We start from the raw sequence: 102,795 nt of genomic DNA on the forward strand, positions 1-102,795 counted from the left end.
GCCTGGTGATGGATGCTGCATCTGCCTGTGATGACCAGAGCTACCATTTGCTGACTCTGAAGAACAACAGGGGTCTTGTGGTCCCATCTGAAGGTACTGAGGGTCATCAGAGCAGCAGAGTGTGCAATTCGCCGGGCATCAGTGGGCAGACGATCACAGCCCATCAAACCACTGGAGGTCATCTACATTGTGCGCAAGAGGATCGGGTCAGAGGATGTCTTTTTGCTTGGGGAGGACATCAGTGAGACACAGTACGGAATGGAGTCTCACTCCCATACACTGTTGACATCTATTGTCTCCCTGCTCTTTAAGCTGAGGATGCACCACATTGCAAGATTAGCAACTCTTAGCTTTCAGTGTGACAGCGACAGAAGCTCACAAACGCTGTCCTTTTCAAAGGTCACTAGGAAATCACAATTTGCTTTAGCATCTGTTTGTAGATCTGTTATTTTTATAATCAAAACCATGTATAATCTGTAACAAACAAGTTTTTCATAACTGTCAGTCTGTCATTCATTTACTCTTTTAATTTTTGAAGTGTTTATTTAGCCCTTTATTTTAACTCACAATAATCCCAGTTTTCTCTTCTCAAACTTTCATTTCAAATGGGTTGCAGGCTGAAAGTGGAAATAAATATTAATTATTATAATAACTTGCCAAAGCAAGTATATATTAGGTTCGTATTACTTGCAAATATTAAAGTCAAAGTAAATAAAACATATTCTGTATATCTTCAATTGTCTTTTCTTAAAATATTTTCTCAGTCATTGAGGTTCGAGAGTTGTTTTGCTTTTTTGTTTTTTGGACTGGGTGTTTTAACTTTAAATTTTGCTTGCTGCGTCTGTGTATTTATTCTTTTTAGTTTTACGAGTTTCTGTAAATTAAATCAGGTATTTGAGTTTTTATTTATAAGTAGATATACGCATAGTGAGGGTCTGCTGGGAACGCCTGGCAGAAGAACCTGTTAAGACGGTCTTCAACTCCCACCTCCGGCAGAGCTTTGACCGCGTCCCGAGAGCAGTGGGGGACATTGACTCCGAGTGGACCTTGTTCCACTCTGCGGTTGTTGAGGCGGCTGCTGCTAGCTGTGGTCGCAAGGTGGCCGGTGCCAGTTGTGGTGGCAACCCCCGTACCCGCTGGTGGACACCAGAGGTTCGGGGAGCCGTCAGGCTGAAGAAGGAGGCCTACAGGGCGTGGCTGGTCTGTGGGTTTCCGGAGGCAGCAGACAGGTACCGGATAGCCAAGCGGGGTGCAGGGGGCAGTTGCCGTGGCAAAATCTCGGGCGTGGGAGGAGTTTGGTGAGGCCATGGAGAAAGACTATCGATTGGCTTCAAAGAGGTTCTGGCAAACTGTCCGGCGCCTCAGGAGAGGAAGGCAGCAACTCGCTCACACTGTTTACAGTGGGGATGGGGAGCTGCTGATGTCCACTGGGGCTATAGTCGGACGGTGGAAGGAATACTTTGAGTAGCTCCTCAATCCCACCTATGCGCATTCCGAGGAGGAGCCAGAGCCGGGAGACCTGGGGATGGACTGTCCAATCTCGGGGGCAGAAGTTGCTGAGGTAGTCAAACAACTACACAGCGGCGGAGCCCCGGGGGTGGATGAGGTTCGTCTTGGGTATCTCAAGGTTATGGATGTTGTAGGGCTGTCATGGTTGACATGTCTCTGCGACATTGCGTGGTCATCGGGGGCAGTTCCTAGGGAGTGGCAGACCGGGGTGGTGGTCCCCATCTTTAAGAAGGGTGACCTGAGGGTGTGTTCCAACTATAGGGGGATCACACTCCTCAGCCTCCCTGGAAAGGTCTACTCCAAGGTACTGGAGAGGAGGGTCCGATCGATAGTTGAATCTCAGATTGAGGAGGATCAATGTGGTTTTCATCCTGGCCGTGGAACTGTGGACCAGCTCTATACCCTTGCAAGGGTGATGGAGGGGGCATGGGAGTTTGCCCAACCAATCCACATGTGTTTTGTGGATTTGGAGAAGGCTTATGACCGTGTCCCCAGGGGCACCCTGTGGGGGACGCTCCAGGAGTATGGGGTGGGTGGCCTTTTGTTAAGGGCCATTCAGTCCCTTCACCAGAGGAGCGTGAGTTTGGCCCGCATAGCCGGTAGTAAGTCGGACCTGTTCCCGGTGAGGGTTGGACTCCGCCAGGGCTGCCCTTTGTCACCGGTTATGTTCATCACTTTTATGGACAGAATTTCTAGGCGCAGCCGTGGTGTGGAGTGTGTCGAGTTTGGTGGCAGGAGAATCTCGTCTCTGCTTTTTGCAGATGATGTGGTCCTCCTAGCTTCATCCAGCTCTGACCTTCAGCTCTTGCTGGGTAGGTTCGCGGCCGAGTGTGAAGCGGCTGGGATGAGGATCAGCACCTCTAAATCTGAGACCATGGTTCTCGACCGGGAAAGGGTGGCTTGCCAACTCCGGGTCGGGAGAGAGGTCCTACCTCAAGTGGAGGAGTTTAAGTATCTCGGGGTCTTGTTCACGAGTGAGGGTAGGAGGGATCGGGAGATCGACAGGTGGATTGGTTCAGCATCTGCAGTGATGTGGACGCTGAGCCGATCTGTCATGGTGAAGAGGGAGCTGAGCCAGAAAGCCAGGCTCTCGATTTACCGGTCGATCTTCATCCCAATCCTCACCTATGGTCATGAGCTTTGGGTAATGACCGAAAGAACGAGATCGTGAATACAAGCGGCCGAAATGAGTTTCCTCCGTAGGGTGGCCGGGCTCAGCCTTGGAGATAGGGTGAGGAGCTCGGACATTCGGGAGGGACTCGGAGTAGAACCGCTGCTCCTCAGGGTCGAAAGGAGCCAGTTGAAGTGGTTTGGGCATCTGGCCAGGATGCCTCCTGGACGCCTTTCCGGGGAGGTGTTTCAGGCATGTCCTGCCGGCAGGAGGCCCTCGGGTCGACCCAGGACACGTTGGAGAGGTTACATCTCCAATCTGGTCCGGGAACACCTTGGGGTCCTGCCGGAGGAGCTGGTGGAGAAGGCCGGGGAGAGGACGGTCTGGAGCTCCCTAGTTGGGATGCTGCCCCCGCGACCCGCACCTGGATAAGCGGAGGAAGACGACAACGAGTTGATATGGTAAATAATAAGGTATCTTAAAACTTATATTTACAGTATAAGCTGACCTCAGTTTATAAACTACAGAGTTCATGAGACGGAGATCTTGTTGACATTAAAACGGTAAGTCTAAGGGAAATTGACAGGATAGGGGAAAACGTCTGGAAAGTGGAGTGAAATGAGGGGAGTTTCCTGCCAACACTATATATTTCATAGCCACGTCTCTAATGTTTCTAAAAAATCAAACCGTATGAAAATCGGTTGAAAATTGAGAAAGTTAGAGTTGTTTAAATAGTGCATGCACCACTAAACCAGTGTTAGAGGGGGCAGCTGTCCGAAGTAAGATGGCTGCCGTGTACGGACGTCAGGGTCCATAGACGAACAGCGCGGGTGAAACAAACAACACAAAAATAAACAATCAATGATGAACAAGAGTCTGCTTCTAGACCTGCAGAAAAGGGACACACAACAATACAACAAGAGCAAGCTATCACTGTGTCAACATGATGAGGAAACATAAAATCAACATTAACTGAACAATCACGATAATAAATCACAGTGTATTTAGTGGCAACCACAGCCTTAAGACGTGTGTTGAACGTGCCCAAGTCCATACTTATGAGAGCACCATGTGAGCACCTGTGTGTGTACACACACTTGTATATGTAAAGTTTCTCTATGGGAGCGTCCAATAGAGAGTGTGAGGGGCCACAGATCTGCCCCCCAAAGATTTATAGGAGATGGAGGGAGCTCCAGGAGCCGCCCCAGAGCACAGGGACCCCTAGGAGACTGCACCAGAAAAGCCCCTTAAAACATACCACTTAAATTTATTATCTATTCATCCATTTTCAGCCGCTTATCCGGGGTCGGGTCACAGGGGCAGTAGCCCAAGCAGGGAGGCCCAGACTTCCCTCTCCCCAGCCACTTGGACCAGCTCCTCAGGGGGAATCTTAAGGCATTCCCTGACCAGCTGTGAGACAGTCTCTCCAGCACGTCCTGTGCTTTCCTTTAGGCCATCTCCCATCCTGGAGGCATCCTAATCAGATGCCCAAGCCACCTCAACTGGATCCTCTTGATGTGGAGGAGCAGAGGGTCTACTCCGAGCCCCTCTGATGACTGAGCTTCTCACCCTATGGGAGAGCCCAGCTACCCTGCTGAGAAAACTCATTTTGGGCTCTTGTACCAACGATCTCATTCTTTTAGTCACTACCTAAAGCTCGTGACCATAGGTGAGGGTAGGAATGTAGATCGACCGGTAAATCGAGACCTTTGCCTTCTGGCTCAGCTCTCTCTTCACCACGACAGATCGGTACAGCACCCGCATCACTGCAGATGCAGCACCAATCCGCCTGTTGATCTCATGCTCCATTTTCGCCTCACCCGTGAACAAAACCCCGAGATACTTAAAATTCTCCACTTGGGGATCTCGTCCCTGACCCGGAGAAGGCATTCTACCCTTTTCCAACTCAAGATCATGGTCTCGGATTTAGAGGAGCTGATTCTCATCCCAGCTGCTTCACACTCGGCTGCAAACCGCTCCAAAGAGAGCCGGAGATCATGTTCTGATGAAGCCAACAGAACCATATCATCTACAAAAAGCAGAGACTCAATCCTTAGGCCACCAAAACAGATCACCTCAACAAGCTCGAGCAGGAGCTATTAGTGGTTAGCTACAGTGCTACAAACATATCATATGGGGTGACGGTGGCACAGGATTTAAGTGCTTGCCCGGTAATCGAAAGGTTGCAGGTTTGAGCCCCGCTAAGTTTGTCACTGTCATTGTGTCCTTGGGCAAGACATTTAACCCACGTTGCCTGCTGGTGGTGGTCAGAGGAACCGGTAGTGCCTGTGCTCGGCAGCCTCGCCTCTGTCAATGCGCCCCAGTGCTTCTGTGGCTACATCGTAGCTCACCTCCACCAGGATGTGAATGACTGATAGTGTTGTAAAGCGCCTTGGGGGGTTCCTGGACTCTAGAAGGCGCTATATCAAATACAGGCCATTTACAATATAATATGCCCTCTGGCAGCTACAGGGAGAAACTAAATTGTAGACTTTGAGGGATTTTACTTTTAATAAATTAAATTATTAACAACAGATTTAATAAATGATAATTGGGGATGTTGTAAAATGTCATCTCCTGTCCACATCCAGACAGAATTAGAGTCTCATGATTATCAGCGGAGGGATGATAATGCCCCCCCCCCCCCAACATTACAGTCCTCTTGTTTTGAACTTCCGTAAGTTTTGGTTTGGATGCCATCTATCCACCTCCATGAATTCACCTGCATGTCGGGGCATTTGACCACTGGTCGTTTAGTTTATGCTGCATGCTGTCAAGCATTGCAGGAACTAGCAAGGCATCTCCTTTTTTCCTTCTTGTTTACTAGGCTGATGGTGTTGGACACACAGCATACCTGTAAAGTGCTTACAAATGGTTAGCATTTGTTGTACTCAACCATGTGTTGTAAAACAGTTTCTTAATAATAAATCATATTGTTAGAAAGCTTGATTATTAATTTACTTTCAGATTAATTACTTTGTGTAGGCTGTGAAGAGATTAGAACGTTTTATAATGGTTGCAATATCGCATTTAAACCACTGGGGGGCAGTAGAGTTAATAGGTAGTAGATGAGTGGCTCCAGTGACTTGGGTGGATCTGGGTCTGCAGCCACATAGGCGTTGAACACTGAAAGCCCCTTTTTAATGCTTATTTCTGATAATAATCTGTCACTCTGAGTTTTTCATGAAGGCTAGATATGAAAATACTCTCCTACACCTTTAGCTTCTGATAAAAAAATAGACACTGAAAATCTAGGTTTTAAAACTCTTGACGGATCTACATCTCACTGTCACTTAACATTCATGGACTGACCCATCTTGACTCGTAACAAGGAAGACTGTTGTTGATTTAGCATCCAGGAAACAGCAATAATGTCTTGACTAGCAGAAGCTACTAGCATTAGCTACTTCACCACATGACAGAAGCTCCTCCAGGCTTAGAATATAATAGACTTTATTCATCCCACAGGGGAATTCCCTCGTTAAGGCAGCACATATACTCAAGGAATAGGGAAATGTATACAATTATATACATGAGGGCATTGGGCTATTAACGTATCCTTCAGCAATAAAAAAAATAGAAAACAGGGAATTGAGTTTTCAACGAGAAACAGCATAAAAGACAAACAAATGTGCATCCATGTATTGCACATACACACTCAATACAGCAGAGGTTACCATGTAACAGGATAATGCCAGTAGCCGTTAAGCTGTGGAGTTATACACTCTTACTGCAGTGGGAAGTGCCGTGTTCAGCTCTCCTCTGATGTAGCATTCTGCTTGTTTCTGAAAAAGGTGCATTTGAGCTTTTCCCCGCAGAGTAGGACTTGCAAGGCATTCATTCCTACTAGAGACTACTGCAAATGTTTCACACCTTGAAATGTCACCTTTGTGCAATAAGGGCACCTCCCAGCCGACAGGGGGCGCTGCGCTGCTGGCCGGCTTCAGAAGCGCAGTGTGGGGGTTTTTGTTCCCAGAGCTCCTCGGTGAGCTGTCCACTTCAGCACCACAAGCCGAGCGGAGGCAGCGAGACGCGGCTCTCCATCAGCACCACCGCTGACCCCAACTTCCCTGAAAAATACGTCTCAATATTCCGCAGAAAACCAATAACAGCGCGGCAGAAACCACACGGAAGGTAAGCGTTTTGCTTAGAGGCGTAAAAAACGGGCGACCCTGAGGAAAAACACACTCCCCTTCCCTTCCTGGTTCATAAATAGTGGATTATCGATATTAAGGCGGTGTTTACGTGTTTGTTGTGCTCTATTTATTCACCATACGGTTAGTTTGACAGACAGAGGCGCTCTGAGGTTGTTCGGAGATCGTGTTGGAGCCTCTGCGGCTTTCAGACCGATGCTTTCTGCCTTTTTATCTCCTCTGACTTGGCTGCGGCACATTTAACGTAAGCACCGCTGTTTTTGTCTAATCTCGTTGTTTTCAACCGCCCAACTTTACTATACACATCTCAGCGTTGGCTTAAATAAGATACCTAAATATGTGGATTATATTTTCTGTTTTTTGATCCTTGTTTTACCGTTTGGGCTCTAATATTCAACGAAAGTCAGCTCCTCTGTACTGTTGTGAATGAAGCGAAAATGTTGTTTACATTGTTCTGACCTAATAATGACTTAAATTCATTATTAGGACGAAATAGATGCAGAATTTGTAAGTGATTTAGCTGCATGTTTTCATTTTTGCATTTTTACACCTTAACCTAGTCTGCAAATGCCATAAAATGCAGCACAAATTTGATCAGTTAAAACTACAAATTGAATAAACACTGAAAATAAACTTACTGTAATTGTATTTGCATGCACCTTAATGCTGGTGCAGTCTGAATTGGAAGCAGAAAATGCCATTTGTAAAATAAATAAATAAATACATAAATAAATAATAAAGTACACTTTTCACATACACACTCACTCACACAACCAGAAACCAACACTACAGACTCAGACCAATAATTGCATGTTATTGCACATATATTAGACAGCTATTGCACATGCTGTTTTTGTTTTTGGGAGCCGAGTTCAGTTTATTCTGGAGTCCAAATTGTTCACTAGCATTGTGGTGTGTGCTTTGAAAGCTCTTTAACATTACGCAATATGTGGAGGGGAACTGAAATAGTTTTTCTTTTTTTTATTCAAACAGCAAAATTTGAGGTTTTCTTCTAAGGCAGTCAGGGGTATTTTGGTTTGTCAGCAGCTGAGCTGTTCCCAAGCTACACAAGGATGTTGTATGTCTAAACTAAAGTAGTAGGAAATAAACATAGGCCTGTCTTCATCTTGTTTTTAGTTATTAATTTAGGAGCAGTTTGTTTTCATTAGACCACTCCTCTTTTCAAACGTCCTTATTGATCACTGTCAGCACTGTTGTGTCATCTGCAAATGTAAAGATGACATTATTGTTGAGGGAAAGTGTGCTGATGTAAGTGCACAAATAATAAAGCATGGGGCTAAGAACACAGCCCTGTGGGACACCTGTGATAAGTGAGAGTGGAGGGGAATGGTGGGCACCAACCCAGGACAATGTGTAGGTCAAAAATTTTAATGTCCACTGGCAGATTATGTTGATACAGGCCGGGTTAATCCTCCTTAAAACTGCTTAAAAATATTACCACATTTCTATTATTAACAAATTTATTTGAGTGCTACTGGGGGAAATCAGTAATCATTTCTGTTTTACCTGAATCTTTATAAACAAACATAAACTTCATGCTGCTACAGATTACTTTAAAGGGACTGTAAGGAAGTTTGAAGTTTTTATGCTCGCGATTGCCACTCAGGCCTAATGCATAACTGCAGCTTCAAAAGTAAGCTCGTGCATAAGGTGTGCATGCTGTACGTGCACACTCCTTAACGAAAATAACAGCGGAGATGGTCCTTGTGTGTGTGTGTGTGTGTGTGTGTTCCGGAGGACAGAAGAACACAGCAAATTAATAAAAATAATGTGCCTCTGTCTCTGCAGCTGCACTTTCTCGTCGGCCGGCCGAACGTGCAGTGTGTGTGTGTGTGTGTGTGTGTGTGTGTGTGGCCCGGAGGACAGAGGACAGGAGAACACGCAGCTAATTAATTAAACAATTTGTTCTGTACCTTTCTCTTAGCCGACAAAGGTTTATGATGGGTCAGTCCTCCTGCATGCTCAGATCATTCCCTTCCCTTGCTTGAAAAATTGTTCCAGAATGAAAGTTGAGCCCACATCTTTTTTATCTGTGAATTCAATGTCGTTCGGCGAGTCTCAAATACAAATTTGGGCATCTTACTGTAAAAAAATATATCATTAATGTAAAAAAGAAACTCCATGTAACAAATTATGTTCTCAACTGGAGTTGAACCCAGGTCTTCTGCATGAGAGTCAGAGGTCTTACAAGGTGAGCTAAAGCACCGGTGATGTTCCATCTATCTATAACGTTTATATCCTTGATGACAGCTGAAACAACGTCAATCCAAAGAACGGTTCGGAGCGAAAATGGCTACTTTGTTGCTAATTTGCAGGAAATGTTTATGTTTATTCGTTTAGGAGACATTTTTATCCAAAGCGACTTACAATTTATAACCTATAGGGCATGTTGTGATCTGTGGGGGAAACCGTAGTACCCGGAGGAGACCCACGCATGCATGGGGAGAACATGCAACTCCACGCAGAAAGGCCACAGCCGAGTTACGAACCTGCGACCTTCGTGCTGCGAGGCAACAATGCTAAGCAATGCGCCACCATGCAGCCCAATATCTAGAAGAAAGTTCTACAGAAAGTAGCTAACGGTCCTCAGAAATGTAGCTAGGTTCGTCACTACGCGTTAGGAACAGCAATGAAGTCGCTGAGTTGGCACTACCTCACTCTCTGCTGCTAAAGCTACTGATAGCAAATGCTACGGGCTATGCCTGAGCGTGAATGCGCATGAAGCAGCCTGCTCGACCCGAGCAGTTCTCTTTTTCTGTGATTTTACAGAAAAACAGGCAGTCACAGTAAAAATGCCAGGGCTCATTCTACAGAACCAGGGCATTGCAGGAGAATGTATGAAGAAGACATTTATTATTTCTATACGTGTTTTGGCTGTCAGACTTCCTTATAGTCCCTTTAAGACATTGGCACTCACACTCTAACCCTAACCAGCACACCTAATTCAGTGGTTGAATCACTTGTGCAGCAGCTCATCAAGTTCTTCAGAATCACCTGCTGATTGAAATCAGGTGTGCTGAAGCAGAGTTAAAACTAAAACATGCTGGATACCGGCTTTCCAGGACCAGGAGTAAGTACCAGTGCTTTAAGGTATACAACTACATGGCTAGCAGTCACACATCCTTCTTTAGTTTATGTCAACATACTAAATCTTTGGCCGTTCCTTAAATCTGTAAGCAGCGTTGAGTTCACTGCTCAGCAGAAAAGGGAAAGTCAGCGGGAGATGTGTGAGGGCGGGACAGTGACAGGGCTGAACCCATTCTCAGCTGCATGGGACTTCAGCATCAGGCCAAAAGCTAAAGGATGGAGTGCATCTTTAAATTCAGTCTTCCATTTTGTCACAGTGCTGCCGTTGGCAAGATAGGCCCAGGTGGGTTGAGAGGCTGATAGAGGGATTAGCTTGCATTAGGATGTAGCTGCTCGTGGTGGTGTGAGAGAAACGTCAGTCAGTCGCTCTTTATCTACCGCTGCCGTCTGCCTCTCTCAGCCGCTCCTTGTCCTGAAAGCATCTGCCTCCTGCCTGCTCTTTGGTCACATTGTTCTTAGACGAGCAGTGATAACACACCCCTCTCAAACACACACGCACACACACAGAGCCACCACACAGCTTCCCAGCACTCTGCAGCATCTTGTGTTTAATATCTCCTCACCACATCCAGACACACCTCTCCACTTTCCTCCTATCCCTCTGCTCCTCCTGCTGTCCTAATTCATCCTACTTCATCTCTGCTAAAGGGCGATGCCCCGAGGGTGAGTGGAGGCACAGAGGGGGGCTCCACAGCTGAACTAGAGAGAGAGAGAGAGGGGGGGGGGGGGGGGGTATTAAGGTAGCTGCTGCACACACACACACACACACACACACACACACACACACACACACACACACACACACACACACACACACACACACACACACACACACACACACACGCACAAGCCTACATGCATTATCTCACAGTGTGAACAAATAATTGTGTTTTTTTTATGAAAAATGCTGCAGTATTAGGGCTCAGTAGGCTTGTCTCTGCTGTCTGAGTTGGATGCAAATGCAGCAGACAAAACAACTCAAATAATTATTTTTCTGGTTTTTTAGTGAAACAGTAAACCAGCAGTTTGGTCTAATCTGGTCTTTTTGTGCTCCAGGCTTCAAACCAGATGTTTGTGCTGTTTGGATCCAGATTATGCAAAATTAATTACTGATATGTGCCTTTTAAACAGATTTTTCATCAGTTGAACTTGCATCAGTACTACTAGGTTAATGATTTAGTCACTCTCTTAGTGGAAGGATGTCATGTTAATAATAAGCAAATTATCTTAAATTGATAATTAAGCTGAAGGAATAAAAAACAAGGTTGTTTCGTAAAGGGACCCCTTTAACAACTTCAATTCAAAACCACATTTACCTTATTGTAGAGTATAAGTTTAGACAAAACAAGTTCAATTAGCATATCTCAGCCCACTTGAACGTTGGCAGTATATAAAAGTTGGCCGTGGTAGTGCTAACTGTAGAACAACGCTAGCCCGGGCTACAGCTTACGACCTTGTTGGTTGAGTGGAAAACAAAGATGCCAGGTGACTCCACAGCTTTCCTATTGACTTGTGTCAATGTTTGTACTTGGTCATTCATCAGGGCTTCTGGGCCATTTTTAGCCTCAACAAAGTTTCATATTCTTTACAGAGATTCAAATAACATAATCCAGTTGCATAAAAAGTAGTTCTAGGACCCCTTTAATACATTCTGGCTACGTTTGCTCTTTAGTTGTGATTGCAAACATTCACTAAAACACCACAAAAATGCAAATAAAGAAAAATCTTACAATTTAAATTTCTTAACAGATTTCTGATTGCTCTTGTTTTGTTTTCACATTGTTGTCTTTCCTATAAGGGAGAAAAAATCCTCAACCCACATTGCTGTTGAGGGAAATGTTCCAGTTCTGGTTCCAGCAACAGTGATGTTCTTATAGACACATTATTACAGTTTAAAGATCTGAATCTGACCTCTTTCAGAGCAATAAAACAGATGACAGCCCTGAAACCATCACCGTGTTTGTAGTTTGATAGGAACTCTTGCTCTGCATGGGTTTAAGAGCGTGTGGACGATGTTGCAGCACTCAAGCAGAAACAATAACCTCCCCCCGTTCCCATGATAAATCTGATCCATTTTTCTCCCGCGCCTACGTGTGCACATGAATATACAATGATGCACAATCTCCTCCTTCCCGCCTGATCCTTTGAGGAGTTTGTGTTTGATACTTTCATCCTGTTTCTCACAGCGTTGCTCATGGATCATCACGTGTACTCTGTTTTCTTTTGTACATTTCAAATACAGCTCTCTGTGGGAGATTGTGGTATTTTTGTTCTGTTCTGCTTCGCTGTGAGGTAGCTGGCTCTGAATTCACAACAAGTGTTGGAGCAAGCTTGTGTAACTCCAGAGCATGACTCATTCTGGTTTCAGTTTGGGACGGGTGAGTCTCCTGGATGGTGCTGGAGATGCCAAGGTTTTAGGGATGGGTACCGAATTCGGTACTTTTTAAGGTACCGACCGAATTCCATAGTACCGACCGAGCACCGATTCACGTCATTTCAAACGGTGCCTCGTTTCGGTACCCGTCCATCATAACGAGAACTTGCCTAGACAGCTGCGCATGCGCAAGAGCGTTATGCCGTCGCTCGCTGCGAGCCAGTTGTAAACAGAGCAGCATGGTAGAAAGAACGCACGCTAAAGCTTGGGTCCACTTCACTAAATGTGATGGGTAACTGGGTGATGATGAAACCAGCGACAACTATCTAAGTGAGACATCCTCATCTTAATCTGCTCCGGTAGGTAAATAAAATGTTTAAGATAACGTTAGCTTGATATGTTAGCTTCCGTTTCGCTAATGGTGCTTTCTACTCAGAACTCCGAATTCCCGACTAGAAGTACATGAACGCGCTCTAAAGTTTGGCTTCACTTTACTAAATGTGACGGGTGAAGATGAAACCAGTGACAACGATCTAAGTGTGAGGCATCATCGTTTTAATCTGCTCCAGCAGCTAAATAAACTGTTTAAGATAACGTTAGCTTGATATGTTAGCTTCCATTGCTACCATTGTTATCATCTAATGGTGCGTTCGCTTTCTCCTCGGAAATTCTAACTTCTTAGTAGGAAAAATCAAATGAAGAAAAAGATGGCCAAAGGAATGAAGATACACAGTAAATTTAGTTCACAGTAAAGATGTTTGCTTCAGTTTCATTATCAGCTTGTAAAACTACAAGGACGATGTTAAAATACAAACAGTTGAATGTTATTTATCGTGATATTTATCAAATATGGTTATATATTGAGAAAAATATATATTTAATTATAAAAGAGAATTAAAATAATAAACACCCAAAAGTATCGAAAATTGGTACCGTCAAGTACCGGTATCGATTCCTAGGTACCGGGAATTAGTACCGAATCGATTCAAATGTCAAAGGTACCCATCCCTAACAACAGTACAGCTGTTTAGAGCTCTTCTTCCTGTCAGAGGAACTCGGGTCACACACACACACACCTGACCTGTAAGGGGAGCGAATCCTCCCCACCTTTTCCGGAGAATTAAAAAAATTATAAGTTAATCAACCATCGCTACTTCTCCCCCACTCCGGCTGTCTTATATAGTCTGCTGGTTTATTAAAGCACTTGGTAGTTAGGTAATACAGATTATCATTTGTGTGTGTGTGTGTTTGACAAACAGAGGAGTAGAGAGCAAACAGCACCACACTGTTTCTGTAAGATATTTTTAGCCAAGGTTACTCTTTAAATGTTAAAGTTTACAGCCTGACAGTGACCTTGTAAAAATATGTAAAATATGTATCAAGTCTGCAAAAAATAACAGAGAAGAATAAATCTTTTCTATTTAGGAGAAGGAAGAAGCCGATGCGTATTAAATCCTACCACACGTGTTTCAACCAAAACACACACGTAAATATTTCTATAACTAAATTGCTCTCCATGTCCAAAAAACTGTTGCTCCTTCTTTTGCAACTCTTGAAATCAATCAAGATGGGCACGACACTGTTTTTGTTTACATCAACCAGCCAATAGACGGCACCAGTGTGGGTTGCCAAACAGTCCGCTCGGCAAAGCGAGGCTGGCACTGTGGAGAATGGCGGACTCGGTAAGTCAAGCAGCTGCTTCTGAGCCCAGAGGATTTTGTTCTCTTTCTCAGGAGGGGAGCGAATATAAAAGATCTAAAACCAGAGTGAGTTTAGGTGAAGCCTACAACAGATGGACCCAAATAAAACATTTCACGTATCCCTGGTATCCCGACGGCTGGAAACCTTGTTCTATTATCACAACCTTCTCTGAGCATGACCTCAGGAATGATGTGGTGACCAACGCCATGGTGCTCGAGTTCCATATTCCACCTTTAAGTGGAAGTTTTCCTGTCACATAATGGCTAAAGCACAATACACATTTAACAGCCGCTTTTTATGCCTTCCTGATCCAGAACGTGTCAATCTCAGCAGTTTAGATCAAACCAGACTGGAAATCAAATGGGAAGCAGTAAAAAACATCCAGCAAATTTTAAAATAATAAAAAAAATACATCTTTATCCATGACACCTCCATGTCCTAGGTGAAGGGGGGGGGGGGGGGGGATACCTATGCACAATTTCTTGAACATAAAAGTTGCCCAGATCACAACTGAGCTTCAGACTTTCAGGATTTGGAGTCTTATTTCCTGATATTTGGACATCTTGCCCCCGATTGGATAACAGCAACTCAAATCTGGACGTTTTATCTCCACAAACAACACATCCTTTCTTCTTTTTGAGATCACACTCAACATAAAGTATTTTACTGTTTCTTTAGGTACTTCAGATTAAAGATCTGTGCTATAGTTTTTGATTTCAGATCGGTGAAACATTTTAAAGACTTGAAGATCAAGAGAACGTCGGCTTTATTTTTTTATCAAAGCTAATTTGAATAATTTAACCTTTTTTAAAGATGAGGGAGATGTCTTTCTGATTAACTTTGTACTTCATATGTTATAAAATTTCATAAAAATCATGAATCATTTGATGTTTCATTACATAACCTAATATTAGTGTTGCTATCTGTTAAATCATTGCATTCCTCTGCACAAGGCTGACAGTCCTGTTAGATGTAGTGTGTGAGTGTGTGTGCATTGTTGAAGTCAATACAGTCAAGGAAAAAAGCTGCACTCATTTCAAATCGAGGCCCTTTGAAGCCTTCACACAGTTACTGCTCAAAGGGCACGGTTTGACTGCTTGTTAGCAATCTCTGTGCGCTGAGTATGTGTACTCTGCGCATGTGTGTGTGCATGCGTGCGTGCGCTTGTTTGTAAAACACACCCCCAGGGATGCCCTTCCTCTATCCAACTGACTGCAGAGCTGCTTTGAAGTTTCTTTTGGAGGAGAGGTGAAGACTGGGGGTGGGGTGGGATGAAGATGGTTTGATAAAAGAAAGAGCATGGAAATGCTTAGATTTTTATTTTGAGGTCATCATTCTGCCCCTCTTTGTGTTGGTTAGTCTGAAAATCTCCTGAAAGCTGACCAGCATGGAGCCGTGGTAGGAATGTACAGCCTGTTAGGGCTGGCCGTTGTGGCTGCTGATGATTAATGAATGGGATCGGTGTCCAGTTCTCTAGCTGTGTGCTTTTCAGGAGGTGTGTGTGTGTGTGTGTGTGTGTGTGTGTGTGTGTGTGTGTGTGTGTGTGTGGAAGCGTGTGTCAGAGAGAAAAGAATGGAGTGAGGTGCATTGACAGCTGCTGCTGCAGCCAGCACAACCTCAGTGAAAGGAAAAACAACAGCCCATCTGCCATCCTGGCTTTGAAGAACTTGAGCACGCGCGCGCACACACACACACACACACACACACACACACAAACACACACACACACACACACACACACACACACACACACACACACACACACACACACACACACACACACACACACACACACCCTGTTCAATTGTTTTCTAGGTAAACACACCCAAACAAGAATAATTTCTTTCTGTCAGTTCATTCATTCACTCATTAATTTATTTGTTCTTAGATTTTATTTTAGGGGTTTGTTATTATACAAAGTTTCTTTGTGTACGTTTTCCACATTAGCCTCTGAACTCACAAACTCTGCTTGTATGAAAGTGACAATGTGTAGTTTTTACCGTTAATCTCTGGAAATATCCACCAAAATGTTGTTGAAAATGAATTAAATGATGCCCAGTTGTTGAAAAATACTGGCGGCTTTGTAACATAAAACCATTAAATTGGGTCTTACTGTAAATACACGGGAGCAAGTCAAAGTCTCTGGGCGACGCCATATTAGATGCCATGTTTTCTTCTACGGGAGCCCGTAAGCACAAAATGCATTTGCTGATTTGTAAAAAATGGTTCAAAATTTTCACCATTCGTAAACGTTGTTTTACACAGTTATCTCTTTGCTCATTGCCAGTTATGAAAGGGAGTCTGATGTGTTTGTCATCTAGCTGGAGGTTGCACTACCAGTGACATTTGACCCTAATGGCCATTTGTTGGTAAGTTCTTTTTCCAACACAGAAATACCGCTTGCTTGCATTAATTTAGCTATGTACTGCCCCCTATCGCCAGGGAAAATACATATTGTTACTTTAAAGTCTTATAGTCATCATCTCACACTGATGAAGTTCATCTCTGCATTTGAATAATTTCCGTAAGGAGCAGTGGGCTGCAGCTGCGGCTGCGCTCGGGAATTATTTGGTGGTTTAACACCCCAGTCCAACCCCTTAAAGCTGAGCGTCAAGCAGGGTGTTATTGGGTCCCATTTTCGACCGTGGAGTTGAACCCCAATATCCCAGTCCCACGGCGGACACTCATATCACTAGGCCACTGAGAATGTAAAAAAAAAAGCTGTGCCTAAATGATAAACAGCAAGTCAAAAATACATTTAGTCAGCATGTGTGAGCATATATGTAATTATAATCATTAATCAGTTTTAAAGTGAATATATAACACAAAACTAACATTTTGCATACTTTTGTGCAGCCATGTGGGTCTCTACCGCCCCTATAAACACTGCAAACGTGAAAAAACCCACATCCATCTGTTTTCTGTCAGTGTTTGGTTTTAGGAATTCTGTGTCTAAAACAAGCCGTTACAAACAGCCCTCGTTTGTTACAGCACAAATGGGGAAATTAGCGTAGAACCACCTCTCACCTCTCCAGATTGGAGGAGCAGCGGCTCTTCTCCGAGCCCCTCCTGGTCATCTGAACTTCTCAGCCAATAGCAGCCTGAGCCGCGGATGGGTGGGCGTGGACAGCAACAGCTTGTTTAAAAGTGACATAGTCCTGAAAAGACTCATTCTGGAAAGTACTGAAAATATAGAGAACAAAATTGCTGATATTGTTTTATGTGAGAAGAATTGAACAAAAAGAACTCCATGAACAAGTTTGTATTGACGATAGAACTATTATAACTTTAAAAAAAGTCATAATATGTCTCTGTTAACCTTCTTTTTATTGCTCATTCTTACAGGCGTTCAAGCTTTTAGCTAAAGACTTACCTGGTTCATATGAATCAATCTTGTTATAGTGATTTGATTGATTGATTTTTGAAGATTTTCAAGTTACTGTTTTAATGAGAAAGAACCTCAAAAGAGAAATGAACTAATTAAAACACATTTTAATTAGCTGGCTGCCTAGGAAACAAACCTGCAACAACTAGATGAACACGCATAGAAAATTAACTCAACTGATTTTATTTAAACCCTTTTCGGTAACACCATGTTGTGTTTTGTTAAAGGCTGATTTTAATATTCGCTGAATTGTTAAAGACAAAGAAAAATGAGCTAATTAACCTCCAGTGAGGAGATCGTAGAAACTAATGACTGAATAATGCTTCTGTTAGACAATTTGGATTATCTAAAAACTAAAAAAGACAAACTACTTACACACAGACACACGCACACTGTCACTAACAACGATGCTTGGCTGCACACAGCCACGCGGTAACGGCTGCTGGTTGTTTTTGTTTCCCTCAGAGGGCTCGCTAAAGCCGACTGACAGTGTTAAAACAAAAGAGTGAGCGGGAGAAATGATCCTCTCAGCCGCCCTTCCTCTGCTGTCATAATCCTGAGTGGGTGATGCGGTGAATAGGAGCGGGCGGAGATGAGATGATGACTCAGGGAGCAGCCATCACTCGAGGAAACGAGACAAAGCCTCCACAACGGTCTGTTTGGAGAACACTAACCTCTCCTGTTCCCCCTTTAAGACACTGTTTACAACAGTAGACAACATAATCCCACACGAGCTTCGGTATGCATCCCGAATAACGTTGCATCTCTGCAGCTTCTACTTGGATTGCATGCAGAAACAGTGCTGCTGCAGGAGACTAAATGTCATCAGCTCTTTTGGCACACTGCATGACAGAATTCACTTTATTTACCCCAAAGAGATGTGAAAAAGGCCAAGGACACAGAGGAAGAAAAGCATGGAAAGGTGATGCTGCCAACAGAAACTCTGCTGAAAAGATGAATGCAGGCTGTGACCTTTTCCATATTTTTCTTTTCAGAGCACGCCGGGAATTTCTATCAGCTTGAGCCGATGCAGTCATAATGCAGCTTTCTGCTATTTAGAGCACTCTGGATCAGAATTAACAGCTTGTTCTCTTTGTCCTCGGCTCGGGTCCGGTGCAGGCTCTCATCTAAAAGTGTGGTGTTGCGTTTTTTTTAGTTGCACTGCTTTTTGTGGTCAGAGTTGTGTGCGTTTAGAGCAGCATATCGACTTTCTACGCTCTGTCAAACAGCTGTCATGAAGAGTGGAGGTTGCAGCGGTTATTTCCTCTCTCTGGTTATGTAAAGCTGCATGCTGCTCTGCTTTTGGCTCATTTATGGAGTCAGACCCGTGCACGCGGATTGGGTCCACATCGCGCGTGTGAACGGGACTCGCGAGTGAAAATATACATGGCGAGAGGTCATTTGTGCACTGAGAGGGAGCAAACTGTGTCTGTGAGCGCACAAGGATGTGCACAAGTGACAAACCTGCGTGCGCGCGTTGCCAACGAGCACACGGCAGAGGAAAACGTGCACGCGCGGCAGCCTCTCTGCGCGCTCGGCAGCCTATCTGCACGCTCGGTTTCTGACTCCGCTCGCTCGGCTGTGAAGGGGTTTTGGCACTCTGGAGGCGAGGCCTGTGGCAGATCTTCTCTGTCCTCTGATTGGTTAGTTTACCCCGCACTTTACCCTCTACCTCACTGGCCCATTGGCTTCCTGTCGGACCAAAATGATGGGAGCTATATCTATATAAAAAAATCTGAAATCCAGTAGTTGTTGTCATAGCTCAGCTGGTAGAGCGGGTGACTCTCCTTCCGGAGGATCCAGGTTTGAGTCCAGGCAAGGAAATTAGAGTAGATGTCATGTTATTTTTTCCTAATTCCTGTGATATTATTTTACAGTTGTGACCGTTCAACTGTCATTAAACGTCCGAATGTTTGCTGGGCAGTGTTTTAAAAAGTGCACATGAGCTAGATGGTTTTAACCATATAAAATTACATTTTTTGTGATACTGGAAAAATACATACTGAAATAAAACTACTGATTGAAAACTTTATGACTGGTTGTACAATATATGACTCACTAATACACTGCAAACTCCCTTAGAGTGGGGCTTCGAGAGAGAGAGAGAGAGAGAGAGAGAGAGAGAGAGAGAGAGAGAGAGAGAGAGAGAGAGAGAGAGAGAGAGAGAGAGAGAGAGAGAGAGAGAGAGAGAGAGAGAGAGAGAGAGAGAGAGAGAGAGAGAGAGAGAGAGAGAGAGAGAGAGAGAGAGAGAGAGAGAGAGAGAGAGAGAGAGAGAGAGAGAGAGAGAGAGAGAGAGAGAGAGAGAGAGAGAGAGAGAGAGAGAGAGAGAGAGAGAGAGAGAGAGAGAGAGAGAGAGAATTTGTATTCTGTCAAAGTTGTAATATTACTTCAGCCACTCTTGAGAGGAGACTCCAGGTAAAAATAGACTTGTGGGTGTAGGTATGTTCAAGTTTAAAAATTTCTTGCCTCATTAATGTATTGTTTATTTTTTCAGCATTTAATTGACAAATTATCCTTTCAAATAATTAATTGATGAGTTACATAATTGTCCATTTAGAATTGTTGAATGGACTGAGTCAAGTTTGGTGCACTTTATATATTTCAAAACATGTTTTTTTTATTTTAATGATGCATATAAATAATTTAAATGTTAATTTAATGAAATATTTCTATTTTTTCATTACCTCACCCTTGTTTTGACAAAAACGGGACCTTGCTGGATAATATCATGGAGAAACTATTTGTTCACACTACTTGGCTCAGTGAGGATCTGTGTACCAAAGGAGGAGATACTCAAAAATCTGTCTGCAGATTGTTACAACCCAGACTGGAAGTGGTGGGCTGTAATAAGAAAGGAGACCAAACAGAGGAGTGGGGGTTCAACAACTGATTTACGTCGAAAAGGTTAAAGAAGTCTGAGCGGGCCAGCGAACGATTACTTTGGTCATCTAAAATGGCATACGCTTTAGCTGCTCTTTCGTGCTGTCCATGGTAATATACTCGAACCAGACAGCGCATGATCTTCCTGTTCGTCCTGTGCCGCACACTTGGGTGCATTGTGAGTTAACTGCTGTAATGCTGCCAGCACTTTCTTGCTCCCCGCCGTCACTTGTTGGGGGTGAGGCCCTTGTAGGTACTTGAGGTGTTGGGTCTGAATGCATAGCGGTGTCGTGGCGATTGCTGTCACTGCGCACCTCACCAGAGCTTTGCAATCCTTTGCTAAGTGGCTAGTTGAGTTGCAGCACTTGAAACAGATTCCGCTCTGTTTGAGTATAGCTTTCCTTTCCTCTATATTTTTTGCTTTAAATGCTCTGCATTTATTTACTGGAAGTGGTTTGTTGTGAATAGGGCAGTTCTTCTCTAGTCCATCCGCTTTCTGTGCAGGTGGGTTCAATGGTAATCCTCTCTTTGTAGAGATGTTGGTTTTGTGAACAGATATTTTACTGCCATAATTCTTTGGGGGAGCCTGATTTGGCCGTTCGACTGTGTTTGGCAGATGAAAACTTGGATCATTTCTCCTACGGGCTTCTTGACAGATGAAGCTTGAGAAATGTTCAAATGGCGGAAATAGTCCATTGTTTTCTTCTTTGAACTTTGAGCCGACTGTTGTCCATTTATCTTGTATTCCATAAGGAAGCTTTCCCACTATAGGTCCTATGCCTCTGGCAGTGTCCAGGCATGTTAGTCCTGTCAGGTAGCCTTCTTCCTTAGCTCCTTGTATTTCCATGAGAATATCGCCCAAGTCTCTTAGTTTTCCATAATCTGATAGATATCTTAGGGAACTCATCAAGTCTTTTAAATAGTGACTTCTCCGTCACTTCTGGTGCAGCGTAGCATTCCTGGAGACGTGTCCAGGCCTTCTGAAGAGCTGTGTCTGGGTTTTCAACGTATACAGAGCGAATTCTTTTGACACGTTTGCCAGACTCCGGCCCAAGCCACCTAACCAGTAAATCTAACGTTTCATTTGCTGTGTGTCCTATATCTGAAGTCGCACTGTAAAATGAAGACTGCCATGCGCGATAACTTTCAGGTTTGTCATCAAACTGGTAGAGGCTGGTACTCACTAAGTCACGACGAGCCAAGTGTCGAGCCAAGTGCTCTGTTTCTGGTGTTACACTGGTGGGAGTTACCAATGCTTGTGGGGTGAATGTTTTTGTTGTTTGGTTTGGTGAGGGAATGTGGTAGTATTGAGTTGGCTTTACCTTTGGTTGGAGTCTGTTTTGTCCATAGTAAATGGTTGTTTGAGGGTTGTTTACGTATTCGACTTGAATGTCTACTAATGTTTTGCTTTGCAGTTCGTCATGCTTGTTACTGTCTTCATCATGTACCTTTAAGTTATTTTGTGATGGAACATCCCACGTGACAAGGCTCTCCTCTGGTAATTCTGTACCAGGTGTTGGAGGATGTGCGGCAGCCTGACCTTGCTGTGATTTGAGCTCTGCTTGTTCTTGGACGTATTCCTGAGTCCGTGTAACAACGTCCCTTTGTAAGGTTTCACGTGCATGCGAATCTGACTTTACTGACTCCAATTCTTTAGCCGCCTCCAACGCTTCCGCTTGTGCAACGGCTGCAGCTGCTTCTCTCTGATACTCCAATATCCCAAGTTGTGCATCCAGCCTTTATTTCTCCAATTGTAGCTCTGCTTCTCTTGTAGCCTTTTCGATTTTTAGCTTTGCTTCCTTTTCTGCGAATGCAGCCCTCGCCTTTGCCGCCTCTGCGTTGGCTTGCGCTTGTACTGTGGTGGTGGACGAAGAGGAGAGAGAGAGCGTTTCGTGATCTTTGAACGTACTGATGCTTGTTCCATCATTTCTCCCTTGTGCTTGGCACCTTTGGTGTTGAACTCTAGGTTACTCAGCACCTTTTTACTGTACTGTCCTCGTTGGGACGTAGTGGTAGTTTCAATAGACAGTGAGCTAAACTCTGACTCAATGACGAAAGATGTGTTCTTGTAGTCTCCAAATTTATTACACATACTTGCTGTCGCTTAGAATACAGAGTAAAACTGAAAAAGAAAAGAAAAACAATGGAGTCATCTCTCTCTCTCTTCATTGATATCTAATTCACAGTAAATATAAATTAGAATTCAAAGCCTATTACTGCAAAATAAAATCACCTGTGAATGAAACAGATTGCCCACAAATGGAGATGGCATATTTTAACAGGTAACAACAACTAAATGAATTATTATTAGCTTAATACACAGTGCAACAACGCCAACTGCTGATAGAAAGAAGTAGCCAGAAATGTCCACTTGTTTAGCTAGCTCCACAAACTTGTCTTTAGCACAAATGTATCAATAAAACTGTGTAAAACAAATACGAATACATACAGGCGTTGCTTCTTCAAGAGTTAAGCAAAGGTTTGCCGGTTTTCTGATTTTTTAGAACGTCTTTCCCTCTGTTAACCGATCTCTCTGCATCAGCGTGCGTTGCTAGTAACAGTCACTCACGTACACAGCACTTCCTGTTCTACGGGTGTTTTCCATGTCAAAATAAAAGCACGTACATAAAACTTTTACACAATGAACTAAAATGCCTGGAAGCAGAACAATTTTAAACTACATCAGCCAACAATGCTGACCAACAATCAGAAAAATCTGTTTGCTTCTGACAGAATGAAAAAATAAATAATTCACTTACAACAGCTGGAACTACATTAATTTTCAGATGGACAAAAGAAAAAAACAGTGGCCAAAATTGCAGTCTAAATGCACCAGAATGCAGAGTTTAACACTTATTTTTCTAATATTTCTAAGGAAGCGTGTACAGAATGTAATTTATTCTTAAACCGTACTGCCCAGCCCTACTTGTAATGGGATTACATATATTTAACTGTGTTCACTTATTATTACATTCAAATCTTCCTCTCATCAGCAACCTAAAACCATCTCATTCTTCACTGTAGCACCTACCTGCACCTCAGCAGGTCTGGTGCTCCCTGTCTCACCTTCAACTGGTTCCTGCTGAACTTCATCTGATCTCTAATATAAAAACAGTGGACAGGAATAAGGAGTAAAAATACTGTTGGACGACTAGTGCAACATTAAAATCATGGTTTTTGTAGTATTATTTAATCGTGTTCACTTGTTATCATGCTCGAATCTTCCTCTCATCATCAACCATCTAAAATCTCACTCCACTGTAGCACCTACCTGCACCTCAGCAGGTCTGGCGCTGCCTGTCTCACCTTCTTCATCATTTTCCTGCTGCACTTCCTCTGGTCTCTTATATGAAAAAAGTGACATGAATAAGGTTTAAAAATGAAATGTTTTGAGAATGTAACAAACAAGCAACAATCACACTTACAAACTCCATTTTTATGTGGAGATTCTACTTTTTTATTTATTTCGTGTCAAATGGTTTTTGTCTGTTACTGTAAAATTTGCCATTTTTTGTTGACTAGTAGTGTTGTTTAATGTTTAATGCTGACTGGCAAGATGTTTACGTTAGTCAGCCATTTTAGCGTTTAACCAGAAAACAATTATACTCTTGGACTAAATTATTACCAACTCACAATTCCTTTCTTTCCTTTTTTGCCCATGAGAAGAACTCGCTGAGCTGCTGCCGTCTGTCTCTGACACCTTTGTCTGCCAGCCTGTTTAACTCCCTGAGGGGAGGGGCTGTGTCGGAGAGAAGTCCGCGGTGTCTTTCAAAATAAAAGCTCACGAGTCAAATATTTCCAAATCAATCTTTTTCTTTTCCATGTTATTGGGAGGGACAAATGCGCGTTTGTCCAATATTGGAGGGGACACGTCCCCCCCCCCGGTTCCTACGCCCTTGCCTTGGACAGATTGGCTGCATGCTCAGATTACAGTTGGCAAATAGTTGAACTCTGAGAAAAAGAACAGACACACACTCCTTTTACTGTTTGTCTGTAAAAGCAGGCAGTAAAAACACAGCAGCTTTGTATCTTCTGACAGACAGTTTACGGGTAACGACTACGGATAGTGAATTATTTAGGAGCCCCAGACTGTTGAATTCAACACTGTTAATGGACTGATATGTGAAATGTGTGTGTGTGTGTGTGTGTGTGTGTGTGTGTATGTGTGTGTGTGTGTGTGTGTGTGTGTGTGTGTGTGTGTGTGTGTGTGTGTGTGTGTGTGTTAAGCTACCAACATGTGTGAATTTAGCATATGTACACTGTAGCCATTTTTGTTTGCTAATGTTGACGAACATGTTGAACTGTGCTGACTTGTACTAGCCTAGTGAACTAGACCAAATTCTTGCTTTGCAAAGTTTGGTTAAATAATACATTTATTTAGTCTGGCTTGCCATGCTGGACTTGTACATGATGATTCTATGAGTTTGGATAAGATCCAACAAGTGCTTCATGAGACGTTTTGCTCAGAAGAACATGGAGGCAAAATTATTAAAGGTGTGATTCACTGGTTTAATCAACACATTTGCAGTGGTCTCTAGGAATAAATGCCTTGTTAGTTGTTCTCTGGGTGCAAAAAGCCCAGATTTGCCTGTTTCAGGATCTAGAAGATTTTGCCAGATCAGAGGAGAGCTACAGACGACAGGATTTGGAGTCTATTTTTCCTGATATTTGGACATCTCGCCTTTGATTGGCTAACAGCAACACAACTCTACCACTGACTCTGTTACCTTTGCAACGTTGATGTTTTATCTCCACAAATAACACAAACCTGGAGGAGTTCTGCCATGTGGTGGTGTTGCTAATGCTAACAGTTAGCTTCTACGAGGCCAAGACATTCTCTGATGCTTCCTGGAAACCAGCAAGTGTGACATAGATCTGTCAGGATTTTCAAATCCTATTTCCCTAATGTAGGAGATAGATGTAGGAGACTATTTTTGTGTTCAGCCTGCATGAAAACCTTAGAGTGACTATTCATAATCAGAAATAATAAATAAAAATGGTTTGTCAGTGAATACACCTTGAATACCCATACTTTCAAATTCAGTTAAATTCAAAAATACTTTATTAATCCCAGAGGGAAATTTATTGCTGTAGTAGCTCAGAATAATAATAGTAATCAAGTCATCAAAGAGTTATTGTATATTACAATGGCTGTTGGCAGGAAGGATCTCCAGTAGCGGTCAGTGTTGCAGCGAAACTGAAGAAGCCTCTGACTGAAGACACTCTTCCGTTGTCGGACAGTCTTGTGAAGAGAATGCTCAGGATTGTCCATCATTTTCTTGATTCTCTGGAGAATCCTTCTTTGCATTATCTCCTCCAGTGGTTCCACAGTCGTCCCCAGAACAGAACCAGGCTTTTTTATTAGGCTGTTGAGCCTTTTCAGGTCCCTGCTTCTGATGCTACTACCCCAACAGACAATGGCTGAAGAGATTACACCCTCCACGACAGACTTGTAAAAGATGTGCAGCATCTTGCTACAGACATTGAAGGACCTAAGCATCCTCAAGAAGTGCGGTCTGCTCTGTCCCTTCTTGTAAACGGCTTCGCTGTTCTTTCTCCAGTCCAGTCTGTTGTCCAGGTGAACTCCGAGGTATTTGTTTTCCTCAACCACCTCCACTTCTTCTCCCATGATGGAAACAGTGTTTGACTCCACCCTGTTTCTTCTGAAGTCTACAATCATCTCCTTTGTTTTGTTCACATTCAAGGTCAGATGATTGTTTCCACACTAGGGCTGCACGATATTAGGAAAACCTGCGATATTCGATAACAGTGCTTAATATTGCGATATCGATATTACTCACGATAAATGAACAAATACTAAAGTATGCAGTGTTGATGTTGTCTGGCGTGTGACGTCTGCTCTGGGTTCAAAGCAAACAAAAACTAATGCATGAATTCCATTACAACATAACATTTTTATTGCAAAAATATGCAGCTGCACCTGCTACTGTATTAGCAGCAAAACAACAAACTGCATGCATGCAGTTTCTCAGTGACTTTAAAACATCACCTCCACCATAAAACTTTTTCTGATGCTCCAAATACAGAAAAACATCCCTTACCAGGGTTTTTAGAATAAATTAAAAAAGTCAGAAAATAAGTTTAAATGTTAAATAATAGTTAACATCACTTAAATGCAACAGCAAATTCTCTCATTGCTACTGAGCATTTTCTCCACTTATGTGGTTATGATATAAGGCCTGCTTGCTGTCCATTGTTCTAGGTGTCGTACTCGCGGGGACCGGGCTTTCTCAGTCCTAGCACCGTCACTCTGGAACCAATTGCCACCCTCAGTTAGACTGTCCCCATCTCTGCCAGTCTTTAAGAGTCACCTAAAAACACACCTCCTCCGCTTGGCGTTTCCAGAACATGTTTGATTTTGGCCCTCTTTTATGTTGAATTTATTTCACAGTTTTGATTGGTTCACTCTATCCATTGTTTTACACATTTGTCCTGTACCAGAATGTTGCGCCTATTTTGTAATTTGTATTTTGTAATTTGAATTGCTTTTATTTTTGATTTATTCAATATATTTACCTTCAACTGAACCATGTTCAGCGCTTTGGACTTCCTGACAGGGTTGCGGAAGGCGCTTTATAAATAAAGCTTTGATTGATTGATTGATTGATTGATTGATTGATAAGGCTGTTGCTGTAATTGGGAAGTGATCTGTGCTGGGCCAAACTAGGAGAATGTTAAGATTTTCTGATGGAAAAACAATTGTCTACCTTTCAGAAGAGGAACTAGCAAAAAAACTACATGGAAAATATGTGAAAACGTTTGTTTTTAACCCCAAATTGAACAAGTTCACCTAGATCTTAAAAAGCAGCTCAGATGATGAAACTGCAACTATGATTCTGATAACAAGCTAACTAATTGAACTAGCTCCTCTTAAGATAACCGGCTAGCAGAGCTTCTGACTGACAGTTTATGTGCAGCAGCAAATCAACTATCCTGATTAACAAGGTTATAAAAGCTCATAAATGAAAAATCACTTTGATATGTGGGGGAACTTTTCCAGGCCCTCTTTAGCAGGGTGGGACTGGGAAAGAGTGCTGTAGCCTTTTCGCTGGAAGCTAACCGGAGCCTGGGGCTAACGTCACCACCCGGTGGAACACTAGCGACATGGAGGTAGGTGGGTTGGTTCACCGGCACGTGTCGGAGTCAGCCCGGTTATAATCAGCTGCTTAATGACACCGAGCTGACTCACGTTCACGTTTGAAAGCAGCGCTGATTCCAGAAACCTCAGCACAAAGTGCGTTCGTTAATCTGAGCCAGCATGACGAACAAGGGAAGCGAGCAGCAGCGGAAAGCGGGGGCGAAGCGGAGATAGTGGAATTTTGGGGTAAGGGTCTACGTAGGGGGCGGGCGTATTACGTGAAAGGACCCATCTAATTGGCCGCATATCAGAGGGGCTACGTGTATTTGATTGGTCAAATAATACTTCCACGTAAAAAAACAGAGCTGGTTTACAAAGAGTTGATGTATGACACAGATGGAAATGTTTGAACCAAACATTTATCGCCGTTTTTGACGTGCTTTGCGATGGGCCTATCGCACGTCCTGTTATCACAATGACAATAATTTTTCGATATATTGTGCAGCCCTATTCCACACCATGCCACAAAGCGTTCCACCAGCTCTCTGTACTCAGCTTCCTGTCCATCTCTGATACACCCGACAACTGCAGAGTCATCTGAGTATTTCTGTAGATGACAGGTCTCTGATTTGTACTGGAAGTCTGAGGTGTACAGGGTGAAAAGGAATGGTGAGAGTACAGTCCCCTGTGGTGCTCCAATGTTACTGATTGCCTGGTTTGATGTGCAGTTCTTCAGCCTCACAAACTGTGGTCTGTTTGTCAGGTAGTCTTTAATCCAGGCGATAGTTGAGGCCCCCACCTTTGTCTTCTGGAGTTTCTGGCAAAGTATATCAGGCTGGACTGTGTTAAATGCACTGTAGAAATCAAAGAACATGACCCTCACAGTGCTGCCTGCTTTGTCCAGATGACAGTGGATTGGTTGAAGCAACTTGATGATGGCATCTTCAACTCCAACTCCATGGCGATAAGCAAACTGCAGCGGGTCCTGACATGTTCTAGTTTGCTTATTCAGGTGAACCAACAGGAGCCTCTCCAGGACCTTCATGATGTGGGATGTCAGGGCAACTGGTCTGTAGTTGTCATTGACTGATGGGCAAGTTTTCTTTGGAACTGGAACAAGGCAGGATGTCTTCCACAGGACTGTAACCTTCTCCTGGGCCAGGCTGAGGTTGGAGGTGCTGCAGAGTCCCACAGAGCTGCTCTACACAGGCCTTCAGTACTCTGGGGCTGACACCATCTGGACCTGCAGCCTTGTTCCTGTTCAGTCTCTCCAGCTGCCTCTTCACCTGACATTTGAGCCCTTTTCAGATTGACATTTTGTAATGTGTGGACAATTCAGTCTGGTTTTTAACCAGAACTATGTTTTAAGACACACCACTTTTGTACCTAAACTTGTCCTTTCGGCTGCCTTCACACAGCAGGCGGGCGTACATGCGTCTTTTACCCAAACAAGCCATTCAGTCAAACATGGCAGACAAAGAGATAGAATTCCTCTCCCTGATCGGACTTATGTTAGGCATAATTCTGCGCACACGAAGACGCATAAGAGACCTGGATGATGAAGCGCAATGGTTAAAAGGAATCACGGAAGCGGTGTGAAGCGCTCCGTCGCGCGTCTAGGAGATGATACCGTAGGAGGCGAGCTACCATGGTTCGCCGCATGCTACAGGAGCGAGCTATCTAGGTGCGCACAGCGTCCCCCGGCCCCCTCCTCCTCCCCTTCCTCCCTGTCCGGAACTCGACCTCACCAGTCTGAAGCAGCCACCCTGTCCGTGACAAGTCCAGACCTGTTACTAGGGGCGTCGTCCGGTTTAATTACGGAAAAGGTTATCCGGATGTTTGTATTCAGAAACAAAGGTCTTACGGACAGAGTCCTGAACATTTCCGTTTTTCATGGCCTGTCTGAAGGGGGCTCTAGAGACAGATATGTGGGAGGGGGAGGTAAATGGGGCAGCAGCATCTCCTGACTTGGTTGAAGACAGATTTATAGAACCAGAAGAGCAGATTCTTCAGTTCACTGGTGATCCAGGGTTTGTTATTAGTGAAGCATCTCACTGTTCTGGTTGGTGTGATATTGTCCACACAGAAGTTTGTATAGTCAGTCACACATCCAGTCATGGCATTGATGTCCTCTTCATATCCTTGACAGAGAGTCATCCAATCTGTGGTCTCAAAATAACCCTGCAGGGCTTCTTCAGCGTCCTGTGACCATTTTCTCACAGTTCTTCTTGTCACAGGTTGCCTCTGAACAAGTGGTTTGTATTCTGAGCAGAAAAAAAAAGATTGTGATCAGATTGTCCTAGAGGAGGTCTTGTTTTGGACATGTATGCATTCTTTACATTTGCATAACGCAAATCCAATGTCTTGTTTTCTCTGGTGGAGCAGCTGACAAACTGTTGAAATGTTGGAAGTGTAGCAGAGAGCGAGGCATGATTAAAATCACCAGATATCGCCACAAATACATTGGGGTGCTGGGTTTGTAGCTTAGCGACAATGGAACTGATGGCATCACATGCATTTTCAGCAATGGCTGAAGGTGGAATATAAACGGTTGCCAAGACAACACTGGTGAACTCTCTTGGCAAACAATATGGGCAGCAAGTTACTGCCAAGAGTTCAACTTCTGGGCTGCAGAGACGACATTTCACTGAAACATGACCCGGATGGCACCATCTGTTGTTGACAAGCACTGCCACTCCACCTTTTGGGGGTATAGTAGCTATTATTTGAAAACCCACTTGCATATTCTTTTACAACACATTGATATTCATTTATTCTTAAATAATTGGAAAGAAAACAGATTTTTTTTTCAAAGCCCCCAAAGGTAAAAGATCCAAAGCACGCCCCTGCTGTGAAATAAAACATTAGTGTTGACAAGAGAGAACATCCTCTTAACATCTCATTCTGTCACCTCTGCCATGTCTTAAACCTTTGTGACCACTTTGACGGAGCAACCATAATAAATTACTCTGAGTAATTATATTTAATCCACCGTATGAAGGCTGTGGCAGTGTCCATCTGCAGGACTCTGCTTTCTTTACCTCATTCCAAACATTAGTATCCTTTTGTTAAGTTAATTTTCCCTCAGCTGCATTTGACTGAAAAGTGTGATCAGTTTCGTCTTCATAAATGGGTTTTCATCATTTAAAATACAACCAATGGCAGCACATTCATCCCAAATAATTTAGTTTTTCACAATAAAAGCATTGAAGTAAGTTTGCTCATAAAGCTTCAGTTTGACAACAAGAATACAACAAGCTTTTACTGTGTTACAGCAAAATCTAGTTTTGCTGTTATTTATCAGATTTGTTTTGCAGAGGTTGTGTGACGGTGTAGAATAATGTGAAGTCCGAGCCGATTGCTTGTTATCCTGTTCTTGTGTTGGTTTAGGAGAATTTTAGCAACTTCAGAATTCATGAAATATTCAAAGAAAAACCACACATTTGACTCAGATTTGGAAATGGAGTAGAATCCGTTCTTGAGCCGTGCTGCAATCATAAAATCAGCTTTTACCCTTTTCAGTAATTCATCGTGCTTTCCCTCCATCGGGCTTTTTCCATTCCTTGTCAACAATCTACATTTATATAAGCAGAAGTTTATGTTAAGGTAAAATATTGCATTCCATGTTTCTAATGAGTCTAATTAAACATTTTCAGCAGGAACTCATTATGTGAGATCAAACCAGAGCTCTGAATAATGCGTACATCAGGCTCCAGAGAGTACAAGGGAAAAGAAAAGATGTGCTCTAATGAGCTGGCCGAGTGGAGACAATAACACAAAGATGCTGCAGTTCAACTAACAAGCAGAGAAACACAAACTGGGAGCTCGGCGAGGCCGAACACCAGCACCAGACTGCAGAAAGCTAGGATATTTGTGGTTCCTGACAGGTTATTTTTATTTATTTTTTTAATCTGGTGAATATTTTGCTTCACGTCTCCCTGTGGACCTTAGAAAAGGGTTTATTTGATGCAGGCCAACGCAGAGATGTGAGGCCAGAGGATGTAGGGTCTCCGCTGAGGCTGCTGGATTGTTCCTGTCAGGAAACTGTGATAGGAGCTAGAAGATGTAGATAAAGGGGGACTTCTTCTATTGAAGCTGCTTCTTACCACAAGAGACCCACTTATATGAACCGATCTGATAGAATAGATACAAGGACCACTCTTTTGTCTGAGGCCTCCCAATAGCTGGAGAAAGATTTCTGTATTAATGTGTGGATTGACGTTCTCGGAAGCAGGAAGTTACAAGTTTTATAACCGTCTTACATCAGCAGGTTAGACCTCTTAGTTATTTGGTTCAGTGCAACACCATTATGAGTTTATTTTTGTTCTGAAGCAGGGAAAACTTGAGGCTCATTACTGAACACTCTAGTTCAATGAGTCAAAAAAGATGGATTACAGAGCCGATCCTTACTTTTCTAAGTTTCAAATGACAAGTTCCGTCAAAAATAAGATATTTATTTTAAAGATTTTTAGCTGAAAATGTGTTTCTTACAAAGACAACACTTGTGTAGATTATATCTTTCCTCATTTTCACGTTTGAGTATTTGATTAGATCACGCTTTAGAGCACAGGAAGCATCCGAGGTCATCAAAAAGAAGTATTTAGCAGAACATGGTCTGAAATATACGGAATTCTTTGATTGTCAAATTAAAATGTTTTTATTTTTCTAACCATAAAAATATGCGTCCGAACTGCTCTCCGTGCATATTAGTAATCTCGAAAAGGCGAGGTAGAGACGGTTCATTCTGAGAAAAGCTGGTTTAACGCATAATAAGCAAGGCACACCTCCTTACTGCTGCATGTTCCAACCCCACCAATATTAAAAAAAACTTGGTTTCCATTACGCTAACTACAGAACAATGCTAGGTTGAACAGTAGCTAATGCCAGGCTGAGCTAATGGTAATGCTAGCCTGAGCTGTAAATGCTCTTGCTGGAAAACAACAAAGAAGAATGCTGGAGCACCACTCACCTTCCAGGAAGTACTGGGAATATCAGACGATGACTAAATGCAAGATAGATCCATAGCTAGCGGTCCTCGTCACATCATCTCTCACTTATCCACACTCCCGCTTGGGTCCAGTTTGTCCATCTAACCCCTCTTACTTTGCTTTGGGGACACATTTCTTTTCTCATTCCATCAATTTCCCACTAATGACAGCTTGAAGTCTCACACCCACCAAAACCACAGACAGGTTGAAACCCGTATGGGCAAAAAATTATTACAAAGCATTAAATTTGGGAACAGATGTTAATATCTCTCTATGGAATGAGCTGTAGTAACATAAAATATGTAAAAGGATGTTTAGGACTGAAGGTGACCCTGCCCTCTTCCGGAGCTTCTGGAAATGTGTCTAGCAAACCCACTAATGAGACCGTTTTTATACATAAGAAATGCCATTCAGAAGTTCAATTAGCTGAGAAAACATCATGTTTGGGTTTTTCATTTCAGGAAGACTCCTTCCTCTTCTTCACTTCTGACTCTCATCTGTATTCGGCCCTTTGTCCTCCAGTCCCATTGGCTAGAGCAGATCTTTTTGCCAAGTTTAAAGGAGTCAGCTGTCGGGGGAAATTTCATGCCCAGTGCCCTTTCCACTCCTCCTTGAACTGTCACCTTATCGTGGTGGAGGAGTTTGAGTGCCCTAATAATCCTAGGAGCTATGTTGTCTGGGGCACTTTGTGCTCCTGGTAGGGTCTCCCATGACATATTGGTCTTAGGTGAAGGGTGAGACAAAGTACGGTTCAGAGGATCTTTCATGGATGTACAATCAAAGAGTCGGAGTACCCAGCCCGGAGGGTTACCGGGGTCCCACCCTGGAGCCAGACCTGGGGTTGGGGCCCGTGAGCGAGCGCCTGGTGGCCGGGATTTCGCCCATGGGGCCCAGCCGGGCCCAGCCCGAACCGGATACATGGGCTCATCCAACCCGCAGGTGGAACATGAAGAGTCCGGTGCAGTGTGGATCGGGTGGCAGACCGAGGCGGGAGCCTTGGCGGTCCGATCCCCGGACAAGGAAACTGTTTTTTGGGAAATGGAACGTCACCTCGCTGGTGGGAAAGGAGCAGGAGCTTGTGGCAGAGGTTGAGCGGTACTGGCTAGATATAGTCGGACTCACCTCGACACATAGCATTGGCTCTGGAACCCAAGTCCTTGAGAGGGGTTGGACACTCTCCTTTGCTGGAGTTGCTCCGGGTGAGAGGCGGAGGGCTGGGGTTGGCTTTTTGTTAGCCCCTAGACTCTCTGCCTGTGTGTTGGGGTTTACCCCGAGGGACGAGAGAGTAGCTTCCCTGCGCCTTCGGGTCGGGGAACAGGTCCTGACTGTCGTTTGTGCTTATGGGCCAAATATCAGTTCAGAGTACCCACCATTTCTGGAGTCCCTGGGACCGGTGCTAGATAGTGCTCCATCAGGGGACTCCATTGTCCTGCTGGGGGACTTCAATGCTCACGTGGGCAATGACAGCATGACCTGGAGGGGTGTGACTGGGAGGAACGGCCCGCCTGATCTGAACTCGAGTGGTGTTCTGTTATTGGACTTCTGTGCAAGCCACAATTTGGCCATAACGAACACCATGTTCGAACATAAGGATGCCCTTCGGTACACTTGTTACCAGGGCAGCCTAGGTCACAGGTCGATGATAGACTTTGTAGTCGTATCATCTGACCTGCGGCTGTATGTTTTGGACACTCGAGTGAAGAGAGCGGAGCTGTCAACTGATCACCACCTGGTGGTGAGTTGGATCAGATGGCAAGGGAAGATGCCGCATAGACCTGGCAGACCCAAACGCATAGTGAGGGTCTGCTGGGAACGCCTGGCAGAAGAACCTGTCAAGATGGTCTTCAACTCCCACCTCCGGCAGAGCTTTGACCACGTCCCGAGAGCAGTGGGGGACATTGACTCTGAGTGGGCCTCGTCTGCGATTGTTGAGGTGGCTGTTGCTAGCTGTGGTCGCAAGGTGGCCGGTGCCAGTCGTGGTGGCAACCCTCGTACCCGCTGGTGGACACCAGAGGTTCGGGGAGCGTCAGGCTGAAGATGGAGGCCTACAGGGCGTGGTTGGTCTGTGGGTCTCCAGAGGCAGCAGACAGGTACAAGATAGCCAAGTTGGGTGCAGCAGTGGCAGTTGCCGAGTCAAAATCTTGGGTGTGGGATGAGTTTGGTGAGGCCATGGAGAAAGACTATCGATCGGCTCCAAAGAGGTTCTGGCAAACTGTCCGGCACCTCAGGAGAGGAAGGCAGCAACTCGCTCACACTGTTTACAGTGGGGATGGGGAGATGCTGACGTCAACTAGGGCTTATTCGGATGGTGGAAGGAATACTTTGAGGAGCTCCTCAATCCCAACTACGCACATTCTGAGGAGGAACCAGAGCCGGGAGACCTGGGGATGGACTGTCCAATCTCTGGGGCAGAAGTTGCTGAGGTAGTCAAACAACTACACAGCGGCGGAGCCCCGGGGGCGGATGGAATTCATCCTGGATATCTCAAGGCTATGGATGTTGTAGGGCTGTCGTGGTTGACACATCTCTGCAACATTGCGTGGTCATCGGGGGCAGTTCCTATGGAGTGGCAGACCGGGGTGGTGGTCCCCATCTTTAAGAAGGGTGACCTGAGGGTGTGTTCCAACTATAGGGGGATCACACTCCTCAGCCTCCCTGGAAAGGTCTGCTCCAAGGTACTGGAGAGGAGGGTCTGATCAATAGTTGAATCTCAGATTGAGGAGGGGAAATGTGGTTTTCGTCCTGGCCGTGGAACTGTGGACCAGCTCTATACCCTTGCAAGGGTGATGGAGAGGGCATGGGAGTTTGCCCAACCAATCCACATGTGTTTTGCAGATTTGGAGAAGGCTAATGACCGTGTCCCCAGGGGTGCCCTGTGGGGGATGCTCCAGGAATATAGGGTGGGTGGCTTTCTGTTAAGGGCCATTCAGTCCCTTCACCAGAGGAACGTGAGTTTGGTCCGCATAGCCGGTAGTAAGTCGGACCTGTTCCCGGTGAGGGTTGGACTCCGTCAGGGCTGCCCTTTGTCACCGGTTCTGTTCATTACCTTTACAGACAGAATTTCTAGGCGCAGCCGTGGTGTGGAGTGTGTCGAGTTTGATGGCAGGATAATCTCGTCTCTGCTTTTTGCGGATGATGTGGTCCTCCTAGCTTCATCCAGCTCTGACCTTCAACTCTTGCTGGGTAGGTTCGCGGCCGAGTGTGAAGCGGCTGGGATGAGGATCAGCACCTCCAAATCTGAGACCATGGTTCTCGACCGGAAAAGGGTGGCCTCCCAACTCCGGGTCGGGAGAGAGGTCCTACCTCAAGTGGAGGAGTTTAAGTATCTCGGGGTCTTGTTCACGAGTGAGGGTAGGAGGGATCGGGAGATCAACAGGCGGATTGGTTCGGCGTCTGCAGTGATGCGGACGCTGAGCCGATCTGTTGTGGTGAAGAGGGAGCTGAGCCAGAAAGCCAGGCTCTCGATTTACCGGTCGATCTACGTCCCAATCCTCACCTATGGTCATGAGCTTTGGGTAATGACCGAAAGAACGAGATTGCGAATACAAGCGGCCGAAATGAGTTTCCTCCGTACGGTGGCTGGGCTCAGCCTTAGAGATAGGGTGAGGAGCTCGGACATTCAGGAGGGACTCGGGGTAGAACCACTGCTCCTTCGGATCGAAAGGAGTCAGTTGAGGTGGTTTGGGCATCTGGTCAGGATCCTCCTGGACGCCACCCTGGGGAGGTGTTTCGGGCATGTTCTGTCGGCAGGAGGCCCCCGGGTTGACCCAGGACACTTTGGAGAGGTTACATCTCCAATCTGGTCTGGGAACGCCTTGGGGTCCTGCTGGAGGAGCTGGTGGAGGTGGCCAGGGAGAGGACGGTCTTGAGCTCCCTAGTTGGAATGCTGCTCCCGCGACCCGGACCCGGATAAGCAGAGGAAGACGACGATGACGTGCCCTTTCCATTTGGAAGAAGCGCGAGAATCTGCCTCAATTGGAGCACTCTTCTAAAAGCTGTGAACAATGAAGGCTATAGGTTCCTTTTGAAGCTCACATTTTGACTGAGTGAGTACAAGATCTCGAGAGAGACGGATGGAAAACAACATGATGCTTTTATTCATTTATCTACTTGTGTGGTGAATCCGCAGCACTGTGCTTGTGCTGCGAAGCACCGTAGGTGTTGAGGATTTTTCGTCTTTTAAGGGGCAGGGCTTGTGGTGATGTAATGTGAGACGAGTCGGTGAGAAAGTCTCCCAAATGTAGATGCAATTAATCAGGAATGCAAACTAAGCCACCAGGAGATATTTTTTGTATTTTTTTTTCAATTAAAATATGTGCAATTTCTGCAAAAACAGATGCTATAAAGCTAAAATATCCCTCCAAATTATGTGTAACCGATAGAGCAAAAAGTCTGCAGAGTCTTGGTCGAGCTTGATGTAATTTGATTGTCAAGAATGTCCAGTCTGAATGCCAAACTAACTGGAGAGATCCAGGCTCAGCATGGACTTAATCCAGAGTGCTGAGCAGGAAACAGATGGCAGTGGTGGATGCAGATGGAGGGGGTGGGGGTGTGTAGCTAGACGCAGCCTGACCAAGGGATATCACACAAAGCAAGGACTCACTCATCCTCTGTCCTCTGCCTCCCTGGGGATTAATAAACCCATCATGGCCGCTGCCCATATGAGGAATAACAGAAGGTAAGTGACAATGAGGGGATGATTCTGAGTCTAGTTAGCCATTTTGTCTGCTAATGCTCTGGGACTTTGTTTCTGCTGCAAATGTTACATTTTAGTGGCTCTGCTGGTGACTGAGGCTGGAGGAAAAGAGTCAGACAGAGAGGAGGTGTATTTTGGCCTTCTGAGAACACTTGGAGCTCCACATTGTCCATCATGGAGGTTATTTTTACTGCAGCAAAGCTAAACAGAGCTGTCAGAAAAACAACAAGGACCTTTCCCTCACTCTTCTAACCATTCTTCCACGTTTTACACTCCAAGACTCTGGAAGTGTGTGGAGCAGCTTCTGTGTCAGTATCGACTTTGTCTGCAGCTCTGCTGGTGTGGTTGACATTTCCTGCTCTCTCGTGTCACCTGTGGTGCAGCCAAGGGCTCTGTCCAACCTTTGTGGCGCCCGCTGCAGAAGAAGCCAGCTCACCTGACCTTTATGAGTGCTTTCATGGAGACTTCATCTCCCCCTACACACATTTGCACCTTTATTCCCTGTCTGTATTCTGGCTCCACCACATCCCCGGTGTCTAGTGCTGACAAGCTGGCTCTGCTGCTGTCCCTTCCACAGGGAGTGTAAACATGCCTCACATGTTATTCTCCCAGCACTGCTTTGCCTCTCTTAATGCGGAGATGTCTGCGGCTTTGAGCTCCCTCACATGTTGTTCTCTCTGACAGGCCTGAGGAGATGTGAAATCAGAGCTGGCTGAGAGATGCCATGTCCATCATGTCATCGCGGTTGGTAGGGTGTTATCTCGTTTTCACCATGACCCCGGTTTTTCACGCATTGCTGCCGATCCAGGAGCTCTGCAAATTGAGATGTAAAAGTACAGCTGGATGTGCCGGAGAAAGGAGACTGGGCTAACCTTGTCAGTCCGAGGAAATTAGACAAAGTAATTTTTAAGGGGTGTAAAAATGTTGAAGTAGCCTTCTCACTGTTTACCTTTCAGAGAAATCACAACAACAACTAACTATTCCACATGTTGGTGTCTTACAACATCATTCCAAAGTGGATTAAAGTAATTTCCCTCTTCAAAATTCTACGTTTTATATGGTCAACATTCAATTAAAGGTCTAAATCTAAAGAAATTCAAGCAAAGAAGATATAAATAAGCATAACACTAGTTACCATGAAGGTTACCCCCTCCACCTCTTCCTCATCTTATTGGAATTTTACATTATAACAAAAGTCCTAACTTGCTGTTGGGATTTATAGAAATAAGTTGATGCTTTTTTTCACTTTTCAACATTTATTTTAATTTTTATCTGATCTTCCTCCAGATTCAGGAGATGAACACCCATTCATGAGCCTCTGTTCATGGCGATGAAGGACGTAAAAAGCTGGTGGTCATCCTATTGTACTTTTGGGTCCTCTGATTTAGACGTCATCTCCTCTGTAATCATTTTTCTTTTCCTTACCAAAAAAAGACCAAAATAAGGTCACAATGCAGAAATGCTGACAGTGACCCATTTTTTGTCCTCCATCATGTTTCGGGCCGTCTCTCCCCATCGCTCTAGCTCCATCCTCCATAGTCTCTGCTTTCAGTCAATATCAACGTCGGATGAGTTTCGTCCTCGTCTGTTCCTGCCTTCCGTTGCTCTTGCTGTGTAGTTGCTCACAGCATGTCTGGATGAGCAAATCCATTACTTATAAATCCTGTCAGGACAGGGCTTTTTGTAGCTTGACCTTGATTTAGTGGAAGCAATCTGTCCTTCAGTGTTAGTTATTCACCGTGTGTCCCCTCGCGATGAAGAGGTCTCTTCCTTATCGTGACAGGCAGCGGGCCTGTCATTGATTGTGCAGGAGGGAGAAAAAAATACAAATTTGGGCGAGATGGCGCAGTGCAGAGTCCAGCTCAGACTGTCTTTTATTCTTTTAGAGTTTGTGGGTCCTATCTGTGAGGAGAAGGGCAGTGCACGACAGCTGACAGTGAAACGCCTCCCACAGTGACTTGTTCTCTCTCTCGTATCTCCACTCCTCCATTGTTGTCATGGAAGCTGACTTGAATCTAGATGTCGGCAGCAACCATCTCTAATTGATGCTCACATGCTAATTACACCCCTGTTTATGTTTTACAGATGATTATGTTCACGAGCAGTCAGCCGCGAAATAAAAACCTCCACGCCAAAACAAGTTGTCTCTGGAGGATTCCAGTGAGCGGGTCTATCCCATGCTCGGTGCGTGAGAATGACCCAAATGACTCAGGGCTTTTTAAAAGAACTGCAGGTATAACGCAAATATGATCAAACGACCAGAATCAAAGGAGTAACTGCAACTTTGTTCAAAACGAGGCGAACGGAGCAGAACGGACCTTAACCGGACGATATGTTGCCTCTACTTCAAAGTGGAGTGAAGGCTTCTCCGTGTTCTCAATTTATTGAAGTGCTACTGTCCAAGTTTCTTTGAGATGGAATGTTGCAGTTGCCTTGGAGACATGCTGAGGAGGAAGCGTGAGGATGTGACTCACCCAGGCTGCCAGGAAAAGGCTGCCTCTGCATTTAAAGGGACAGGGTTGTCGGGCCATTTGAGTTTACCGTGAGGAGGGTGAAACATAATAATGGATAAGAGTTAGGATTCTGAATTACCACTGATTTTTCAGAGCCCGCTGGAGGAAATGGTTACGCGTGGAGATGGAGTAAACCTCACAGGGAGCATGCTGCCGTGTTCCCAACAAGTGCAGATTGTTTATAATCGCTTGGACTCATCTTCATATTATCAATTTCCTTCTTATTTTCAAGATAATTGAGAGTTCTGATGCATCCGTCACAATGTGCCGGTCAGTGAGACGGAGGTGAGGATCCAAGTGCAGGGGAACAAACAGGCAGGGAGGCAGACAGGAACATTTAAAACACTGATTTAATGGAGGACACACAGGACAATGAAAAAATGAACCAACCAGACAAAATGGACCAACAGGGTTTAAATACAGGAGGAGCTGGGACCTTGGGTGATTGGGAGACGAGAGGCAGGTGGGAGCAATTAACATGGACACAGGACTGAACAAAATGGGGAGACAGGACAGGGTGTGACAGCATCATGTTTCTCTTCAGGTATTGATTTACTGTAATTAGTTATTGAACTGAACTGCAGACAGAAGTCAAATGATGCTGATAATAAAGTACGGTAAAAAAAAATCACAAAATGCACTCATTCTTATCTGAGGTTGCTGAGTGAAATCAGTGCAATATCCAATCAGAAATAGCTGAAAAGTGCAAATTAATAAGAAATGAAAGGAACCTGGTCATCATTGCAATAATTACCTATATTTCATTAAATTATTTTTGAATGAATTTTGTTTTTACTCTCAGCAGATCTGAACAATTAGAGGTGATCAGGTGGTGTCCCTCTATCCAGAATTTTTGTTTTGCTTTAAATGTTTTTGCAATAAAATTTACTATTAATATGTTATTACTGTTAAAAGGGGCCATATAATAGAAAATCCACTTTTTTGAGCATTTTACCATGTGGTATTATTATTTCCTTAAGAAAAAAAATCCCAAAGCCATTTTTGGCTGCATTCCTGCATTTTTCTTTCTCAGCAATACATTTAGAGTTTTACTTTGAAAATCCCTTAAAATCTCAACCCCTCTTCCAGAATAGTCTCTGGTCTGAAACCTGTCTCCCCTGCCCAGCACAGGATATGTTTCTTAGGAGACTGGTGTCATGAAACAGACTTGGTAGTCCAGTGGTTAGAAGCTTTAACCACTGGACTACCAAGACCAATACAACGGCAGACTGGCCTAAGACGCTGATGCTTTTTGTCAGAACATGGGCGGAGCCTCGAGGAAACTAACTGTTTCATTTCTGGGTATAAATTCAGGCTGATGAAAATAACTTTTAAGGTAAATGACATCTCAATAGTGCCATTGGTAATAGTTTATCATAAACTGTGCCTACCTTTGCTCTCAAAGTTTTAAAATAGCATGATATGGAACCTTTCTGCTGCCGTGAAAAGCTTTGTTCTCGCCTACAACGTTTTATGTATATTTTCTTCTTGAATCCAAACGTCTGTTTAATGTACTCACATAAAAGTTTAACAGACGGAATTTTTTATTACTCCAACCCACCATGCACACATGCACATGCACATAAAGCTGCAAACAGCCCCTGAACACAGCTATAAATAAAGAATGGTAGCTAGATATTCTCCAAGAGCATCTTCTCCTAAATATCTTTTTATAAACCAAAAGCTATCGCTAAGCATGCACTCTAAGAAATAAAATGTTAAATGAACTTAACCAAGTTAACTGGTTCCACTAAACCATAGTTGCTTAAATGTAAAGAGTACTACATAATGTTCTTATATTAAAAGTAAATATTCTACTTTACTTCAGTATTTAATTCCATAGAGTGCATGTACTCATGCAGTTTCAGCAAATGTGTCTATAAAATAAACAGAGTGTGCACACAGGACAGCTTTTTAGGCAAAAAAGACAAGTTGTAAAAGGAAAATTGGATCTTTCATAGACTTTTAATTAGGGTACAACCCTTCTGCTGCCATTCCTGCTGTTTAGCTTATTGTTTTCTGATTAGCGACACCCACTATTCAAAGGGAGATTTCTAGAAATAAAAACCATCGACTATTAATTCATTATTTATTGTATGAAGATTTGATTTTTTTTACTCCTGAGTTACTGAAAGGCTGTTTAAAGCATCATTTGTTTTACTGTTTACTAATTATGAGTAAGGTTTTATGAAAGTATATCAGATTATTTTTAATTAGGTTGTGAAAAAAGGTACTCTCATCATTCTTTTGTTTTGTCCCATTGTGTTGTTGCATGTATGGGCAATGGCACCCCCAGTGGCCACCCCTAGAAAATTGCTGACCCACCAGGAAAAGGCAGCGTTAATAAATCATGTTAATCTTCACTCAAGCCATAATTTGATCTTATTTATTCAAGACATAATTGTAAAACAAACACAAAAAAACTCAATTAATAAGTAAAGAAATAATCAGAATTTTAAATAATACATATTTTTCTGCTGCTTACCAAAAAAGTTTTTATCTCCATAATTTTTTGTGAACACAGCAATAAGTGAATTAAACTAAAAAAAGAAATTTTAAAATAAAGTTTTCAATAACTATTTAAATAACTTAAATGTATTTTTCTGAAATGTTTGTGTTTGTAAAATTTAAGTGAAATTTTTTTGGACACCTACTGTTTTTTTTTGTTTGTTTGTTTGTTTGTTTGTTTTTTTGACCAATTTGGTGTGCCACCCCAAGAATGTCTTTTGCCCCGTCTGGCCACCCCATTAAATTTTCTGGAGGCACCCCTGCGTGTGGGACCTCCCATTCCAATTAGCTTTTTTGCAGTCTTTTTCCTTGTTGTGCCTCAGCTCACTGATCTCTCAAGCTTTCCTGCTGAACACGTAACTTTCCTCTAATTATGAGGAAATGCCACCTCAGCTTTTTAGGTACAAGTGTTCGTCTCCACCTACTCCTCCTGTAGCCGGTTGGTGCTCTACACAGTTGTTTCAGCCTTAACTTGACACACAGGGACTCATAGCTGCAGCTTGTCTCTCTGCTATCCAATTAGCCAGTCATACATGTGCTACGAGTCTTAGCTTTAGCTCTGGCAGCTGCTAGCTAAATTTAAGAGTCAGTGTGTGAACATTCCAATGCAACAGAGTGTATGGATCTAGTTTTTGAAGGATTTTTACTTTGCTTAAAATAATCTGTCTTTTCCCTTCATTTTTACCATTTATTTCTCCTCTCCCCAATCTGTTGTTCAACACTGTTGCAGTCTTTAATCTGTTATCTTCAGTTCTTTGTGTTGCTCATCACACACCCATGATTCCTATGATCCTTGGCTTCAAAGGCAAAGTGCTTAGTCAGTTTTATATCTCAGGCAGTAATGACTCCGTGCCCGCATGACCCAACGTTTCTTAAGGCTCGCTTTTATCGTCTGTATTAGCATTCACACTCGCGATTCCTGAGTCCTTCTGACCGCTGGATGCTGTGACTCAGAGGTTGGAGATAAGCCGGCAGCTAATTCCCTTTGTCTGGATTTGCCGACTGAGCAGGACAACTGTTGCCATCGGGCAGAACTGTGTTCCTGTAATAAAATCAAATTGCATTTCAGTAATACCCAGACAGCAGGATTGAATCTGTCTGTATGGAAACGGATGTAAGGGATGATTTATCCTTCATGGATCCATTATTCTGATTACGTAGAGAGAAAATCATTATCATGTATCAGGCTGAGTGATTCAAATCATCAAATCAAAATTTAACTTGAGCAGAGGAGATGGAGTTTCGGGTAATTCTCTCATCCTGTCCTATAATAAAACAACATGTAACAGAAGTGTACAATGTAGTTTTTTTCCATAGAACTGATATTCTGAAAATGGTTCAGCTTTTAGGGAGCAAGAAGATTAGGAACAATTTGGTATTTGTTAAAGTTCCTACTAAAAGAGTCGGTTTCCATACAAACCTAATTGTATGGTGACCCAAAAATGGTCTTGCATGTTGTCTTTCCCAGTAAATCTGTGATTTATTGCTAAAGTCTGAGATTTCTGACTCGAACACCACTTTCATTTTGCTATCTGACATTTTCATCTCATAATATCAGCACATGTCCCAATTTTCTTTCAGTTCTCCAAAGATCATTTAAAAACGGCCCTGACACACAACACTGTGCCTATAAATAAGAAGGTTTCAGTCAACAAGTGGGATTTAATAAGGACTGAAATTCATCGTTGGCTGTGCTCCATGTAGAGTCATGTGGTTTGCTGATGCAGCAGATTTACTTACACTATGGACGGAGTACCGCTGTAGTATTTGCTAGTTTTTCTTTTCTTTGCAGACATTTCAAGGCTATACTCTCATGTGCCACAGCTGATCAGCCACTGAATGAAAAAAATTCAGTCAGTTTGTCAGATATTGAGCTTAAACTCGGTGTCCTTGTAGCCCAGATCCATCCCAATCACAATCTCTAAACACAATACATATGATTATTTTGGCATAGACTATTAGAGACAATTTTTATTTGTTAGCAATATATGTCTTATGATGCTAACATAATGATTATTAGAAGCTCAAAGTGTAACCAGTGGCGGCTCCAGAAGATTTTTTCTGCAGGTGCTATGAAGCTGCTAGTCTTTTTATTGAGGGTGCTATGAAGGAAGTGGTCATGCGCATCTATTGTTCTCTAAAACACCTTCAACACTAGCAGATACACGTGTGTGCACAACACCTCAACAACACCTGAAACAATCATTAATATACATCATAAACACATGAACAATCGCTGACTTTTCCATGAAATCATAAACACATACAGCCACACAGAAAACCATCTATAGTGTTGCAAGGTTAGCTAACGTTAGCGTTAGCATTTCCAGCGGCAAAACCCTCGACTGCTGCGGCGGTTGAGGGTGGACTCTCTTCTTCCAGATCCATAGGGTTTTTGTGGGTCTGAGATCACTTCCAAAGATTCATTCGTTTCTGACTGAACCCGTGGAAATTTGGGCAACAAAAACCGATCCATTTTACCACTAGCTCTACCTTTCACTCGTTCGCAGGTGGAAAATGAGGTCATAGGTTAACATCAATTTCCTGTTTGGGTTTAAGTTTTTACTATCTATATGATAATTTACTGGTGATTTTTGTTTTGTATATTAAATATTATCACATCCACACGTTAAATTAAAATTAAAAATAAAAAAAAATTCGAATATTTACTTGGGGTTGCTATGGGGGTGCAATGACTAACCCCCAAATTCCACTACCTCCGCTCCGCTCAGGTCCGCCCCCGCCTTCCGCAGCCGCTCGCTTCCGAACTCAATTTTTCTTGGTACCCGCTCTACAACGGCTCCGCTCCGGTGCGGAGACCTGAGGAGCGTAAACAAGCATGCGCGGGATTTTCGAGATCTTGCGATACAGTCCGAGCAATAAACGCGGAAGTTAGATCCAAACACCCGTTGTGTAGGAGAAGCATTGAAACAAACTGTTTAATCTGCCCATTATTTGTGTTGAGAGATCAGCAGTGTTTGGATCAACAAAGTGTGACTACTTTGATAGTAGAAACTGTATTTATGGCTTACTTTTGTGCATTTAAACTTCAGCCACCATTGATAGTTGTTAAAAGTTGTTAAACCTGTGCATATGAAACAAAAAACGCCTTTTGTTTATCGATTTATTGTGAAAAACGGAAGTTGTGCTTGCTCCTTTTCCTGTTGGGCGGTTGTGATTTCTGTCCATTTACTGCGGAGGTGCTCCGGCGTCCGGCAAAAATAGAATCAATCCTATTTTTGCCGGATGCCGGAACAGAGGGCGGCGCACTGCGCCGCACTGCCGGAGCACGGCCGCAGTAGTGGAATTGCTCTGATTGACTACAACGGGACCGATTTTGCTCCGGCGTTCGTGTCGGAGCGGATCGGAGGTAGTGGAATTTGGGGGTTATCCAGGGGTAGCTATAGTGCCCCCTAGTGCTCCCTGGTGCCGCCACTGCATGTAACAGTTTATTTTAGTTTTTCATTATATAACAGTAATAAAGAAATAAAATTGGCACTTCCCACCTGAAAGGCTTCCACTGGAGGGCAGTAAACATGTATATTGGTGGATATGGCAGGTTTTGGATGAATGTACTTTTGCTAAACCGCAATTTACACTGGAGCGGTGTACTACAGCAGTGTTGTGGCCTTCACAGCTTATAGAAGCTGGTATAGTCTGTGGTTTGGTTTAAACCAGATGCGATGCGTTTCAGACGGGTCTCAGAAGTGCATTGATGCGTCAGACCACTAAAGGTATACTTGGGTTATATTTTCCATGGAGTAAACAGGAAATCACACATGGTAAAAGTGTGAAGTGTCTGGTAAATTTCAAAATAAAAGACTAATGCAGAGTTGTGATTGCTTCACCACATATTGTTTTTACAATGCAAATATAAAAAAGGAGAATGCATGGAATGAAATATCAACCATTATAGGAGTGGACAGTGAGTTAAAAAAACATATGTAAAAAAAGTTATTTTAAAGCATACAGCATAAATTCTCCTTGATTTTGTGATCTCTCGAGTCCAGCACAGCCGCTCCTTGTCTGACGCGTTCCTGGTGTAAAATGGGAGTAATTCATTCATCTGGCCAGAAGTGGTTAGATGGGAGTTTGTCATAATTAAGGGGTTAAACATAGATGTGTTTGAGAGCAGTGGAAGGTTTCTGCCTGTTGACTCCAATCCTCGTTTTCTTATTTAGCAGCAAACCTTTGGTTGCACAGAGCAAAACAATTCCTGGCAGGTTTCATTCCCGTGGGGAAAGTGGGATTGTTGGAAAGTTGGAGAGAGTTTGCTGTAATTGGTGAAAGGTGTTCGTTATGTGAGGTGACAGCAGGGGCTGCTCTTAGCAGAAGTGAAGGGGTGCTTTTGCTGCAAATGTCTCGGAGGAATGCACCCACCCCCAGCTGTCCTTGGAGATGGCAGTCAAGGAACGAGAGGCTGCTGCTAACTGACAGCCATCACTTTGTATCAGGAAGCTGATCGCTCTGTTCTCCAGAGTGCCGTGTCAATTAACCAGCAGCAGTCCAGGAAGGCAGAGAAGAGGACGGCCTCATTTCAGTGCCGCGGTCTTCTGAAGATTGGCTTCAGATTGCTGCAGGTGTCGACTCTATTCAGCCAGCTCTCACTTTTGACTGGCTCAATCCCCCATACACAGCAGGAAGGCTGATAAGAGAAAGATTTCATCCATATCAATACCGCACCTTCAGTTGTCTTCAAAGCATGCAGGGTTCAAGCATGATGAAATGGGAGAGAGATGAGATATCAGGAGGATTCTTCAGAGTGGATTTTAAATCTAGAGCGGACAAGTCGGCCATGATGAAAATTCGTTTGTTTTCGGGAGGGGCTGTAGAGGATCACCTTCACTGTGTCATTTTTACAAAGTTAAAGACGATCACCCTGAAGCAACAAGGGCCTTTTTTATTCATTTATTCTCTAAGTAATGTTAATGAATTACCAATTCCCCATTATCAGAGGAGCTCCGAATGCATAGTTAGATTTTTTTGGGTGCATTCAGAAGGTTTTTAGGTGGCTGTTCATTAGGTTTCAGTTAATACAGTAAATTTTTACTGATTTGTTTGAGTCATGAATCTTGTCTTGTTTTGATGAAACACTTAGAGGTGTGGAACACTTGTTTAATCAATACATTTGCTGAAATTAATGCCATTGTAGAAATGAATGCCCTGTAAGTCGTACCCAGGGGGCAAAAACACTGGTTCGCCATTTCCAGGAACTAGAAGTGAGCCACATCCCAGCTGAGCTTCAGAAGGCAGGTTTTTGAGTCTTATTTCCTGTTACTTGGACATCCATCCTTGGATTTAATAACAGCAGTGCGACTCTACCACTGACTAGCAATGTGGATGTTTTATCTCCACAAATAACACAAGCCTGGAGGAGTTCTGCCATGTGGTGAAGTTGCAAATGCTAACAGTGAGCTTCTACTTTCCGACACGTTCTCTGCTGTTTCCTGGACGCTAAAACCACAAACATCATATTCATAGACACCCCATGGACTAGCACTGCCTATTCAAGCTGGCGTAGCAGTGGCCCACCATCTTGGATGGGTCTCAGTTCGCACTACAGTGCATTTATTTCTACTGAGAAAGGTGCTTACTCAACTAAAAAACAGTTAAGATACAAATATAATTTGCTGTCCATCCATTTTCGGCTGCTTAACCAAGTTATATATATAATTAAATAAAGTAAATAAATAAAAATAGAAAATCCCAACAGGTAGGTTAGAAGAGTCAACAGTAATCTGCATAGTTGCCCACCCTTTGTTAACTCCAGTTGGGTTTGGAGAGTGAGGAACCCATCCAACGTGGTGGCGACACTGTTAGCGCTCTCCAGCGCTAAGCTTCTATGTACAGTATCCATGTCTATGGCTAAACCAACAACAGCCGTTCTCGTCGCGAGTCAAGATGGGCGAGTTCATGAATGTTAAATGGCTTGTATTTGATATAGCATCTTCTAGAGTCCTGGAACCCCCAAGGCGCTTTACAACACAATCACCCATTCACACACACATTCACACACTGGTAGTGATGAGCTACAATGTAGCCACAGCTGCCCTGGGGTGCACTGACAGAGGCGAGGCTGCCGAGCAAAGGCGCCACCGGTCCCTCCAGCCACCACCAGCAGGCAAGGTGGGTTAAGTGTCTTGACCAAGGACACAACGACAGCGACAGACTGAGCGGGGCTCGAACCTGCAACCTTCCGATTACGGGGCGAGCACTTAACTCTTGTGCCACCATTGCCCACCTGTTAGGTGACAGTGTTACGTGGAACTGTCAGGCATTTTAAATCCTAGTGTTTCACCGTCTACATCAGAAGCAGATGCAGGAGACTGGTGTAGGAGACTATTTTCATGTTCAGCCTGCATGACAAACTCAGAGTGACCGATTATCTTCAGAAACAATCATTGAAACATGGTTTTCAGTGTTCCACACCTTTAACACATTTGCAGAACTTTTGTCAGACAGCTTCTGTTGAAGTGATTTCTTTATTCAGCAGGTGTGTTGTAGCCGGTGAAGCTGAGCTCATCGTTGGGTTTTTACCTGGCTTATCTTTGTCCAAAACTGAAATCTGTTTGCTGAATGACAAAAAACTGAAAGTCAGACTTTCCATTTAGGTTAATCAACAGACAAGGCACAACTATTGCCTTTAATCAGGGTCTCTGAAAGTCTGGAGACAAGAAGATTATATACATTTCTAACACCCTGCGGTGAGTTTCTAAACCTTTCTTCTAAAAAAAGAAAGGATCCATAAAGCAAGACCAGCATAGACTAATTACAGTGCAACTCCAACACCAACCGTTTGGATGGAGATTTAAATGTTCCTTCATGCTTCTCGGATCCACAGCTTCAGCACTTGACTTACCAGATGGTTTGTTAAACAGAACATCTGGCAAGTCTTCAATTAAAGTTCTTATGTAAGAGCGATTGCAACAACGGACACATGTCTATTAAGGAAAAAACAAACTATAACATAACATAAGAAAATATAAGAACAGGTAAATAACCAACAAAGGCATTAATATGCATATTTAATCACTATTAAATTGCTTTTCTGCACTTCCTGTATTCACTCAATCCTGTTCAAGGTCACAGGGTGTTGGTTCCTCAGGTCAGAGGTCACCAGTTCATCACAGGGTCAGAACAGTGGCTAACGAGATATACAGTCATGCACAAAATAGGGTTTTGGGAGAAAACCAAAGAGTCCCTGGGCATGCATGAGGACTTTTAAAGTTTAGTGCAAAAATACTAATTTTATTTTGTCTTTTAATGGGAATAAACAATATTTTTACAGTCTAATCTTATTCTGAAGTTGAAGCTTCCATAACTCTAGTCCTCACAACAATCTCATGGACAAAATACCTAAAATGCCACAAAATAATTAAAAAATAACACAATAAGGTAATTTTAAAGAGTAAAACCTGCCCTCTTCTTTACTCAGGCCTAGTCCACACGTAGCCGGGTTTTTTAAAAAACGAATATCCGCCCCTCCAAAAACTTCCATCCACACCACCTCGTTTTTAAAAAAACTCTGTCCACACGTACCCGGATAAATACGTTGTTAAGGACATGCCAGACCTGTAGGCGGCAGTACTTCCCCCGTTCTTAACCTCGTCCTTCGTCTGTGGTCTTCCGCAAGGAGCGGTAATTCCACTTGCAGAAACAAACAAGCAAAAAGCGCTTGGACAATTGATAAAGCGAGCGCAGCTCTGAGGGCGTCCATGCTGTCGGCTAGTGTAAACACAGGTCGCACACGTGATGTCAGCATTTTTTGTCGCGGAAAGTGACGTTGCGGACCTTAAAACTCCGGTTTTGTCTGTCCACACGCAGACACCCAAAACGGAGAAAACGCAGATCTTCACTTTGGCCGGAGTTTTTAAAAAGATCAGTTTTCGTGTGAAAAAACTCCATTTTCGTGTGGCTGACAGGCCAAAACATAGACAAATATCTACGTTTTGGCAGATCCCCGGCTACGTGTGGACAGGGCCTAAATAACTAAGCACTGGCTTCAAAGATCTTACGCCTGCCATGTAGAGAGGTAATAGATTACTAGAGACCAGTTAGCTTTTTTAATGATGCTCCCGTTTATGTGGGCTCCACTCGGTGCGGTGAGTTGTGTGTTTTCCTACGACGTGTTTTGACAGGCTGACTCAGACACATTTGGGTACCCTGCCAGTGACCCCCACTAATTACATCAGGAGCACCCAGATGCTAATCACCTCTCCCAGGAGATGCAGAACACGGCGGTGCAGTGTTAGTGTGGGCGTAGCCGTGCAAACGCTGGACAAACTTTCACCGTGTTTTCACCCAGAGCTAGAGACGTCCTGTTTGTCCCTCTGTGAGCTGAAAACGTCCATTTGCAGCATTAAATCAAACTAAGTGATTTTGACGTTCTCACCCCACATTCCTCTAATATCACTGATTAATTTAGCATATGTCGATGTCAGGTGTTGTTATTTTGGCTGAAGTGCTCTTGCTCAAAGCGCCGCATTAGCGTCTCTACACAGCTTTCAGAGGAGGTGTGGACATGTCCCCGCGGTGTCCTCCTGCTTTGCTTTCAGCTTCCAGAGCTCCTCTCTAACACAATTTGTTCCCATTCTAACATGCCTCCCTAATAAAATGAAATTAGTGATGAAATGCTGGACAGTGTCTGCCTCTAAAATAATCAAATCAGAAAAACTCAGCTCGGAGAAAACGAGCCAGATCTCTGCGGAAAACAACATCTCTAATTTTTAAACATCCTGAAAGGATGCTCTTTCATATCCAAGTCTGCTTTTTTTTGTTGTTTATTTATTTGTTCTGAATTCCAAAAGAGCTCTGCAGCTCACTTTGTATGCAGCTTGCATCCTGCTTTAACTTTAAAAAAATACCAAAACAAAAAGTGAAAAAAAAGTTGAGGCTGTTTGTTTCCGAGCACCCGGCAGCATTCCGACGTGCCTGGAATGAAGACCGGTGACCTTGTGAGAGCTAAACTCATACTCCAGGGGACAAAAGCTAGAGAAAAAACCCACCAACTTCCAGCTGAGGGGCAGATGATCTTAGAGCGAGGGTAAAAAGTGGAGAGATAGAAGGGGTGAGATGGTGAGAGCTCTTGCAGAAGGAAACAGCCACCCAGGGTGGCTTTTACTGCTACTCTGTTAGTCTCCGTCAAGGTCAGGACCCTGTTAATGCCACCCTGCAATCATGGCCGAGCTGCATCCACCACTGAGTGAGGCCCAATCATCTGACCCATTGTACACAAGCTGCTGGGTGATTAGGGTGGAGGTGGATTTTATACAGAAATGCGACTCCAGGGATGCTGGTCTTGTTTTTGTCAAATCCGACTAAAATTTAATCTACTTAAACAACCCAAACGGAAGCTCTGTTTCCTTTGTTGCTTTTCTCAACCACCAAATGAGCATTGTCTTCCTAGTAACGCGTTTAAAATTAGACTTTAAAAATCCTGGGAACCCTTTGGGAGGGAGGGGGGAGGGAGGGAGGGAGAGAGGGATGCTTCCCTCCTCAATCTGATATGAATGGCTTAAAATGAATGAACAAAGAAAAAGATGAACCTGAAATGATTTGAGCATTTATGCTGGATTGCTATCGTGTGCAACAGTATTCCAGCAGCACCAAGATCCATTTGACTGTTTTATTGATATTCTGTCAGGATTATGGAGCTCTAAACAAATTATTGACCGCTCACAGTCAACATCAGAGTTTAATTGTGAGAAATATCCAATATTAAACTAGGTTGTCTCCGGTGTGTGTGTGTGTGTGTGTGTGTGTGTGTGTGTGTGTGTGTGTGTGTGTGTGTGTGTGTGTGTGCGTGCGTGTGTGCATGCTTGTGTGGGGGGGGGGGGGTATGTACATACACAGGTCCATTAGGACTACATGCATTGTGCAGATGGTCATACATATGCTCTTTGTTTAAAGAGCTCTGCTGTTTGCTTTATACAAGCTGCACATTAACACGCTGCAGACTGTAACGAGAGTCTAACCAGTTTAAACCTGCATAAAACTGCAAGAGTGCTGAAGAATTACATTATACATTCCTAAATAATATTAATGTCTGATAATTGATTATTTTTTTAACAAAATTCTCTAAAAAATGTATCTTTGGATGTGCATCTAAAGCTTGGAGCCAATCCAATTCAAGATGGCCACCACAGCTAATCAACATTAACAAACATAGAAATGGCTACAAATGTTGAATTCAAAGGTTTTGAACCACCTTTGCAGCTGGCTCGGTGCGGGTGATTTAACCAAGTGGAGTTTTAAATACCTGTCAATGTGTCTTAATTCGTCCGATTCCTTCTAATCTGCCCCGGAGACTCAAAGCAGCCATCCTGCAAAGACTGGCCAAAGATTGGCTTTCATCCTGTTGACATGACTGCTAAAGACAAATTAAAAAGCAATATTCCATGAGTAGAAAATTATCCTGAAAAATGCATCAGCATTTTTCAAAAATACAGCTACCATTAGATGCAGCCATGATGATTATATCTAAACACACAACAAGCAAATGTTAAGAGTTTTTAACCCCAGTGTCAATCCCCAGTAGACATCGGGCGAGAGGAGGTTGTTTTGGACATGTCTCCTGTCCATCACAGGGCCACTTGACAAATGAGACATACAGCCATGCACACACCCATACCTAGGGATAATTTAGTCACTAACAACCTGACATGCATGCTTTTGGTCTGTGGAGTGTAGCTGGCAGAGATGTGACCAAGTCACTGCTTTGCAAGTCACAAGTCTTTCCAGTCAAGTCTGGAGTCAAGTCCAAGTCAAAGACAACCAAGTCCAAGTCGAGTCCAAAGTCAATGATGTGAAAGTCCAAGTCAAGTCCAAGTCCTTAACTTAGAATTTTCAAGTTATAACCAGGTCATCTGTCCAACTTCAATTTAATGACAATGATAAGAAATTAATTCCAGAAATAAAGCTTCTTAACGCTTCATTTATTAGCTCAAACAAGCAGAAGGTGCTGCTGCATTCAGCAGTAAATCAAACCCAGAACGAAGAATGATTTATGATTTTTGTCCATGTCGTGCCACTTTAGTGCTAAAATATCAAATATGCTCAAGTCATCATCAAGTCAACAGATGTAAGTCGATTCAAGCGTTCAAGTCCGAGTCAAGTCGTAAGTCTTGATAGATTTTATCAAGTCAAGTCAGAAGTCATTAAAACAATGACGAGTGTGACTCGAGTCCAAGTCATGTGACTCGAGTCCACACCTCTGGTAGCTGGAGCACCAGGAAAAAGTGCAGAAAGGATTCAAACCAACAACCTTGTACACAAGACTTAAAATTGCTTATTTAGAAGCAAAGTGAAAACAAAATGATATTTTTAGCACATAAAGTAACTAAAATTTTATTTTATTTGTTTATTCTAAAGAAATTGTCTAAGAGAGTCTGAAATCTACAAAACCCTGTTGATGCGGATTTCACTATTTTGATGCTAAACGAGAACGTCAACATGTGAATTTATTGTTGAATAAAAGCGTAGGAAACATCCGTCTGTTTATGTGATGACTGAGATTCATCTACATCAAGTTTAATGTTCAGCAACGTTCAGCTCATGTAGACACGTTGGAGAGAAAACAGAGAACATTTCACACATTTATGCTCTGAATATAATAGTAGAATAAACGATCTGATACTCCATTAGTTTGATGGTGCAGAAATAACAGTTTTCTCATCCTGCCTTCTGTCCTCCACTTTGCTTCACGCCTCATCTGGTTGGCGTGAAATCCTAAAGCAGGCTCTGCTCTGGACTTCACCGCTAAAGCCTGGTTTATGCTTCTCCGTCAGCTCCGCAAGGGACAGACACGCACGGATTGACGGAAGCGTTTTGCTCTTTTACTTCTCCGTCTCCTGGAGAGTGTTGCAAAGCAATTGCCCGGCAGGACAACAGAGGGCGTAGCGCTGTTCTGTGGTATCCTGTCATGTATCGGTCCAAGATCGTGTGTTTATATTGTGTTTTTTGTGTTTATAAGAGACTTTTAACACGGACATATTTGTCTCTCATTCTCCCACCTCTTCATGCGCTCCCCACCTCTAAACCCACGTTTCCTGTCATTTCCATCCACAAATAAAATGCTTGCTGCGCATCTTTTCACTCCTCCAGTCACGGGAGGATGAAACGTTCATATTTTTAGAGTTTTTTCGAGAGGTATTCTTCAAGCTGCTCCGTGTCTGCCGCTAGTTATTCTCGGCTCTCTTTGCAATGGCGGCGCTGTAAACAACAGCGGCGTCCTGACCAATCACAAGCTTGCGTCATCCGTCTCGTTCGACGGATGTTTAAAAAAGTGGGCTCGACTCCGTACGTACTTGCGTGCCCTACGCAAGGACGGATAATGGCGTTGCGTGTCTCCGCACTGACGCAGACGGAGAAGCATAAATCAGGCTTTAGTGTGGAGGTGGGAGGAACCTCCAGTAATTGCATTTGTGCTGGACGTCTTATCGTGACCCGCTGCAAGTAACACGGATTTCACCAGGCGCGCTCACCCAGCCGCTTCCAAAGGCTCAGCTGCGGTGGAATAAAGACATCGTGTGAAAAATGGAGGGCGTGCAACAACAGATATGGGCTCGGTGCTAGGGTGTCACAGCGTGTCGCTTAACTGGAGCTGCCTCATTATACATCCCGCTTTTATTCCCTTTGTTTGTGGGAAGCAGAAGGAGCAAAAATCAGTTTCCCGCAAAGCTAAAATAACTACCGTAAATCCTCTAATACAGGCCGGTATTCAATTAAAGGCCGGGTCTCCAATTCTGGCCGGTGTCTGAGTCAGCGGAGGTAAATTATGGCCGGTCTCTTATTGTGGCCGGTTGGAATGTGGTAACAAGCAAGTACGAACGCCCCAGCGACAGGGTTATAGTCCCCAAATCAACCAGCAGGAGGCAGTAGAGGTTCACGCAGACCTTTTTTAGGCCTTTTCTTCAACACTTTGTGACGCTACAGACACGATCCTCTATCACGCTCCTACCACACAGAGTCACGGTGTCAGTTAACCATGCTAATTCAACCCGCTCCACAGAACACACATCACCTTCCCTGTGGCTTACATAACACTCACACAACACGCAAATCAGCACATAGGAACTAGCAGAACGATAGGAAACACATATAACACAATACCCAGAATGCACCTGGCTTACAACCCCAGCCAGGTCATTACACTATCAAGTTCAAAGAGAACGTGCTGATTATGCTGCAGAACACTCTGGAGAGCAGCAGTAGGGGGTGTATGAACTACAGCAATCCCTCGTTTATCGCGGTAGATGCGTTCCAGACCTGGCCGCGATAGATGAAAATCCGCGAAGTAGGGACTCCCAGCATGCCCCTCGCGGGGATTCCCTTCACGTCGCACCTACGTCACAAACCGCGGCTATAAACGGAAGTCGCCTTTCCAGCTCACCACTCAGTCATCGTTTCTTCAGATTCACGATCAGAGTTTCCAACTTACCGATCAATCCAATGAACTATCAGCTCATAGTAAGTTATCTTACTTACTTCTGGAAAGCCCGGCATTTCCGTGTCACTTCGTTGACGCTCGAACGCTCGGGGGTTTCCTAGAGCAGCCGGCGTTTCACCGACGCTATCACTTCCGCGTCTGTGAAACCACGCTCCCTATTGAATTATCGTATGATCAGATTCTCTTTTTGGGGGGTAAAACTCAAGTGCCAGACCGTAGGTACTGACACGCGATCGTTCATGTCGGTTCATTTCCTTTAATGTTTTCGGTCTTTTATTTGCGCCTGATGTGTATCGCTGCTGTGGAGCGGGGCGCATCAACTTGTACTCCGACGCACAGATCACAGCAGGGAGCGCTCGGCTGTTTTCGCGGTCGGTAGATCTGCCTCCTGAGCACGGCCACAGGAACAATCAGGTGTCGCCACCTCAAAAACTAATTTAACACACGATCGTTCATGTCAGTTCATTTCCTTTAATGTTTTCTGTCTTTTATTTGCGCCTGATGTGTTTCGCTGCATGCTGTGGATCGGGACGCTGCGCGCATCACCTTGTCCTCCGACGCACTGATCACTGATACAGCCGGCAAACAGCAAGCTCCGCTGTTTTTGCGGTCGGTAGATCTTTTAGAACTGCAGTTCAAAGGTAACTCATGAGGTGAATATATATGAACCCAGGTAGCAGTTTTTCTTTAGGATTGAGAGGAGATGCAGGAAGATAATAAACAGGCAGGACAGAAAAATAGTCAAATAAAAACAAGTTAGTTTTTGTACCTGCTGTTGCAACAAACAGACACCATTTAAGGTAATCAGAAGTGAGGAACAGAAAATGAAATAATTATTTTAATGTTTAGAGCAGCAGGAACTCTGAGAGGCTGCAGGCGCATCAGTGAGTTTGCGGCAGCTGCGCAGGGGGAGGGGGGAGAGGGCTGAAGCAGGGGGAGGGGGGAGATGGCTGAAGCAGGAACTACCGTTGTTAAAAGAAATGTGTTTAACTTTGAAAATGTGGGCGCAATTTTAATTGTCAAAAACTCCAGCGAACCATTAGTTCATTTTGCTCAAATAGAAATAGAGGCCTGCCTCTAATACTGGCCCTCCTTCCAATAAAGGCCTGGAGCTTGATGAGCTTGAGTCAAATACAGGCCCGGGCCTGTATTAGAGGATTTACGGTAAATCGTTTAAACGCTGTGAGCAGAGAGGCTCACGGATACTTGTGTTCAAGTCCTCTGCAGGGTTGAAGGTCATCTCCAGCTGCTGTAATGATGCTGCCAACAACAACTTGAGCTGTAATAACGAGGGCGTGCAGTCACACCGAGACAGTCACCATGTGTGAAGTTGTTCTGCTACATAAGCAAAGTGTCACAATAAGTTACTCCGAAGGAGCCTTTGATGCTCTTCAGATAACAGAACTGTTAACTTGAGCTTGTAGCCTGTTGAGAGCCAAAAGCCCAAACAGAAACGTAACCTGTAGCTGAAACGTCCACCGGATTCACTAAAGCGCCAGGGGTTTGCTGTAATTTACGTTGACGCATTGTGATCTTTCAATTACACGGTGGCTGGCGCCCCACGAGGGCCTGAGCCATCTCATATGCACCAGACGATGGATCACACACTTATAGTTCAACTAATAACGATAACACACACTGTGGCTGCGCCCTGACAAAAATCTTAAACACATTAGAGCTCTAATGGGACATTAGGTCAATAAAACAAAGAGAGGAAATGGCATTTTCATGAGTCAGACTGTGATGACAGAAATGTTTTTTTCTGTGATGGATTTCCATCTAAACATGTTTGTTTAACAATAATTTGGATTAGAATCACCCTTTAACAAACTTCTGTGTTAAACACAGATGTTCCCATAATGCACCATTCTGTGTTCTGTTCTGTGAGTGAATGAAGAATCACTTCCTCTTTTTATTGTCCCAATTGATAGATGAGAGTTTGTCTCACTGCAATCTTCTGCAGACGCGCATGAGAGACTCCTGTCGTGGAATATCAAGAGCTGATTTACTGTATTATAGATTCAGAGATGATGCCTCCTGCTGTCTCACCACCTGCTCTGTCAGCCGAGAGCCGCGTCGCTACGTGCACATCCGCGGCTCGTTTAGCAGGGCGCTGCACTTCAGAACGCAAACACGTCCCCATTAACCATTAAAAAGACTAGCAGAAGCAGCTCAGCTACGACTGAGTCTACACTCTCTGTGAGGAGATAAAAGAAGTGGCTCTGAAGCCCGACTCCTCCGTGTTTGGCACTGATGAAGTGCATCACTTTAGTTTTTTTTTTTGGAGTCCTTTGAGAAAAATGAAGCCATCAGCTGTGGCGGCAGCGCTGACCTTAAAAGAGCAATCCATCTCGTTCCGAGGATGCTCCAAACAGCACCCGTACGAGGAGCCCTTTTAAACATCCCAATGACAGCCTCATCACTTTGTAAGTAAATGAGCCTGAAATGGGACAAATTCAGCCTGTGTCATCACCCGTTCCATTGCCACAGACAGGACGTCATAGTTCTTCCTCCCCTCTTGCTGTAAACGTAGAATCATTGACTCTTTTGGTTAACACCTTCGCTCTGCTCCAGTTTCACCGTCTCTGCATCCAAACCTGCCTTTAGGCACTTCAGGGCTGTTGACTCGTGAAGCTGGAGCTGCTGCCAGCGCTCCCGTCTGATGTGCATCATCTATGCTGATGTTTGAATGTTTGCAAAGTGCACTGCTCAGTTCAAGCAGAAGTGCTGCATGCTGTCCAGAGACATCAGCATCACATCACAGCCACCCACCTCCCAACACAGACACTTCTTGGTTCATATTTGTTGTTGCAGACACAAGATAGATCTTAGAAATGTGCGAGAGATGATTTTTAATCAGCTAGCAGTTAAAGATTTTGTTTTTTAATTCAACAGATCACTGTTAGCATAAAGCTAAAAACTCCATCATCAGCTAACTTCATATCACTCCATCATCTGTCTGCAGAGATTTGACTCATCATGTATGATGCAACGAGGGTGCCGTCTCCTAAGGACGGGGCAAGCGACGTGGTCCAGCCCGTGGTCCCCGGACCAGAATCTGGAACAGCACCAGGACCTTCAGGGCCGACATCCACTGTATTGCTACAGGCTAAAGGTGAAGATGGACAACCAGGCATGGAGGAGGAGGAACTCAAAGTAGAACCGGTCCTAGTGAAGAAACCACATCGAGAGATTCTGGACCATGAGAGGAAGAGGAGGGTGGAGCTTAAATGCATGGAGCTCCAGGAGATGATGGAAGAACAGGGGTGAGTAGATGAGTACTGATAAGCCTGATTGAAGAACAGCTCGGTCTGTATTAGTGGTCCTACGATTTACATGGGAAGCAGAAGTCAGTGTTTGGCCACAGTGGTTCTGGTGCTGGTCCACAGATGATGCTAGAGCTAGTTTTAAGCAGCTAAACCAGAGTCAGAGCCTGCTCAGCACCACTAGATCCATCAGAGCCAGAAAACTGGTCCTTCCTTCAGGAATGTGTGATTTCTGTCACATTTTGAGCCAAAAGTGGCAGGTCTGACCACACAAACAGCGTACGCCCGGCTTTAGGACCAATTCTTTAGGTGATCAGGTGGGTCTCAGAAACAAACATCCGACCAATCTCTTGTCAACAGGGGCGTGTCCAGGGAGTGGCCTGGGGTAGCACATGCCACCCTTAGAATCTGATTGGCCACCCCAGGTGCCACCTCACTAAGTTCCAGTTTAAATTGACTTTACATTGTCGACAAAAGGCTTGGGTTGTAAACTCCAAAATAGTGTGTGGTTACATGCACCTTTCACCTTGTTTTCTAGCCCAGGTGTGTAGTATTAATATTTTTTCATATATTTCATATTCACATACATAACATTTAGAGTCCCACTCAACTCCAGTTGGTGGCAGTAATGCAACAAGAAGTGACTTGCTAACCACCACAAAAGTAGAAGATGAAGAGGAAAAAAAATGGTGATTGTGCAATGTGAAACTCAAAAATTCACTAGAAAGTAAATAAATAAATAAACGATTTGTGTAAGTAAATAAATAAATAAGCATAACCATTGGTGCCACCCATGAATAAACAAGTGCCCCACATTGGCCACCCCATTTTAAAAGTCCTGGACACGGCTCTGCTTGTTAACACCATTTTTTTTTAAAAGAGAAATGTTTAGGAAAAGAAGATTAAAGTGATCCTGACCTAACACTGGAACACCTTTGGGAGAAAATTACTATCAGAGGTAGAAGGATCCAAACAGTGTTTGGCATCAGCATCCAGGTTTCCAAACACTGAGCAGTATTTATGATCTGAGCTATAATCAGGATTTACACGCGGCACTTGGAGTGGGATTTATGAGCTGATGATCTATAAACACCCAACGAAGTTTATAAACTAAGTAGCAAATGATGTTCATAAGATCACAAAACGATGACCGTGAATGCATCTGTTTGTATGAAGGGTTCCTGTTAGAGTTCTGCTCAGTTTCATCCAGCATCAAATAGAAGAGCTTCTTGGTTCTGGAACACAACTGACGTTTCTAACCAAAGAAGCAGCTTCGCGACGTCATTCTTCTCACCTAAAAGCCTAAAAATCTGACTGAAACGAGCACCTTAGAGTCCTTTTTGAGATCTTTAAAAGCTTTTTGGAGCAGGTGCGTTCCCACTGTATCCTTTGAAGTGTCACACAACAATAGAGAGGATTGATTTGTAGAAAAAAGGTGTTTTTTTCCCTCAGAAAAGAACATTATAGGTTACGGCTAATTTGGCCAAACCGGATGGTAGAGTATTTCATAGAGTAGCTGCCAAAATTTCAAATGTTCCAGTTTCAAAAGGGAAAGTCAAATGAAATAAATGTGGGTTGTAAAATATTTAGGTTTATTTTTAATGCAAAAATAAAAAATATAGCTATTTCGTTGTCTGTGTTTTAAGGCAAATTGGTCCAAATTTGTGTAACTAGTCAATATCAAATCAATTTACTGGAAAAATGGCTAATAAAGACAAAATTATAATAATAAGTACGATATTCCTATTATAAAACATTTTCTTTTACTTCTTATTTAATATTTTTGTCCCTCTGTTAAAGTTGCATGTCTCTAACAGCAGGAAACTGTATGTGCTTAAATAGTTTCTTCCATAAAAGACAATGCAAACATAAATATTCATCTAAAATCCATCCAGTTTGAAAGTCATTCTCTCAAATCTCAAAGACGAACAGCGCGGTTTATGCGATGAGGCTCTGATATCGATGGAGATCTCTGTTTCCAGAGAATTATTGTTGTTTTTCTTTTCTTCACATCTCAGCTATTACAGCATGCCGGCTGTGGAAGCCGTCGCTGTGAGCCCGACATTGACAGGTATATTCCTTTACAGCTGCTGAGTTCACAAGCGGCACCAAATTATTAAATTCAGAATCTGTTGCCTGCCAAAAGTCAGTTTCATCTAAACAGGAAGGAAAGAAAAACAAAAGCCGCCGCTGTGGATCGGGGTAAACGAGTAGAAGCAGGGAGTCGATTTGATCATCTGGCTGTTTTTAGCAGCTTGATATCAAAACGTTACTGAAGAGGTGGATGATTAAAAACAAGCTTATGTAAAAATGTCACATGCACACAAATATGTTACCTTAAACATTTTAATTATGCAATTTAGCCGTTATGAAGCAGAACTTTTAAAGGAAGGAGTTCCTGAAAAAGCTGATAGAGCAAGGGTTCCGTTTTACGTTTTACAACCTTTGCTGGCACCTTTTCTGCCATATTCCTAAAACAACATACCTACGCAAACCATGGAACAACTTCATTTTGCTAGCTCGTATAGTGTGGCATTTTTAATGGTGAAACTTTTTCTTTGTTTATACTTAACTTCAGAATCACAGCCGCTCAGAGTCACCAACAATCTGAGAAAACCCCACAAACAACAGCTCAGAACGTCCAGAACCTGCCTCAAACCACTCACTTACTTTTGTCCTCTTGGACGGCTTCCTGCACACACACACAAGCACACATACACACACTTGAACAGCCACACCTCAGACTGAAGCCCCGGGCTGACAGAGACCGTGATTAACGGCGAGTGCTGTGATACCGTATTACTATGGAGAAGCCTTCCTTTCTCTCTGAAGCCTCGTGACATTTTACCCGCATCAAATTTGTCATTTACAGAAAGCTGGATAATCCTGGATATTTGAGGGGGCGGTGCTTTTAATTGAGTACAAGTCAAGCTGATTAGAGAGGTTTATTTCAGGTGTAAGTGTAGGTGGGAGGCGAGGTCCACCCGTTATATCCTGAATGGCTCCTCTGCTCTCCGGATTAAACAGCCTTGTAATGGTGGAGCTGTTGCAGATTCATGTAGCTGAACGCAGACAAAATAATGGGAGTGATATGGGGGGGGGGGGGGGGGGTCCCATCTGTCAAGGTCCACTCCTTTCCTAGCGGCAGCTCCCGGTTTGAGAACGATGTAAAAGAGCCACGGTGTCTGATGAAACATGGTGGTGGGGAGCAGCTTGGCTAATGATGACGGCATACAAGAAGACCAGACTCTCTCTCTCTCTCTCTGACCAGCTCCGCTTGCTCGTCCCGAGATGGTCAAACATGACAGTCTGCAGCTGCGCTGCTCAGGAAGCTCTGGAGAGATTCAACTCATCTTGTCAAGCCGTAATAGGAGGGGAATTACATTTGCCAGCTTGGCTCAGCACAAGCACCCACTCCTCTTCAATTTCTAATGTGCCTCTTTAAATGGAAGCGTATGTGTGGATTATGGGATGGAGAGAGGGGAAGAAACACCGGCGCAGAGAGGGAGAAAGCGGGAACAGTTATGAAGATAGCCCCCTTCTCTGTAAAGCAGTGTACTGGTTCTGAAGGTCCAGACTGGTTGGTGGGCTCCCATTGCATCCCACACCCCTACCTCGTACATGGATCAGCTGGGCTCCTCTCCAGTGAGACGACTGGGATAAATGGTCCGTCATGAATGATGGCCTCACCCTGGGAGCCTATTAAACTGGCTCTGTGATTAAAGACGCTTGTTCATTTAACAATCTGAAGCCTGGCAGCTTCCTCCGTTCGTTTCTGCACGGCGTGCTACTGGGAATGTCACCATTTCAAAGATATTAAGTGGACTGGAGGTGGTCTACGTCAGGCCATTTATCCGTGTTTATCCACCCAGCATGGTGGGATCTGTGTGAGCAGCTCCTGGATTATAAGGTGCATAACTGAACTACCTTATGGCATTTTTCATAAACCATTCATAGGGTTTACTTATGCCGCTCTGGGTACAAAACCTGCCTTGCTCAAGGGTTCAGATTCAGTTTGGAGTGCATTTCTCTTTGCTAATGGAGGTCCAATGGCTGTGCATGATTTGAACTCCTGTGGTGCACGAGTCCTTTTCTCAGCTTTCTAATGAGCTTTCTTCATGGGACTCCTCTCAGATTAAACTGCAGCTACGCCGGTCTCCTTCTCAACATCCCAACTGCACACAGACACGTGTGGGGTTTAGAAAAGCAGCACGACCGTCATCCATTAGTGGGAAAGAGGTGTTGCTGATCCACTGAGCAGAAACTGGGTCAGAAATGTAGTTTAATATAAAAGTATAGGAGATGTGAAGCTCACCTGATTAGATGTGATTAGAGGGTTTTAGCCGTCCTGTATCCATGCAGTTTTAATCCAGATGCATCGGGCGTGCTGATGGAGTCTGATCCACAGTGCAGCTTTGTCTCTTCGGGCTTCCACTGGGAAAAATGTCAGTAAAGTTAAAAACTGTCATTGAAAATGATTGTGTCTGAAAAGTGGATTTTTTGTAAGGCCTACAACTCTTCTTCTACTGCCATTTATGTTGTTTAGCTACACCTGCTGTTCAAATCAGAACTTCACCGTTCTGTCAATTGGGTATTCTATTAAATGCTCATTTACATGAAAATATGTAGTTATTTATAAGCAATTATATCTCCAGCGGCAAAATGTAGCTTTTCTGGTGCATCAAAGGCCAGCAGTTTTCTGGTGAGGCTCATAAAATGATGCTTCATTTCATATAAACCAATAATAATAATACATTAAAGGTAATTATGTTTAACTTCTTTATATTTGTTAGAATTGTTTTACTTAAGTAGTTTTTTTTTTTTTTTTTGTATTTGACATTAAAATGCGCCCTAACTGTCGCCTTCGCTGGTGTTGAGCTGTTTGAAAAGGGGCTTATTTTCCTGACTAAGGCTGTTTGGGAACAAAATGACAGAAACACTATCAAACTGTCCAAAATAGATTGATGCAAAAGGGTTGTAAGATCTATTTTTTATAAGTTATTTAAGAGAAGAAGAGCTCCAGACATGGTTGCTGTGAAGTGAAGACTGCAGCTTTCTAACCAGAGACAATGGTGGACTCGTCCCCCCCCCCCCCCCCCCCCCTTGTCCGGTAACTGTTATCTAACCAGAAAATCTATGAGTCACAATTAAAATCCTCTCCACTTGAGAGGTAACCTATTTCACTGTAGCTCTCAGTATGTCATTTTAATTCTGTCCATGAAATAGAAATACGGAGGTGTTCATGTTTGGCTTCCCGTGTTTCCAGAGCTATTCATGCTACTAGTGATGCCAGCAGGTGTCTGGGGACGACTCGAGGTATCAAACTCAGATACGTTGGGCCGTTGGGATGAGAACATCGATGTCTATTAAGGATGATTGTGAGGACACGACTATTCATTTCTCTGGATTGTGAGTTACTGGGGGGATTCTGTTGGTTGTCTTAGCTGTTCAATCACTCCAGTGGTGATTTTTCACGGCTTAGAAGAACTCGCTCATTTCTCTCTTGCTCAACATCCTGGATCTTATCATGCTGCAGGTGATGAGCCTGGAACAAACAGCAGCAGTGTGACCACATTTGACCTGTCGTGGCTCTGCACACACACACACACACACACACACACACACACACACACACACACACAGAGAGAGAGAGAAATATACACAGGTACATGGTCCGTAATTGATTGAGCGGTATCCAGTGTGTGAATATATGGATTAGGTCTTTCTCAGCTTTATGTCAGAGCAGAGCAGATGGTGCAGGTGCTCATGATGGATTCCTGCCTAACCAGCTGACAGCCAGAAGCAGAAGTTTGGGAATCTTTTAGCTTCTGTGGCATCTAGAATTGGTCATTTTTCATGTACAGTTTGACTTCTTCAGTATCCGGTCATATGGAGACAGGAGTCTACATTTGTTGCCTTTAATCTGCCGGATCCTTCCATTCCATCAGCTGGAGTCCGGGCCTCTGCAGCTCTGAACACATGATAACATATTGTCAACAAACTGTTTCATTTTCAAGGTCTTAACCCTTTAGGCGCCATAGTTTTTTCAGTAAAATATGAATTTTTTATATCACTATTTAAAGAGCTTGTAGCTTAAATCTGGTTAGAGATAGAGGAATATTGTAAATTAGAAAAATCTTCAGTATCAGTATATATATATATATATATATATATATATATATATATATATATATATATATATATATATATATATATATATATATATATATATATATATATATATAAATAAAATCCTCAGTCTCAGGCTTTTCCACAAGCCCCATGCAGAACTGAATGGCAATGAACACTTTCATTTCTGGGACAGTTACATCTTCCCAGTCATTATATCTGGAGCTAGATTTCAGTTCCTCCCTCTCTAAATACTGGTGAGCATATCGGGTAGTTTCAGTTGTGATGAGGGTCCAGAACTCCTCATCCAAAAAAACTGACACAAAATCAATGAGTTCTGAATTTGACAGATCCCTGTCTCCACAGTATCCAGCTGGCTCATCAAAATGCCTGATCCACTTTGAATACTGTTTTTCTCCCAAACTAACCCAGCCATCATCATTATTATTGTCACTGAGGCTGTGTTGGGCCACCCCCCTGCTAGCAGTGATTTTTTTCCCGCGGTTCCTCCCCCTCCTGCTGCATTTCCCGCGGTTTACACCCCCGGAGCTGAATCGATCACCGGCGGAGTTTTCACCGTCCCGATCACCGCCACCACAACAGTCACTTTATTAGATGTGGGGTTTTTTGGTACATATTATAAAGTTATAATAAAGATAACATCACAATTTTAAGAATTATTAACCTGTAATTCAATACCAAGGATTTAAAATCCAAAGATGAAAAGTACAAACTAGTTAGCGCTGGCTTTGTCTCTGAAATGTGCAAGAAAACCAAACTATAAAAAAAGAAAACACCATCAACCTGTAATTAAGAGCAAAATGGAGTTTTTCCTTTGTAGACATATATAACTATATAACGTTGGTTTAGAGGTGGCGAGCGAGTGAAGAGGTGGAGGAGGATGAGAGACAAATGTGTCTGTTAAAAAGTCTCTTATATACAAAAAACACAATATAAACACACTATTTTGGACCGGATACATGACAGGATACCTCAGAACAGCGTTACGCCCTCTGTTGTCCTGGTGGGGAATTGCTTTGCAACACTCCCCAGGAGACGGAGAAGTATGAGGGCAAAACATCTCCATCCGTGCGTGCGGGTCTCTCCCTGTTAGAGCTGACGGAGAAGCATGAATCAGGCTTTAGTCACATGAAAACAGCTAGAGACAGGAAGTGATCAGGCTTAAGCTCTGTTATATCTTAGGCCCAGTTCACATCAGACAATTATCATGATTTTGACGGGATTCTCTCCTTCCGGGAATCTTGTCAGACATTCCTACCGTTGGTTATTATGCTTTGGCCTGCTGAGATTAGAAAGACGTCAGGATTGCTCTCATAAATCGATGTTGGATTATCTTGGTCTTAGTTTCGAGGACAAAAACGCATGTTGCCTCTTGAATGTAATGTGTGGCCAGTCAGAAAGTGAGGCAACAGAAGCGTGCTGCAGGCTCCTCTTCTGCCATGTTGGTTTAGTCTGAAGTCAAGAGGTTTTGTGGGATAACCCATCAGACCAGGACATGTTCACATATGAAATTTGTTCATATGTAATGTGTAGCTTCTGCATGTGACTGGATACCATCCACTGTAGAACCAAAACAGACATATCTGTGATTTTTCATCACCTCGTGTGGGATCGCTGATGTTTGGAAAATCACCTAACATATTAATAATCCTAAAATGTGAACCAGGCTTTAGCTAAATCGTGTAGCCTCTGAGTGGCATAAACAGAGATGACTGCAAACACCTACCATCTGTTTGCCTGCAGAGTGGCCCTTCTTTGATCCCGCCCAAACGACCAAGAGAGCACGACGACTGGTGTAGAGCTGCAGCTAATGCACGGTGATGGCTCCTGCACTGTGACTGGAAAAGCCATGAATACAAAGTGTTGGTTTGGACCCTCCTTTGTGCTAAGCTGACAGCTGCTGGGTTGAGTGATTGCTGTACAGCAGGACCTGATCGCGCTGTCACTCCGGTTGGCTTCCTCGCTGCTAAAAAAACCCTCTTCCAGCTATTTCTGGTCTCCATCACACGTCTCTAATCTCATTCTCCACACCACCAGCGTGCTGATTGCAGTGGGCTCGGGCTGCTATATTCAATCTGAAGAAAAACAAACTCCCCTTGGACTAATGCTATTTCTATGCTGATGCGAGCCTCTGGTTAATTTCCATTTGAAGTCATGGAGCTGCTCTCTGCCCTGAGCGGCAGTAAAGGAGGAGGAAGGAGAGTCATTTCTAAAAATTATCAAATAGCAATAAAAGATAATTTAACTTTAATTACGTTTCAGCAAAATCATAGTCAAACCTTTGATTTTTCACGTTGAATGTGATGCAGAAACACGAATAGACCTGTAGTCATGTAGGCAGCTGTGTATATTTGCATACAGAGTGGAAAATGAGATCTGATAAGTGGCCATATGAGACGCACCAGGAGATGTTATGCATGCTCTAAAGTTCCTACTTACAGTTGGTTCATTAAAGTGTGTTAGTCCCAGATGTGCTGAGAGCCACAGATGAGAAGTCTGAGAAGCTTCAGCCAGGTGGTTCGGTTTTATGTGGTTCTAGTGAGAGAAACTGGGACACAAAAAGGATGTTTGGTGACTAAGTCACTCAAAGATTTGAGACATTTTTTAATTCCTTTTTCTGTTTCACAGAGAAATGTCGATACATACTTCATCCATGCTAATGTCTGCCGGGCTCGTGTCAGCCATGGCTCAGCTGGTGTCCACCTTTCATTGTCATCTTCCTTTGTCACTGCTGCTCATTACAGCTCATTATCACAGCCGGACATGGGATTCAAAATGATCGAAAACATCAGCTCTCACCGAGGACCCTGTGGTCCTGCAGAGCTGCACCCCGACAGTCTGCAGAATAAAACAGGACTTGTTTTATCAGGCTGCTAGCAGCTGTCACTGCACTCGCTGTAGCAGTGCTGTTCCCTAAACGGAGGGAACGTAAGCCAATGTCGCATGCATGAATATTATTGGCCTGCTGTGATTTTACTGAAATTAAACTTAGACTGAAATTACATCACAATCTGTTTCGCTGCTCCTCGGCTGCACCCACCGACAGCCAGAGCACAGCGGAAATTTCAACCTGTCAGATCACAGGGAACAACTCTCCTGAGTGACACTGGCGGTCATTTATTCTGTGGGCCTCTGCAGTGGTTCACAGTTCCCTGTCTGTGTCAGCTCATTTAGAGCTGCCCCACACATCCCCTCGCTGGCCTTCAGATTAAAACACGACATGCTGTTCAGGCCCGCCGGGGGGGCAGAGGGCGACGGTGAGTCATCGGGGTGTACATCGTTTCAAAGCTGCAGAAATCCTTGATTCTTTCTTTTAACTTGCATGTCTTCAGGTACACAGAGGAGGAGATCCGACAGAAAGTGAGCACCTTCAGGCAGATGCTGATGGACAAAGAGGGTGTCATCACCAGGGAGGACTCTCACACACAGTAAGTTCACTTAACTCTGATCAGATCTGTCTGTAGCTGCTGTGTGTTCAAGTCTGTACCATTTAAGTCTGGTTCCGCCGTTATGAAATCTGAAGGCAAATATTTAAAACGATAAAAAAAAGTGGCTGAGATTTTCCAAGAGCTGATGGAGGCTTCCCTTCTCCTCCTTAATCTGTCCTTCATATTTACACAAACTGTTCCCTTTTGCATTCCTTCCCCTCTCATGCAAATAACCACTTCTTTCTTTGTTTTACGTTGTTAAAGTTTACTTGCAGTTAGCATCGCTAAAGATTCTGTATCCTTTATGACAAATTAGTTACAAAACTGCCTCAGCTCCCAGAATCCTTCGTGATGCAGGAAGACAGTGGTCCTGATGGGGAAATTCACTAACTTTGTCCAACTACTATATCAGCTCCAACAATCTGGTCCTCCCAAACATCAGATTCCCAAAGACAAATGTGTCTGAGCCGGGTAGCGAGGTGTCAGCTTGAGCTGAAGTTGGTGTTTCCTGTCTCCCAGACTTGTTTAATGACTCTCCCGCCTCTGCCTCGTTTACTGTGTGACCTTTAACTAGAGCGTGATGAAATGAGGAGGATGGCTAAGGGAGCGACTCGCAGGATGAATATAGTGACATTTGTGGGGAAGAAAAAAAACCTCTTGAGTTCAAGCTAGCGGCAGTAGCCACTAAATACGCAACGTTCTTTTGTCAGGAAAATCGAGGAGTTACTTTTTGTTGCTTCACAGCACACATCTGAGGGAACGTTATCTACAGTGTGGAGTTCTGCGTGGAACAAATGTCTTAAAATCCTGCTCCCGCTGAAGTTCTGACCATTACTGCCTGCCATGCAGGCTGAACGTGAAAATGGTCTACTACCCCTATTTCCTGCATTAGCCACCACTGGGAAATAGACAGAGAAACGCTCCGATTAGAAAGGTTGGTCAGATCTATCATATTGAAAAGGCTCGTGACCCCTTGGCTCGCGACCGGGTAAGACTGTTTTTGATTTAGCATCCAGGAGAGAGCAGAGCACGTCTCGGCAAGTAGAAGCTAACTGTTAGCATTAGGAACTCCACAACATGGCATAACCCTAACAGGCTTGTGTTATTTTTGAGATGAAACATTAATGTTGCAGAGAAAACAGAGCCAGTGGTATAGTTGCGTTGCTGTTGGCCAATCAGAGGCAAGATGTCAGAATATAAGGGAAGAGGAGATCCTGTCGTGTTCTGCTCCCCACTCTTCTTGCTAACTTCTACTTTCTGAAACAGGATTGCCACTGCCAGAGCTTTTTTCCCACAGAGATCAACTTTCAAGGCATTTGTTTATACTAGAGACCTCAGCTAAAGTATTGAAATAAACTAGTGAACGTTGTCTTTAAAGTCATCCGATCAGTGTCCCAAAATAATATTATCAGTGACACCAGGCAGGCTTCGGCGTCAGCCTGGTGGGAGAAGCTGAGCAACCACGTAGCTCTGCATATAACGAGCCGTCTCCCTCACCACGTTTATATGCTCTATTCAGTTAGTCTGACTGACCGTGGCACACCCTGGTTGTTTCCACACATCTACCTTTCTAGTCTTGGTTTCATATTCTCCAGCCTTTTTGTTAACTACCTCAGGTGCACTCTCCATCTTTTTGCAGAATCATTTTGGACCTGCTGTTTTTTTGAGCCACTCGCTCCCAGGAGATATGTATCATTCCTAATCTCACTGCAGGGCTCTGCGATGCTTCTGGGTTAGGGTTTTTATCCACACTTTGCTATTCTGTAGTCTCATTCCAAAGTGGATTACATTCACTACGTCTGTACTGGGTCATCTCTTGTTTGTACTGTAAACACTATGCACCCTCTTGGACAGGTAAACAATGCATTTGTCATGTCTCCTACAGTCTTTCTGCAGATGACATTCAGCTGCACTGCTCCTTGAAGAATTCTGAATTCTATAAACTGTCTGCTAGTACTAGAGTGTATCTGCTGTCACTAGCTGGCTAGAAAATAACATCCTTCAGTTAAATGAATGTCTGATTGTTGCCTCTGAGAGCATGGCTCCCCTGATTAGTCAACAACTTGGTCATATATCTTCTGCCGTCAAATCAAACTGCAAAATGTGAGCGTTTTTGACCAGTCAGTGTCTCTTGAAGACCACCCAAAAATGAAGTATCGTTAAACCACAAAGGTTGGTGTCAAAACATGAACTTGAAAATGGTTATCCATACTTTTACTGTATCTCCTCCCATCTGAATTACTGTAACACATTTTTCACAGGTTTAAAAAAAAAAAAGCCCAGTTGGTCCAGAACTCTGCAGCGAGGCTCCTAAATGGAGCAAACGGCAGATCTCACATCACTTTCTGCACTGGTTATCCATTAACCTTAGAGCTCATTTTAGAATCCTGTCTCTAACCTTCAGGGCTCGACATGGTCGAGCTCCTCCTTAAATTACTAACCGGTATGTGCTCCAGCCCGAGGCCGAGACCCCAGGTCCACAAACCACATGGGGATAGCGAGTCCCTGGAATTTTCTGCTGCTGGTATTCTGTCTTGTTTGGATTTAATCTGACAAAATTTGAGGCAGATTATATTACCAGTCAAACTTTGTTTTCCATATATATTTTTCTCGGTTACAAGGTTTGATGTAGATTAGTTATAAGTGATGGACAATTTCATTACACCCCTTGAACAAAAGGCTGCATGTTGTTTGTTCTTAGCTGAAAGGATTTATTCATCTTTGTCTCGGGGACTTTTCCTACCAGAAAGTTATGATGCTCCTTGTCTTACTGGTAACAAACACCAGTGAGTATGGATGTGCAAGCTCATCATTTTATTTACTCCTGTTCTGATTGATTTCCTGCATAATGGTTGGGAAATGTGTGAGAAGGAACGCAGCGTGTGAAGCCTCTCAGACCGGATCAATGCAGGAGCTTATCCCGAGCTTCACTTAGTGGTCAATTCTCGGAGGAAATACCACAAACAAACTTTTCTTCTTTAGGGATTAGAACATAGCACTATCAGAAAAAGTTGTGCACCCACTCTAAGGCTGTTTTTCCTGAACATCTGTGGTGCAACACATGAAAATCGTTAAACGAAATTTGCTTTTATTTCCAGAATATTCATGATGTTGATTTTAAACGAGCACTTAGAATTACCGTGACCCTCAGAGTGAGAGGCAATGAATCTACCGACCTCCCCCCTCCCCACCCCTACAAAATAACACAATATAACTCTAGGCAGCGGCAGAAATAGAAGTTTTTCTTTAGTGGCTGAGTGGCTGCGGAGAGAGGATATGAATGAGCTGCACCACTTTGTGCTGCAGCCCTGAGGAGGGCCTTGGTCATAGTCCATCACCGCCAGGTCCCAGGGACATCGGCTGAATTAGGAAGCCTCACCAGAGCAGCAATAAACACAGACACTCTAATTCATCTCCCTAACAGGGCCACTGTCTGGCTAGACAGATGTTTCCTGCTTCTGGAGCTCGACATCAATTAGGAGATTAGAAACAGAGTGGCGAATTAGCCGATTCATCACTAATGACCGAGCACAGGGATGGCTAGATAGTTCAAATTGTTGTTAATTGCTTTTTTTTTTGGCAGTGTGCTTCAATCCTGCCTCAGAGGGCCACTGGACGAGGCATGCTCTACTTTAAATCCTGTTTTTGTTTGATTCATTTTATTTTATTTTTTATGTAATCTGAGTAATCCTTCAGTCACTCACACTAAAAGCACGGGCTATTTCAGTTTTACGTTCAGACACAATGTTCCCACTCCCTCCTGCATGATCCGGACTTCTGCAGGATGCAGGGGCGGCTTTAGGGTTGATGACGATCCGGAGCTTAGCCCAGATCAGTGATGGAATTTCTAGCACGCGCAAAATAATGTGCTCCTTTTAAAAAAAAGCAAAAGGATCTCATTTTTAAATCCTGACCATCATAAAGCAGACAAAATGCACTGGATTACACTCATAAATTAGTATGATAACATCACTGGCACGTATACATTACTGAGGAAGCAAGATCCACAAACCTAAATCATCCCAGTGGGAGTTGTAGCCATATGTCATGATACTTTCTGTCTAAAGAGCTCCGTGTTTACATCAGTCTTCCCATACATGCATCTCAGGCTTCAGGGGAGGCTCAGGCAGGCTATTATCTCTGCTGGTGGATCTCGATACTTCTCACAATTTCCAATACATTTTTTTCTTCTTGTAAGTAAAATTCAGACTTAAGCCCAATCCCAGTACTCACACTTCCACACTCGTGCCCTTCAATTGCAAAAATTGGGTGTGAGGGTGTCCTGATTCTCAAGTGTGGACGCTGATCACGCCCCTTTTGCACCCTTGATCCGCACTTCACCCAAGTCCGCATTAGGCATTACCCACAATTCATTTCTGCGGGAGAAAAGGCTCAAGTGCCTTTTCTGAAAATATATTTTCCTAAAGGAAGAAACAGGAAGTGGGTCAGGAACAATGGGCAGGATTGCATCCACTAGGACGTCCTGAAGGACGGTGGCTGTGATTCTGGAGTAACTCGCGTGTTATTCATGTCAGAAGTGGTGGACAAACCCATTTTCAGATCGTTTCAGATAAACAACAGAGACGCAGCAGAGAAGAAACCTGACCCTGCGAGCTACTGCTAACAACTAATCACACGGCTAAATGCAGAGAAAGCTGGATCCTTAAATAAACAGTCAGCAACATGACATGAATAATACAGTCGACTTTGCTAACTGGTGTCAGTTTAGTTCCAGAGGGGGACTAATCACACTTTGCTGCTAACGCAGAAGCTTTGCTCTTCATCAGCCTGTCTGCACTCTGCTGATGAAGACGTGAGTCATTTAGATGTGGGTGAAATTAGCTCTTTTGCTGCTGACCCTGCTTTTGTGGTCTGTGGTTGCCGTGGTAACGTGGAGTTACGTACGTAAAGTTTTAGAGCTTCGACGCGTGGAAGGGTGCGTCATCTCACGACCCCCACACCTGTTGTGATTTCAGGGCGAACCACATCCACTATCAGCCCTACGAGTGTGAAGTGGAGGCTGGAGCAGACGGCTACGAAGAAGGAGACGATGACTACCACAGTGACAGGTGGGATGCTGAAACAGATAATTAACTTAACCTGAGGGTTTTTTGATGTGCTAGCAGCTACGAGTCACTCAGTATACACACTCTAAGTACAAACACAACATGCAAAATATTACTATATTGCATCAAATTGCAGATGATGTCCTTAATTAATAAAGGTAGCCATTATCATCGTCCATATAGAGTCAGATTTCCACATGCAGCTTGTTGCTGACACAATTTCCTTTGATTGCCTCCCTGCTCCTGCTGAGACGTGTCGCATTAATATTGCATTTTGGTCAAATGGGTTGAGGAAATGGGAAAATATACACTTGTCTTGTAAATGGCATCAAAACAACACCAAATAACAATAATCAGAGCCAGAAAATGATTAGAATAACAAACACTTGTAAATTATTTCTGCATATCTTCTCTTTCTGCAACAAATTCAGAATGAAAAGAAAATCCAGCAGCTCTCTGTCCCCTCGTCCAAAGAAAAGGAAGAAGAAGAAGTCAGGCCGTCGAAGGACTCGGTGAGTTTATTCAGCTGTGAAAGCAACAGGTGAGGTGGGAAGCGTCCGGTTTTATTTGGACAAGGTCATCAGGGGGTGAAACTCTGTGAAGAACTCAGCAGCTCCAACATCATGCCACCTCCCTGTCCTCCTCTTCATCAACAGGTTTGTCAGCTCCTCGCCCACGTGCGGAGACAAAAAGAAAAAGGGTGGCAAGAAGCATAAACGAGGCAGGTGAGTTTGTGCCGACTCGTCGTCGGTCATCAGTGAGGAAGGATGGACAGTCCTGTTGGAAAGGAGGAGAAAACAGAACATACAGGAAGAAAAATAGCAGAAATAGAAGTTAGAAGACAAAAATTAATAAAGAAGGAATCGTCAAATCTAAAAGAAAGAAAGAAGCATCATGGAGAAGAAGGAGACGAGGACTGAAAGAGAAAGGTCTAGCGAGAGAACATTTCAAGAAAACAGAAATTTCTGGAAATAAAAAAATCTGAATTATCATGAGACGGTGAAAGACGACAGAAAAATGAGAAAATTGGGAAATAAGTACAAAGAAAAGTAAGAGAGACGGAAGAGAGACATTAGGAGACATGAGGAAACTGTGTGAAGCCGTAGGATGCCATAACAGCAATACGCTACCTCCTGACTCCAGGGGTGGGCGGAGCTAAATGAGCTGCTCTAATAACCCAGCTTCTATGGTGGATGGGGGGGGGGGGGGACAAGAAAAATGACCCTCTCACTAAATAATGCTGAGCTGCTCCACTCTGGTTCCCCACCTCTCGTCCATCCATGCCCACCCCCCACCCTCATCCTCACAGCAGGGATCCTCTGCATTGCAGATGCTGTTGGTACATGAATAATGGATGTGTGTGTGTGTGTGTGTGTGTGTGTGTGTGTGTGTGTGTGTGTGTGTGTGTGTGTGTGTGTTCGTGTGAGCGGAGGGGAAAGTTCTCCTCGGAACAAACATCTAAAGGAGTCCCTGGCTGGTTCTCCTCCTGTGAGGACACACATCAGCCACATCTGTTACTCTGACAGCTTTATTACTCCTCTTTCAGCAACTCGACTCACTTCCTGCCCCCCCCACCCACCCACCCCACACACACACACACACACACACACCACCACCACCATCACACGCTGTAGGTGTTCACAGCAGCAGGCGGGACGTTCAGGACGATCTCACCAGCCTGTCTAATCACCATGGTTACTGCAGCTAGGGGTAAAACTGATATGAGGGTGACATGAGATCACCAGCCTACTCGTTTCATAGGAACTGACATCTGAATGGCTTTTTCACAAAGAAAAAAGTGGCAGTGGTTTTATTTTGAGCTTCATTCTTGGATCTTTCCTAGAATTTTTTCCCAATAAGGAGCCTCGGTAATCCCAGAACCATAGGGAATCTGGGACTATTAGATGGTACTAGGAGTGAGAGACATGGTGCCATGGTGACCCTAATAAGTCTCAAAGAGCAGCTTCAACATTTCTCTTGAGCGTTAAACATTTTACTTTACAGTTTAAACATTAAGTCTGATTAATTACAGGAATGTCACATCATTTTATGGATTGTTGGAAACTGGAGAGCAAGCTGCTGGAATTCTTCTACATTGTTCTAATGAATCCATCTTTGCAGGTCCGGCTCAAACTCCAGGAAAAAGAGAAGCTACAGGTGCGTATCCCTTAAAAACCACCCAAGTGTTCCAAAGTGAGTGTCCTGTTTGTCGCCCGTATTCCAGAGACATTCCCACTTCATCACATGGACTTCCCGGTGCGTTTCCTCCACACAGCTTCATTATGTGACTTCTGTTTCAGATCAGGAAGCCCAAAGAACAAACACAAAGACAAGAGCAGACAGAAACAGAGGTGAGATGCATGTTTTATTATAAATGATGTCACTCAGTATTATTATTTAATGAACAGAGGAGAAGAAGAAAATCCCGTTTTTTATTAGATTTACATCCTTAGTTTGTCGTGTCTGTGTAGCGTTAGCATACATTATGTAAATGCACCGTTTATTTTCTGAGCCCATTTAAACAAACCATCCTCATCAGCTGGAACAACTGGAGTCACTCTGAGTTTCTCATACATGTATTTTAGTGTTTCAGAGTCGGCTGCCAAAGGCTCAAAGAATAGAAAAAGTCCAGGGGTCTCATTCATCAAACATTGCGTAGAATCCTTACTAAAACCGTACGTAAGCTCAGCAAAAAAAAAGTACTTAGCCAAGCAGGTTTGTGATCTATCAAACATGGAGTACGCACAGCTGCACGCAATCTCCGCTTCATAAATCGGAGACTAACGAGAATGTTTCTCAGCTGCATTTTAGTCACATCCCGCCCTCACCACGCCCACTTACTGCCATAAATAGTCAATGCAAAGTGCCTTGTGGACCTCATGCATATACATAAGCCGGCTCGTTGCAGCGCTCCGCCACTGTCGATGGCGACCGTAGATCAAGGCAGATCAAGGAAGTGCAATTTCACAGAAGCAGAAATTGAGGTACCTGTGGGTGAGGTGGAGAAATGAAAGGAAGTGCTTTTGCAAAACAAATAAGAGAAAATCCACAGAGTGGCACAGCGTTGCTGAAGCCGTCAATGTTGTGAATTCTTCAGAGAGATCTGTGGCGGATATTTAAAAAAAGTGACCCGATCAGGATTCGATTCCCAGACTCCCGGGTGAAAGTCATGCATGCTAACCAGTCAGCCAAACGGAGATCTCCCCTGTACAAGTAACCAGGGCGCATGTTCAATCGTCACAGTGACAGGACACACACTGTCACAGACGCATGATGTTCTGTCTCAATCTGTCCCCCTGCTGATTTTCTGCATTCCATATTCTGCGCTTCAGGCTGTGTGTGTGTGAGTGTGTGCGCATGTGTGTATGCGCGCCTGTGTGTGTGTGTGGGGGGGGGGGGGGTCTTGTTCTGTGTGAAAATGAAGCAGTACAAGTGATGATGCTGCAGGATTTCGTAATTTTATCCTTCTCAGCAGCAGCACTGCAGGTGCTCTCCGTGTCCAACATGTACGTAAGCCAGGTCCTTAGTCAACTTACAGTTGCACACATTTTTCCACTACGTTTTCTTTCATAAGTCCCAAAGTTTGCGTGGAAAGTTGCTTACGCAGTTTTCTGACCCTGTTTTGTGTGTAAGCAAGCTTGATAAATGAGGCCTCTGGTTTCCAAACCGGGTCGGTTCTAAGTCATCCTGGAAGTGTTTAGCTGGGCTTGGCTGGTCTTACATTCTACCGGATGGACAACTGAGCTCACTGTGCTGTGTGTGTGTGTGTGTGTGTGTGTGTGTGTGTGTGTGTGTGTGTGTGTGTGTGTGTGTGTGTGTGTGTGTGTGTGTGTGTGTGTGTGTGTGTGTGTGCGTGTGTGTGTGTGTGTGTGTTGTCCTTCAGGTCCCCCGGTGAGATCCCCAGCAAGAGTTCACACCATCAAGGCAGCTGCTGCAGTTCCCGAAGCGCCTCCTTGTCCTCCACTCGGAGCACCTCCAAATCTCCCACCAGGTAGACTACACACACAGAGACACACACACACACAAACACACACGCTTTGGTTTGTCACACTCTTAAATTGCTCTAATGATGGAGCCATTGCCTTGGTGACTGTCAGTCTCTCTCTCTCTCTCATTTACTCCTGGCCCTCGAGGGACAGATTAGGACACAAATGGGGCTCCTCTGCATGTCTTGTAATAATGCCTCTTAAATGGCTGCGATATCTCACTTTGCACTTTGTCAGTCACCGTCTTCCTCCTCTCATGCTGCACTGAACGCCTTGTTCTCCTGCTGGACCCTTTTTCCAGTTTGATCTCACTTTGCAAATCTGTGTGTCCTTCCAGACTAAAATCCAAGCACAAGGCAGAAGGACAGAAGGTGTCCAGGACGTCTCCAGCTCCCAGCAATCCCGCGGCATGGCACAACGGGGACCACACCCAACGGAGCCGGAACGGCAACCCCGGCAGACTTGTACACAGCGAGGGCGACAAAGGGAATGATGTATGTCATCTCCTCTATTTCACTCCCCCTCCCTGGCCCCCCACCCCACCCCCTCTGTTCAGTGGGATCTACCACAGTCTGCAAATCTTCTAACTTCTTCTCTTGTGTTGGTTTACATGAACTCTCATCTTCTAGACACCAAGTGTCAGCTCTTTCCTCCGTTTATTGCGGGCTGTGAGCGAACTCTGATTAGAAACTCGTGATTTTGACTCGTTGAAGACAACCTGTGTCAAACTCGCCGCTGTTTCTTTGACTTCTCCACCATCTTGTTGCTTTTCTTTCTTTTCTGTTAGTTTGTTTGGTTGCTTTCTCAGAGGGAGACGAGAGAAGGTAGCTTCCTAGTTTGTTGTTGATTTTAAAGGACGCATCCGCTGAGTCATTCACTCACAGCTCGCCTCAGATCAGGTGAATAGACTGTGTGTGGGTCGGGAAGTTCAAAGCTTCTGGCTTTAAGGAATGTGGAGGAATGTAAGAGAGGGACAGATCTGGCTTGTCTGAATATTTGCTGTGGCATACTTGCTTTAACAGAGTTCCTGATGAAGATGATTCAATAAATTAATAAAAAATCTGAAGAAAGAAAGAACTTTTCCAATTTAAAAATACATTTTTTCTTCCTTTTTGTCCGCCCTCATTTAGATGGACCAGTTCTCACAAGTCCGGAACAAATGCTGCAAAATTTGCGCGTCGCCATGCCGGCATGACGCGTTGATAAGACACACCTTTGTGGTAAAATTGCGCTGACTTGCCGGCTCGGCGTGTCTGGGGTGTGTTTGGTAAAAAGGGCTCTTGTATCCTCCTGCTCTTTTAGATGTAAAGACATTAGAATCCCCAAACTTTAAAATAAAGTTTCTGATTAAAAAAAACACTCCCTACTATGCTAGCTTTTTCATAGGACTCACTAACAGAGCGACTCCCAAATGAATACTTCACATAAGGTAAACAAACAAACAAATAAATAAAAACAGTGATGTAAACATAGGGCTGTATTTACTAATTCATTAACTTTTTGTGAAAATCTGCATCATGAAACAGTCTTCTCACAGTTGTGTATGTTTATGGAACAACATCAGGGGATCAAATCCTTGACCTGAGGGGCGAGCGCTCATACTGCCACCTTCTGGCTAATTTACACTCTGATCTGTTGATTAAAATCGATTTATTTATTTCTTTGTGCAAGAAACAAATCCAAGAATAACTTCCTTTTTGTGCTTTATTAAAAGAATCACATGCCTGAATAATCAGTGTATTTAACCCTTTCATTTTACTTTATTTCTGGTTTAAGAAAGGTTTTAAATGAGATGTTATTGATTTAACCAGCCCGTTAAAATGAGTGTTGCAGATACTCATTTTGATTTTGTGCAGCTGAGCTTTAGAAATAGATTTTTTACATGATGGTAACGAGTTCTGTTTGCTCTTTGAACTGTTTTATTCAAGTATGACTCAGCAAATACTGAAACTGATAACAAGAAACTTTTTAGAGCTCCATATTCTGTTTCTCGCATGCACAAGCCCCTAACGCTTCAGCTGCTGCTTGTTTGTTTCTGATTCCTGCGAGGATCTCTAAACAGACTCGCTGTAGAGCGACGCAGACGACGATCCCGTAGGGAAAATCTAACAGTGATGACTTTGGTGAACACGCCTCTAAACTCCAAGCTTGCATGTGCCTCTCTGATCCCTGTTTATTCTCTCTGCTTTTTCTGCATTCGTCACTTCATTTTCTTATCAGTTCACCTGGTATTTTCTATAAATAAATAAATAAATGCCCAAATATTTGTCTTGTTTGTATGAAAAGCATTCAAATGTCTTGGAACTGGACCAAGTAGGCTAACTGGGTATGTCTAATTGCTTTGTTTTTATAATTTTTTTCTTGTCAGTTCTATTTATTGATTTAAATTCAACACATGCTCTGCTCAGTGATAGATCCTCTCCTCTCGCAGACTTCCAGCAGCTACACAAGGGGTTAAACAGATGCTCCTTCTTTCTGCTTATTTTTTACTTCAGTGTGCATGCTGCCCCCAGGTGGCGCCGTCCGCTCTGTTCCTGAGGATAGTTTTCTGCCTCAAGCCTTTAAGCTAGCACGAAAGCCATGAGATGAGCAGCATCTAGTCTAGTTTTGGCCTTCCGGCTGAGGCTGAGTGCAGGACGATGAGGTGTGCCGATCGTGTGACGTTGGAAAGTTGTGAGAAGCGGCTCTGGTTCTGGTGGCTGTTCTGTAGCTTAGCGTGGAGTTTCCTGACCCGCCGTGTAGAAACATCCCAGAAAAGCTCAGAGAAACAGCTGTTATTATCATCAGAGCCCTTTTGTCTCTTCTCTTTGTTCCTACTGAAGAAAAACGGATAATTCCGATGTTTTAGGAAAAAATCCACATTAGCAAAACAATGTCATTATCCTTTTACGTAAATTACATAAATGCTCTTTTTAACGATTAAACCAGGACTCAGCAGTTATGACTGTAGCCCAGGAGTGTGGAAAAAGGTGGCATGCGGGCCATTTGTGGTGCTCTGTGTGGTTTTGTGAGGCCCGTAACTGAGTAGTATAATTTTGACCATCCAGCACAGTTTGTTGAAGCAAATAGAAACTTTCTTATGAAAACAATGCAGGCAAAAAAAAATCTTATTTCATAAAGTCTAATTTGTTGGCCCCTGAGTATTTACAACGCAGCAAGTGATGTGTTTTAAAGTTTGGACAAACTGTAGATATATATAAAAAAATAAACTAAGAGTCTCCATCTTCCTGTAGAATTAAGAAGTGAAGCCATGATGTCTGATGATTGTTGTATTTTAGAACCTGCAAGGAAAGAAGGAAGTGACTCAATAGTAATCAGTAACTTAAATTTTTCGTTTTTCTTTTTAGACAAAAATAGTCAAATTCGTTTACATGGAGGGGGCGGGGCTTAAAACGTGTTCCAGAACCATCCATTAGAGGGACAGTGGTTTGGAATGTAATCAAAGCAAAGCCACAAGAGGGCACCTGTGAGTTAATTTCTGCTCCTGAGATTGAATAATCATCAGACGTTGGTACGGATAAATCTGTTTTTGGGAGATCGTGCTTGCACGATGAGTAACAACACCGTGTTTCCACTAGGAACGTTCTGGGAAGGGAAAGACGTCAGCATGTCCTGGCTGTTGTGGCAGTGAGTGATGTCACGATTTGCACCAACAGGCATCCACGGATATTATTACAAATTGAAGTTTTATTTAGTTAAAGTTTTACTCTGTGGAAGTACGCCGGGATTTAATTGATTCGGAAGTGCGGGAGAACTGTGAGCCATTTTACGGTACTATGTGAGACTACAAAGCGCCGTGAGTTACAAAGTTGGGGGCGGCTTTCCGCTGCATTCTTTGGCGTTGTGAGATTACAAACTGCGACTTTTAAAACTGTGTGAGCGTTGCTTTTTTCCTATTTCGCTTCACCAGCAACTCTTCCAATTGTACAAATGCCAGTTGTTTCAGGATGTCTACTGATGTCATTTCCTGCTGAGTCATGAGTTAACCGCAAGCCCCACCCAGCGACTCCAGCCTTTCAGAGTACACGCTCCTGTTCTGGTCCTGAGAGGGAGGCACACACATGTCACGGAGGTCCGATAGTGGAATTGGGCCTAGAGTACCGAACACAGACTCGTCTAAGCTCGTCTGTGGGAGATGCTTCCCCATGGTGGATGTCCAAAACAGGGACAGTTGTCTTCTGGCTCATTGCTAATGAAAGGACATGAAGTCAGGACAGTAACTGGGGCACCTCACACACTTATGGGCCATTCCCATCTGTACCGGGTCGGCCTGGGCCGGGTAGCGTAGGTTGTTTACATATCTGGGTGGCCTGGTATTTTTCCGGGCCAACCAAGTCTCATTCTTAGCCCTCTTCTCGAGGGGGTCTGCTTCAGGCCGACCAGGGCCAACACACCCACTGCTCTGCAGACAGCAAATTCACACCTTCCATTAGAGCAAGCCTCTGATTGGTGGGTAGAATCAGCCCACATGGGCTTAAGGCAAGGATGTGTGGAATCAACCGGGCCAGGCTGGGGCCGAATGGGGCTACCCGGCCCGGGCCGACCCGGTACAGATGGGAATGGCCCATAAGAGGGACCCCCCCCCCCCCCCCCCCCCCCCCGCTGTAGTTGTGTTTTTACTGGACCGAGTGGGAGGTTCTGGTTCTGCTGCTGGAGAAGATCCAGACCTAAACATGACTGGGGTCCCTTTCCAATGTGCTGACTCTTTAATCTGTCCATCTTAGCAGTGACTGCTCCCCTCCACCCCCTCCTCCTCCTTCTCCTCCTCTCACCCTTTCTGCCATCCTCCTCTTCTGCTACCTGTTCATCTGTGTCCTGTGTGACTCATGTCTCACTCTCCTGGCAATTTTCTTCCCACGATATCTTTCACATCAGCCAGCTCTGCATGCCTCCCTCCTCCTCTTCCTCCCTCGCTCCACTAACATAGCAATTGACTTTGTCCGTCTCCCTCTACCCCCCCTGTTTTGATACAAATATGGCTGCATTTGTACAAGCGAAAAAGACTAAAGCAAATCATGTAGTTTCTAGATTCATTCTTTGTTTCTGATTTTAGTTTGGACTCCGTCTGGATTTTATTTCTCCCCCCTCTTCCCTCTCTTTTTGTTTACTCCCCCTCAGTCTCTGGACTAAAAATGTAGCGTTGATACTAAAAGAGGTCATTGTCTTTTTCCCATTTCGCTGCGGAGAACATTCCTTTCTCCTTTTTCCCCCTTATTTTCTTTCTTTCCTTTTTTTGTTGATCTTGCATACGTGTCACTGGTTGAAATGGAAGGTAGGTAACGCTTTGCCTACGCACGTGATCTTTATGCAGATGAGAATGTGACAAGCACCCTAGCCTGAGTGACGTCAATGTTTCTCTCTTTCTCTCTTTCTGTTGTTTACCAATGGTCTTTAGCCCAAAGTTAATTTAACTCCATCCGTTTATGATTTGACTCTAACGACTGGACCGCACAGAGCTCTGGTTTTTCTCTTGACTCTTTAGCTTCATTCAGAAGTCCACTGTCCCACTCTTATCCTCCAGGTTCATCATCCTTGTTTTCTTTCTGTTTTAGTAGAATGCATTCCTGTTTGTCCAGCATTTCTGTTTGTTGGTGAATTAGAGCATTCGTCTCATGATTTTTCTTCACATTATTGATTTCCTCGACTGTTTTTTTTATCAGCCTTCGCCAGCAGTGACTCTAGCTCTTGTGAAGAACTGCTCCTCGTTCCTGCAACGAGCAGTTGGTGCTTTTTTCTATCTGTAGTTTACAGAGCTGTTCACACAAACTCGATAATGCATGCAACACGGCTAGCTATCTACTTTGGGGGATTTACCCTCCTGCTCTGTGACCTGCCCAGGATTGAGCAGCATTATTGAACAAGTTCCTAAATCCCACATTTTAAAAGTCACTACAGGTTTGGTTTTAGCTGATTTCTGGATCCATTCTCAGATTTCCTTTAAAAAGACCAAATCTTAAAAGTTTTTCTGTCTGCAGTTATGTCAAACACAACAAGAGTCTGCTGCTTTGGTGACTTTTGTTAGTGTGCTAATCAAAGCTAACAATTGTAATTGCTAACAATGATCTTTTCACAAGTGTTTGTCCTGAAACACGGAGCTCTAAGTCTGGTGCGAAGTAGTAATAATTTTAAGCAGCAGTTTCTTTGTTTAATATTTTAATTTGATCAGTATTAAATTCAGAGCGCGGGAGGCTGGAAAATGTTAAAATATTGGTTAGCTAGCAACATTGGCTCAGAGTTTGATGGGTGTCAATCATCTGCCGTCTCAGCTCCGAATTTAGATTTTCTGGGAGTGGCGAGAGACGTGATGATGGTGTTGGTGGGAACTGCCCTTTGGTCTTCAGTTCAGCTCTTCAGAAACCCATCTGTGACCGCGCGGAGTGTTCATCCATGTCAAACATACAGTCAGTGTGCAAAACTCACCTTGTATCTCCTTTTGTGCTAATGCTAGACAAACAAAACTAAAAAAAACACTCACTGAGCACTTGGACGTTGATAAAAACAAATCGACAGCAACAAAATTCAAATTTTTTGTGCTCAAAAGTTTCTCACCACTCGTCCACGTCTAGCCGAGACGCTGATCAGCTTTAGCCCTTTGTTTACACCGCTGCCTCCTGGGTATCTGAGAGCGTTGCTAGTATCGGCTCATCCCTCTCAAACGTAGGACCCTTCCCGCTGGCAAAATGTAGGGAAACAAATAAACGTGCTACCCTTTGATCTGCTCCACACTGTTAAAATTCACTATTTCACATAAATACTGCCACCGCTTTGCTTTGTCTGTCTAAATCAAAAATCTAAATTTTAATGCAAATTAGATTGATACAAATTAAGTATAATGATCTCAAATTGCTCTCTTGCTTCCTCGGCACGCATTCCCAGGCCTTGCCATGCGTCAGTGAGACTTGGGAATGTGTCAGGATGCAGAACTGGAAGAAAACACTGTAGCAGCATGAGCTGCACCCCTCAAAAGTCTCCAGGACTCATCACAGACGTGCAGATTTTGGTCTTTTTAATGGATTTAGTGACACTGAGGAACGTTTATATCCCTCTAAATCAGTTATATGTGTCTAAACTGCTAGTTTCATGGTAATGAGGTGCATCTAGGCTGACATTCTAAGGGATCTTGTCTTTTTTTTTTTTACCGCGCCGACCCTTGTGAGTGTAAGGAGATGTAGCGAGCACCCGGACAGCACTCTGAGCACAGATTCATGGAGGTTAGAGAATATTCCGAGCTCCCACCAGCCTGTTGCTTTGGGATCTTCAGGAAGGTGACTGGGTCTGGAGGATTTCCTCTCTGTGTGAGGGACTCCCTGCACATTGTGGTTTTTCCTCTTTGCTTTTGAGTTCTTTTCTCTTGATTTCCATGCATTGTCTCATGAGTCACTGGCAGGGAAGGGTTTTGTGTCTTTTTCTCTTGCATTTTGTGAATCTAATGATGCACTTATGTTGCCCCACTTTTCCCTTTTCTTCATACCTTACCTACTAAAGGAGGGAATACCACTTTATTGGTAAGTGGATGTTAACCAGAAGGGAGTTACACAAGAGTAACCTTTAAAAAAAAAAGTAAAAACAAAGAAAATGGGTCGCTGTTCACATCTCAACAAATGTTCTCAGGAAAAAACACAAAGAGAGAATTCAGTAGCAGTCAGTTTGTTTTCTGATTCAACTGATTCAATAATTGTGATCTTTATTTTGTTCCTTCCATTTCTGTGATGTTTTGTCGAGTTGTCTTTTCTTCCTGTTTTGTTTCATTTATTTTATTTACTATTTATTTAGCCATTACTAAAAAAATTGAAAGTCCTCTTTTCTACTCTACAAAATCTGTAGCTCTGTACTTTCTGCCTTTGCTCTAAAACTTACTTGGTTCACTTTATTTATTCCTTTTTTTCCCTCTTTTCCTGCTCTTCCTAGTTCTTTGTTTGTTTTTGCGATTTTGATTTCTTCAACTCATTATGGTTTTGCATGCCCAGTATTGCATGCGCTGCACCATAGAGGACTATCTGTAAGCCATATGGAGAAAACTTAGATCTTTTTCTTTTAGATGTTTACGTTTGGAAAATAAACCATAGCTCTTGATCTTAAACCTGGAAACACCCTGATTCCATTTTTTCCCCCCGTTTCTTTTTTGTTTTGTTTTTCTTCTTTTTTTCTGTTTTTGGTCATCATTTTTTCTGCAGAGGCTGCACCTGCTGAATGTTAGCTCTGCCGGCCTCCAATCCACTCTGCTGAGAGACCACAAGCTCCACAGCATCCCCGGAAGGAACCAAACAGGACTGGTGTGCACCGCAGGAGAGGCGGGGAGTGTGGACGGCAAGCTCTCCGCTGTAGGGAGCTCCTTGACTCAGACATCAGGGAGGAGAGGAGCTCAGAGAGGCCAGCGGAGGAGCTCCCGTTCTCCGGCTCAGAGCAGCGATTCAGCCCACTCCCAGCAGAACCACACCAATAGAGCGAGGAGCTCTCGGCACCAGAAGAAGTATGCTGACTGACATGTTCCAAATTAAACTTAGACTTTCTGTACTATAATACTAATAAAAGTGAGTTTCAGAATAATTCTTATGACCAACATGGTGGAACTGGGCTCTTAGGACCAGTTTTTAGTTCAAACATGTATTAAGTAGGAGTAATCCTGAATCTCGCTGCACCCCAGGTCCAAAGGTGGCCACTCCAAGCGTCACCACCGCTCTGGTCGGGGTCCGGCCCGTCACAGGAACCAGTCCGGGTCTCCGGGTCACCACGCGCACACCTCAGGCAGGAAGAGCGAGGAGCCTCGGAGCAAGGCCGACCTCCGCCAGCGCAGCAGCTCCTGGAGCAGCGGACACTCATCCTCACACTCTGCCTCCAGGGACCGGGGCCCCAGCAAGGTCAAGTCCCCCCACAGCCGACAGAACGTCTCCAGGTGAGGCATCTCGGGGGGAGGGTTATGATGTTGTCGCTGCCATGGCTGACGTGTGTGTGTGTGTGTGTGTGTGTGTGTGTGTGTGTGTGTGTGTGTGTGTGTGTGTGTGTGTGTGTGTGTGTGTGTGTGTGTGTGTGTGTGTGTGTGTATCACCCAGGGAGAGAGACAGTGCAAACCGCTCCGACACCGACAGCCGAGCTCGCCGCCGCTCACGCAGCTACTCCCCTATCAGGAAGAGAAGAAGGGATTCTCCCAGCTTCATGGAGGCTCGGAGGATCACCAGGTGAGGAGGCGACGTTATTATTATTATTATTGTTATTGTTGTTATTGTTATTGTTGATGTTGTTGTTATTGTTGTTGTTAATGTTGTTGTTGTTGAGTTTTGTTTTTGTGTAATCTAAACTATCTTAATGTTTTTAAAACACATTTATTTGATAAATTTTTTTCTAAATTGATCTTTTACATTTTTAAAGGTTAATTTTTGTGGATCAGAAGCTTTTTCAGTCCCATAATTTAAAACAGTGGTTCCTAACCTGGGGGTCCCGACCCCACAAGGGGGCGCCAAAGCCTCTCAGTGGGTTGCCATGACCTCTCCACTTTAAGGGGTTAAAACTTCATTTAATACTTGTTTATAGCCTACATTTTGCTCACAATTTTTTTCATGAGTGAAAAGTTTACTTATTTTAACCCCCAAATTCCACTACCTCCGTTCCGCTCCGCCCCCGCCTTCCGCAGCCGCTCGCTTCCGAACTCAATTTTTACTGGTACCCGCTCTACAACGGCTCCGCTCCGGTGCGGAGACCTGAGGAGCGCAAACAAGCAAGAGCGGGATTTTCGAGATCTTGCGATACAGTCCGAGCAATAAACGCGGAAGTTAGATCCAAACACCCGTTGTGTGGGAGAAGCATCGAAATGAACTGTTTAATCTGCCCATCATTTGTGTTGAGACATCAGCAGTGTTTGGATCAACAAAGTGTGACTACTTTGACAGTAGAAACTGTATTTATGGCTTACTTTTGTGCATTTAAAGTTCAGCCGCCATTGATAGTTGTTAAAAGTTGTTAAACCTGTGCATTTGAAACAAAAAAACGCTTTTTGTTTATTGATTCATTGTGAAATAACGGAAGTTGTGCTTGCTCCTTTTCCTGTTGGGCAGTTGTGATTCTTGTCCATTGACTGCGGAGGTGCTCCGGCGTCCGGCAAAATAGGATCGATTCTATTTTTGCCGGACGCCGGAACAGAGGGCGGCGCACTGCGCCACACTGCCGGAGCACGGCCGCAGTAGTGGAATTGCTCTGATTGACTACAACGGGACCGATTTTGCTCCGGCGTTCGTGCCGGAGCGGAGCGGCGGTAGTGGAATTTGGGGGTTATTAAGACAGGAAATAATTAGTACAGAAAAAATAACACACTTTTAAATTTTGCTCAGCTCACTGTTTTATTTTCAAGTGTAAAAAGTTCATTAAAGATAGGACTGGTTGATTAATCACAGCCTTTACAGTAAATAATCTAGTATAAACAGTAATATACACATTTAAGTACATTTTGCTCAGTGTATTTTTTATGTTTCAAACATTTATTGAAAGGAATGATTGATTTATCAGTATTTACAAGAAACATTGTGTTCAGAAAAGTAATACAAACTGTCAAGCACATTTTGTTCTGTTTGGGTTTGTTAATGACTTTGTTCTGTACTGGAGCCTACTATTACTGTTATCTATTGAATCAAAGCATATTAAAATGTGCTTGAATAATTTTATCATTTCTTAATACTGTTTGTACTGGAAGAGAGAATGGGAGGGGGTCGTCAAAAATTTTACTGGTAAAAAAAGGGGTCCCTTGGGAAAAAGGTTGGGAACCACTGATTCAAAGATTGATGAATGAGCTCCACATGGTACAGTTCTGCCCCCTGGTGGTAAAAATCGGTTCTGTCACATTATTTATTGAGAACTCTGAATACTTTAGGCTTTTACCAGTGTGGAGCTTTGTGTGTGTGTGTGTGTGTGTGTGTGTGTGTGTGTGTGTGTGTGTGTGTGTGTGTGTGTGTGTGTGTGTGTGTGTGTGTGTGTGTGTGTGTGTGTGTGTGTGTGTGTTAATCCTCATCAGATATTCTTGAAGAGGAACAGAGTTCCAAAAGTACAAACATGAGACAAACAAGTACACTTATCATCTTTTGCTCCAGTCCTAAAGGTCCTCACGCTGAGACGACGGGATGCTGCAGGCTAATTACCATGGTAACTGTTGCCGTGCAGCAGGACTCAGCTGATCTGACCCCTGAAGCTCAGCTGAACCATCAGAGCTCCTCTGAGTAAAACCTGATGTCCTGTATTTTTGTCCCCTGTCCTCTCTCTCTGTGTTCCTCTCATCTGTAACCTCTAACTCTGAAGCTACGCCACACTGAGGTCACGCTCTAATGTAACACGGGAGATGGAAATGCTATTGAGGATCACTATTTGTCAAAAATTATGTCACTTCCTGTGTGCACAGGGTCTAATAACATTAGTGGATAAACACGTTGGATAGAGAGAATGCTCATCGCATCATCAGCTGAGTCTATCACTGCCAACTCAGCTCAGATTGTTTAGTTCTGCACGTCCTTCATGGCCGTGGTGTCCCACCCTGGTCCTCGAGGGCCACCATCCTGCAGGAATTTGACTCGATGGGTGACGACAGGTACATTTCCTGCTAAACCAGGTGTGTTTAGAGCAGGAAGGTGGTCATCGATGACTGGGATTTGACACCAACACCATCAGTAATCTACCTATTTACACATACCCTGCTGGTACTACGACAACCATTCCTCACCATAACGCCTGTTAACTGCACTGAAACTCCTCCGTGCGCTTTAACTCCTGCGTCGTTTTTAATCATTTTGGATTTGACTAATAAAGATAAAGTCAGTTAATGTGCCTTGTTAACCTGAGGAAGACCGAACCTTTTGCACATGTACTGATGACATCAGCAGAAGCTGTCTGGATTATCAGATTCAGAACAACCTGAAGGAGACATTATCTCCAGCACAGATACCTTGATAGCATTTCTCCTGCTTCACTTGCTCCTCTGCTGAGAGGAATGGGTTCTTCTGGGAGCTAACAGCTAATTACCTTACAGGAAGCCATTAACAAGCAGCCTGAGCTTAAACTTCAACTAACAACGAGCACCTTCCTGCTGAGCTGGTTTTAACCCACATAGCTGCTCTCTTACAGATACTGTTGTAAAGATGTTTCTGTGACTTAACACCGATCTGCAGATGTTCCAGATCAAAGCATCGTCATGAATCACCTTCCCCATCCCAGCTGCTCACACCTCTGTCTTTCCCATCCAGCGCTCGGAAGAGGCCGATCCCGTACTACCGCCCCAGCCCTTCGTCCTCCAGCTACGACAGCAGCCCGTCCAGGTCCAGCCGCAGCTACAGCAGCTATAGCAGCTACAGCCGGAGCCACAGCCGGAGCCACAGCAGAAGCCGGAGCAGGAACTGGAGCCGGAGTCGCAGTCAGAGCCGGAGTTGGAGCCGCAGCCGCTCCCGCAGCTACGACAGCCACAGCAGCTACGAAAGCCCGGGATTCTGATGAGGGAAGAGCTGCTAAACAACACCACTCTGCTGTTCTGTCACCAAGTCCTCAACGAGTCCCGGTCCAAACTCTTCCACTCTGGACTAGTCATGCTCCCAGCTCAGAGCTTGAAAAAACCAGAAATGTATTTTTCATTTAGCACATCGCCATGGAATTGGTCATCATGTAGAAAAAGTGTTCCAGGAAAACGGCGTTCCCAAAGCAGGAAGCAATTGGTCGAGCCCAAAGATCAAATCTCTCTCTTTCTCTCTCTCGCTCTCTCTCTCTGGAAGTCAGCACTTTCTCTCTCATCTTCCTCCAGAAAACCAAAAACATGTCAACTAAATGCAAACATATAACCATATTTAAATGTATCCTAAAAGTGAAGCCAAGCAGAAGGGAAGAAAGCAAGCAGCTTCATGTACATTTCCATCATCATCATCATCATCATGAACTCATCACTCCAAAGACCATCACAGAGCAGCGATCAACGAGTCAGAACAAAGAGCGAGGTCCACAAAAAGAACTTTTTTATGGTTCAAACTTTACTGTATAGATTTGTGTGAATAGCTGTAAACTGTTGAGTTCTGGCTTTGTAAACTATGCACTGTAAATTCCATTTGGCTCCAGCAGGTTCGTTGGCATGGCGGCGCTCCGAGAAGGAGGGAAAGACGAGGAATGGTGGTGGGGGCTGTGTATTATTTACTGTTACCCCCTCCCCTCAGTGAATGACCACCTCTCTCCGTGTGTGTGTGTGCGTGCATGCATGCATGTGTGTATGAGTGTGTGTGAGTTCTTCGTAGCCTTCTCAACAGGAAAAACTGCAAAAATCCCCCTCCATGCATACCTGTTTCCACCTCAGCTATTTATATGTTTTTATTTATTTGTTTATTTATGTATTTATTTATTTATTTATTTATTTATTTATTTATTGCCTAAGATTAGATGTTTGAAGACGTGGTTGACGGACATGTTTTTTATTGACTTTCAAGGTCCCAGTTTGATGCTAAAATCGAGACTAGTTTTCATCTCTTCATGCTTTTGTCATCATGATTATTACTATTATTGTTATTAAAGCAGAAATCTGGGGTTTTCCTCGAATGGACACCATCTAGTGGCTGAAAAATGCATTGCCCCTTTAATCCATTCCCCTTGGTTGCTTGATGACAGCTGGAAGCGACGCCTCTCGTTTGTTAACCACCTCTAGTTAAAACACACTGTATTACATTTATTATCCTCGTGTTTTATTCTCACACACACATACATTGCCTGGCCAAAAAAAAATGCCAACTGGATTTAACTAAGCAAATAGGCATGAGCCTCCTATTGGATAATTACTGCGTGGGTGATCCTCTAAGTTATTTAACCCAACTGGTGCATGAAGCTGCTTCAACATCCATGTGGAAAGACGCATCTGGTGGTCGTGGAAAAGATGTTAGTCTGTGGGAGAAGGGTCAGATCATCGGCATGCATCAAGCAGAATAAATCTAAGGAGATGCAGAAACGACTAAAACTGGGTTACGAACTGTCCAACGCGTTACTAAAACCTGGTCTGATGAGTCCAGGTGGACCCTGTTCCAGAGTGATGGTGCATCAGAGTAAGAAGAGGGGCAGATGAAGTGATGCATCCATCATGCCTAGTGTCTACTGTACAAGCCTGTGGGGGCAGTGCTATGATCTGGGGTTGCTGAAGTTGGTCAGGTCTAGGTTCAGCAGCAGGATGTGCTCCAAGAATGAGGTCAGCTGACTACCTGAATCTACAGAATGACCAGGTTATTCCATCTTCCCTGATGGAACGGGCACACTCCAGGATGACAGTGCCAGGATTCATCGGGCTCAGACAGTGAAGGAGTGGTTCAGACAGCATGAGACATCATTTTCACACATGGATTGGCCACAGAGTCCAGACCTTCACCCCGTTGAGAATCTTTGGGATGTGCTGGAGAAGGCTTTGTGCAGCGGTCAGACTACCAACATCAGTGCAGGATCTTGGGAAAACACTGGATGGAAATGAATCTTGTGACTTTGCATAAGTTTATTGAAAAAACGCCACAGCGGATGTGTGCTCTACAGGAGGTCCAACAAAATTTTAGTGTGTGTGACCTTTTGTTTTGTGGTGACTTATTTTAGGGGCAGCAACAGCTTAGGAGGGAGAGTGGGTTGTCCAGAAGTCAAAAGGTTGCAGGTTCGAGCCCAGATTCAACAAGAGAATACTGCTGTTGTAGAAACTTAAGACGGCGCCATACAAATATGATTTTTTGGCCAGGCGGTGTATGTGTCCAAAAGAAATGTCGCCAACTGCATCTGTCCAGGTACAGTTGTGGTCAGAAGTTTAGATACACTTGTAAAAAATATAATATAATGGCTCTACTGAGTGTCCCGTTATTTCTAAAACTCTGATTTTTCTCTGGTAGAGTGATTGGAACAGATACTTCTTTGTCACAAAAAACATTCATGAAGTTCGGTTCTTTAATGTCTTTATTATGGGTTAACAGAGAAAAGTGATCACATTTGCTGGGTCACAAATATACATACAGCAGTGCTAATATTTGGTTACATGTCCCTTAGCCATTCTCACTTCAATCAGGCGCTTTTGGTAGCCATCCACAAGCTTCTGGTTGAATCTTTGACCACTCCTCTTGACAGAATTGGTGAAGTTCAGTTAAATTTGATGGCTTTCTGACATGGACTTGTTTCTTCAGCACTGTCCACATGTTTTCAATGGGGTTTAAGTCAGGACTTTGGGAAGGCCATTCTAAAACCCTTATTCCAGCCTGATTTAGCCATTCCTTTACCACTTTTGATGTGTGTTTGGGGTCATTGTCCTGTTGGAACACCCAACTGCGCCCAAGACCCAACCTTCGGGCTGATGATTTTAGGTTATGTTGAAGAATGTGAAGGTAATCCTCCTTCTTCATTATCCCATTTACTCTCTGTAAAGCAGCAGTTCCATTGGCAGCAAAACAGCCCCACAGCATAATATTCCCACCACCATGCTTGACTGTAGGCATGGTGTTCTTGGGGTTAAAGGCCTCACCTTTTCTTCTCCAAACATATTGCTGGGCATTGTAGCCAAAAAGCTCGATTTTTGTTTCGTCTGACCACAGAACTTTCCTCCAGAAGGTCTTATCTTTGTCCATGTGATCAGCAGCAAACTTCAGTCGAGCCTTAAGGTGCCGCTTTTGGAGCAAGGGCTTCCTTCTTGCACGGCAGCCTCTCAGTCCATGGAGATGCAAAACAGGTTTGACTGTGGACAATGACACCTGTGTTCCAGCAGCTTCTAATTCTTGGCAGATCTGCTTTTTGGTGATTCTTGGTTCACTCTTTACCCTCCTGACCAATTTTCTCTCAGCAGCAGGTGATAGCTTGCGTTTTCTTCCTGATCTTGGCAGTGATGAAACAGTGCCATGCACCTTATACTTACAAACAATTGTTTGCACTGTTGCTCTTGGGACCTGCAGCTGCTTTGAAATGGCCCCAAGTGACTTTCCTGACTTGTTCAAGTCAATAATTCGCTTTTTCAGATCCATGCTGAGCTCCTTTGACTTTCCCATTGTAGCGTTTGTGGGCGTTTGTATCCGATGAGCCCTATTTACCTGACCTAAGAGAAGTCACCAGCTGTAGTCACTCATAATCACAAGAAGTTAAGAGGCCATGCTATGAAGCTCAGTTCACTGACACGTTTCTAAGTCACTAAAATTGCTAGTTCATGTTGCTGTATGTATATTTGTGACCCAGCAAATGTGATCACTTTTCTCTGTTAACCCATAATAAAGACATTAAAGAACCAAACTTCATGAATGTTTTTTGTGACAAAGAAGTATCTGTTCCAATCAGTCTATCAGAGAAAAATCAGAGTTTTAGAAATAACGGGACACTCAGTAGAGCCATTATATTATATTTTTTACAAGTGTATGTAAACTTCTGACCACAACTGTACATCCTGAAATGCTCACACACACACGTGCTGTGATTGACGCCTGTATGTAAGCGGACGTCGCAATAGGCTAATGCTGAGTGGCGTTCAATTCTGGTTGTATGGGTGGGGTGGAGCTTAGCAAAAACATTGATATATTGCCACGTAGACAAGAGTAAGACTATCACTTTTAATTTAAAAAAATCAGGCAGTTGCTGAGAAGGGGGAAAAGTCCGGATCTGTGCTTTAATAAACCCGAGGTCATCTGAGGTTACCGGCATCAGGAGACGCGTTAGAGAACAAAACGATTCTGTAAGACGGCAAACGTCCTTGTGATGTGATCACTGAAGTCTTCCTTTCTATCAGTTTTCCTTCCACTCAGCCTCACATCATGTAACCAGGCGGACTCTAATATCCTACAAACGCCTTCATTTCTCCCAAATATATCAACGTTCCCTTTCGTTCTGAATTTTCTTTGTATTGTGCAAACTATTATACCTGACAATAAACAGATACAAACAAGTGACCAAAACTCTAAAACTGTTTCTTTTCTGTTTTTCCTGAACTGCACCAGTTAGGAGATCCATATCCAACAGCAACGCCCCACACACCCACTGTTTCATTATGTCAGAAGATTAATAGATCCTCCATCCATCCATCCATCCATCCATCCTTAAAACTGGAAAATCCTTTTTATTTCCACTGGTAGATTTTCTGACACCTGAAAATGATCTTCGAATATTCCAGAGGAGTCATGAACATGCTGCTAAAAGATTTAATCTGCGTCTGGTTTAAATCTTTAATCCAATCCCAGCAGACAATTAATTCAGCTTGTTTATAAGGCCTAAATAACCTTTTAATTACCACGGAAACGACAGCACAAAAACCATTTTAGGCTCCATTTTAAACGTTATTTTAATCACTGTTATGTTAATCTCATGTTTTATCTTATTTTATTCTGTGCCTTAATCCCACTACTGAAATAAAAATTCAGCGCATTGGTGGGCTGGAACCAGGTGGAAGTTTCTGGAACAACTTCTCTGAGCTGCAGGCGTGGAAATCTAGACGTCGAACGTTGGAGCGAAACTAAACGTGTAGAAGCAGGATATGGGTCATGAGATCTTCTTCACTCCACATCCTGTCAGCCATCTGGGTCAGGGGTGGTAAAGGTCGACCTTTAGGGTCACGGGTCATAAAAAGTAAAAAATCTCTGTTTGGTTAAAAATAACACCTGTTCAAGAGTGTGAGTTATCTTTTTACTTCTAGTGTGTGTGTGTGTGTGTGTGTGTGTGTGTGTGTGTGTGTGTGTGTGTGTGTGTGTGTGTGTGTGTGTGTGTGTGTGTGTGTGTGTGTGTGTGTGTGTGTGTGTGTGTGTGTGTGTGTGTGTGTGTGTGAGTGTGTTTGGGGGGTGGGGTGGTGTGTGTGTGTGTGTGTGTGTTTGGGGGGTGGGGTGTGTGTGTGTGTGTGTGTGGGGGGGGGGGGGGGGCAGTGACACGTGGTCAGAGAACAAAGAAACAGAAACCCAAAAAAGATCCCAAAGCTGGAGCTGATTTTGAAAAGGTTTTTAATAATAACAGATTAATTATTCTCCCACAGCGAGAACTTTGATCTGAAATCTGGATCAAGAGCTCGTTTGATCAAAGAAAACTTTGTCTTTAGTGCAGCCGAGATCTTTTAAAGTTTAAATGTGGAAAAAGAAGGAAGAAGGAAAATGAACCATTATGGTTTGTTGAAACAAGATAAAAACAAGAAGAGAAATGTTTTTGAACTGGTGTGCATTTTAAAATCTCAAACCAATAAAAAAACTTTTAATGTCAATGTTATAATCAGGTTATTTTCTTTATTCATTTTTTCACACAAATGACAAATACATAATTAACTGAGTGCTATTGGCCAGAAACGTAAAAAAATACACATTTTACACACACAGAAAGAACATTCATTTTTTGTGTAATTGTTTTCTAATTCTTTAGCTTTTTTGCTCATTCTAATTGAGAATAAACACTACCTAATTTCATTCAAATTAAACTTAAGAAAATAATATTTAGAAATTACTCTCAATCACATTTTATTCTGAGTTTTTTCTTTTTTATATTATTTTACCTGAAGAAATCTTAAAAAAATGAACAGAAAATCATTTAAAAAGCCTTCCCTACAGTATAATTTGAGTTACTTTAAAAAATGTACGTAAATATACATAATAAATAAAACCCTAACATAGTTTCAATAAAGGAATTTCCACAGTTTTCTGATGTTTGCAAGGATATATTTTCATGATTCACAAAGTTTTAGTGAGCATTTTTGTCAGAAGATTTAAACGACTAATCACATAAACAGAGCTAAACACTTTTCATAAAAGTCTCGTTATTTGTGAAATAGAAACTTTTAACTCCCACTTTCCTCCCTCCCTAACATGGCCGATCTGTTGCCAGATCACTGCTGCAAACCACGACACAATGGATTTAAATCAGTTTGTTTACTGGATTTAATAGTTTCTGTCTTCTTGGTCTGATAAACATTTCTTTGTGATCTTCAGGAGCGAGACTGAGGAATGGATCGGATGTTGCGTCTTGATTGGTTAGGTCTGAAACAGCAACAGTGATTTGGAAGAAATGTTGATCTATAAAAGACAAAAGTGTTATTATTGTTATTAGTTTAATCGTGTATGCATTAGTGAATCATCTACTGCCTCAGCTGCCCGGGGTAAAAATGAGCTTCTCTCAAAAAAAAAAAAAAAAAAAACACTCAGAGGGCCACAAATGGCCCCCAAGCCTCACTACGGACGCAGGCATGGACCTCTTGAACGATTACTAAACGGAAACAGGAACCAAGTTCCATTAAACAGGATCAGGACCAGATTAGCAGACTGAGATGTTATTGATTAGTTGAAAACAAATTAATTCAATCATCCTCTGAACCAGTGAGAGCTTCAACACCATCAGACTTATCAGGGGAGGAGTCACACCCCCATGAGTTTTTGTTTTTTTACTGGGCCAGCCAGGTTCAGACCAGTTTAAACCAGTCTGAGGAAGAGGAGGGTGAGACAATAGTGTCCCTTTATCCACCGGAGTTTCAGTGGGGGAGTTCAGGATCTCTCAGCCTTAAACCCAACAAATTTACTGCCTTTGATCATGAAAATATATCAGATTACACTTTAGATTACAGCTGGGATTAGATTTTATTAGACTCTAGACTGGACTTTGCTGAACATTTTTGTTCAGATTTTAAAAGTTTGGTTTATCACTAATTAAATCAGGTGACAACAGAGACCAGATCTGAACAACAGTGTATTTTGGTGTTAATGAAGTCAGATCTCGCAAGTTTACGTCGACCTCCATGAATAATGAATAAGATAACGAATCTCCTGCTGACCACTCAGAAAAGTTTCTGGTCTTCCAGCAGGTAAACAAAACCAGTCAAAGCAGGTTTGCGCATCATCAAAAGGTCATAATTTAATAGCAGTATTCTGGGTTATTTTGCCCACCATGAGCTAAGTATTTAATTTAGAGATAAATATTTATTTTACAGGCTAAATATTTAGGTCAGACCTAAAAATTTTGCTTGTAAACTAGATATTTACTTAACTAACTAAATATTTAATTTGAAAAATATTTAAATGTTAAACTTCAAAAATATATATTTAGATTCCAGCTACTTTTATTTGCTAAATCAATATTTAAATTTAGTCAAAAATAAATATTTAGCTGGGACCTAAAAATTTTTTGGAAAAAAAAAATCATTTGGAGCTAAATATTTAATTTGTAAACTTAATATGTAGCTCCAAATCAAATATTTGGTTAGTAAATAAGATATTTAGCTGAGAACTTTAGCATTTATAAATGTATGAATAACATGGTGAAAATGTGACTTTTGTAAATGAACTCCCGTTTTTTTGATGGGCTAAATAATCCAAAATATTGCTGTTAAGTTTATAAACTGTTTGACTTTACAAATGGCACCCCACATAATCACACCCTAAAAAACAAGAATGCAGAGAACAACCTCCAATCTGCATTCTTGTTTTTTAGGGACTCCTCTACAACTGATCTGATTTTTTTTGTCTGTTAGAAAACTATCATAAACGACTACAGGGATTTTAATGAAACCTACAGAATTCACGTTCGTATGATTAACCAGACTAAATATGGCCGCCACAGCCAGTACACAACAAAATGACTCAAACGCAGTCAAATCTGCTGCATGGATCTCCATCTGGCGCCACAGAACTAAAGGGTGAACAGATCAGACAAGAGCTTTGTGAAATAGAAACTGGACAAATTTTAAATAAGAGTCTTAAACAATTTCCTATACTTCTATATTGAACTGGGGAAACTCAACAGTAGCAAAAACGTTTAAAAACCAGTGAATTTTACAGATAAGGAGCTGAAACTTTGCATCATGGTCTAATTCTACTACCATGTGGATAAAAGCACATTTACTTCCTCTCAGGCTGATTTGGGATGTATTTAATCAAAGTAGATAAACATCTTTGCATTTTCCTCAAACCGTTGAAAAGCAAGTTTTTCAAATATCTCTTTTCTGAACAGGAAGTGACAAAACTGTTCAAAAATGAACCACGTGGAAAACACTGCACTGTGCTTAAGAATCTTCTAGAAAAAGGTTCTTTGCAGCAACCCCTCCCCCCTTCCTTCCTTCCTGCAGACCCTTTATCCTCAAATGACCTTTCACCCTAATCCATGCATGGAAGTTTCCCTGCTGCCTGCTGTTTGGCGTCTCTCAGATGCAGAGTGGATCATCCACCTGAAAGCTCCGGTTGTTTGCATTTGAAAATGAATTCCTGCATTGCCCGTTTGACCACCTGGAGGTCGTTCCCAGAAAGGGCCTTTAATGCAAAACAGAAAAACTGGCTCCAATTTAAATTGTTACTGTCTTTCCTGCAAAAACAACCTTGTTTACTGATTTAAAAAAAACTTCATTTTCACCATTTAAAAGCTGTTTTTTGCTTATATGAATGTTGATGGTAAACTTTTATTTATACAACCACATTAGACTCTAGTGTTTTCATTAATAACATACTATAATAATAATGTAAGAAAATGTGTGGCTCTTTAAAAAATGTAAATTTTGAACGTTAACATTTGTTTTTCTTTAAAAATCTTTTCAGAAGTTTTTGAACTTTATGCATGAAAGGGTTTATATTAGTTAGATCATTTTCATTCTAGATGTTCAAACAAAATCATCTCATGTTGAAAAATGGTGGAATTGTTGGTTTTTCTTTCTTTTTTTTCCAGCTAAATATCTGAATACTTCTGAGTTAAAAATGCTTATGAAACGTGTATGTGGAGTAACCAGGTAGGTAGGTTTTAGTAGTGTTGCAAATCTGCAACGCCTGCCTCCAGAGGGTTGCTCAAAGACAACACCCAGCAGCATTTTGTTTAAAACTGAGATGCATTTGGTCTAAAATGAACGTCTTCTATGTTTTTAATCCAGTTTGATATCAAAATACAGTTAGTATTTTGGCGTAGATAGCCCGAAAAGAAGGGGTTGAATTGATTCACAGTTGAAAGTGTCTCCCAGGCAGGATCTAACACGTACGTGTAAATGCTCCCTTTGCTTACCCTAAACCCATCTTCCAGGTGTTTCTACAACACTCTGCTAAATGTTTTCTATTGGACGCATCTTTCTAGACCGTTGTGTGTGTAAATGTGCATCTGTATTAAAACTAGAGCAAAACCACGACCCTGAGAAACGAATGCAACCAAAATGATGTTTTCATGTCTGGTTTTTAGCTCACTTTTTCCTACTTTGATGAAACTAAACAGTTTCCTGTCATCCACTAAGAAACTTGGGAGTTTTTAACCCAGTTTGGGTCAAAATGAGTTTTGATAGAAGGACGACCTCTGAGTTAAACAATGCTCATGAAACACATATGTGGAGTAACCAGGTAGGTAACTGTTGCAAACCTGCAATGCCTGCCTCCAGAGGGTTAACCCAGGTGAGTATTATGTGTTACTTTTTGCATCGTATCCCAGCATGTTGTGATCACATCGGCTCTTCAGGTTTCCTCCAGTTGCTTCTAGTCAGATCTGATCAGAATGGGAGGGGTGGGGGTGGGAGCTCTTACGTTTGCACTGGGCAGCTGTTACCAAGACCCGCCCTCCACGTGCTGCAACAGACACAAATAGATTCTAGATCTTTCCGTAGGCATGTTGGGGGCTTGTGGGTCTGGGGGCAGGGCGTTAGGGGGGTGGGACCAGCGTGTATAAAAGCTCTGCAGCATGTGAGTCAGGCATCAACTTGGAAGAACATTTTCTGAAAGACTTGAGAAGACTTCTTCTGCCCGACCACAGCAAGCATGGCTGAGAGAAATATTCCCTTCACCCTGGCCCGCACTCCCAGCTGGGATCCGCTCCGGGACTGGCACCACAGCAGCCGGATCTTTGACCAGATCTTCGGCATGCCGGCCCTGCTGGAGGACTTTCCCACGTTCCCCAGCTCCCGCTGGCCCGGCTACCTGAGGCCCTCCATCCTGGGCACTGACATCATGATGCCCCACAGCCACATGTACCCGGGACAGATGTTGGCCCAGCAGGCTCGTGCCCTGTCCAGGCAGATGGGCAGTGGCGTGTCAGAGATCAAGCAGACGCAGGACAGCTGGAAGGTGTCCCTTGACGTCAACCACTTCTCACCTGAGGAGCTGGTGGTGAAGATGAAGGATGGTGTTGTGGAGATCTCTGGTGAGTTTTCTCTCTTCTCTAGGTGTTTAAGTAACCTGCAAACATTCAGGATCTTTTATTCAGGATCCAGGTTAACTGAGGTCATTGTCTCCAGATGAAAAGGACCCCTCCCCCTCTTCCTCACATGGGTGGGAGTGGGATTCTGGCTAGAAGCCAACAGATACCTGTGAAGCAGCTTAGTTTTACTTTTTGTTTACATTTTTACTGGTGGCATGTGAGGCCTCCTCCCTCTCGGACTCGCCCTCGTGATCCCAGTTCTTCCAGTTTGCTGTGACTCCCCAGTGTCTGCAGCTTTAAAAGGACTGCTGGATCCGGTCCAGTTGACTGGACCTGGTCTGAGCACAGAGATAAACAAAGCGTGTGATTCAGTCTCACGGAATGGCACAAGAGATGAATGACATCACTAGCTGTTTATTAATTATTTTTTTAATAATTTCTGTTGTTTCCACAGGAAAGCACGAGGAGAGGAAGGATGAACACGGCTTCATTTCTAGGAGCTTCACCAGGAAATACACGTAAGCTTTTATTTTATTTTTTCAAAATCTGCAGGTTTGTGCAAAATGCATGCAGTCAAATGTATTCTGTATATCTGAAGCTGAAGTTTGGAGTTCTGAAATGCCTTATCAGCCACCTAGTCAGTCATATCTGGTTTATTCAACTCCACAAGTCTGCTGCCACCTAGTGGCCACACCTCTGCTACTACAACAATGTGTAACACTGTCTCCTCCCCCCTCCTCCAGCCTCCCTCCTACCGCTACTTTCGAGAAGGTGACCTCCTCTCTCTCCCCTGAGGGGATTCTGACCGTGGAGGCTCCTCTGATGGCCATCGAGTCGACCGAAACCACGATCCCCGTCACCGTGGAGAAGAAACCCGCCGTGACCCAGAAGTAGATAGCAGCGCTATACACCCTGATGCCATCAACGCACACGCATGCATGCTTTTTGTTTTAATCCACAAACGTCTTCGAGGAGATGAATCTTGTTGTGGTTTTTTTTATTACTTTTTAATTAGCTTTTTCATTTGAAGTAAATGTTGATGTTGCTTCTCAGTGGTCATTATTAAAATCGTGTGTCCTCAGGTACCTGTTTGTCACTGAGCTGCTTTTGGAAATAAAATTAACAAAAAATATTCTTTTGTCTTTTTTTTCATGATGTGACACCAACATGGGTCTGTGTAGTTGAGCTACGTCTGAGAATGAATTTATGTGGCTAAATTATATCTTTTGGTCATCCATGCAAAAAGCGCATCACGAAAGTCCTGTTTACTTACCTGCACATAATTGTTGTTTGCTTTTTAAGCAAAATCTAATAAAATAACATGCAGCCAGCTAACAACTAAATAAATGAACTCAGTCAAATGATCAATTGGATTTTACTAAACGTCCCATTAGTGCATGTAAAGTGGGCGTGGCTTAAACTGAACTGACAACAGTCAATGATGCTCAGCTGCCGGAAAGAAGCCAGCCATGCTGGTTATTTTCATGTTGTTCTGCACCAGCTGATCATCTGTAGGATGGAACCTGTTTCCATCACTTCTTTCTCTCCTTCCATAGCATCATCCTTCAGGCTTTCGTGTTGCACGTCTGTCCGGAAATACACAGACCAACTCTGCTCCTGACCCCAAAGCTGCAGGGGGAAATCTATATATATAGACACCATGTCCTGAGCTTCCAGCGTGCTGTGTGGTCACAGGGAGCCGGCAGACAAACCGGCGGAATGTTCTTCCACGGCTTTTGGCCTGTAGTGACTAATAGGTCAGCTATAGTTGGATTGATTTCAGATTTAACTCTGGCAGCCAAAGCAGATGTCTATTAGCTGACCATTACGTTATAAGCACACAGTTCCTGAATGCTACTGACTCTGGACAAGGACACTCAGCGTTTCCTCCTCCATGAGTCACAGTTTCCCTCCACTTTAATGCAGGCCTGAATTATTCATGCCAACCCCATCAATCCAGGAACCAAAGCTAGAAAAGTGCTTCATGTGAAGAGCAGCTGGGTCCTGGTCTGCTGATCTCATGAGCGGGGAGGCGTTCACTAGCAAAAAACGTTAAAGTCACTCAAACTGAGAAAACACTGATTACGTGTCACCATGGTGATTCATTTTCTATTCAAGGACATAAATATTCATGTGCATAAAGGCAACAGAAGTCTGAAAGTGGTTTATTGATGTATCACACCAGACCCGCCCCAGTGCATGCTGGTCTGTTACCTGCTCACATATCTGGCTCTTATGGTCTCTAGCCGGCTCACGTCAGGCAAATTTAACAAACAGAATAGTTTTACAAAACTGGGTTCTGGTCATCCGTTTAAAAAAAAAACAAAAAACAAAGGAAAACACAAACTATGATTATTTCAAAAGGTTGAGA

General features: G+C 43.5%; 2 protein-coding genes across 4 annotated transcripts; both read left to right on the top strand.

Moving 5' to 3' along the window:
• The first annotated feature begins 6,574 nt into the window (after positions 1–6,574).
• On the top strand, positions 6,575–89,965 carry srrm3 (serine/arginine repetitive matrix 3). 3 transcript variants are annotated; one of them, XM_070555915.1, is made up of 14 exons: positions 6,575–6,754; positions 58,439–58,739; positions 68,222–68,317; positions 73,294–73,386; positions 73,815–73,895; positions 74,040–74,108; positions 75,505–75,540; positions 75,684–75,734; positions 77,267–77,374; positions 77,707–77,863; positions 85,544–85,839; positions 86,014–86,262; positions 86,420–86,545; positions 89,588–89,965. In XM_070555915.1, exons 2-14 carry the CDS (start codon positions 58,453–58,455, stop codon positions 89,829–89,831), a joined length of 1,893 nt encoding a protein of 630 aa, XP_070412016.1. In that variant the 5' UTR covers positions 6,575–6,754; positions 58,439–58,452; the 3' UTR covers positions 89,832–89,965. The 3 variants fall into 3 exon arrangements, with proteins under 3 accessions (XP_070412016.1, XP_070412018.1, XP_070412017.1); XM_070555917.1 differs by lacking the exon at positions 89,588–89,965 and adding an exon at positions 88,445–89,581; XM_070555916.1 differs by lacking the exon at positions 6,575–6,754 and adding an exon at positions 6,771–7,018.
• A 9,990-nt stretch (positions 89,966–99,955) lies between these two features.
• hspb1 (heat shock protein, alpha-crystallin-related, 1) lies at positions 99,956–101,556 on the top strand. The gene is made up of 3 exons (XM_015961780.3): positions 99,956–100,427; positions 100,879–100,942; positions 101,168–101,556. Exons 1-3 carry the CDS (start codon positions 100,046–100,048, stop codon positions 101,316–101,318), a joined length of 597 nt encoding a protein of 198 aa, XP_015817266.1. The 5' UTR covers positions 99,956–100,045; the 3' UTR covers positions 101,319–101,556.
• Positions 101,557–102,795: the final 1,239 nt, after the last annotated feature.

Source organism: Nothobranchius furzeri, chromosome 10, assembly GCF_043380555.1.
Source record: "Nothobranchius furzeri strain GRZ-AD chromosome 10, NfurGRZ-RIMD1, whole genome shotgun sequence".
NCBI classification, from domain to species: Eukaryota; Metazoa; Chordata; class Actinopteri; order Cyprinodontiformes; family Nothobranchiidae; genus Nothobranchius; species Nothobranchius furzeri.

Coding starts and splice junctions, on each gene's coding strand:
- srrm3 (XM_070555915.1), top strand. CDS start 58,453: ATGTATGATGCAACGAGGGTGCCGTCTCCTAAGGACGGGGCAAGCGAC. Junction 85,840..86,013: donor AGCTCTCGGCACCAGAAGAA/GTATGCTGACTG, acceptor GCTGCACCCCAG/GTCCAAAGGTGGCCACTCCA. Junction 86,546..89,587: donor GAGGCTCGGAGGATCACCAG/GTGAGGAGGCGA, acceptor TTTCCCATCCAG/CGCTCGGAAGAGGCCGATCC.
- hspb1 (XM_015961780.3), top strand. CDS start 100,046: ATGGCTGAGAGAAATATTCCCTTCACCCTGGCCCGCACTCCCAGCTGG. Junction 100,428..100,878: donor TGGTGTTGTGGAGATCTCTG/GTGAGTTTTCTC, acceptor TTGTTTCCACAG/GAAAGCACGAGGAGAGGAAG. Junction 100,943..101,167: donor AGCTTCACCAGGAAATACAC/GTAAGCTTTTAT, acceptor CCCCTCCTCCAG/CCTCCCTCCTACCGCTACTT.